The sequence below is a fragment of the Saccostrea cucullata genome, unplaced genomic scaffold, assembly GCF_032062105.1.
Source record: "Saccostrea cucullata isolate Sc308-1 unplaced genomic scaffold, CSIRO_AGI_Scuc_v1 ctg977, whole genome shotgun sequence".
In the NCBI taxonomy this organism is placed as follows: Eukaryota; Metazoa; Mollusca; class Bivalvia; order Ostreida; family Ostreidae; genus Saccostrea; species Saccostrea cuccullata.
In genome coordinates, this window is record NW_026925640.1 from 144180 (window position 1) to 258913 (window position 114734).

General features: G+C 34.5%; 9 protein-coding genes across 12 annotated transcripts; 5 read left to right on the forward strand and 4 right to left on the reverse strand.

Moving 5' to 3' along the window:
• Positions 1-13083: 13083 nt before the first annotated feature.
• Positions 13084-14919, reverse strand: LOC134269417 (uncharacterized). Its single transcript, XM_062751605.1, has 5 exons — positions 14809-14919; positions 14289-14546; positions 13851-14042; positions 13639-13746; positions 13084-13426 (listed from the first exon to the last, which is right to left on the reverse strand). Exons 1-5 carry the CDS (start codon positions 14917-14919, stop codon positions 13322-13324), a joined length of 774 nt encoding a protein of 257 aa, XP_062607589.1. The 3' UTR covers positions 13084-13321.
• Positions 14920-24690: 9771 nt separating this feature from the next.
• On the reverse strand, positions 24691-27299 carry LOC134269420 (uncharacterized). Its single transcript, XM_062751608.1, has 7 exons — positions 27092-27299; positions 26700-26942; positions 26221-26667; positions 25677-25943; positions 25237-25431; positions 25024-25131; positions 24691-24802 (listed from the first exon to the last, which is right to left on the reverse strand). Exons 1-7 carry the CDS (start codon positions 27158-27160, stop codon positions 24698-24700), a joined length of 1434 nt encoding a protein of 477 aa, XP_062607592.1. The 5' UTR covers positions 27161-27299; the 3' UTR covers positions 24691-24697.
• Positions 27300-32032: 4733 nt separating this feature from the next.
• On the forward strand, positions 32033-46361 carry LOC134269427 (uncharacterized). 3 transcript variants are annotated; one of them, XM_062751617.1, is made up of 10 exons: positions 32033-32108; positions 33273-33377; positions 33967-34114; positions 34713-34829; positions 35337-35486; positions 37384-39128; positions 39327-39390; positions 40101-40168; positions 42426-44197; positions 44480-46361. In XM_062751617.1, the coding sequence occupies exons 2-10, from the start codon at positions 33306-33308 to the stop codon at positions 46182-46184; spliced, it is 5841 nt and encodes a 1946-aa protein (XP_062607601.1). In that variant the 5' UTR covers positions 32033-32108; positions 33273-33305; the 3' UTR covers positions 46185-46361. The 3 variants fall into 3 exon arrangements, with proteins under 3 accessions (XP_062607601.1, XP_062607602.1, XP_062607603.1); XM_062751619.1 differs by lacking the exons at positions 32033-32108; positions 33273-33377 and adding an exon at positions 34204-34319 and having other exon boundaries at positions 34028-34114; XM_062751618.1 differs by lacking the exons at positions 34713-34829; positions 35337-35486.
• A 3905-nt stretch (positions 46362-50266) lies between these two features.
• Positions 50267-52169, forward strand: LOC134269418 (26S proteasome non-ATPase regulatory subunit 10-like). Its single transcript, XM_062751606.1, has 2 exons — positions 50267-50381; positions 51383-52169. Exon 2 carries the CDS (start codon positions 51436-51438, stop codon positions 51994-51996), a length of 561 nt encoding a protein of 186 aa, XP_062607590.1. The 5' UTR covers positions 50267-50381; positions 51383-51435; the 3' UTR covers positions 51997-52169.
• Positions 52170-59799: 7630 nt separating this feature from the next.
• LOC134269419 (salivary glue protein Sgs-3-like) lies at positions 59800-62345 on the forward strand. Its single transcript, XM_062751607.1, has 6 exons — positions 59800-59953; positions 60043-60078; positions 60248-60286; positions 61091-61195; positions 61347-62057; positions 62182-62345. The coding sequence occupies exons 1-6, from the start codon at positions 59920-59922 to the stop codon at positions 62310-62312; spliced, it is 1056 nt and encodes a 351-aa protein (XP_062607591.1). The 5' UTR covers positions 59800-59919; the 3' UTR covers positions 62313-62345.
• Positions 62346-63654: 1309 nt separating this feature from the next.
• Positions 63655-68656, forward strand: LOC134269428 (uncharacterized). The gene is made up of 6 exons (XM_062751620.1): positions 63655-63731; positions 65602-65704; positions 67416-67515; positions 67613-67972; positions 68088-68139; positions 68235-68656. Exons 1-6 carry the CDS (start codon positions 63706-63708, stop codon positions 68386-68388), a joined length of 795 nt encoding a protein of 264 aa, XP_062607604.1. The 5' UTR covers positions 63655-63705; the 3' UTR covers positions 68389-68656.
• A 243-nt stretch (positions 68657-68899) lies between these two features.
• Positions 68900-72491, reverse strand: LOC134269422 (uncharacterized). Its single transcript, XM_062751610.1, has 8 exons — positions 72422-72491; positions 71993-72190; positions 71541-71587; positions 71207-71249; positions 70515-70579; positions 70216-70401; positions 69872-70109; positions 68900-69758 (listed from the first exon to the last, which is right to left on the reverse strand). Exons 1-8 carry the CDS (start codon positions 72480-72482, stop codon positions 69481-69483), a joined length of 1116 nt encoding a protein of 371 aa, XP_062607594.1. The 5' UTR covers positions 72483-72491; the 3' UTR covers positions 68900-69480.
• Positions 72492-78665: 6174 nt separating this feature from the next.
• Positions 78666-93055, reverse strand: LOC134269429 (E3 ubiquitin-protein ligase Siah1-like). Of its 2 annotated transcripts, none has more exons than XM_062751621.1 (7): positions 92963-93055; positions 90869-90999; positions 88845-89006; positions 88429-88561; positions 84110-84216; positions 83596-83788; positions 78666-83225 (listed from the first exon to the last, which is right to left on the reverse strand). In XM_062751621.1, exons 2-7 carry the CDS (start codon positions 90963-90965, stop codon positions 83048-83050), a joined length of 870 nt encoding a protein of 289 aa, XP_062607605.1. In that variant the 5' UTR covers positions 90966-90999; positions 92963-93055; the 3' UTR covers positions 78666-83047. The 2 variants fall into 2 exon arrangements, with proteins under 2 accessions (XP_062607605.1, XP_062607606.1); XM_062751622.1 differs by having other exon boundaries at positions 92847-93003.
• A 1655-nt stretch (positions 93056-94710) lies between these two features.
• LOC134269423 (uncharacterized) lies at positions 94711-95730 on the forward strand. The gene has a single exon (XM_062751611.1). It carries the CDS (start codon positions 94711-94713, stop codon positions 95728-95730), a length of 1020 nt encoding a protein of 339 aa, XP_062607595.1.
• Positions 95731-114734: the final 19004 nt, after the last annotated feature.

Sequence of the window (114734 nt, forward strand, 5' to 3'; positions counted from 1 at the left end):
CTGGTATGGCTGTCTGACTGTCTGTCACAAAATCACCAAATGCATTGGGCCTGGTATGGCTGTCCGACTGTCTGTCACAAAATCACCAAATGCATTGGGCCTGGCATGGCTGTCCGACTGTCTGTCCCAAAATCACCAAATGCATTGGGCCTGGCATGGCTGTCCGACTGTCTGTCCCAAAATCACCAAATGCATTGGGCCTGGCATGGCTGTCCGACTGTCTGTCCCAAAATCACCAAATGCATTGGGCCTGGCATGGCTGTCCGACTGTCTGTCACAAAATCACCAAATGCATTGGGCCTGGCTTGGCTGTCCGACTGTCTGTCACAAAATCACCAAATGCATTGGGCCTGGCATGGCTGTCCGACTGTCTGTCACAAAATCACCAAATGCATTGGGCCTGGTATGGCTGTCCGACTGTCTGTCACAAAATCACCACATCTCTAACTTCTGGGAGGAGTCCTTTGGTAAATCAATTGTTACATCGCCTGATTACTTGAAAACCTTTTTTTACATATACGTAGATCTATACAAGAACATAACAACCATTTTCCTAAAAATGTTATTTTGTTGCGTTTAAAATGAGACAGGTATTCTGGAAACATAGTGTCAGTAGAAATCGTCTCTCTTTTCCTACTTGGCTAGCTTTTTGATGAAAATTTAAATATCGGAAAACTTTCATCGACAAGACACGCCGATTTGGATGCGCCATCTTTTAAAAAGTTTTGTATGCCCTTTACGAATGTTTGTAAGGTCTTCCAAGTTCTTTTTTTATGGGTCGGAACGTATACAGTGTAGATGGACAATTATTTTCATTGAATTTTTTTAAAATCAATTACAGAATTTTAAAAATTTCTCAATTAAAAAGTATTATTACAATTAAAATAGCTATTGATGGAGTTAGAAAATTCCGGAAAATAAAAGAAATTGTTTTCTAGGGTTTTAAAGTAGATTTTCTAGAAGAGCAGTTATTAGTCAGGCGGTCTGGAGATGACAAATGACCATTTTTTTTTAGAAGAATAAAATAGTCCAAATTGGAGCCAGATAGTTGTTTAAAATGTTATTCGCCCCCCGAATAAAAATGAAAATCCAAAACCTCATTATAATTAACTAGTTACCGCCAGTCATATTCTAAAATCTTTGGCTATGACCACAGGTCTTTGGATCGCTTAAAAAAATTGTGTGTGTAAAAAAAAAAAGATATTTTTTCTAACATCTCAATTTTTTCTAAGCGATCTAAAGGCCTGTGGCTATGACTCAGCAAAGACGAGTTCTTGGATCAGTACTTATGTAGAAAAACGTTCTTTTTATCTCCCACATTGGGCCCCAGGATAAAAATGAAAATCCCGTAAAGTAAATTTTTTTTTACAGGTTTTACAGGACAAAACAATTTAAATGAATAAATATAAGATCTTTTGATATGTGTCGATGAAGGCGGAGGTGTGAAAGATTTGTAATTTTGTTAAGATTAAATTGTAGAAACGCCAGAACCTGTGTACGCGATACATTTCTTGATATAGCAAGCGTATAGAAAAGCAACAGGTTCTTGACCAAGCTCATAAAATAGTTCTCATTCTCTTTTTTTAAATTAGTTTTTAAATTGTTTATATTGAATTTTTTGAAAAAAAAAAAGATTTTACACAATATAAAGATGCATGGACACAGATTTGAAGTTAATCTTTTCTGTATAATATCACGACTATATATATTTTAATAGCATTTCACACAAAAATATATTAAAAATTTTATTTCATCTCAAAGTTATTGAAACTTCAAATTTTGGGATGGGTTTGGTTGACACACCCTTGCACTCTCAAAAATTTTACTTTGAGTCTTAATGCTTAGGAAATTAAAAGTGGCAAACTTGTTGTGTAATAATGAAAAATATTAAAACTTTAATCCAGAAAAAATATTCAGAGTAGAAATGTTAGAAAGCAAATCCCCTTCACAGGTATCGTCATTCCGCGCTAAGTGTTGTGTACAGAGTTTAGCAAACTGATCACACCCGTGAAACGTACACAGTTTTTGTAAACATGACACAAGCTCTGTTATTGTTGATGTTTACGAATCACCGGGATCGTTTAATTGTAAAACTCTGCTCACCACAACTGCACGGACTTACAATATACTGTGTGTATGTTTTGCTTTCGAACATTTCTGCTCTGAATTTTCTGGATTAAAGTTTTAATATTTTTCATTTATACACAACAAGATTGCCACTTTTCCTAAGTATTAAGAATGAAATTAAAATTTGTTAAATTGAAAGGATGTGTCAATCTAACCCGTCTAAAAATTTGAAGTTTTAATAACTTTAGATGAAATAAGATTTTAAAAGCACACAGAAGATAAAATGCTTTTTAAAAGAAAATAATGATAACGTTGGTTGCAGAAGAGTTTGGGGAGAAAAGAGATTTTGCCCAGGCGAAGTTTTTCATTTATTAATACTCCCGGTCGAGACATTATATCACCTTCCAACCTTATTAATATTCAGGGTCATGAACCCAAGGGAGCATTCATTGCATCAGATATTTTATTTCCACAAAGAAAGACAACATAAGATTTTAATGGTATAGTCAATTGTGATTAATTGGAAAAAAAGAAGAAAAAACATTGTGATCTATATCCTTTATTTAATCAGGGTCACTTCTGATAAATGTTTATGTTGAATTAGTATACATTTAAAGTAGTAAAGGGAGTTAGCAAGATTCCAGTTCTCCAAGGTAAGGACTGCGCCTCGGGAAATAGTCCTGATCGAGGGGAACTAAAATCTTGCCAAGTCCCTAAATGATATCTTTTTAATTGCTTTATTATAATACCGACACAAAAGTAGAAAAAACAAGCGTATTCAAAGAATTGTGCACGGTCCTCGCTTTCGGTGTCTTTGTGGGTAATACGTCATCATTACTAGTATGTTGTGTCAAATATGATGGACGCCCGTTTATATTATGTCATTCAAGAGGGGGGAGGGTGTTTAAAAAAAATACGTCAAACATGGAGGTTCATGTCAAGAAGTCAGAAATCATAGCATCCTCGGAAATATCTTGGCACAGGTAATGTACCTGTCAAATATGAAAGCCCTATCTCTAAAAAAAATCAAAATCAAAAGTCATAAGTAACATTTTTGAAAAGTAGGTTAAATTTCAAGGTCATGAGGTCGAAATTCATAGTAAAGAAAGGATTTTCACTGGTAATAGGTCAAACGTCAAGGTCAAGGTAAGGGGGTAAAAAATTGTACTTTTATTTAGAAAGGTCTTGTCACGAGTAATAGACACATGTGTAATATGAAAGTCCTGTTTCTTCCCATTCAAAAGATATGACCAAGGGTAAAGTTTTTGTGGCAGACGGATAGACTGGCAGACTTACAAACGAATAAGATTTAATGTCCTCCCACTTTCACGAAACGGGGGACAAAAAAATACACCAGATGTGACTTGCAGATTACATCCTAATGGATTCTACCTGTCTTCTCATTCTCGATGATCGAGCTAGGGTAGAATAATGTATTGAAGTTTTTCGAAAGAAATAAATAAAAATAATAATAATATCTTTTTTCTAAAATCAAAAATTCCAAAAAAATTTTTATACATTTTTTTTTCAAAGTGCGCACTTAGTCTCCATGGTAGACTCAAATGTTGATGTACATTTTTAACGCGCCGTCACGATGTCTGCACAGAATTGCATGTAGATAAGTGCATTAGCCACACATTTTCATAACGATACAACAAATAAGATCCAAATGGGATTTTAAGCTGATATAATGTAAATAGGGTGAAAATTTTCAATATATTTATGAATAATAAATGATATTAAAGGAATATTGTTTTTCTTGTTTTTATGATTATTTCACTTGATCATCATCATTGTTTAGATATATATGTAATGCACATGTCTGCACAACAACCCATGATCGTGCATTCCTGAACTGGCTCAGACCAACTTAGGCAGATGAAGTTTATAAGCTATTTCCACTGCTTCATCAAAGACTTTACAAAGATAACAAAGCCATTTAACGAACTTGCATGCTAGTAAGCATATAAGTATTATTAATCAAGCATGTATGTAAAAAATTAATGCATGAACATATAATGCTATGATCAAATTGCAAACTGGGAAGCAGTATTTTGTGATGTTTAAAGTTATTCCCCTTATATTTTATTTTTTTTGGAATATACAATTCTGCTAAAATGTAAAAATAATTTAGGTAAAACGATAACAATAAAAAAGTTTTATAATAATTTTTTGATATTTTTGAAATTTTATTTGAGTTAAGTGGGAGTGGGTAGTGTGAGAGAGAGTAGGAATGGGAGAGAGAGGGAGTGGGAGAGAGAGAGAAAGAGAAAGTGGGGAGAGTGGGGAAGAGTAGGAATGGGGGAGAGAGGGAGTTGGTATAGTGGGGGAGAGAGAAAGAGTGGGGAGAGAGATGGAGAGGGAGAGAGAGGGAAGGAGTGGGGGAGAGTAGGAGAGAGAAAGAGTGGGGAGAGAGAGAGTGGGGGAGAGAGAAAGAGTGGGGTGGGAGTGGGAGAGAGGAGTGGGGAGAGTGGGAGAGAGAGGGAGTGGCAAGAATGGGAGAGAAAAAGAGTGGGGAGAGACAGGGAGTGGGAGAGAGGAGTGGGGAGAGAGATTGAGTGGTAGAGAGAGAAGGAGTGGAGGAGGAAGGGAGAGAGAAATAGTAGGGAGGGAGTGGGAGAGAGAGTGGGGAGGTAGTGGGAGAGAGAAAATGATTGGGGGACAGAGGAGTGGGAGAATGAGAGAAGGAGTGGGGGAGAGAGGAGTTGGGAGAGTGGGAGAGAGAGAGAAGGAGTAGGGGAGAGAAAGAGTGGGGAGGGAGTGGGAGAGAAAGAGTGGGGAGGGAGTGGGGAGAGTAGAAGAGAAAGGAGTGGGGGGAGGAGTGGGGAGAGTGTGGGAGAGAGAAGGAGTGGGAAAGAGAGGAGTGGGGGAGAGAGGGAGTAGGAAGAGTGGGAGAGACAGGAGTGGGGAGAGTGGGAGAGAGAAAGAGTGGGGAGGGAGGTGGAGAGAGAAAGAGTGAGGAGGGAGTGGGAGAGAGAGAAGGAGTGGGAAGAATGGGAGAGAGAGGAATTGGGGAGAGAGGGGGAGTGCGGAGAGTGAGAAAGAGAAAGAGTGGGGAGAAAGAGGAAATGGGAGAGAGGAGTGGGGAGAGTAGGAGAGAGAGAAGGAGTGGGGGAGAGAGGAGGTGGGAGAAAGAGTGGGGGAGAGAGGGAGTGGGAAAAGTGGGAGAGAAAAAGAATGGGAAAGAGGAGTGGGGAGAGAAAGATGGAGTGGGGGAGGGAGGGAGTGGGGAGAGTGGGGGAGAGAAGAGTGGGGAGAATGGGAGAGAGAAAGAATGGGGAGGGAGTGGGAGAGAGAGAAGGAGTGGGGAGAGAGAGGAGTGGGGAGAGAGAGAGGAGTGGGAAGAGTAGGGGAGAGAGGGAGTGGTGAAGAGTTGGGGAGAGAAAAGGATTGAGGGAGAGAGGAATGGGAGAGACAAAGAGTGGGGAGGGAGTTGGAGAGAGAAAGAGTGAGGAGGAGTGGGAGAGAGAGGCGTTGGGATGAAGAGGAGTGGGAAGAGTGGGAGAGAGAGGAGAGGGGGAGAGGGGGAGTGGGAGAGAGAAAAGGAGTGGGGAGAGTGGGAGAGAGAAAGAGTGGGAGAGAGAAAGAGTGGGGAGAGTAGCAGAGGAGAGGGAGTGGGGGAGAGAGAGGGATGGGGAAGAGAGGAGGTGGCAGAAAGAGTGGGGAGAGAGGGAGTGGGGAGAGTGGGAGAGAAAAAGAATGGGGAAGAGGAGTGGGGAGATGGAGTGGGGGAGGGAGGGAGTGGGGGGAGAGGGGGGAGAGAAGAGTGTTGAGAATGGGAGAGAGAAAGAATGGGGAGGGAGTGGGAGAGAGAGGAGTGGGGAGAGAGAAGGAGTGGGAAAGGAAGGACGGGGGAGAGAGGAAGTGGGAAGAGTAGGGGAGAAAGGGAGTGGGGAAGAGTGGGGGAGAGAAAAGGTGTGAGGGAGAGAGGAATGGGAGAGACAAAGAGTGGGGAGGGAGTTGGATAGAGAAAGAGTGAGGAGGAGTGGGAGAGAGAGGCGTTGGGAGAGAGAGGAGTGGGAAGAGTGGGAGAGAGAGGAGAGGGGGAGTGGGAGAGAGAAAAGGAGTGGGGAGAGTGGGAGAGAGAAAGAATGGGAGAGAGGAGTGGGGAGAGTAGGAGAGAGAGAAAGAGTGGCGGAGAGAGAGAGAGAGGGATGGGGGACAGAGGAGGTGGGAGAAAGAGTGGGGGAGAGAGGGAGTGAGGAGAGTGGGAGAGAAAAAGAATGGGGAGAGACAGGGAGTGGGGGAGAGGAGTAGGGAGAGAGAGATGGAGTGGGGGAGAGAAGAGTGGGAGAGAGAAAGAGTGGGGAGGGAGTGGGAGAGAGAAAAGGTGTGGGGGAGAGAGAGGGAGTGGGGAGAGAGAAAGTGTGGGGAGAGAGAGGGAGTGGGTGGAGAGAGGAGTGGGGGAGAGAGGATGTGGGAGAAAGAGTGGGGAGAGTGGGAGAGAAAAAGAATGGGGGAGGGAGTTGGAGAGAGAGAAGTAGTTGTGGGTGAGAGGAGTGGGGAGAGAGAAGGAGTAGAGTGAGTGTGGGAGAGAGAAGGAGTGGGAGAGAGAGGATGGGGAGAGAGTGAGTGGGGGAGAGAGAGAGAGAGAGAGGAGAGAGGGAGAGAGAGAGAGAGAATTGAGAGAGAAGAGAGAGTAGAGAGGGAGTGGGAGTGAGGGAGGGAGTGGGGAGAGAGAGAGAGAGAAGGCGTGGGGGAGAGGAGTGGGGAGAGTGTGGGAGAGAGAAGGAGTGGGGAGAGAGGGAGTGGAGAGAGAGAGAGTGGAGAGAGAGAGGAGAGAGAGAGGGAGAATGGGAGAGAGAAAGAGTGGGGAGGGAGTGGGAGAGAGAAAGAGTGGGAAGAGAGAGGAGTGGGAGACAGGGAATGGGGAGAGGAGTGGGGAGAGGAGTGGGGAGAGAGAGATGGAGTGGGAGAGTGGGAGAGAGAAAAAGTGGGGAGGGAGTGGGAGAGAGAAAAGGAGTCGGGAGAGAGGAGTTGGGAGAGTGGGGGAGAGAGAAGGAGTGGGGAGAGTGGAGAGAGAGAGGAGAGAGAGAGAGAGGAGAGGGAGAGAGAGAGAGGAGAGAGAGAGAGAGAGAGAGAGAGAGAGAGAGAGAGGGGAGGAGAGAGAGAGAGAGAGAGAGAGGGAGAGAGAGAGAGAGGAGTGGGTGGAGAGAGAGAGTGGGAGAGAGAAAGAGAGAGAGGGAGAGGGAGAGAGAGAGAGTGGAGAGGAGAGTAGAGAAAGAAAAGGAGTGGGAGAGAGGAGTGAGAGAGAGAGGAGTGGGGAGAGTGTGGGAGAGAGAAGGAGTGGGGGAGAGAGGGAGTGGGAAGAGTGGGGGAGAGAAGAGATGGGGAGAGTGGGACAGAGAAAGAGAGGGGAGGGAGTGGTAGAGAGAAAGAGTGGGGAGAGAGAGAAGGAGTGGGAGACAGGGAATGGGGGAGAGGAGTGGGGAGAGAGAGAGATGGAGTGGGCAGAGAGAAGGAGTGGGGAGAGTGGGATAGATATAGAGTGGGGAGGGAGTGGGAGAGAGAAAAGGAGTCGGGAGAGAAAGGAGTGGGGAGAGTGGGGGAGAGGAGTAGGAGAGGTAGTGGGAGAGAGAAGGAGTGGGGAGAGTGGGAGAGAGAGGAGTGGGGGAGAGAGGAGCAGGGGGAGAGAGAGGGAGTTTGAAAGAGGAGTGGAGAGAGAGGAGAGGGGAGAATGGGAGAGAAAAAGAATAGGGAGAGAGGGAATGGGAGAGAGGAGTGGGGAGAGTGGGAAGAGAGAGGAGTGGGGAGGGGGAAGGTGTGGGGAGGGAGGATAAGGGAGAGAGAGGGAGTGGGGAGTGTGGGAAATTAGAAATGGGAGAGAGAGGGAGTTGGGAGAGGGGGAATGGGGAGAGTTGGGGAGAGAGGAGTGTTGAGAATGGGAAAGAGAGGGAGTTTGGAGAGTGAAAAATAGTAGAGTTGGGTGAGTGGGAGAGAGAAGGAGTGGGGGAGAGAGGGAGTGGGGAGAGTGGGAGAGAGTAGGAATGGGAGAGGGAGTCGAGAAGAGAGAGGGAGTCGAAGAGAGAGGAAGCGGGGAGAAAGCAGGTATGGGAAGAGTTGAGGAGAGAGGTAGTCGGGAGAGAAAGGGAACGGGGATAGACAGCGAGTAGGGAGTGTGGGAGAGAGTAGGAATGGGAGAGAGAGGGGGAGAGGGGGTGTGAGAGAGAGTAGAAATGGGAGAGAGAGAGAGGAAGTGAGGGAAGTATAGGATAAGAGAGGAGAAGGGAGAGGGAGTGGGGACAGTGGGAGAGAGAGGTAGTGGGAAAGAGAATGAAAGGGGAGAATGGGAGACAGAGGAAGTGGGGAGATTAAGAGGGAGTGGGGATGATGGGGGAGATAGAGGGAGTGACGAAAGTTGGAGAGATAGGAAAAGGGAGATTTTTGAGAGAGAGAGAGAATGGGGAGAGTGGAAGAGAGAGGAAGTTTGAAGAGTAGGAGAAAAGGGGAGTGAGGAAAGAGGGAGAGTAGTGAGAGTGGAGAGAGAGAAAGAGAGGAGAGAGGAGTGGGGAGATTGGGAGAGAGATGAAGTGGAGAGAGTTAGAAAGACAGGAGTGGGGAGAGTGGGAGAGAGAGGATAGTTGGTGGGAGAGTTTGAGAGAGAGAAGGTGGGGAGGGTGGGAGAGAGAGAGTGGGAGTGGGGATAATGGGGGAGAGTGGGAGAGAGAGAAGTGGGGAGAGGGGGAGAGAGAGGGAGTTGGGAAAGAGTAAGAGAGAGGGAGTGAGGAGAGTTGGGAGAGAGAGAGGGGGTGGGGAGAGAGGGGGAGAGTGGGAGAGAGAGAAGTGGGGAGAGGGAGAGAGAGAGGGAGTTGGGAAAGAGTAAGAGAGAGGGAGTGAGGAGAGTTGGGAGAGAGAGAGGGGGTGGGGAAAGAGAGAGAATTGAGAGAATGGGAGGGGGGTGAGGAGAGTGGGGAAAGAGAAGGAGTGGGCAGATTAGGTGAGGTTGGATAGCGGGAGAGAAAGGAAGAGAAAGAGGGTGTGAGGAGAGTGAAAGAGAGAGGGAGTTTGGAGAGTTGGAGAGAGAGAGGGAGTGGGGAGAGAGAGAAAAGAAGCGGGAAGAGTGGGAGTGGGGGTGAATAGGGAGTTTTGAGAGTGGGTGAGAAAGGGAGTGAGGAGAATGGGAGAGAGAGGGAGTGGGGAGAGAAAGAGGGAGTGAGAAAATGAGGGAGAAAGGGAGTGGGGGAGAAAGGGAGTGGGAAGAGTAAGAAAGATTGGCAAGAAAGGGAGTTGGGAGAGAGAGGAGAGAGTGGGGGGAGAGATGGAGTGAGATGAGTAGGAGAGAGAGGGACTGGAGAGAAAAGAAATGGGGGGGGGAGAGGGGGGGGGGAATAGGGAGAGAGAGAGGAGTGGGAAGACAGGGGGAGACGGGAGGAAGAGGTAGTGGGGGAGAAAAGGAGAGTTGGCGGGAGAGCGAGGGACTATAAGGAGAGTGGGGAAGAGAGAGGGAGTGGGGAGAGGAAGGGAGGGGGAGAGTAAGAGTGGGAAGAAAAATGGGAATGGAAAGAAGAGCTAGAGTAGGAACGAGAGTGCGATTGGGGAGAGTGAGAATGACGAAAAAGAGCTTAAGAGAGTGTGAGTGGGGAGAGGAAAATGGAAGAGGAAAGAGAGAGGAGTGGGGAGAGAGTAGGAGTTAGGAGAGAGTGCGATTTGGGAAAGAGAGAGAGAGTTAGAAGGGGAGTGAGACAGTGGGGATGGGGAGCAAGAGAATGGGGAATGAGAAAGAGAGAGTGCGATAGCGCTATGCATATGGAGTTTAATTAGAGAGAGTGGGAGTGGGGAAAAAGAAGGGAGAGAATGAGGCGTGGGAGTAGGGACAACGAGTGGGAGTAGGAGAGAGAGAGTGGGATTGAGGAGAGAGAGTGGGATGGAGGGAGGGAAAGAGTGGCGAGAGAGGGAGTTGGGAGAGAGCTTGGAGAGATATAGTGGGAGTGGAGAGAGAAGGTATTGGAGAGAAAAAAGAGTTAAGGGAAGGAGAGAATAAATTGGAGAATGGGAATGTGGATTTAGTTAGAGGCAGGGAGTGGGAAGAAATGGAAATTAGGGTAGGGAAAAGAGAAAGTGTGTTGATAGTGAGTAGGAGCTCGTTTGGCTTGAGAAAAATAATGGAGAGGGGTTGGAGAGAGGGGAGAGAGATATAGAGGGAGTGGGGAGAGAGAGAGAGAGAGAAAGAGTGGGTGGGAAGAGAGAGAGAGAGAGAGAGTGGGATTCGGGAAAGAGGAATGAAGGGAGTGAAGAGAGAGAGAGTTTGAGTGGAGAGAGAGAGAGTGGGGAGAGAGTAGGAGTGGCAAGAGAGGGAGTAGGGAGAGGATGCTGGGAGAGTGGGAGTGGAGAGAAAGAGAGAAGAAACATCGATATCATTAGAGCCTTCCTATGAAACATATGGAGATAAAGAACAGTATCCAAGATCAAAAGTCCATAAAACAATACAAAACAGGAGCAGAGCAAACACGGATCTTCAAATCATCAGAGGTGGGATCAGGTGCCATGGAGGAGTTTGCATCCCCTGCCGACGGTCACACCCGCCGTGTACTCCTTGTCATGATCGGGAAATAACGGAAAAATCACGTTTATCATAGAGCTTGGTTGTTAGATTACCATTAATGTCTTTTTCAAGTAAAATATCCAAGTATGAAACAGATGTGTCAGACTCAGTGGTTTCCTTTGACTGGGATAATAAGAACACTTTGTATTATTATTAATAATCTATTAATGTAAAGTAAGTTATAATTTGATATTTAACTCTACAGCTGAATATGGTGTAAATGAATATGATGCAGATCAGCCGTATGATGCCCCCAAAACAAATGAGTTCAATAATTGATTTGATGTGTGCATCAATTGTATGTAAATACTTTCAAAAGTCCGTTTTAATAATATACAGATTAAAGGGTAGAGCAGAAACATTATTTTAAAGTGGGATTTGGTATAATGGAGTATAGCTAGTGAAGGTTTCGTCAAAGGTCAACATGTCTAAAAAATTATTTTTACAATAGCTCCAAAACTATATGTGGTATAAAGTCAAAACGTTTAGAGTTTATAAATATGTCATTGATTAATAAATAGAAAGTATCACTTGATAACAAATATTTTTAAAAAGATATTTTTTGAGAAAAAATTTATCAGAAAATGTGCATATTTAAAGAAAAATGCACCTGCTTAATTCTGTCCTTTTTGTGAAAACCAACATTGTAGAAATAATATATGTTTATCATTGAAGGGCAAGTTGGACGTGAATGGTCTCTGAAAGGCTGTTATTGAAAGCATGACATGTAAAAAAAACAAGACCCCTATAGAATCGGCCATTTGCAATGTACTTTCACTTTCAAGTCTTAACATTTGGACAAAATAAACAGGGAAAACAACTTTCCAGAGGCTATCCAAGTCCAACTTGCCCTTCATTGATAAACATATTTTGTTTCTGCAATGATGGTTTTCACTAAGAGCACGGAATTAATTAGGTGAATTTTTTTTGAAAATATATGCATTTTTAAGAAGAATTTTTCTCAATTAATATCATTTTTTTTTATCAAGAGATACTTTCTATCTGTTAATCAATGAAAAATTTATAAAGTGTAAAAGATTAAACTTTATACTTCACAAAGTTTTGGGGCTATTGTAAAAATAAATTTTAGGACATGTTGACCTTCGACGATCGAAACCTTAACATTTCCTATTGACTGGTCACATCCCTATTGGTCCTATGCATTGATCATGTAGGCGAATGATCCCGTAGTCGAAATTCATTTTAAAACAAGCTACTTATTCAGAGAATCTGTGTCTCCTGTTGAGGGTAAAAAGAAGAGCCCCGTACCCTGAATTTGTAGAATTATTAAATTTATACATTTTAAAGGGTTTGAAGCAAGTAAAAAAAATGCCAATATAGATATAAAAATTTAATTGTCTATTCTTTATTATGTGTTTAGAGCACTCTTTATATAGAATATTTATCACACTGTAATTTTGTACAAACGGACGTCATAACGATTTCATTTCATACGTTTAATAGTTTCATTTAATAACCCCTCCCCCCAGAAAAAATAAAAAAAAAGGATCATACAGAATTTGAACCCGAGATCTTGCACATAATATACGAGTCAAACCCCTACACCACGAAGGTACTTGCATATGCAGCATAGTAAAAAAAAAAATGTTTAGTGTATATTCACGTTCAGTATTGTCAAAATTTTACATAATACATGATGTCTAATTTCGCCTTTACTAAACAGTTCTAATATATGTAATAAGAATATAAAGCCCGCCGACAACCTGTATTATACATAATAACTCTCTTCATGCCCCTGTGCTGAAAATTGTGCCAAACGACTTTAATACAATAAACAATAATTTAAAAAAAAAAAACGGGGCGGGACACTTTGAGAGGGGTGAGGGAGAGAGGCCCTAGGAAGTTATGGTATAAGATTTCCTAAAATTTCATTGCAAAAGCTCAATAGCTCCTTGAGATATCGCCCGGAAACGAAAGTGTTACACACAGACGGAATGTATAAATTACGACCTTGAACCTTGACAGGTGACCTTTAAGGCCCGTGGGTCTCTTGTATTTATTAATGTTTAATCAAGGAAGTTATTTAAAGGTATTGAAATCAAAAAATAAAAACTACAGTTGTATTTTTAATGTCGTATATGAATGCATAAAAGTTTGTTTATTTAGAAAACAAGGTGACCTAATCTGAGAGAAAAATGAGAATAAACAAAGAGTTTTCATCGTCACATCATGCACACCTGTGCCTGAACAAAGATACGCATAATGTCATTGACAATATAAAGTCTTAAAAATAAAAAAAAAAGAATGAAACAACTATAAGAATAAATTTATTTGCCATGAAAAGAAATAAGCCAATACGTCATACAGCAAAAAATTAATATTCAGTCTGTAAAAAAAAAAAAAAGATAATCTACGATAAAAAGATTCTCTTTTTTAAAAAAAGCCCAAATATTTGCAAAGTTCAAATAATAGGATCTCTGTTATTGACGAAAAAACCTTTAGACTACATGTGTATATAAAAAAAAATAAAATAGCTTAAAGTGATTGTCATGAAATATATTCAAATAAGTCATTATCACAGACAATGAAATGAAAGACATGGTAGTAAAAGTCTCTGAGAATATCACAGATTTTTTCTTCTCAAGGAATCAGAACAGTTCTTCGTGATGTTGTAATTGTTTGTCGTAACACAGGGGTTATTTCAGCAATTATGACTGCATGAGATAAGTTGAGCAGCACTAGGACCAAAAGTTAAGAAAACCTCGGGTCTTCCGGTGCAGACTGATTCCAGCAGCTGTAAGGTGACAATCCACCAAACAGGTCGTCCATGTTGACAGTGGGTATAGATTTTGTCATCTGGAAAACAGAAAAGATGTTGTTTTTTTTTTTAGATGTTATACAATGTATATAAAGTAAAATCGATGGACGCTGAATTGGACCCCCAAGTCTTCAATTAATCTTTTGAACTTGTATGAAAACATTCTAAAATAGTTTCACATTTTATAACTAATAAAAAATATAATTCAGCCGTTAGAAATTACTAATAAAAAGTGTTAAATGGGACCTACAGATTGGCACGTGCTTCTTTCCTCGCTTACGCTGGTGCCAGTTTGAGGAGCTTGGTTATGATTCTTGCTTTTGAGTTCAGCCTGTCTAGCTATCTGCTCAGCCAGAATCTTAAAGAAAATTGTATGCATGTACTTATATTTATTTCTCACAATTAGTAACAATTATCATTAGTTATGACAAAATCATACACTTTAAGCTTTACAATAGTTACCTGATCAAATGTCTGGTTGTGACTCTGTACATCAGTATGCTTCTGATACATTGCGTCATGATTTTGGTGACGCTTTGTGGCATGCGTCTGTTGACGCTCGTCTTTGTTGTAGCGTCTGTACAATGCGTCACATCTTTGCTCCTGATTTACAGAGTGACGACTTTCTGTCGAGTATTGTTCAGCAATCATTGACTGTAAGACAAACCACTTAATATTAATTTTATTAATACACAATATACTGTACAAGTATAACTGTACATCTTAAATAATAAACGTAAAATTCCACTTTAGCAAAGTAATTTTTCTAGCTACATTATTCTGAGCTACAGATTCCTAACATTGATTTCATTTCTTTATTTCTCTTTGTCAGAAGAAAAAATTCTTCAAAAAAGGTTTTAGTGGCTGATACTTCAGAGCATGATCGAAAATCCCTCTTACCCAATTACATGCCCGTTTGTCTGGATTCTCAGCCAATGTAGAACCAGACCCTGGTCTTTTGTTATTTGTTGGTTGGTCTGTGACTGACTTTGAAATGGGCGCAGTGAATGTAGCTGATCTAGACGTAGCATTAATTACAGATTCAGTTGATGCAGGTCCTTGTAAGGACTTTGATGACTTGTTAGTTGGGTCCCAGCCTTTTGGAGCAAAGCTTGGGACATATCTTTGACGTTCAACATTTGCTGCCAAATGCTTATTCTATATAAAGAAATAAATATTACATTCAATGTAGTGATATTCTTATTAATCATTTAAAAAACATATTAATATTTCTCCTTCTCTAACATCAAAAGAAAGTTGAGGCTTTAGGATTTTATGTTAAACCATTCATAGAATAACTTTCATGAGTTTAAAACGAACATTCAGGCATTAATACAAATCTTAATGTAAAAAAATTGATATTTAATCTAAATCATATATGGCTTTTGTATACTTCAAGTTATTAATTAAAAGTACTCACCATCTGAGTGTGTGAGGCCGCCTGGTGTCTCTCACTCCTCCGATTGGTCAAATGAACCTGTCGTCTCTCACTCATCTGATTGGTTATATTTGCCTGGTGTCTTTCGCTCATTTGATTGGTCACATTCAGTGTGGACTTTTTAGCCTCTGATACAGTGTCAGTTTTTGATGACTGTTTGTCAGCTGACACAGCCGTCCTGAACTCTCTAGCTTGTGAGTTAGTTGTCTTGGATTCTTGGTCAAAAGTGTCATTTGTTGGTGCGTCCCATGCTGGTAAGACCCTCCTTGCCGACTCTCGCTCTGGTTGAGAATCCGCCGTTTTTTCCTCCCGAGCTGGTGACCTAGTTCTGGGTGATGAGGGAGGACTGTCCAGATAACTGGTTAACCCCAGGTCCTCCAGTGTGGGAGTGGGGTGGTACATTAGTGTCAGGTAATCTGGAGGGGCGTACCTGTTGATCGGCTTCACCTGAGGCTGAAATTATTTACGGAATAATAAATTCCCTGACAATTTAACAACAAAGAAATAAATGTTAAATCGGTAATTCCATATGACTTAAAGATTTACATGTTATAATTTTAAATTTTCATGATTTTTGCAAAATACTTTACCTCTTTACGCACCACTCTCTGCTGATGTTGCCGTGCATGTTGAGGTATGTGAGAAGCAACTGTGCTCATAGTATTTGGATGCGTAGGATGCACTCTCTGCTGAGATTGCTGTGCATGTTGGGGTTTGTGAGAAGCAACTGTGCTCATAGACTCAGTCCTTGTATGTGGATGAGTAGGATGCACTCTGTGTTGCTGGGGAATGCTGTTCACATTCACATAATTAGGTCTTGTCTGAGTTTGATACCCATGTGGGCGAGAAGGTTGCGCATGTTGCGGCTGATATGAGTTGCTGCTAGGTACCACGCCTGTCCTATAATGAGTTTGTTGCTCATGAGGACGATGGACCGGTGCATATTGCGGTCGGTAGGTGGCAGCAGTATTCACAAATGCAGATCTTTCATTGTATCTGTTTTCATGAGGATAGTTTTGTCTGAAATGTTCTTTCTGCTGAGACTGAGGCTAAAATAAAAACAAGATTGTTACAGTTTGTTGACAACGAAAATATTACATATATCGTAAATGATTCTGTTTCAGATATAAGAATGGGGAACTAACAAAATATTTTAACTGACCCACTGTTGTCCCACTTTGTCGGGTCTTTGTGTGGGCGTGGTGGTCAGGGGAGCTGTGTGGCTCGCCTGCTGAACAGGACGCTTCTTTGGTGGCCCAGCCTGTAAGAGAATAAAGATAAAGAGTTTTATTAAGTGTCATTGCCATGTTTGAAGGAAAAAATGAATTAAAAATCCATGAATTCCCTCTCTGTTTTGAACAATTTTACTATCATTAATAACAGAATAGAAGCTACTGTAATTTTAAAAAATTATATTTCATTTGTGCAATCTATTCAATCAACATCTCCTCATTCGTGAGGTAATGAAACTTACATTTCATTCAGATTTACGATACATGTAACATGTACATAAATAAGAATACTGAGACCTCCTCAGTCTGTCCGGAAGTAGAGGACGGGGCCAAAATGTCCAGTCCCAACCTCTTGTAAAAACTCGAGGCATCTTCCGGGGCAGGGCAGGAAACATCGACTCTTTTCTGAAATGGATATTAAAAAGATCTTTATTTGACTTGTGCATTCGTGTTTTATGTAAGTATGTGTATTACAAATCAAGACAATCCGAATTGTTAACTATAGTTCAGGGTTTGTAAACTATAGTTTACAGTCGATAAACCTAGTTTATCAACTGTGAAACTATGTTTAGCTATTTTTTGTGATATTGGCGTGCAATATACCCGGTATTTAACTACTTTATCAAACAATCACATTTCTTTAATATTGTATTGCAATACAAAACTAGTAATAAATCCTTATTCCTCGTGCAAATATTTGTTCATTATTTTCATTATTTTCAATTTTCGATTCAAACTTAGAGGACCTTTTTTCCCTTTGAAATCTAATAGTAATAAAACGACAACACAAGCGAGGATCTGGATTAGGGGGGGGGGGGGGGGGGGTTGGACCCCATCCGCGAAATTTGTGGAATTATAAAATATACATACTGAATAATTACAAATTGACCCTGGAATCCCTTTTCCCTAGAAAACGCAGACTACTCAATGTTAAGAAATTGGAAAATGTTGTACACGTAAAAGTGTTCAGACCCCCACCCCCCTTTTCCCAACTCATCCACATCACTTTCACTAATCAGATTTTTACGCTTGGCAAAGTAGTTAAGGGTTTTTAAGTGATTCGTAAGTAACTTAAAATTATTTATAATTTTTTTAATTTTAACCTAGCCCCCAAACCCTTTCCGGAAAAAAACCTTAATCAATCTGCCTTTGCAACACAACGTCACTCAGGCAACGGTTACCATGACGTCGTCATTGACAAAACCAAACATTGCAACTTAATGTATGCAAAATACCTCTCCAAAAGAACATCTCTAGCTATAACACAATATAGCTTAGCTGCTGACTAAAATCAAACAATAGGATAACTCTCGATTGTCAAAATATTTAAAGTTTGCGGGATTTTTAACCCTAGAATTTGAATATCAGTTTATTTCGCGGAATTTATTAATGTAAACATAACACGTCGATTAGATAAAAAACAATGGAATGAACCAAAAAAATAACAAATTTCATTTAAACTTTGGTTATCTTCCTTTATTAAAGTTATAAAGTTATTTTCCATTGATTTTTAAAGAGGCAACTGGGAGAGGAGAGTGTTTATAAGCCTTTGTATATACGTTGGACCTCTAGCTTTTACAGTAAATCGCTTGTTAAGCTATTCCTACAAAGTAACCCACAAAAATAACATGGCAAATCTTGGCATTACCCTCTTATGATCACTTTTATTCATCTTCAAGACTTGACTTGCTCTTTTGACAGTAGAAATTTCGTAAAATATTCGCTTGACTGAAAACACGTCTTTTCTCTTTGACTTGTGCTTCAAAACTGAGCAGTAACTACAACAGACAACGTCAGGCCAAGCAACTGCAACGTCACAAACGATAATGAGGGCCAATAAAACAAGGCGGTCTATCAACATCCCACCCTCACACCAAAAGCCCCCCCCCCCCTCTTCACTAGGCCCCTACCAAAGTAAACCACAGACCGGTAGGCTTATGCTTATTGGCCGATTTCTTACTGGTCAGTTGTTGACACGATTCTGCATTTTAAATTTTCGATTCAAATAAACATTCACCACACTTGAATCACTGTGACTTACCTCCTCTTAGACCTCTATCCTAAAGGTCGATAGTTAATGAGATGAATTTATATAACACCCATTTTCAAACAAGATTTTCTAGATATTATCATTGTTTATATTGTGGACAAAAAAATGTCGACTGCTCATTGAAAGGGGAGTCACTCTAAATAAAATAATAAAAATTCGTAGGAGTTATCTTTCTTACTACGTATGGGAACTTGAGTTCCCCCTAGCTGCAATAATGTAGCCCCCCCCCCCTCTCTCTCTCTCTCTCTCTCTCTCTCTCTCTCTCTCTCTCTCTCTCTCTCTAAGAAATAGATTGACAAAAATCGAGAGGACTACGTTATTGTGGTTTGAATTATTCGAGTGGATCAGAATAACAGAACACAGTCACATAATCATTGTATCAGTATATCAAATATATCAACATTGATATATTTCTAGTGTTTAACAAACCATATTCAACATCAAAAGAGTCAATAATTATATATAATTGTACTCATAATATTTCTGTATATTTACATTTCCAATGTATTTATTCGAGATAAAATTGCAAATAGTAAATATTATACAATCATTGCTGTTTTTTGAGGTCAATACAATGATTTAGCCATCTGAGGTGTACAATATTCACCGAGCCCGAAGGGCGAGGTGAATATAGTACTACGAAGATGGCTAAATCATTGTATTGACCAAAAAAAAAAAAAACAGCAATAATTGTTTTATTATATGATTCAGTGATAAAATGATACAGCTCATTACTTGTTAACTTGCATTTAATTAAGTCCTAGCCAAATACAAGAGAGAAACATAATTAAAATGTGAATAAACCTTATCAGTCGTATCAATTTGAAATGGGTCTTTTTATCAATTTTAGTTGCCATGAAAAAAATAATATAATGTCAGTCTTTTTATAGGATAGATTTTGGAAGGAAGGAGTATTATCACTCAGGGAAAACTGACTGCCAAAAAGTAAAAAAACATGTTGTTCAGTAAAAGTGTTGGAGGGGGGTCCCTGCATCCCCTCTTACCACCCTCACCCTAAAATATATATTCGATTATGTTTTTTTTCACATGAAAAAAAATCACAGTCGTTTAAATAGCTTTACAAAACAATTTGTATCAATTTGGAATTTCCCGATCTATTTTTAGATCAATGTAGAGGAAATAAATCCTTGTATTGACCTGGAATGTCACGTGCAGGTCAATACGACGTAGTATTTTTCTAACATAGTTGGATCTCAGCCAATCAGAGAGATGTAAATTATTCAATCATATAATAAACTTATTTCTACATCAATCTACTGGATCATCGTTAGGCGCGGTTAAATAACGTGCGGGACAAATAGAGACAGAAGCAGGGCTTGCAGAACCTGGATTTGCTGAATCAAGAACATGTAAATAAAGGACACAACTGTCCGATTTTTTTTTTATTTCATGACGATGACCAATCGATTGTCTTGCACCATATGTGTCGGAAATGGGGGGGGGGGGGGGGGTTATTCCGAAGTTCAAAGTTTTATTGAATTACCTACAAATAAATTTTTGAACGAGAAGATATTGCCGATTTGTTTCTTCTGATAGGTGGGGCTACCCCCCCCCTTTTTTTAAAGATAGACATGATATAAGCATTGAATATTGGGGCTTCCTTTTTTTTGTTGGTTTAGCCCCCCACCCCTTCAATTAGCCACCCCACTTTCAATTTGCTACCGACGCCCATATGCATGAAAATTTAATGCATAAGCATAATTAGACATTTATTTCTTGAAAACGAATAATTACCGCCATAGAAAAATGACCGGGTGTCATTTTTCGACGGCAATTTCCCGAAGAGAAAGTGACATCACCCTAAAAATCTGCGAACCCCACGTGAACAAAACTTGTATTGAAGCGCATAATGAAGGAGCTAATATAATGAAGTCTATTTTTAATTAGATTATTTTAGGGGGCAAAATAAGAATAATAGATCAAGAGATCTTTTGGCCAAAATGCTCATGAAAGTGCATTGAGAATGAATTACCTTTTTTTAAAAAAAAAAAAAAACTAGCTGAAGATCTGTGGCTCTCCGGAAAAAAATAACAGACCGGAGAACTAGCTCCAGAACTGTAGCTCTCCGGAAAAAAAATTGACAGACTGGAGAGCTGCAGTGCCACCCATTGTAAAAACTGACTATATTTATTGTTTACCATACTGAACATACTAATTCAGTTTGTATTTCTTAAAAGAAGCGCCATAGATCTAAATATTTATAGATTTACGGTTATGTATTCACTTCTAAAAATACAGACTCTTGAGTAATTTTCAAAACTAAGGAAAAGAGAGCTTTTATTAAAAAAGAAAATCACTTATCTTCATGACAACATAATGAGAGGTCATAATTGAAATTGAAAAAAAAAATGTACGATTGTCACGTTTTCTTCCGTTTAATCTTTTATTGTAAATGAATATGTACAGGAAAAAACGTTATGTCATTCTTGAAGCAACCTGCAAGAATAGGTTGGTAAATGGAAAATTTAGTTTATGATAAAACCTTAAGAGATAAATTAAGATATGGTTAATTACATGTAAGTATTACTAATATTCTGAATGTTCCAGTAGAATGGAGAGGGTGGAGTGTCTACATATTATTTCAGTAAGCAGTTGAATAGACCAAACAAACCCAATCGAACAAAATCTTAATTTTTACTTTCAATTTTTTTTTCAACTTCTATCTTTTTTGTTATAATGAAATTATTCATCTAGAGAACAATGCGCATTCAATCAAAGTTTTACTAACATAGAAAATATACATTTTACATCGAGAAAAGGATGCACTTTATGTTTCTATCAGTGACGTTGATTTCTGTGACGTCACAATTGCTTTTCATGTTAGAAAGCGCCGAGTCGAAATCGATGAATGCTTATCAAAATACATTTTTTATCTGACAGTTTGATGAAAACAATGGTAAGTTTGATTTTATCAATATTTAGATTACGATAATTAAATTTTAAAAAATATAGCCGTTGTTATGAATTTCAATAAAACGTTTTAGAATTGTTTTCTTAAATGATGTAGCTATACAAACAGCTGTGAAATTATTTATGTTTTTTAATAAGAAGAAAATAACTTTTAGCTATTATAATTTTTCCCTTAATTTTTAATGTTTTTACGTGAGACGGTTATTTTTAGCATCTTTAAATAATATTTATAAAAGATATGTATACATCTGATCAATTATTGAACATCAATGAAAAAAAACACAATTTTCATCGGGTGCGGTTAGAGGCGTTTCTATGATGACTTTTTTCTATTATGACGTCATAATTGTTTCGACGTTAGAATGCATCTAGGGTTGTTGATCACCAAGTAGATCTATATATAGGTTTGCCAAAGTAAAGATGATGGTAAACAGATTTAAACATTATTTTTTTTATTAATATTAATTTTTAAAATGTGTAACATTCATAATAAATAATGTCAAGATAGTTTTCACCCTAGGATGTGAAAGAAGGAAAAGAGTACCGAAATGGTAGAAAAGCCATACCTGAGAAGATTTTAAAGGTAATTTCCTTTCTTTCATTTACTTCATTAAAAGACTGGACAGATTGGAGTAAGTTGCTGAGATTTTTTCAAAGGTCAATTTTTTGTTTTGCCGTTTATGTTGTATTTGATTTATATTTTGGTGTATTCACAGATTTATCTTCCGGACTGTGAAACCATAGCAAGAGAGCTGTGGAGGATCAAAGAATACGCAGAAGAATTGGACACAATTCAGGTAAGAAAAATAGTATTCTGTCAAAATGTTAAATATGCGTATGTCTATTTTGAGTGATTTTCAAAAAGGATAATATCTTCATGATACCGGTATTCTAGTCTAGAAAATTTTAGACTAAATGTCGAAATATTGAACACAGGTGTATTTCACTGTTATTGGTATCAAAAGCAAAATTTTTGATACTTATTTTACTAAAACCGGTAATTTTTACCACAAAAGAACTTGAAAACAAAACATTGCAGAAAATAATTTATTTAAACCAATGTTTCATTTATTTCAAGGAGGAAACAGGGGTAGAATTGAACGAAGGAAGCATTGGAGAAGACCTCAGACCAGAGTTTGCCAGCGGATTGATTTAGAGTATCTGAATTGGCTGGCTGGAAAATTTTCTCACCTTGAGGTAAGGAATTTAAAGATAGAAATACTGAAATTCAGCAGATATTTCTAAACGAAAGTAAAATGTAACAATGCTAATGGCACAAAACCTCTGTATTTTGAATTTCACTAAGTTTTTCATTTGGCCATAATTTCCCAGAGCTTTAAAAATCATAGTATCTAAAAAGCTTCAGCTAAAGAGTATCATTTTAGCCATTTTCACCAGGAAACGCAGAACATGTTTATTTCTTCCGTCGATGGAGTGGATGACTTCAGATATTATGCGCCTTGGCTTGAGACACTCTATGTAAGTATCTTCCATTATGCTTATATTCAACTTAAAAGAAAAACAATTTAAAGTTCCTGATGTTTTTAATTTCTTAAACAACGAGAATATATTTGCCATTTCACAGATGCTAATTACGTAGCGCCGAGAATGCCACGCCTTACTGAAAGTCCAATCTTACATGGAAATAGTTCTATCTTACCGGTATTACATGACTGATCCCAGAATACACTCATTAAGCTAGATTTAAAGTAAAGACCAGAAAATTATTGGCACGATTTATGAATGTTACCTATGATTTTTTTTTATTTTTAGAGGAAGGATAGAGAAGACAAGAAGAGATCTCCTGGTTTCCTCTCCCGATTTTCTCGTTAGACTTCTCCATCTTTGAACTTTGCAGCCTTTAAACCTCGCACCTTCGAAGTTCTTTCACCATCTTCACCATTTTCTAGTGATCCAAAGAAACTTTTTTACGAATAGTACCATTGTGGAACATATTTCATACTTTTTTAGGAATTAACCCACCGGATCATCTATTAATTCAAATGAAGCTTCATCATGTTCATCTATTTATTTCATCACGAATAAATTATTTTATATGAAATTTTATTGCCTTTGGTTTTGTCTATGCAAGAAGATTCATAGAAGATTTAGAAGTAGAATTAATCTTCTAATTTATAGTATTTCTATAGGATCAACTTAAAATAAAATTCATTTTGCATTTTTAATACAGACTTATCTTCTTAATCAAGGTATTATCTTTTAATCCAGGAGTCGCCAGTGTGGCGCTGTAGTTAGAGCGTCTGCTCTAACGTCGCAAGTATAGTAGTTGAAGTGAAAAATCCGTAGATGTGTAGTTAAGGAGTTCAGTGAAAATATTCGCTATTTTTTCGTTAAATGTTATTTTCTACTACTTTTCTTTTCTCTGTGATACAAAAAACAAAAGTAGTTAATACTATGGACCGCCAATATTCTAATATTTTTATCTTAGATCCCCAGCTATATAAATTTAACGAATTCCGTACACGGATATAACGAAATACTGATATAGCCATGTAATTTCAGAGGTCCCAGTGATTTCATTATAACCGAGCTGTACTGTAGAAACAGGACTAAGACAGACGGACACTTAAGAGGGCTGGGTGGTTGTGGTCATTTTATCTCCTTTAGAAGAAGAGCTCTATATCAAGATATACAGTATAAGCATACAGTATAAGATGCAGGATTAAGACAGACGGACACTTAAGAGGGCTTGGTGGTTTACAGTGGTCATTTTAGACTATTTTTATCTCCTTTAGAAGAAGAGCTCTGTATCAAGATATACAAAAATGATTAAATATTAAAACTAAAATGTATTTTACTTTCAATTTGCTAAATGATAGTTGACAGCTTTTAAAGATGTCGTATCTAAAAAAAAAATGAAGCTATACATGATGGTTAATTTGATGACCCCCAGCCTCCTTAACAAATGATCTGAAGAGTCCGCTAGGTATTTAACGCAGAAATGTTTTTAATGATATATTTAAATTAGTCAATTTACCAATAAAAACTCATTGAAATGTTTTGAATATCATTTATTTATGATTAATCAAAGTTAAATTTTATATCAAAACAAATCTAATTGCAAAAACAAGATTTCATCGTAACATCGGGCACACAGTGCCTACAAACATTGTCATAGACAATTTATAGTTCTTAGAAAATGAAAAATAAATATATAAGAAAATTTTGGCTGTCATGAAAAAATAATCCAATATGTCAAACACTAAAAAAAAAGAATTAAAAATTGCCTTAGACAATTTGAAGTCTTCAAAAAAGGGGGAAAATTATTTATAGAATAAAAAGACTTTCATGATGAATTCCAACGCACGGATTCACTTTACAAAAATAAAAATTCTGTTAATGATAATATATTCAATTTTTCCATAAAAATATATTTAAAAAATAAATAAATAAATAAATGGATATCAACTGTCATGAAAAAATATCAAAACACCGCAATATCACAGACATTGTAATGAAAGACATGGTAGTTAAAGTCTCTGAAAATATCACTTCTGGTATCAAGAGACCAGGACCAGTTCCTTGTAGTGTTTTATTTCATGTATGTCGCAACACAGATGGTATATGCCGCAAAACAGATGGTTATGTCGCAAATATCTTCGCCAAAGCAAAGAAAGATAAATGAAGAAACCGGAAGTTATGAAAACCTCGGGTCTTCCGGTGCCGACTGATTCCAGCAGCTGTAAGGTGACAACCCTCCAAACAGGTCGTCCATGTTGACAATGGGTAAAGATTTTGTCATCTGAAAAGCAGACAATATAATTTGGTTGTGTTTTTTTTTCAATAAGTTACATATGTATAAAAGTAAAAGCATAAACAGAAAAAATTTGACTTCCAAGCTTGATGTAAAGTTGTAAACTTTAAACTTGTATGTATAATTTAAAATATTTGTACATCAAATAAAAACAGGATGACTATATTTTTTGTTAGAAGTTACTATTGTGTAATATAATTGGGACTTACAGGTTGGCACGTGCGTCTTTCCTCGTTTACGTTGGTGTCAGTCTGAGGAGCTTGGTTATGATTCTTGTTTTTGAGTTCAGCTTGTCTAGCTATCTGCTCAGCCAGAATCTTAAATAAAATTGTATGCATGAAAATATATTTATTTCTCGCAATAAGTAACATTTTATCTTTGTTTATTCCAAAATCATACACTTTAAGCTTTACAACAGTTACCTGGTCAAATGTCTGGTTGCTACTCGGTGCATCAGTATGCCCCTGATATTGCATTGCATCATGATTTTGGTGACGCTTTGTGGCATGCGTCTGTTGACGCTCGTCTTTGTTGTAGCGTCTGTACAATGCGTCACGTCTTTGATCCTGATTGACAGAGTGACGACTTTCTGTCGAGTATTGTTCAGCAATCATTGACTGTAAGACAAAACACTTAATATTAATTTTATTAATACACAATATACTGTACAAGTATAACTGTATATCTTAAATAATAAACGTAAAAATCCACTATAGCAAAGTAATTTTTCTAGCTACATTATTCTGAGCTACAGATTCCTAACATTGATTTTATTTCTTTATTTCACTTTGACAGAAGAAAAATTCTTCAAAAAAGGTATTAGTTGTTGATACTTCAGAGCTAGGTCGAAAATCCCTCTTACCCAATTACATGCCCGTTTCTCCGGATTCTCAGCCAATGTAGAACCAGACCCTGGTCTTTTGTTATTCGTTGATTTAACATCAGGGGGTGTGACTGACTTTGAAATGGGCGCAGTGAATGTAGCTGATCTAGACGTAGCATTAATTACAGATTCAGTTGATGCAGGTCCTTGTAAGGACTTTGATGACTTGGGAGTTTGGTCCCAGCCTTTTGGAGCAAAGCTTGGGACATATCTTTGCGGTTCAACACTTGTTGCCAAATACGTATTCTATATAAAGAAATAAATATCACAGTCAATCTAGTGATATTCTTACTAATTATTTGAGAAATATATTAATATTTCTCCTCCTTTAACATCAAAAGAAAGTTGAAACTTTAGGCGTTTATGTTAAACCATTCATAGAATAACTTTCATTGGTTAAAATAAACATTCAGGCAGTTAAAACAAACAAAATAAAAATCTTAATGTACATTAATTTTTTTTTTTGACATTTAATTGTATTATGGCTTTTATATACTTCAAGTTATTAATTAAAAGTACTCACCATCTGAGTGTGTGAGACCGCCTGGTGTCTCTCACTCATCTGATTGGTCAAATTCGTCTGGTGTTTTTCACCCATCTGATTGGTCAAATGTGCCTGGTGTCTCTCACTTATCTGATTGGTCACATATGCCTGGTGTCTCTCACTCATTTGATTGGTCACATTTGCCTGGTGTCTCTCACTCATTTGATTAGTCACATTTGCCTGGTGTCTTTCACTCATTTGATTGGTCACATTTGCCTGGTGTCTTTCACTCATTTGATTGGTCACATTTGCCTGGTGTCTTTCACTCATTTGATTGGTCACATTTGCCTGGTGTCTTTCACTCATTTGATTGGTCACATTTGCCTGGTGTCTTTCACTCATTTGATTGGTCACATTCAGTGTGGAGGTTTTAGCCTCTGATACAGTGTCAATCTTTGAGGACTGTTTGTTAGCTGACACAGCTGTCCTGAATTCTGTAGCTAGTGAGTTAGTTGTCTTGGATTCTTGGTCGAAAAAGTCATCTGTTGGTGCATCCCATGCTGGTAAGACACGCCTTGCCGACTCTCGCTCTGGTTGAGAATCCGCCGTTTTTCCCCCCGAGCTGGTGACCTAGTTCTGGGTGATGAGGGAGGACTGTCCAGATAACTGGTTAACCCCAGGTCCTCCAGTGTGGGAGTGGGGTGATACATTAGTGTCATGTAATCTGGAGGGGCGTACCTGTTGATCGGCTTCACCTGAGGCTGAAATTAATTACGGAATAATAAATTCCCTGACGATTTTTAACAACAAAGAAATAAATATTATACCGGTAATTCCATACGACAAAAAAATTTACATATTACATGTGTATAATTTTAAGATTTTTCATGATTTTTGCAAAATACTTTACCTCTTTACGCACCACTCTCTGCTGAGGTTGCTGTGCATGTTGAGGTTTGTGAGAAGCAACTGTGCTCATAGACTCAGTCCTTGTATGTGGATGAGTAGGGTGCACTCTATGTTGCTGGGGAATGTTGTTCCCATTCACATAGTTAGGTCTTGTCTGAGTTTGGTACCCATGTGGGCGAGTAGGTTGCGCATGTTGCGGCTGATATGTGTTGCTGCTAGGTACCACGCCTGTCCTAAAATGAGTTTGTTGCTCATGAGGACGATGGACCGGAGCATATTGCGGTCGGTAGGTGGCAGCAGTATTCACAGATGCAGTTCTTTCATTGAATCCGTTTTCATGAGGATAGTTTTGTCTGAAATGATGTGGCGCCTGCCTTTCTTTCTGCTGAGACTGAGGCTAAAATAAAAACAAGATTGTTACAGTTTGTTGACAACGAAAATATTACATATATCGTAAATGATTCTGTTTCAGATATAAGAATGGGGAACTAATAAAAATATTTCTAACTGACCCACTGTTGTCCCACTTTGTCGGGTCTTTGAGTGGGCGTGGTGCTCAGGGGAGCTGTGTGGCTCGCCTGCTGAACAGGACGTTTCTTTGGCGGCCCAGCCTGTAGAGAATAAAGATAAATAGTATTATAAAGTGTCATTGCCATGTTTGATGGAAAAAATAAATTAAAAAATCGATGAAGTCCATCTCCGTTTTGAACATTTTTACTATCATTAAGAACAGAATAGAAGCTACTGTAATTTTAAAATTTATATTTCATTTGTGCAATCTATTTAATCAACATCTCTCATTCGTGAGTTAATGAAACTTACTTTTCAGATTTACGATACATGTAACATGTATATCAATAAAAAAAACTGAGACCTCCTGAGTCTGCCCGGAAGTAGAGGACGGGGCCAAAATGTCCAGTCCCAACCTCTTGTAAAAACTCGAGGCATCTTCCGGGGCAGGGCAGGAAACATCCACTCTTTTCTGGAAAAAAAGATTAAAAAGATCTTTATTTGACTTGTACATTCGTGTTTTATGTAAGTATGTGTATTTACAAATCAAGATGTTTGTATAAAAATGCATACCTGGTATAACTACTTTATCACACGCATTCAAATTTCTTGAATATTGTAAAGCTATGCACAATTGACAAAAAAGTTATTAATCCTTGTTCCTTGTGCAAATTTTCGTTCATCATTTTTCACATTCTTTCAAACTTAGAAAACTATTTCCCTTTGAAATCTGATAATATACCGTACAACACATACGCATATCTAGATGGGGGGGGGGGGTGTCTGGACCCCCTTCCTCGAAACTTGTGGAATTATTAAACATACATACTGATTACTGAAGTTATTACAAAGTGACCTTCGAATCCCCCTTTCCCTAGAAGATGCGGACTACTGTTAAGAAGTTGGAAAAGTCATACAAATGAGGCTTAAAAAGTGAAACTGCTCAGAGCCCCCCCCCTTCCCCACACACTTTCACTAATCACTAATCAGGTTCATTAAGACAGTAGTGTAGTAGACAGGGTGGTTTGTGAGTAACTAAAAATTCATTAATAGATTTTTAATTTTAACCTCGCCCCCAACTCCTTTCCGGAAAAAAAAACCCATTGTCTATGCAACTCAACGTCACTCAGGCAACGGTTACCATGACGTCGTCATTAACAAAACCAAACATTGCAACTTAGTATATAGATCTACAAAAATCTTTTTAAAACAAGATCTCTAGCTATGACAGACACAACTAAATGGATCGAGCGATCAAAAAAGTTCAATGCTGTCTAAATCTCTATTTTACAAACTATTTGCAAAGTTGCATTTTAAACCCTGGAATTTGAATATCAGCTTATTTCGCGGACTTCTTGATGTAAACATAAGACCTCCATTTGATAAAAAAAAAAAAGTAATAAGTAAAAAAAGGCATACGTTGGTTATCTTCCTTTATTAAAATTATTACTGCATTGATTTTAAAGGAGGCAAATTGGAGAAAAGAGTGTTTATAGGCTTAGGCAAATACGTCTGAACTCTAGATTTTATAGTAAAAAGCTTGTTCAGCTATTTGGAAAATTCCTACAAAGTAACCCACAAAAATAACATGGCAAATCTTGGCATTACCCTCTTAAGAGTGCTTTTATTCATCTTCAAGACTTGACTTGCTCTTTTGACAGTAGAAATTTCGTAAAATATTCGCTTGACTGAAAACACGTCTTGTCTCTTTGACTTGTGCTTCAGAACTGAGCAGTAACTACAACAGACAACGTCAGGCCAAGCAACTGCAACGTCATAAAGGAAGACGGGGCCAATGAAACAAGGCGGTCTATCAGCACCCTATCCCCACCCCCACCCCAACGTAAAAAGTAAGATAAAAATATTGTCCCCTTCACCACCAAAGTGAGTATGCATACCACAGGTAGGCCTATTGACCGATTTCATTCAGGTTCACGATTCTGCATTATTCCTATAATCTATAAATTCTTCGATTCAAATAAACTTTCGCCACTCTTGAAGTACTGTGACTTACCTTCTCTTAAGCCTTTTGCTTATAGGTTGATAGCTAATCAAATAAATTCATATAACACCCATTTTCAAACAGAATTATCCAGATATTATCATTGTTTACATTTTGGACAAAAAATGTCGACTGCTTATAAGGGGAGTTACTCTAAATAAAATAATAAAAATACGTAAGAGTTATCTTTCTTGCTAGGTACTTGTACCTTTCGGTATCCTTGCTGCAATATTTTTTTAAATAGTTCCATCTCAAAACAAAAAACAAAAACAAAACAAAACAAACAAACAAAACAAAACAAAACAAAACAAAAACATTCAGATTGAAAAAATAAAACTCGGAGAGGAATGCTGGAGCACAGTCACATAATCACTGTATCAAGGGTTTTTTGTAACAAACTTTTATTTGCTTGAATGTTTTAATGTAAATATTCTTAAAAAGTCTTTATTTTGGAATAATAAATACTATACTAAACTTACTATTTAAAATTTACACTGTAAGCCACGACTCCTCAGTTTTTGTTCTAGCAGAGCCAACATGGTCTATCGGAAGGACTTTGGGTTTTTGTTTGGGGGGTGGGGGTGGATGTGTGAAAAAGAGATGGAACTTACCCAAGCTATAGGCTACTCATACAATGCAAGGCTCCAATTTTAAGTTCGAACCCCGGTCCAGCTGCAGGTTCTTCCCTTCATGTTAAGAAATGTGAAGGGCAGTAGCATCGTTTTTGAAAGTGGGGTAGTGAGGGAGCAAGCAGAGAAAATAATCATCTGACATGTACTTGGGAAAAAAATATTGACAAACAAAATAAAAGGAAAGAAAAGGGGGGAAAAGGGAAAATTGTCCAAATTCGGAAATCCTATTTCCTGGGGGTGTTGGAGAAGGGGTTAGGCTCTACTTCATTCAATACAATACTTACACTGCAACAAAAAGGGAGAAGGAGCCAGTACAATTTCGAAGTTAAAGGTGTTCAAAAAATTGCTACTGTTGCTTAATCTGACCGGTCAAAATTTCTAGAGCACGACGTACACCATTATTCAAGCATTTATTATTATCATTGACCATATTTTATATTATTTCTCCTTGTCGACAAAAAAAAAATCATCAAGCTTCTTTCAAAAGTTAAATTATGATAATTTTTCTTCATTAGAAAAGAAAATGAAATTCATCTTTCAATCTCTGTTGCAAGTACTACAATAAAAATCTTTCATCTGCACATGTAGCACAGATGCTTGTTTCATTAAAAAAAAAATCGCCCATAGCATAATAATAATAAGAATCGCAGGATGATCATAGAAAATGTACTGGCAAACTTTTTATTACCATATATAGGCTTCTACAATAATTTATCAATGCAACCATATATGGCATGCTTGTCTTTATTTTTTTCTTATATTATATCCGTAAATATACCCAAAACTCCTCGTCTGGTAGAAAGCGTATTATACTATGAGACCATCTTTTAAAAAATGTTTGGTGGTTCTCTCCCGACCGTCTGAATAAAAATGACCCGAGTCGAAACATTTTTTTTAACCTCCAGGGGGCAATAATTAATTTTTATATGTACTTTGGAAATTTTAATTTTAAAAAATACATGTAGCATTATTATCAACATTTTCTGAGAAAAAGTTTTCTCATCTACTTACCGACCTAATATTTTCAGACCAAGTCGGAAGAGGGAAAACATCAAGTTTTCCTAAAGTTTCCTAAAGTTGTCCTAAGGCCACATCAATTTAATTTCTTGTTCGTCGGACATTTGTTGAAAAAAGTACGAGCGGGCTAGCGGCTAAATAATAATATTATTACTTTTTTGAAGGCAAAATTTTAAGGCGGGCGTGAAAAAATTTGAGCGGACAATTATATTTTTCTGATTTGCAGTGTAAGTAGATTAAAAGTACGATAAATAGAGCGGAAATATAACAGAAAACAGCACAAAATTCGGGGATTTTTAATTAATATTATTTGTATAGTTTTGTTTAAATAAGAGCGCGCGGGCCCGACGAACAATAAATTTTATTGGTGTGGCCTAAGTTAAACATGTTTAAAAAATTATATATTTACCCAAACAGTTGCTCGTGATTTGTAGGTAAAAACAAATATGTCTCCTTTTCTCTATGGCAAGATTATGTGCACTAAGTCTCAACCTGCTGATATCTAAGATATTAAATAAAAACAACTTAATAAAATTTTAGTTTTTTTTAAATTCTGAATTAATTTTTGCATACTTTTCTTGTAATGTAGGCATTGATCTCATTCTTTGTTTTACAATCCTCATAAGTGTTTCATTGAATGTTCTTTATTAATCAAAGAATATGTATTTATTTTTCAAATAAACGAAATGAGCAGAAGGAAATCCACGAATCTCTCTTATGCATCATTCCGGATCTTTTCACGTTTTCTTTGTCGATTTTATATCATCCCGTTTCCGGTTAACAATGGGTCTGCGCGGGCAGAGTCTTTACTTTTGCTTTCCAAATCCATCAAATGCATGCATTTGTCAAAGAGATTGGTATGTTAAAAGTTAGCTGGGAATCATTTAAACAATTTGTTCATTTCCTTATAAGATATTTCCACGGTCAATCAATATTGGCCAGGTTTGATTTTAGTCACGTGACGTCGAAGTTGATCTTGGCGATTACATCGTACTGTAGGAAGAGTGGCGGATCTCTTTGAATATCGTAGTTTTAATTTGGAAAATAAGCTTTTAAACATAGTTAATTAGAATTTTATAAATGATTGAACTATTCTTTTTTATGATAATAAAAACATACTGTATTAATCTTGCCAATGGCATCATGCACTGGTGTTACAAACAAAACCACAGGGGCTTGTCACGAAATATTTATTTTCTTTTAATATTAGAATTTTATACCGAACCTTTTTTATATAAAAATACAAAATTGTATTTTTATAGTAGGGGCATCATGCACTGGTGTTACAAATAAGACCTAAAGTTAAAGCAAACTGCTAAAAAAGAGACCCAGCACTACATCATTTATATTCAATTTCTTTAGCTGGCTACATAGCTTAAAATATCTAACTTTGTATGGCTATATTAAATTATTAATCTATTCAAATTACCCTGATAAAGCTTAAGATTATATAAAATTATAACAAATCAATAAATTAACATTTTATCTTAATTTTGTCTTTAAGTTTAGCTTTACACTACAGTTTTACCCAAGCAGAAAGTTGTGGTTACAAATCATATTGCTTTATAAATATAATCCCTATAACTTTCAGAACTTAAAGTACAAGTCTGACTGAAGACTTATGCATTGTTTTCAAAATAATACAAAGTTAAAATTATCAATGCATCATAAACAGTGATAAAGTGTGACTATTTTTACATGCTGGAAAAAGTGCACATTTAAGATTTAGAGATCTAGTAATTAAGGTAAAAAGTCTGCAAAATTAAAAGCTAAATCAAGCTACGTTGAATAGCTTAAAAAAAAAACTATTTAGCTGTTTCAAACTAATTATAACAGTATCAAGAGATTTTGTCGGACCTGTAAAATTAATGTTATATTGGTGATGCTAGCTAGATCTAGATTAATTGTTGATTTTTTTTTCTATTTAATTATGAAAATGAACAATTTATTTATATTCTGATTATTAATAAGTAATGATACATGATAGCATGTTATAATACAGTATCTAATTTTTTTTCCAGCTAAACTGAGTCCCTATAGTTAGTTGGACAGTCATGAGTGAAGGAAGCAAACTGCAAAAAGTCCAAGTCTTGGAGGAAGGATGGAAGAAACAGGCAGAAAAACTGGTTTGTGAATTTACTGAATTACGAATTAACATTTGTAGTCAAATATAAAACAGGTGTGCATCTAATGGTACATCTGTCAAAGTTCAGCACTGTGCTTTACAATAACATGGTTGTGATGAGCACTTAAATATTACCGTATAGGGGGATATTTTAGCGGTGTGCTAATTTTGGCATTTTGATGGTAGCCCGCTACAATTTTAATCGTTGATATAGTAAGTTCTTTTCTAAGTGTTTGTCGCAAGTTCTTTTCTAAGTGTTTATCTGCAAAGAGCCGAAACTCTGTGTCCGCTAAAATGAATTACACCAAAATTAATGGCATACCTTTGAGCAGGTAAAACACCCAAATTTTACACCCCCCAAGAAAACCCACTATACGGTAACTAAGGCAAGAATTTTGATAGGCTAAGTGTGCTTTAAATTTTGATTTTTGTGGGGCTTTAAGAAAGGTTTCTGTGGTATGAGGCATAATGAGGAGACCCATGAATAATGAATTAAAAAAAGATGACTCATCTCTTTTTATCATACTACATGTAAAACCTCTTTAAGCGATATTACAATTAACATGTTGCAAACACTTTTTAATTTACAGTGTAGAGAATTCCAGACAATGGGTGGTGAAATGATCATCGTGGCCAGACAACCAAGCAGACAGCTGTTTGCCTGCTGTACCTCTAATGCAGAAAAAGGCATGGTGAAAAATTTTAGCACCTTCAAAGAATGCCTGCCACTTCCACAAAGTAAGTCACTGAAAGATTAATCTCTGGTATTTCTGTTGACATGATCAAGGGAAATAACTTTGAAATTCAATGATAAAAATATGTTTCAGAATTAGTGAAGAAAACTCCTGGGGCAGCGAATCAAAGTAAACCAACTACTGACAAAGCAAAAAAATAACTGAAACTCAAGTGGAGAAAGGAAAGCAACTTGTTACTACAACATCTGGTTGGTAAATCCTGTAAAATCATTAATTTTTGTGGGCGGTTAATTTTTGTTGTTTTGGGGGAATTGAGAGACCCACAAATCTGTGACCACCACAAAATGTAAAATTTCATATGCATTTTTACTAAACATTTTCCAACCAAGATATCAAATCTCCACAAACCAATTTTATTTCCTATTACATCGAAAAAATTTTAAGCATAAAAATCACTCTCACCAGTCTTATTAGATGGGGAGGTTGTTGCCCATGAGTTTGAAGAGTCAAGAAATAAATAAAAACTTATTCAATCTGGAAATTTTGGGAACAACAAATTCCTGGATGAAAGATTGTCAGTTGAGTATTTCTGTTAACATGATCAAGGGAAATAACTTTCAATGATAAAAATTTTGTTCCAGGTTTAGTGAAGATAGCACCTGGGGCAGCTAATAAGAGTAAAACAAATGATGATAAAGCAAAAATAACAACTGAAACTCAAATGGAGAAAGGAAAGAAACTTGTCGCTACAACATCTGGTTGGTATATAGTCTAAATATAGGGAAAATCATAGATAAAATTCCCAAAAAAGAAAATTTTAAAGCATAAAAATCACTCTCAGCAGTCAATGAGTCATTTGAGGGAGCAGTTGTTGCCCTTGAGTTAACAGTTTGAAGTGTCAAGAAATCAATTAAAACTTATTTAATCTAGAAATTTTTGGTGCAATGAATTCCAGGAGCATTTGATTAATAACACATCCTTGCATGTTCACAAATTTTAATTACAAGGATATCTCAATCAAACCAGTTCTGAAATTCAAAGTTTCAAAAAGTTTGAGATGAAGTAAGATTTTTATTCTATTTTAGAATGAATTTATTCAATTTATACAGCAACATATAAGTCATGAAATTAAAGAGAAGATTTGAGAAAATATTAAATTCAAAACTGTGTCCAAGCATCTTTGATAAAACATATATTTATCTTACTTTGAAATAAATATAAAGTATTGTATATGAATTGTTTAATTTTAAAAAAAATTGTTCCAGGTTTAGTGAAGATAACTCCTGAGGCAGCAAATCAGAGTAAAACAAATGATGTCAAAGCAAAAATAACAACTAGATCTCAAGTCGAGAAAGGAAAGAAAATCATTGCCATAATATCCGACAAACAGGAAAATACTTCCATAAGTAATACAAGTAAGCAAGGGAAATAACTCATGAAGCATTATGTCAGTAATGCAATAAATACATGTATTATGACAGTTTACTAGTAGTTGCAAACTTACAATAATTGGTATATTGTTTAAATATAGAGGAAATCATAATAAAATAAATTCTTAGATTCTCATCGGAATTTTTTGAAAATTCAAGGCAGGTGGTTGGCTTTATTATATATTTTTTTCCATTTTGCAGATTTTTTATTGACCTGGTTAATCGGTGCAGATTAATCTATAAAAATTACAGTAAAGGTCCATTTATCTCTTACTTCACATCATCAACAATCTTTCACAACCAATGATCCTTGCTTTATATATACTACAACAATTTCCATCTTTTCAGCTCATGTCAAAATCATGCTGACATTCAAGAGATTTAAAATGAAAGTTGAGTTGAAGTTGAATACGATCCCGATCAGAATAACACAAAGAAAAACAGAAATTAAAAAAGTCGAGGTGGGGTAAAAAATCGGGACAGGCGGGGATGAGAATCTAGGAATACTTTTATTATGGCCTAAAATTGCCAAGGGAGTAAACGAGTCCAGAAATTCAAAGTTTCAATAATTTTGAGATGAAATAATATTTTTATTATATTTTAGAATGAAATGCTATAGCAGTATATAAGTCATGAAATCAAAAAGAAAATTTGAGAAAAAATAATCTCAAATCATTGTCCAAGCACCTTAATAAAACACATGCATGTATTTATCTTACTTTGAAGTGAATATAAGGCCATAATAAAAATATTCCTAGATTCTCATCTCCGCTCGTCCAGATTTTTTTTTATCCCAGCCTCAATTTTTTAAATTTCTATTTTTCTTCGTCTTAATTGTGATCGGGATCAGTATTCATCTACTATAATTCTACTTTCGTTTTAAATCCCGCGAAAGTCGATATGATTTTGACAGCTGAAAAGATGGTAATTGCTATAATCCATACGTATATATTTTAAACAAGGGTCATTGGTTGAAAAAGATTGGTGATGATGTGAAGTAAGAGATAATTGAACCTTTACTATGACTTTTATTCGGGTATTGTAGATAAAATTATTATACATCTACTGTAATTACTCTATATAAAATTAATACCATAAAACTGTCTATTTTCCCGAGAAGAGACTACTACCCTCAACTGAAGACTACTCCATGGAAAATCAGAGCTACTCCCTGGGACTACTCCCTCATGAATATTTATTAGTAATTTTAACCAATCAAAGTGTTCAGTAGGCAGAGCGTTCAAGGAATCTCGAGTCTGTGACGTCATGTTATTAGCAATGTAACTATGACGTCAAAACATTTTGACATGCGATGACAAAATCATACTTGAATTTTAGCAAAATGAAGACAACGATAATTCTTCGAAATGTCAGTGAAAATGCTTTTTAAAAATAATTTAATTGTTTTAGGACACGATGCATTACTTATCATACAATGTGTTAAACCGCATGCATTTGTAATTATGCCTCTACTTTTGTTTTTTTTTTTTAACGTCGGAATATCTGGTTAAAAAATTAAATCGCCTATGATTGTTTCGGTATAATAAAACAGTTATGGAATGGGAACTCGGGAAATAGCAAATTTATGGTTCCCCTCGGCAGGAAACTATTTCCCTCGTTGGCTTCGCCACCTCAGGAAATAGTTTCCTCCCTTGGGGAACCATAAATTTGCTATTTCCCTCATACCCATTCCATAACTGTATATTACACCGATTGACCAGGTCAATAAAAAATCTGCAAAATTGAAAAAATAAAAAAAATAAAATAAAAGCCGCCCGCCCGCCTCGATTTTTAAAAAAATTCGGATGACAATCTAGAATTTTATTTATTATGGCCTAAAGTGTTGTATATGAATTTTTTCAAATAAAAAATTTTGTTCCAGAATTTGTGAAGATAACTCCTGGGGCAGCGAATAAGAGTACTAAATTAAATAATGAAAAAGCAAAAATAACAACTGAAACTCAAATGGAGAAAGGAAAGAAACTCATCGCTACAACATCGGACAAACAGGAAAACAGAAACCCAGAAACTTCCATAAGTAAGACAACTAAAGAATCACTCAAAAGGAAAATTCTTACAGGTGAAAAAATAAGTGAGAAAAGTGAGCAAGAAGATGAAATATTTTGCGATCTGGATTTAGAAGTCACGGAGGAGCCAGGACCAGAGGAAGTGTCTGAGAAACAGGACAAAACAAATAACAAAACAGAAACCAGTAAGAAACCCAAGACTTCAAACGCAGCAGGAAAGGATATAAAGATTTCTCTTGCTATAAACAAGCCTGTTTTAAGAGCATCTCTAGCACAGTCTTCTGAGAAATCTTCTGATAAGGGCAATGAAAGAATTTCTCCAAATGCAGCAGAGATCAAAAGCAATCAGACAAACAAGCCTTCAATTTTATCAAGAAAATCTCATACACCTAAATCCGAGGCTGTTCCTAAATGCCAAGCATCTGATATTGTCCTTCAGTTTTCTGTTCCTCCGTCACAAAGTCAAAGCACCAGTACAGGTTCAGGTTCTGTGAGCAGTAAACCTGGGTCCCAGACAAACACTGTCAGCTCTAAGATTGTCTTGCCTGTATTTCTGTCTAGTAAAGAGGCAGTGATTTCTAGTGGAGTGACAGGGAAAGACAGTGGTAACAGTTCTGCTCTAACACTGACAACATCCAGTGCTGGGAGCCCTTTGGTTAGTAACCTTGCTTCTCATGTTCAAAAAGAGAACTCTTCAGAACTGAAGAGCAAAGAAGCCCAAGCCAAAGGAGCTCCTCAGAAAGAAACCTTGAATATGGTTTTGGTCAGGGATTCGAATCAACAACTTTGTCTTGTCCCACAACCATCAAAAGATGGAAAAGTTCAGCTAGTAGGAAATCAGGTGTCCATCCCACTTACATCAAGTCAAGCACAGTCAGCAAACAACACAAGTTCTACTCCCTTACAGTCAGGATTTGTTTTGGTACCATCAAGTCTGACAAGCTCTGGTAGCACTACTGTGGCACCAAGGAAGGCTACCACAACACCACAAAAGATTCTACCAAAGGGTGATAAAACTACTGCACAGAATAACCAAACCACCAAAGATTTGAATGATACACCAACAACCATCCCCACTTCCTTGCCTAAGGTGTTTATTTTAGCAGCACCCAACTCCATGTCATCTGCCTTAAAAAGCAATAGGACTGGTTATATTGTCCCAATGCCAGCCACACCCAATCCCGCGGTGTCCCAGGCAGGGGCTGCCGCAGCATTGCTCTCTAACGGCACAGAGGCCTCCACTGCCACTCCTAAAGACCAGACAAATTCAACATCTCAGCTTCAATTTGTCGATAAAGAAACGGACGATCCAGAGGAGGAAGCTGAACAGAATGTCAGCCAGGAAGGAGCTTCACCAAAGTCGCAAGACAAGGAAAAGGCTTCAGTTTCAACAAAAAAGACAAACAAAGTATCTGTTGCAAAGAGTCCTTTTGTGAGGGTTGGCAATAGTATGTATCGACTTGTAGTGATGAATGGACAGCAATTCCTTGTCCCAGTTCAACAACTGATGCGTTATGGACAGAAAATGACGACGACCTCAACTGATCATAAGAAAACAAAACTACCTAAATCTAAGAAAAGAAAACGTGAAGAAGGAAAGGTAAGAATGTTCTTGTACTTGCATGAATAATATAAAGTGATTTACAGTAATAAAAGAAGCCCACAAAATATAAGAATCTTTTTTTTTTAAATGAAGTTAATTACATCTTTAGCCCTTTTGTTATAATGTATTGATGCAATTATAAAGAAATGTATTTCATGAAATTCTTCAAAAGTTGACATGTTCTTTGAATTATAGGACTCAGACTCCGGAAAAAAACAGAAAACATCCCATGCACCATCGTCAAAGAATCCAACAAATGGTAAATAATGTACAATTAATTTCTTTATTATGTACATGTTTTTTTTTTTAAATTCTACTCGAAATCTGTATGCTTTTTCAGGGGATCACGTATTGCAAGAAATTTCATACTGAAGATCACATGTAATGATGTATATCTTTGAAATAGTGAATGAGATAGAGGTTTCTCTTCTACAGCTTATAGATCAAATAGGAACAAACGAAAAAAAAAAAGCTACTGCTAAACATAATGTTTCTACTATTCCTGCCTATAACATTTAGCGTGAATTCATTCTTCTAGAATTATTAAATCATTATATACAAAGTCTGATGAAATGTTTGTAATGTTATACATTCACTACGACATTGTACAAGGAAAACAAAATTTGTATTTAAATGTACATGTGCCATACAAGCAGAATTTTTAGCAAGGATTTAATTTTAGTATCATTATTAGCCAGGGTGCTGAGTTCACTAAAGTTTAACAATTAATTGTGTTTTGTTTGTAATAACTTCTTTAATGAGCATTTTGTTTTTGCTAAACTCATTTCTCAGTAAAAATATATCACTAATTTTTTAGGATAATTTCTTAAATTTCCACTTAATATGGTAATTAATTTTTAGATAAATAAAAGATTTTCCTTACTAATTGTTTAGTTGCTTGAATAATTTTAGTTTTTTGCATTTAGATTTCTAGAAATGTAATGTGATGTACATGTATTTATTTTTCAGTTCCTGTAGAAAAATTTGTAGAATCAGAGAGTGATCCAGAGGAAGAAGATCTGTCTGAGATTAATGAGGTACTATCACTTTGTATTGAGCAGAAGCCCCCACCCCTTTCCACCAGTATTTTTAGCTCTACTGGTCAGAGACCAGAAGAGCTTATGCGATAATTTTTACATTTCCAATGTCTTTGTTTGAGATCAAATTACAAATTGTAAATATATCCCCATCAATGTTTTTCCAAAAAAACCACGTGCAGGGAAGAACAAACAGCTAGACAGAAGCAGGGCTTGGAGCACGTGGATTGGTGACTTGCATGATAATTTTATGCATAAACGCCTTCGGCGTTTATGCAAATTATCATGCAACCCAATCGATTGATCACATCATGAAATCGAAAAATAAGACAGTTATTCCTTAAGTAATGCGTCCGTCTAGCTGTCTGTCTGTCTGTCCGTCTGTAAACAATTTTTCAAAATGCTACTCCTCCTACAGTTTTGGTTTGATTTCAATATAACTTGGCACACAAGTAGACTACACTAAGATACATAATTCTGTATAAGCATTTTTGATTTCGACAAACGGTGTTGCCGTGGTTACTAAGAATAGAAATTTTTGTGAAAATCATTCAAAATGCTACTTCTCCTACAGTTTAAGTCTGATTTCAGTATAACTTGGCATACAAGTAGACTAAACTAAGATACATAATTCTATATATTGGTTTTTGATTTCGATGAACGGTGTTGCCGCGGTTACTAAAAGTAGAAATTTCTGTGAAAATCATTCAAAATGCTACTTCTCCTACAGTTTGAGTTTGTTTTAAATATAACTTGGCACACAAGTAGACGACACTAAGATACATAATTCTGTATATCGGTTTTTGATTTCGATGAATGGTGTTGCCGTGGTTACTAAAAATAGAAAATTTTTGAAATACATTCAAAATACTACTCCTCCTACAGTTTTGGTCCGATTTTAATATAACTTGGCACACAAGCAGACTACACTGAGATTTAATTATCAGTTTTGTGTTTTTGATTTTGTTGAATGTTGCCATAGTAATTTAAATTGAAAATTCTGTAAAATTTTATTAAAAGCTACTCCTACAGTTGTAGTCTTACTGCAATTTATTTGATCAGGATCAGTATTCTATTTATTGCTTTTGTAAAGTTTTAAGTCTTTACTGCTACTTTTCTCTTTCTTTATTATAAGTACAAACCAGTAGAGCTACAGTCTTGACAGAGACTTCTGGTTTAAATAATTTAAATAATATATTTCATTCTGTGCAATTGTAGTTTGCATGGTATTTGTCCAAATTTTCTCAAATAGAGAGCTACTTGCTGTTAGTAATATTCCTTATCGAGTACATCATTAATACAATGTATATGTATGCATGTATCATACACTATAAATACTGTAAGATTTTTTATTGAGTTGGCTCGCGTAGCGAGCTACTCCCTGTCGACATAGCCATTTCAGAGCTGTAAAATTTTTTACGCATTCATCAAGGTGATCCATACGCCAAGTATAATAGTTCTAGCAAAAAATGCTTTGGTTTGAGTGATTGTATAAACTTAAGAGGTAAAGACTGTATAAAATTTTATACTGTACATTATTTTTGCCTCATACATGTATGCTTTTAAAGAAATTTTTGATTAAATACCTGTATGATGTAAAATTACTGCGTATGAATATATTCAAGCATGTTAGGCGGATCTAATCTTCCCATCTGAAATTTATTTATAATTGACCTAGAATACTCCCTAACACAAACACCTGATGCTCTCATTAGCTGCAGCTAGTTGTTGCTGAAAATCTATTTTTAGAATCCAGATTTGCTGTGGGAATTTTTAACCTAATGATCCCATAACACTGACCACTTCAGCTAATGTGCTGAAATTCATTATAGAATCCAGTCAAAATAATACTGAAGCCCCTTAGTGCCAACCTGTATATATAAAGGAAAAGCAGTATACACTTTATTTATGAACCGAACATGGATCAGACAAATAATATTCAATCTCTTAAGATGCAAAATAAACTGAATATATTAAGGTATGGTGCCCATATGTATGAAAAAGCTCAATTGACTCGAGCGAGTCAACTCGCAGGCCCTTCAGGCCTTTGATTTAAAACAAAAAAAGCAAACAAAAATATAAAAATGAAATAATTTAAATTTCTTTTTATATGTTTGAGTGACAAAAGTACCAAAAAAATTTTTAATTTGTGATATTTTATGAAGTACATGTATGTTGTATTTTGATTACTTTAGTGCAATAAACATGACAATGTACCAAAAGAATTTGATGCACATGTATTTTATATTTTACACAGATGATAGAAAGGAGGTCGAAATTCAATGAATCAGGACAACCAAGCCCCTCTCAAGGACCAGTAGATAAACCGAAATCTGGAGATGAAACCCAGGCACATGAAAACGAGCAAGGAGATTCCACAACACCCAAACCCAACTTGAATGATGCACAGGATAAAGAGCAGGGATTTTCCACAAACCCACAACCTATTGTCTTGAAACAGGAGAATGAGAATGGATTTTCCACAGACCCACAACCTGAGCCAAGTATTATTCCGAAACAAGAAAATGAGCATGGATCATCCGAAAACTCACAAGAGAACCCACCTGCCATCCAACAACAGGCCAGTGACCATGGATATTCTGTTCAACAAGAAGACATCCCCCCAGCTCCATGTATCATGTGTTCATTCAAGACGTGTTACTGGAAACCAATGGCTGACCATATGAGACGACGTCATGGCTCTAAGAGATATTGCATCAAGTGCAATAATTTCATGGCAAGTTCCAGGTTTTATACCCATAATTGCACCAGACGAGGCATCAATAAAAATCGGAAGCAGATATGTCTGATCTGCTCTCGACTGGCTAGCAGTGCCTTAGAATTGATCAAACATTACAGAGTCAGTCATAGAACTGATATTGAGAAACACTGTCACAGCAATTCACTATACAGGAGTGTGAGGTCGCAGAAAATATTCGTGTGTAAAGGTTGCGGTACATTGGAATACTCGGAGCAGAACATGCTGATCCATATAAGAAAGTTGCACTTCTGTGAACTCAATAAGAATAAAGAGCAACAGAGCCAGGGAGTGCAAAAAAAGGAACCTGTTTGTGTGTGTCCAGTGTGCCTTTTTCATTTTCCAGAGGAAGAACATTTGAAATATCACATTAATATTTTTCACAGTGGCAAGCGCGATGATAGAGGTACTGTTGAGTGCAGTTTGTGTGACAACACCTTTACTTCTAGTGATGAGTTGTTTAATCACTATAAAACTCATACACCAAATGTCAAATACAGGTGTGTACTCTGTGCACAGCACAACGAGCCTATGAATTCACTGGAGGAGGTGCAGCGTCACAGAGAAATCTTCCATCCTGTGAACAAGCATGTGGAAGCCTTACTTTTGTGTCCTGAGCCAGAGTGTCAGGAGACCTTCCACGAAGACATAGACTTTGTGCTTCACACAATCCGACATCAAATAGGAACCAAATACAGCCATACTTGTGCCAAGTGTGATTTCTCTACCTCTTCCGAGATCTTGCTGGCAAAGCATGAATCAAAATTTCACTATGAATCTGAAAAGAGGTGTCATTTCTGCACAAAGCGCTTCAAAATGCCAGAACACTTAACAAAACATATGTTGTTACATAAAACAATGGAAAAAAGTACCAGTGGCAGTGACACAACATTTATTTGTGATCGTTGTGGGCAAATAAATACAAGTGCCAAAAAGCACAGACGTCACATGAGCAAACACAAGGAAAAGGACCGCAATGAGGAGACGCCATGTAAAGTGTGCGGAGAGGTTTTCGTTTCAGCCACAAACGCAGCCAAACATATGTTCAAGTGTCATCCAGAAGAGGAACATAATTTACAGTTGCCGATCTACCCATGTGCTTATTGTGACTATGTCAGTTTGTATCGCGGTGACTACCGGCGTCACATGTCAACTCACAAGAGAACCAATCATTTTGTTTGTAAAATATGTGACAGGGGCTTCAAGGACAGACCAGGTCTTAGAAGCCACTTAAAACTTCACAAACAAGGACGAAATCACAGGAAATTCAGGTAAGAATCTTTTATTGCTTGAATGTTTAAGATTTTTTATGGGATATATTAAAACTTCAAGCTAGAAAATATAGTACATGGACTAAGTAATGTCTACAAGTACTGTGTATCTAGATGTAGTGCTTGTTTTATAAGCAATGGACTTGATATAGGGAAAGCTGCTTACACCAAAGGCTCTAAACAGAATACACAACTTAATGTTATATGTGTAGTGTTTGACCTGTATATATATTTTAATTTGTCTTTCAATGCCTAAAATATAATTTGTATCTTTTCAAACAGGTGTTTTGCCTGCCATCTGGACAGAGATGGGATTAGAATGAAAAGTCACCTGACCACTGAGAATCACAAAATGAATTGTAAATTGGCTGGCATCAATCTGGACGATTACAATAATGACCTACTGAATTTGTTCCCATCCAAAGGAGAGGCTCTGAAACTCCCAAGGAAAGATTTAATCCAGAAGTCCTATATCGACCAGTGTGAAAAGGTTCACAAAGAGCACTGTAAGAGAGCATCTCTTCTAATGGTGGAAGAAAAGTCCTACACAGTAGTAACTCCAGATGGCGATGAAATTCAGCTGGATATGCCCTCAAAAAATCCCAAATGTGAGGAATGCGGATTGTTGTTCAAGTCTGTGGAGGATCTAGAGGAGCACAGAGAACATGTCCGATTGTTAGAGCTGTCAGCCAATAGAAACTACTGCCTCTGCGAGGTCTGTGATGTCCATTTTTTTGATAGAATAGGTGCGGCCAAGCATGCAACCTTGAAAGACCACATCGAAAAATGTCGCCTGAAGGGCGTGGAACCCGATGATATTTTGAAAAAGAATAACATTTCTAAAGATGTTTCTTTCGAGAAGAGAAAAGAAATGCCAAAACACGGATATAGGTGCACGGTTTGTGATGCGTATTTTGCTTCTAGAGATAAGAAGGCGGTTCATATTACCAAGGACATTCATGTTCAGAAGTGCCAGGAGTTAGGGTTGGATCCTGCTGATGATCATTTTGAAGATTTAACAGAACCCAGCAATGAAGAGAAATTGCCAAATAAACATGATAAAGAAAGAAAGAAAATAAGTAGAATTGAAAAAGCAATCAGCAAGCGAAAGAAACTGAAACTGGACAGCATAGAACTCATGGGTGTACAGGTACCAAGACTGATTTCATTTGAATGTTTAGTGTGCGGTGTTATGTTGGCAGGCAGAATTCAGGGCATTGATCATTTGAACACAACAATACATAGAGAAAAATGTTCCAGTTTAGGCATACAGTCTACTCCGGGTAATCTTGGAGTAAGGGTATCTGATGTCAAGTCAGTAGTGGGGAAATCTTTACCACAGATCTTGGGAGTAGCAACAGACACAGTTTTCCCCATTTCGAATGAGGAAAGAGGAGTCTATGTGCGCCAGATTGTGGAGGCAGAAATGGCAACAAAGAATTTTTCAAAAATGAAATACCGTATTCTGAAAATTCGACCCGATTCCAATGATGCAGAAGTTGTAGTGGCAGAACTGCGAGATGAGGAAATGGACACAATGCAACAGTCTGCAGAAGTGCCACCAGAGTCCATAACAGCAGAAGTCAACTATAATCTCCCACAGACAGCTGAAGATGAGACTTCATACAGCGCGCAGAAACTTTCTTACCTTATTGAATCTTTAAGTAACTCTATAACGTCTGATACCCAATCATCAGTGCAGCAAGGTCCTACAGTTCCATTGTCTACTCCATCACCCAAACAAAGCATTCTATACAAACCAAGGTCAGCATTGAAAAGCACTTCAGGTAAAAAAGGGATTTCAAAGAAAGGTAATGTTTTAAAGCCATCCAAAAAACAACAAAAGAAGTCTGCATCTTCCAATGAAGTTGCAGTAGAATCAGCAATGGAAGTGGACCAGATTTTCTATCAAGGTGTTGCAGGGGTAAATGAAATTGAAATATCTGAGGACATTGACTTTGAGACTGTCAGTTTTGAATCATTTTGATTCATTTTAAGTAGACTGAGCTTTGAATTTTTTTAAGTGTTAGTGACAGTGAGTTGAATCTTTTTAGAAGATTCATTTTAAGTAGTTACTCTTTTTGTGTTATTCTTTTAATGTATGTGGTTTGACACATGAAGTTATTTTTTGGAATATTACTTATTAAAGATTTATTCATATTGATTTTCTTTCATAATGTTATAACACAGAATTACCAACCCAAAAAGTTAAAAAAAAATGTTGGGGGGAATAATATTCAGTTACACAAAAAATTAGATTGTATGATGGTAAAAATTATTTGTATATAGTTGCCTGTCTGAAAATGGTGAGAGATGAACAAATATTTCTTAAATCTTTTCAACTATAAATAAAGATACTGTTTTGACTCACTTTAATGAAGTTGAGTGTTTGTTACAGAGTTGATGTACCTGTTAAGTAAGAGCAGGTAACAATAAGCCCTACCTGGCTATTATAGTTGTGATCTAATGGAACACAATACTGACACTTATGCTTTTGATGCTACTGTAGTATGGATAAGAGGAATTAGTAAACATACATTGATAATTCATAAATACATATATATTGAAATCATATGGCTGGACCGGGAATCGAACCCGAACCAAAATATAATATTGATAAATAATACTTGATTGTGATTTTTTATTTTTCATTATAATTTTATTGATTATCAAGTACATGTATTATTACTTAACATTGTATCTTGACCTATTATACAAGGAGAGGGTGTACATAGGCCTTGCCTGTTGCCCAATCCTTATTGAATTATTCAATAAAATATGTTTAAAGTTTTTGAACCCGGGACCCTTGTATTACTAGTTAGGTGCTCTAACCACTGAGCTACCCAGGCCGATGTCCCTAGTACAGCCTAAATTGCTACACTGCCATACTTGTTTCAGATACTGCTTTTGATGCTACATTTGAAGATATTTGGAAATATCAGAATTAGAGATGTCAATGTTCAACTGCATGAGCTCATTAATATTAGGGGTCATTAACAAATCTTCTTCTCAAGAACCACTGCAGGGTAAAAAAAAACTAAACTTTGATAAATTGAAGCTTTCTGAGATAATATAAAATTTAAATTGTTTTAAATTAAATCATGGCCCAGGGGGTAGGGTAGGGTTTTACATTACAATGTACAGTAAAACATGGTTATAGTGAACACACTTATAGTGAATTGATGCTTACAACAAAGTGATTTTTATTCCAAATCATGCTACGGTGAGCGATGTACAGTTGTACACACCTGTAGCTCTCGTGGAAGAATATTATCGCAATTAAAGCAGAGACACCGTGTCACACCGTGTACGCACCGTGTCACACCGTGGATCGGAGACGCGAACTTCAAAGACGTATTTATTTAAAGTTCCACGCAAAAGCGTTCTCTGGCTTTTGGAACCGTGGCCGGTAATTAATTATATATTAAACTCTTATTTTTGATACATTATGCAGAACTTTAGCTTCTACCTTTTAACGGTCCGAAAAGCAGAGAGCTACATAGTTTTGTAAGCGTCGTAAAAACCACAAATAGCTATTTTTTGCGCTGAAAGGTATTTATTTCGTGTAGTTAAAACTTTCTCTGGCTTTTGGAATTGTATCCTATAATTAATTATATATTAAACTCTTATTTTTGATACATTATCAAAGTTTATTTACCTTTTAACGGTCCGAAACAGTCCTGTACATAGTTTTGTAAGTCTGTAACCACAAATAGCTATTTGTTAGCGTTGAAAGGTATGAAAATTATCAGGAATTGAAGTTAAATGTATGATTTTTATTGAATACCATTTTTAAAGCTTGGGAAAAGTATAAAATACAAGAAAAAATGCCCGAAGTGAGCGACAAAAAATTTTTTTCACAGTTTCATCTTCTCCATAACGAAGGGTTCTATAGCTATTTTAAACAGACTTCCTGAAAGCATCTTTTGGTAAAGTTGATTAAAGTGTTCAAATGAATGGTCAAACCCTAATGTTATCTTTTTTCCATATTATAATTCCTGAAGATTCAAAGTTTAAAATAGAAAGCAATGGATCACATTGCCCATCTGAGTCACTTTGACACTGCCTGCTGTAAAATACTTCAACTTGATGATTATTCTATATAATCCTATTAAAGTTACTGAAAGACCATGTTGCCCACATCCCCATCCTATGGGATCGTGATAAGAATAAACTTTAATCGGCACACTACTTGAGGAGTCTTCGATATAATTTAAATAAATATCTTTCATATAAATAAATCTTAGCTGTTTAAGAGAGGAGATTTTTTTCTTAGACTTGTATATTCCTTGATCACCGAGTGTGGTCCCCCTCTATCTAAATATTCCTACATAAAATATATAAAGGTATGATGATTTTTAATTAACAAAAGGTGATTAAAAAATAATGTAAATGGTAATAAATGTCCTATTAGTATTAAATATAAATATTACTTATCATTCAACTTTTTTTAATGATTATTATAGCGTTTTAGAGGATATTTTCTATTCAAAAATAAATAAAAAATAAACAATGTATAGATACTTTCTCGGGATATTTTTGAGGAGGTGTTCAGCGTAAATTTTGAAAAGAAAAACAAGTTCAAAACTACTTTGCCTGTGTCCTGGTCAATAAATAAAATTAATATCATAAGATTTACATATGTAACAATACAGCTGAACCAACATGTATAAGAATCATAGATTGTAGCACCTGTGTACTGCTGGATTAATTCAACGTGTTTGTTTACTGTTACCATAGGGATATGTTTATTTTGATCATGGGATCTCGGCCAATTAAATTCTGCTTATGCAGCAATTAATAACCAGGCAGATTATTTACACATAATTCTTATTATTATATGATAAAGTTCCTTCAAAATAACACGTACATCATTGTTAATGTTATAGAGATTTTAATATTGTTAGTCCACCCCAACTCAGTAGTGTATTGATAAAATTTGTCTATCTTTTTATTGCTGTTTGTTATAATGATTTCAAAAAAAAAAACAATCAAACAAACAACGTGCTAATTCTGTTAATACTGTACTGTTACATGCATAGTCATATACACACACAAATATACATGCACACTGTTTCAGAAGATAAATGTCAATGAATCACAGTCCCTCGGTAGTGTATTGATAAAATTTGTCTTTAACTTTTTATTACTGTTTGTTATTTTCAAAAAAAACCAATGCTAATTGGCTGTTAATACTGTTCCATGCATAGTCATAAAACTTTTAGTAATATATTTCAAACAAAATATTAACATGTGGCTGACCGCGTACCCCAACACGTGACTTGAATACAGTTAAAAAAAAGAAATTAAAAAAAAAAAACAATAATAATGAAAACTTATAAATGAAAGCTTGAAATCATCTTTTAAGATGTCCATTGCGCAATTATACAGTTAGCTTGTAAAATCTAAAGCAAGTAAAAAGTGAACCCCCCCCCCCCCCCCCCCCCCGGAAAATGCGGATATTCATCGGAGCATTAATGAAGAAATAGGTTTTTGACTTTGTTGTTTCCGTTTTTTTTTTTTTTTTTGCTTGTCAAGAAATTTCTGGGTTGCATTTTTTTTTTTTACTGGTGTCATGTTTACTGTTGATCTTTACACAAATCCATACGTCATGTTTACGGATCTTTACACAGGAGGAAGTATACCCCCCGAAATAAGTATACATCTATATACCTCAAATTTAAATCTACTTGTGTAATACATGTGGAATTTGTAAAAATCGACGTCATTTCTTTCGGTGAAAGTAAGTAAAAAATTAATAAAAGTGCATTGACCTATATCTGTACAGACTATATATTTATATTATTTCTGTATATTATTTCATTTAATGCTGCATTATTTGTATAATTTGCTTGGATAAGATCTACAACAGCCTTAATACAACGTTCGAGAACATTGACACATAATTATCACAATAGATTAAAATCAGGGAAATAGAATTTCATTTTCTCATTTGACATTTTGCGATTTTATTAAATATTTTTTTTAAATTTTGGTAACCTTGTCGTCAATCGAACCACGTCAGTTATTTCCGTCGCTTGCTGTTATATCCCTTTTTTCTTCAAAAACGCATTTATTGCGAAAGGGATTTTCTATACAAGTCACGTGAGAAATCGTTTTAACTACGTCATATAAAATAGGGGATTTCCATCAATGTGTCAGTGTTTGCGAAATCTGCAAGAAAGTAAGTTGTTTATATATTAGAGCTCTTTTTATAAAATAATTTTAAAAATATGGTAAAATGATAAAGGTTAAATACAATTAGTACAGTGTATCGTAAAATTGTAGATAAAGATATACCGATTAATTTATTGACTAACATGTATATTTAGATAAGTTTATAAGTGTGGATCTAAAATTATCTTTATATCAATAAAAGGAGTTTTTTTTATACTTTACTTAAATGATGGTAGCTTTAATGTTATAAATAATATGCACGTGCATGAATTCAAGTTTTGTAATTTACAGTTTTATGATCACATGTATACTTAAATGCTAGCAGAATATTAAAGAAAAGATTTAATAAAATTACCGGGGTATCTAAAGTTATAACTATGATACACGTTCCGTCATGTTCTGTATACATGTACGTATGTAATTAATTTGCGAGTCCTGGAATACTTGAGGATTAATTAGCAATAAATGGACGAAACGATAATTTACCAAAATAATATCAATATAACCATGCATCTATATGTTATTGATACAATGAAAGTTATAACTCAAAACTATAAACATGCTTGCATTTATAACCAGGAAATTATACATAAGATATTACGGTCCATTCCTGCATTGATGTAATGGGTTTGTATCGAACATCCTTAAATCTATAAAATGCTTCTTAAACAGATCTAATTGATTTTTTGTTAGTGTACGAACCCGTACCCGGATAGAGTGAATAGGCCGTGTGTTTGCCGATTAAGAGATACAAATATAGCTCCTGGACATTGATTTTTCGTTTACCTTGTGAACTTTAGAACTTAGTTAGCCCTAAACCTATAGTATATTAGTTTTATAGCTTTTAATGGAACTTGCACTATTTATGAATAGCAAAGGTTAATTTGTGTACGTTCTCTATCAATTTCTTGACCGGCTTATGATAGACTTTCTGAGCTGCTTATATTTCGAGCCAGTCTTGGTTTCTTGTCTTGTTGTTATCAATTTTTTTCTCTCTCATATTTGCAGTTTTAGAGAGCGTGGAGATTAGTACTGCTGTGAGAGATTTTATAGCATAAAGAATGAGCACGAAGAGAAAACAAGCGGATTGTGTGAAACAGCAAGCTATTAATATTTTGTCGATGATGCGGAAACAGGATAATAAGTTAGAAGACAAAATGAAAAAGTTTGTGAAAAAAGATAAAGCTATCGCTAAAAGAACTTTTGAGACGGATGTTGAAGGATGGACACCTGTACACGCATGCGTAATGAAAGGTAGTAAACATTTACTGAAAGTGATGATCAGTACTGGAATTCATGTGAATTTTCGAATGGGACAACCCGAAGGACTTCCGGGGGAGTGTTCTTTACTCCATATAGCAGCATATAGGGGAGATGTCAAAATCTGTAAATATTTAATATCCCATGGTGCCTGTGTTGATGTCCGAGACAATTTAAACAGAACTCCCCTGTATTATGCACAAACAAAGCAGCATAATCGGGTTATCGAGTTACTGAAACAGAAAGGCGGTGACCAGACTGTAAATGAAACTGATGCCATGATGATCGACGAATGTCCGACACCGCAACCCACCAAGCTAGGATTTTGTTTTTCACCTTTTATTAAAAAAGCCGATTGTTAATAATTAATATGAAGACATGTTTTACTATGTACACATGAATTACGAGTATACATGACAATCAAAATCCATGCACAATTAAGTTAGTAAATTGAATTTACATGTTTGTATACTACAAAATGTTGCTAATGTTTACTGTATGTGTGTCTTAAAAAGAAATGCCAGATAAAATATAATTCAGTTTTAATATCCAGTTGACTGAATTTCGTCGTTAAATATTACAATGACAAATGCGTATATTGTATGTACCACAAATGATTATTTCCTTTATACAACGGAAATGACAATATTTCGAGAGAGGGAGAGGAGGGATTATTGCTATTTTTAGCAAAAAGGAAGTTTTTAAAATCAAATACGAGTACATGTGTACTTGTCAATTCACTAGTAAAGAAAAGTATTATTTACATCATAACTAACCATAACAGTTTGATATAAGGGAAGGGTATTTGTTCGTGACCATTGTCATGTAGATTTTTCCGATCCCGATTGTTTCAATTAATTTCTTTCTGTAAGAGTTTGACGTATAAAAAGTCTCATAATAATAATATATTCAAGTATAATTTTCCCTCAAATAATTGCAATCCCCTACAAAGAATGATTTGAATAAGGATATTGAATTAGTGCATATATTCGCACGTAAAGGCATATAAAGTGTTAGGCTGGCATGCATGCAAGACATGATATTCTTGCGCACTCTCTCCTTGCAGTTTTCTGAATGAAATATTTAATAATTATAGTACAATTAAAGAGAGATGCTTATATCTCATTAGTTGAAATTTTGTTTTGGAACTCGATTAATTATGTGTTTATTTTATTAATTCAACATTTTGAAAATATCGTTATAAAAATCTCCACCTTGTATAGAATTCATCTGCAACATGACAGCACAGTGTCTTTCCCAAATTATTTATTTTCAATTTCAAATTTCCTTATTGACAACATTTGTGTAGTCTTCGAGGACCAGGATTTCCAACAAACTTTTGGAATTCCAATGGGCACTAATTGTTCTCTTTTATTGACTGACCACATGCATGTGGTGTATATGTCTCCCAACTATTGCTTTGTCAGGAACTAGCTCTGAGTACGATCCATTTTCTACTCACTTATAAGTTAAGTTGAGTTTATAGCGATATCAACACCCTTGTTTCAAGTCGACATTTTGTATAATGACTTTGGTAGTAAATAAAAACATCACTGGGTTGATTTTTTTCGCATGCATGTTTCAAACTAAATGTCAGACCTTTCTTTTTATACTGAATTAACCATTGAATGTTCAGTCTACATAATCGATCAAAAATAGATAAGACTCACATGGGATACTTACTCATCTTAGGCACTTGATCCTATACCTCTGGATTTTCCAGGTATCCGTGTATTATGCACTCTTCTCATATTTATAAACATGTATTTTAAGTTTTTTGAGAACAATCATTGTTCGTTTTCTTAAAGTTAACCTTTTCGATTTATACAAATTTGTAAAATGCAATCACGTGCAGGATATAAAGGAAAAACAACTTTTAAGGATATCATAAAGTAACTGTCTCATCTTTTAGAAAAGCTCTGACTCAACAGTTTTTTTTTTATTATCTCCAAAGTGTTGTAATATGGGATAGTTTGTATTTATCTTCTTAGAGAAAGTGGTTGAACTCAAAATGTACTTCATTAAGATCAAATGTATCCTTTTGATTCAAATGAGATTATAATTCATACGATATTGTAATAAAATAAATAGTAAAACCCACTTACATGTATGTACCAAAAAGAAAGATGAAGAATGCGCAGCAGTATACGAGGTCGATGCTTTCTTGACTTATAGTCTCTACGTAAATGCTATCTTTTTACTCAATTATTTCTGATATTCTTGTCTTTTGATATGCAGCCTTTTATGGGGATAAAATTGCTACTTTCATACAGAGAAAGAAAACAAGGCATGAAACTGAATACTATATATCGGTCAATGTCCATAATTCTGTCGGATACAAATAACATTCTCCAAAGCAGTGACGTGTTAACCTGTTTGTTATTTCACCAAAACCTGAATCAAATGACGACACTAAAATATACTTTCCAAATGAAAATTACCCAATTTTACCCAAGTAAATATAGATTACTGCAAAGACAATTATTGCGCAATGCAAAAAACGACATTGCAATGATCTCTTTGAGAATGGAAGCAGGTGAACCGAACATCTACAGGTGGCTGGTGTTGAAATACCTCCCGATATATTAACCTGTAAATTATGAAACAAAAATTGTGTTTCCTAAAAGGATCCTAAAAATCTTAAATATTTTATACGTGTGACTATAATGTTGAGGGTAAAAGTTGAAGTCCATAAACCAATATAACTCTCAATAGACTGAGTCGTATTATACCTTTGACTAACAGACAAAAATATCATGTATTGATCTGAAATACAAGGATATTGTTACGGTGTAAAATACAACATTTTTGGACTTATTTTAAATTACCGTGTAAATTAACTTTTCGGACTTTGTGTAAATTGTTGTCAAAACTTCTCTTATATTTCGGCAAATGTGATAAATTATATAAATTCCTCACAGCCTTAATCTCACCTGAGGCATAGTCAGAGATTGGACAGTTAATCCCTTAATTGACTTCTGTTTATATGTATTGACACTTAATCTTTCATCTTTAATTCTATTATATACATGTTGCTAAAATGTCACCATTCCTCAATAATTGTTTGATACTTGATTTCTCTATACTTTTTGTTAATCCATTTATTTTGTTCAGTGTGTATGATTTGTTGTTAAAAATTATAGTCAGTTGGAATCAGACCTTCGGTGCTGATAGTTCCCAAGCTCATGTAAATGTTTATTCCATGCTAATTCCTTATATAAAACTACAAAATTGTAACTCGTGTTTGTGTCTTGAGGTTTTAAAGAATCTGGGTTCGACAATAAGAGAAAAGCTCACGGTTGAACCAGAATCAGTAGTAGACGGACACAATCGGCCTGTAAAAATATGATATAAATTGTCAAGTGAAATCCTGAAACTAGTGCTTTTTAAAATGCACTCTTCTTCGCACCTCGCACCAAGCGAAGGAAATTTCTACGGAAGCGCATTAGGGCCGCAGCAGTATTTTTTTTTAATTTGTTATAACAAATTATCAATTTGTTGTAACAAATTATCAATTTGTTATAAAAAATCATTAATTGACAATTTGTTATAACAAATTGATAATTTGTCATAACAAAATACTAATTTCTTATAACAAATTGATAATTTGTTATAACAAATTGATTATTTGTTATAAGAAATTAGTAATTTGTTATAACAAATTAGTAATTTGTTTAAACAAATTGATAATTTGTTATAACAAATTGATAATTTGTTATAACAAATTACTAATTTGTTTAATTTTGTTATAACAAATTAGTAATTTGTTATAACAAATTGATAATTTGTTATAACAAATTGATAATTTGTTATAACAAATGAGTAATTTGTTATAACAAATGAGTAATTTGTTATAACAAATTATCAATTTGTTTAAACAAATTACTAATTTGTTATAACAAATGAGTATTTTGTTATAACAAATTATCAATTTGTTATAACAAATTATCAATTTGATTAAACAAATTAGTAATTTGTTGTAACAAATTATTAATTTGTTATAACAAATTGATAATTTGTTTAAACAAATTAATAATTTGTTATAACAAATTATCAATTTTTTATAACAAATTAATAATTTGTTATAACAAATTAATAGTTTGTTTAAACAAATTAATAATTTGATGTAACAAATTAATAATTTGTTATAACAAATAAAAAAAAAATACTGCTGCGGCCTAATACGCTTCCGTAAATTTCCGAAGCGTTTGTACAGATAAAAGTTGGACTCCAATCATACTGTCACTTTCTAAAATGTAAACGGAGTTCTGGGAACCAAGATTTGATAAAACACCGGTTTTCGACTCTGAAAATTTCTAAATCATTGCACATTTACAGGATATACAAAAACCATATTCCAAAGATGAATTGACTACTAAAATACGTATACATGTAGTTTGAGAAGAAGTGTGACAGACGAACGAACCTAAGATAGCAATTAACAGTATATGAATCTAAACTCTATTTAAAAAGTGTACTTATACTGGCACAATATGAATATAATAAGAAATTCAACAAACACTCGTTCTAGTGAGGAGTCTCAACTACTATTAGTATTAATTTTTATTTGTCTGAATTATTTTTGATTTAAGATTTATTGACTACAATGTATTTCAATCTGAAATTTTAAGAAGAAGTAATTGCTGGAAATATTATAGTTTATAAACTCATCCATTTACTGTTATTTGCGTGGAACCTTAAGCATCCGTTTGGCATACCAAACAAAACCAAACGACACAAGATGAGTTTGTGAAACACTGATTCTCCAGTATGGCAACTTATGGCGAGGGTTGAATTTTCTCAAATGCACGTCAACCTCCAAAGGTCAAGGTCAAACGGTCAAAAATTTTGGTGCCCAAAGGAAGGTCTTAATACAAGAAAAACACGTGAAATATGAAAGCCCTAGTTCTAACTGTTCAAAAGTATAGGCAAGGTTAAAGGTTTTAAAAAGTAGTTCAAACTCTAAGGTCAAGGTAAAAAAAAATATTTCGACCACTGAAAGGTCTTATCACAATGAATACACATGTGAGGTATAGCAACCCTAGCTCCAACTGTTCAAAAGTTATGGCCAAGGTTAAAGTACTAGTTTGGTATTTTTTTTGGTAAAAGTACGTCAAACTTCAAGGTCAAAAGGCTAAATTGGTGATACTCAAAGAAAGGTCTTGTCACAAGGAATACACCTGTGAAATATGAAAACCATATCCCCTACCACTCAAAAGTTATGGACAAGGTAAAAGTTTTTGTAGACAAACAGACAAACAAACAGTCCTGTCAGACAGACAGACGGACGGAATAGAATCTATTACATGAATTTTCGTTTACTGGAGCATAAAAAAAATTGTAGTGTAATGTCAAATACGTACTATTATTAACACATTATTTTGTTTTGCAGCCAAAATGGCATGCTTGAAACAATTTTAGAAATTGTTTGAGGTAATCAGTCTTTGACGTTGATGAGGATCATATTAAAGGAGTCACGTGTTTCTGCTGATGACTGGTAGACTTACATGTAGTAGAATAATATTTTAACAGAGACTATGATGCAGAGGACAGCAGATTTATCTCCATGTGAGGTGTTATTTATCAAAGACCAGAATTTTATAGACAATCAATTAATGTAGGATGATAACAGCTTTTCTTCGACTCGTAAGAAAATATTTATAGGTTTGGGAAAGAGGAAATTAAATTGCAGCTGCATTAGGGATTTATCATAACGGTCTACGCAGTATGCCATATTTCAACCAAAAAAATGATACAAAACATTGAATCATTCTTTTTTATTTGTTGACGATGTTTCGAGAAATTTGATTGTGCTAGAATTAAAAAAAATACATTAAGTATGGCTTCTTTTAATGTTCATTAAAAACATTTCAGATTGGTGATAGTAACACATTTATTACCTACAATCATTTGAGGATCAATTTTGGCGTCTTGGGAAATTTGTCTTCTTTGTTTTTTTCATTAAGAAATCGGCTTAAATGTTCATTAAATAATTATCAAGCACAGTTAATTGACAAGTGATTTCTAAATATTTTGGAAAAAATACAGCATTACCAACATTTGATACGGCAAGAAATGTTTGTCGAAGTTTTCATCGAAGGTTGTGGAATTCTTTCGACATACGGAGATTTTACAGTGAATACTTACGTCGGAGGGGGGGGGGTAGTATAAAAAAAAATCGTCACAAATTATTAATTGTGTCAATCGCATCTTTCTTGGTATTTGCTCTGTCTAACAATCTCGAAGTTTAAGGGTACATGTGTATGGAAACCCAAGAATTAAGGCGCTCACATGAAACCTCTGTTGTGTTTCTAAGAAGGATCTATACAAATTCAGACAGATTTGCACTCTGCAGGCGGTACCAGATAGCATCAACCAAACAGACAGGATTTTGTGATTAAAACAGATGCTTGTGGCAGAATAAACCTTTTTCTCACATGTACGAGCAAATTCACGCCCCCCCCCCTTTTGGTCTTGCGCGTGAGGTTAGAATCTTTATCTTTGTTTTGAACATATTTTATTGACGAATCAAATGGATTGGAAACAAGTTCTTACAACTTACTAGTTCCTCTCCATAAATATAACAATATGTCATGCAAATAATACATTAAAATATAGTATCTATAATAATTTTCAAGTGATGCAAGTTAATTAATAACATTAATCAATTTTAAATCTACATGTTTCAGTAATAAATCTATATACAGCAGCAAAAATATTAATATTAGTTGATACAGGCAAATCTATATCACCCCATAATAACAGGTTAGTGTCAACTGTAACTAATTCTTCAAGCATAAATAGGTGGTTAAAAAGATTGTTTCTAGCATTTGCATACTTTATACAAGCAAAAAAATAATGGTAAACATCTTCATACTTTCCACATGAACAAAGAGGACTGTTGATAATATTGCGTTTATATAGATCATAATTCAGTAAACAGTTGTGTCTTAGTTTAGTATGAAGTATGTTTGTGTAGCGTTTACCAAAAGAAAAATACGTTGGTGGATTGATGATTTTTGTACAAGCTCTTAAGTTTTTACGGAAGGAATTAATTGAAATGGCTTCTCTTGTGTCTAATTTTAATAAGTTCCATTGTTTCACGGCGTCTGGTACAAATGACTTTTTGAATAGTTCTAATCTACATCTTGGAATAATAAACTGTTCTTTATTGCGGGTATTGTATTTTGATACATTTTCATGCTTGTTTGGTACAATATTGTTCAAATATTCAGGGACAACCCCTTTATGTATTTTGAACATAGTAGACATTTTTGCAACATAACGCCTAAATTTTAAAGTTTCCCAACCAGTTTCTAAATAAAGTGTTTCTGTAGATGCAAAAATAGGAAGTCCGGTGACAATTCTAGCCGCAGCTAGTTGTACTTTTTCCAGCTTTTCAGAATCTTGTTCAGTGCACCCATCCCATACAACAGAAGCGTATTCAAGCATTGGTCTAATAAATGTAGTGTACAATTTTGAAAGGTTTTTCCTACTCAATTTAAACTTGAGTTTTTTTAAAAGTCCAAGTTTTTTATAAGCGTTGTTTACAATACCGTCAATATATGCAGACCAGCCGAGATTCTGTGACAATAATAAACCCAAGTGTTTATGGACTGGGACGCATTCAAGCCTATCTCCTTTGAAAAATAATTTTGGCATAATAGAAATAGTCTTTGTGTTAAAGAAGACTACCTTTGTTTTAGATGGGTTAAATTTTAAAAGCCATTTATCTGACCATGATTCTAAAATGTGTAAATCGTGGTTTAGCTTGTATTCAATGTCTAAAATATTGTATGAACATTGTTGAAGCGAATTATCATCAGCAAACAATCTACACATGGACATCAAATCTTTATCTTTGAACATAATGCATAATTTTTCACGTTAGGTATCGATAATGGCTGTGATTGGAAACATCTGACTTAATCATGATTCGCCCCTAAGCGAAATTATATATTCAAATAAAAATAAAATGTTTTATATTTTAAAGATTCAGTAAAATATGAAACGGAGTTAAAAATTCTAAGAACACGCTACATGTAACATGCAAATTAATTGATACAGCTGTATATAACTCGAGTTCAACACATACATGTACATAAACGAAACTTGAAAATTCTTTTAACTCTTTGTAACTGAAAGTGAATGATAAGATTGTCTTATATAAAATTCCTTGATTTCTGGGTTCTATCCAGCAACAATTATTTGATGTAAAAGTATGGGTCAAGAAATTAAATAATTGGCTCAGGGCGACCCGTATTTCTTATCGTCACCTTCCAACCATGATGACAAGAATTTGTGTCGCTCTCTTATTCGGTAAGGACTATAGAAGGAAAATATCAATATTCACATCGTTATCCGTTTCTAACTGTGGTTGATAGTATTTTTTATCTGATATTTTATAGTTACGTGCTGTCTGTGTTCAACAATTAGAAAATACGGTAAGAAAATCATTAGATTTTAGTTAAGAAGTTTTGACCATTGACACGAATGAATTCAAAATACTGGTATTTTAAGCAATTTTTTCTCAATGAATTCAAAATATTTTAAGCATTTTTTTTTCCTCGAGTTTATTTTTTGTTCAAAAAATAATAATTTCTTTTGACACAGATGAAAATCAGCAAGAACTAAGTGATGCTGTATCAAGTGGTAAGTCTATCTGTCTTGACCAAAGACAATTTTTAAAGACAACATACTATAGTACACTGCAGGAACAACTTGTTGTTGGACAAGCCCCCACTTCTCATCTCTTTATTAACACCCTGGTCCTAAGGATTATTCTGTTGACCTTCATTTGTTTCATTAATTATTCTTCAAGCACATATTTACAAAGTGTTCAATTCCAAAAAATTAATGTAAAATAAATATTATATTAAAAGAAACCAATACGCATACTAACAGTAATTGATCGGGGTGTATTTTGGGGAGATGGGGGGATGCTTTCCCACAAGCACCTATATGTCTGCAGGTAGAATCATATTTCATGCTGCACCGTCATTTTTCATTAGAGAATCACAATTTCGAGTGTTTAGTCAAAGATATTGAGATATATGACCTTTGAATACTAGTAATGGACATGATATTTATTAACTTATCATCAGATTTTCCCTTGAACTCATTTCTCAGATCGTGTGTTATGTGGTACATGTAGCGTACAGATTATTAATAGTTTTATTAGTACAAAGTCATGCATGATTTATAGAATTCCGACAATATGTGAGAATTATTTTCCGTAAGTCTCAAGAGCTCGTCTCTTAGTCTACATAAATGTATTTTTCCTGTTTTTTCTTCTTCTTACTTTTTAGCTTTTTTAAAATTTTGTTTAATTTGTTTCTTTTGGAGTAAGAGAGGACTCACATCACATTAAAATTAAAAATCTATGGACATTCTTTAAGAAATAAGGGATAAAAATTACAATGAATAATCGAATATACAATTCTCTATTTTGAATAGGTTGCCACAGCGACAGAGACTGTGCCACTCACGTTTGTCCTCAAAATCAAGGCGCCAGCTGTCAACATTTTCACTGTATCTGTCATCAGTCTTCTGCACACGGAGGTAAGAGAGAGAGAGAGAGGAGGTTAAATGAAATAATACACTTAGTTTCATCGATGTTAGAATTGTTGTTAATCATCTAGATCTAGATCTAGATGGTGAATTTGAAATACATAAATGTCCATTGATTTAAATGCATGCTTCGTTGCTTCAGTTTCAGTGAACCATACAGATCATGGTCATGGACACGGACAAACAACAAATGCGACCACCAAGACGTCCACCACCGGAACAACAATACAACTTTCTACTACACAATCATCAACAACTCCTCCACCACAGTCAACGATTTCAACATTACAGCCAACAGATAAAGCAACAACCACAAAACAATCAACAACAGGGACAACAATACAACCTTCTACCACTCAGTCGTCTACCACAACACCACAGCCAGCGAAAACATGGGCGCCCTCGACTACCCAATCATCCACGACATTACCACCATCAACAAAGTCTGAAACAAAGCCATTACCATCAACGACACACGCAGTGAAACCATCAACGACAATTCTGCCATCTACAACGCAGGCTTCCACAACCATACAATCATCAACAATAAAGTCAACGACAGAGATGCCATCTACATCACAACCTACAACAACAATGAAGTTGACAACACAAGAAACAACTACAACAACTGTGACATCTTCATCAACAACAACAACTACAACTAAACCCACGACCAAACCGACAACGATATCTACAACAAAAGCAACTACAACTCAATCCACAACAATATCTACAACAAAGGCAACTACAGCAAAACCCACTACAATAAAGGAGACTTCTACTAGACCTTCGACAACAAACAAAGCAACCGCATCAACACTTTTATCAATAACATCATCAACAGAAAGATCTGGTAATTGTTTAATAACTTTATTATGTTTAATAGCATTATGTTACAACAGAAAATCGGTTTTAGTAAATTTCATGCTTAATTTTTTATGTGTATTTTTTTTGAAAGGTTATGTTTCATATTTCAGAGTGCCCATGTACATATTACAATACATTTGTAACCCTGTCAGGGATCGGGACGATGCATTGTGCCAATCCCGACAGAAGGCGCTGTATTGATGGCAGATGTTATTGTGTGGCGGATCCAGACGCTCCATAGTGACTTAATTATAATCAAATATATCAGCTGTGTTTTCCAGCCTATATTAAACTATGCAGTCTATTTCATTTGTTTTGCAAAAGTTCTACATAGAAAAAGAAATATACTTAAAAAATAAGGTTTATGTCCTCTTGTTATTGTGCCGGTATACTTAAAACTGCCATTCAACTAAGTGATTAAAAAGTGCGTTGGCTTGGAGTTAGCTGCAGATCTGTAGCGTTATGGTTTTTATATACTTGTCTTTGACCATAACGCTACAGAACTCCGTAATAAAAAAAATATATACAATTTCACCGCAATATTTTTTGCGCGCTTTTGGGGAGAATTTCTCCGCTCTCTAGCATTGGTTAATCAACTACCTTTCACTCCCTTATTCTAGACACATTATTTTACTAATCTATATATTTTATCCATCTACCTACCCTTTATAGTCGTCTTAACAAGTGATGAACTCACTTGATTAAAAATATGTGTTAGATTGCTACAAATTCACTTCAAGCGAGTTTTTTGTCTTTAGAGACAACCATAAATGGTTGGAAGGTGGATAAAATGTAAATATTGGCTACAGAATGTGTCTAGAATTAGGGAGTGAAAGGTAGTTGATTAACCAATGCTAGAAAGCGGAGAAATTCTCCCCCAAAGCGCGCAAAAAATATTGCGCCGTAAATTGCACCTTTTTTGCATTACGGGATCTGTAGTGTTATGGTCAAACACAAGTATATAAAACCATAACGCTACAGATCTGCAGCTATGGGGTTGGGTGCTAATTTCTTGAAAATATAGGAGAGGGGGTGGACAAATAGACATGTGCACAAAACTCCGGTGAGAAATCACTGTTTAGATTTTATAAAGAAAAAAATCATCAAGACACTGCGTCTGTCATATGTTGGTTTCTTTGATGTCCCATCGAAAATGTTTCACTCATATTGAGACGCCCCCACTTACCGGAGGGAGAGCTGAAATTTTATTGTTACTTGGCACTTAGGACCATTGAGCAGTGAGGAATCTTTTTCATGCCAGCATCTAATGTGACATGATGTACGTGTCCCCATTTTCGTAACAACAAAAAAGAATTGTTTATGAATCAGCATCTTCGCTAGCCAAGGGTTTCTGATACGTTACTCCTCTCATGAGACGAGTAGCGTATCAGAAACCCTTGGCTAGCGAAGATGATGAATCAGTTCCATCAACTATTCAATTGTTTATTTGAGTAACATTATAATACTGTTAGTCTCGTACATACGCAAATTGGAACATCAGAGAAATATTGCATAAGAACTGTCAGATGAAAAGGAAGAGTATGAAAGACAACTCTTCTAGGTATTAGTGATATTATGGGAGTTATCTTCCTTGAGTGAACTCTTCATGGTCGTCTGCTTTTGTCAACAGTTCGATGGCGACAAAGGATACTGGTGACAGGTAGGCCAGGGTTTAAACTTAACGCTCGCCCACTCGCAAATTGCGAGTAAAAATTGGTGTGGGCTCATAAAATTTGTAAGTTGCTCGCCCACGTGGCGAATAAAAATTCTACAGGGGGCCGAATTCATTCCCAGTCCCCTTACTGAAAAACAGACATTTTACGCAGGTTTTTTTTATTTAAACCAACAGAAAAATGAAATAAATCACAGCAGTATGGTCCTATTGTTCGTAAATATCCCTCATCTTTTCCATTTAAAGTACTACACGATTCGTGAAATTCCCTAAAACGATCGTCTTTTTTTCCTAATCCGAATTTCCTCCAACCCTCTGTAAATGGTTGATACGTGAGAGATATACAATTTAAATAACTCCCAACTACTCAGTCATATGAATAGTAAGTGTTTTCACCTATTTCAGATATGTTGTAGTAAAAATATTTAACCTAGAAAATCTTATTTTGTCATTGTCAATTTATTAGTTGAAAACATGTACCAGGGCTACGTATTTATATACATGTATTACCAAGTAAAAAATAAAAGATAGTAAAAATGTTTATTGAATACAATTTTATTTCCTTTGATTAATATTTATATGACATCTGATTTTTATAAAGTAAGAAATCCAATTTTAAACCGGTGAATTAATATATTTATTTCATTGTATCTACTTTTTGTCCCAGTATCTATGCTTTTTAAAAAGATCACAGAGACTGTGGGCTAACAAATTTAGCAGTGGGCTCCTAAATTTGAAATGTCAGGAGCCCACATGGCTCGTGGAAATTTCAGTTAAGTTTAAACCCTGTAGGCCCCCATCTAGTATCTGATATCTTTTGTGTTTTCCGGGGGTCGAGGTGTACTCCTTATTTATGCATGATAAATATAATCATTACAACGTCTAGGTACATGTACCAAAGGGCACTGTCTGTAAAAAATACATCTGTACATCACAGAGAAAAAAAAATTAGAAATGGAAATATATTAAGGGCAACTTTTACCTATCTACTAGGGCCTAGTATATCAAAAAGCCAGGATTAGGAAAACTGAGCAGCAGCTCTAGTTTAGGCCTATGAATCCGAGTGCAATCGCTAGATTAAGATTAGCATTATGATTTTTGAATTGTATGCTGGCACGTACTATGCTTGCAGATGAATAGGCCAAATGAACCTAGACTAGAAAAGGGGTTCCCACTCAATTCTTAAATCTTTTACATATATAAAACGTACTTTGAGTGCCCTTTTTCATTTTTAACTTTACATAATGAGTAATTTTTATGAATCTAGCTGTAGCATTTGAATGTTTATGGGCCAAAAAAATAGGCTAATAGTCTTGTTTCCTGCTACCAGCCTGAAAAAAATAGGGTAGGTAGGTAGGTAGGAAAATTATTTCATTTTTTTATTTTATTTTATTTTTTCCAAAGGTATTTTTTGGATATGAACTACTACAAAACCAAATAAAACATGCCATAGCTAGGTCAACATTAGCTTTTGAAAAAAAATTACATGTCTTTTGATGCACAACTCAAGTGGAATTTTATAAAAGAACATACTAGTATTTTAAACATATATTTCATGAAATACAATTTTAATATACACATTTTTTTTCACTTTTGGATCATAAAATTCCTGCAATTTCCATTTTTTCCCCAAAAGCTAAAAAAAACTTTAGGGTCGGGTGAAAAAAAAATAGGGTAGGTCGGGTAGCAGGAAACAAGACTTTTTATTTTTGGCCCTATATGTTTGTAAGCTATCACACATTAAATAATAAATTAATATATGTACTACACGTTAAAATATATTTCAAAAACATGATATAAACATAGTTTTTGAAGCATATTAATTATAACTTCATTCATGCTGTCACCTTTTTTTCAGCTTTCCTCCTCATATGAGTGGCATTGAAAGTGATAACAATGAAAAAGACGAAGAATCCAAAGACACTCATGCGGCGTCGACAAAAAGGAGACGTACAGTTGATGTAAATACTGAATTATTTTGTGCCATAATTTGATTTTTTTTTCCCAAATCAGAGTGGCTGTGCATTGAAACCCTTAAAATACTAAAATAAAATAAAAAGTAATCACTGACACGTATTACTAAGTCTTAGGTGTTGATAGGTTTATTTCCCCTCCAACCATCGAAATTAGAAGCTTGTTTTTTGTTGTTGTTTTTTTTTGGTACAACAACAATAAAAATCTTTATATTTTAACCAATGTAAATTATGTAATTATTCACTGGGTCATATCTGCTGCCCACTTTTTGACCGTTGCCAGTCCGAAGGGAAAAACGACTCAAAATCCAAGTATGTTATTTCCCCCCGATGCATTAAGTTGTCAATTTAGCAGAAATAACGAAATGCCTTTTGATTGCATAATATGTGAAATTGAAATGGCCATTAACGAATCTTACTAAAGGATCTGAAATGAAAATGTTACATGAATTATGTATATATTTTTATACCCCTGCATCTCCTACTATACCACTTAATAAAATTTAATGATACTTTCACCGATTCTTTATTACATAATGCCACTGTGCACCTCCTATTTTTTTTTTACTTCTGACACAGATTTCGGATCTTCCAGAGAAACCAACTACTAATTAAAAAGACGCCATGTGACTTGATGAAAAAACGGTTATATGAAATTGTTAAATACATGTGCATGTTTATGTATACACGTATATAAGACAGTTTTACATGATGTTTATAACATTTAAGGTAAGTCACTCGTCAGCTTTTTAGAAAAGTTCACGCAGAACCTCTTACTTAAAAAATATTTATTAAAATTCAATTTTTATAAAATATTTATATTCAACAATGTAAATTTTTTAATATTCATCGAAAAAACTGCTTAAAAATCTACAAAGAAGCAAGATTTATGAGGGACTATTTCTTGTGTTGGAAGGATATTCAGCAGAAATTTCTGCAAATCTGCACAATTATCAAATTTAATGTCTTGAAACTTTAGCCTCACATACTTTTACTCGGAGAATATTTTCCGTTATGATACTGAGTATTGCAGGAATATTTAATATAGGTCTTAATTTATATTTTTAAAACAAGTTTTACACCTTCCCTCAACAAACTTTGCCAAGAAATGAAGATATATTAAAGAAGTCAAGATAAAATTTACACCATTTTTTGCCTGAAAATCACATATTTTGACCAATATTTCAAAATTAACATCACTGACCCCAACTTTTTCTTTCATTACTTTAAACTACTTGATACTTGTGACTGATCAGCACTTAACTCTTAAAAAGCTTGATATAAGAAAATATTCTATTGCCGATTTAGTTTTTTAATACCCCAAATATGTTATTTTTTAGTGCAAAAAGGTCACACAATCATAAACGCGCATTAATTTGCAAGATTTGTTTAATGATAAATATTATTCAAACCATTTTATGTAAAATAAGATTAAATTTATTAATGTAGTAACATCTGATAAAATAAAATTAGAGATAAAGTAAAAAATCAGAGTTAAAGTTTAAGTGCAAAAGGGTCAACTTAATTGTACCATAGATCAGTAAGATGCACACTGACCTCCTGTTTTCTCTGCGATTTTGAGTCATACTATATGAGTACTTATCCAAAATATACTTCCCAAAAAATCCTTGATTTAACAAATTTGACGAGTGACTTACCTTAAAAATTTGCAATTGCTAATTGGGGATTTTTTTTACAGAATGAAGGTTTTGTAAGACCAACAACACCAGATATTCCGAAAACATCTCCTTACTATCAATACAACCCCATCAACAGCGCCTATGCGATGTCAAGTGTTGGTATGATTGCCGTTTTAATGCTTTCAGGGATTTTGCGGGATTGGGTGATTACCTGTTTTTATTTCTATATAGAGAATTTCATTGAAATTTTTTTCAGAACCAGATGAATCCTTTGGCCAAAATTTCACATCGTCTTTTCATTTTGACGAAAATGCACCGAGTAGAAGTGACTTCCAAGATTTAGACGAGATCCAATCATATGAAGTCGCACAGCTAGAGACTTTAAAGGACCAATCGTATGAAGTGTCGCAAACTGACGATGACCAATCATATGCAGAGTCTCAGTTTTCTCAGTCTTTTAATAACCAATCAAATGAAGACTCTCAACAGTCTCTTTCAACAGATACATTATCCACAGAAACATCTACAACAACAGAAGATGCCGAAACCAACGAGGATTCTCAGAGTTCATCTCAAAATATTTATGAAGACATGAATATCGGTGAAATTATGACAGGTACGCTGATATCATTCATTACCCTTAAAGACGATAACAAACAAAATTTCTTATTCCGTATTCAGTTTTCTAGTAAAAGTATATAATTTGATTTTGTATTCATTTATATTGGTAGATATGAAGGAAAAGACTGCAAAAGTGTATATGCACTGGATGGAACTGTTTCGGTATTAATCTCTAACTGTTAATTATGACTCTTTATTCATCTCTGGTTCTACAATTCCTATGGGATATCCATGTAGACTCTTATTTTTCATTGCAGTGATGGCGAAAAATTTGAAGAGGAAGTCCCATCTCTGATTGACGATTTACTAAATCAAGCTAAACAGATGGAACAACACCTTATTGAACAGAAAGAATCTCTTCGACAGAGAATTTATGGCATTACACGAACTCTAAGAATTGACAATCTTTGATGCCTTTGACATCCAATTATTAAAGGCAAAATCTGTGTACCGTACAGATGTTAAATTTATTGTATAGAATTGTTAAATGATTCCAGATGGGAGTTTGGACACAGTTATTTCTGTTACCGTGAATATTGAAGGTTTCTTACTTTATGCTTCCAACAAGATGCATTAATGTATAAATATTTGTTTTACATAAATATCGTAGAACTACTTAATGTACAATTATCACATGTATTCAAATAATAACATTTGATAATACAGTGTTATAAGTGTTTGCGAGTTGCAAATTTTTTAATTGCTTTTAATTTAAATGAACATGAAATCTCCACATTTATTCTCAGTGGAACAATGAGTCAATGATCAATTGCAAAATTATATGGTTCATGCTAACTTGTGACAATTCAGTTTAAAAACGTAATTTTGTAAAAAATAATATGAATTCTTCTATCTGCAGATCTGTAGCTCGCTGGTCTGAAAAAAAAATATGATGGACAACCAGAGAGCTACAGTCGCCCATTGAAAAAAAAAAAGTATATTGAATGTGCGCCGGAAAAGTGCACTTTTTCTCAATTATTTTTCTCCATTTATTAATCCTGTCATCTTATTTTGAAAATGTTTGCTAACCATGTGTTCCTACCATATTCTTTAAATAACAAAACATTTCCCCAAACCGGTGTCTATAGCCCTTATGGGCCAGGAATTAAGACCATCGAAAATTTTGCCTATTTATATACTGCCATATTACGTTGCAAAATAATGCGGTGGTATGCGTTTCGTGGTTGATTTGTACATGCAGTTAAACAATATGTCAGAAACACAAGGTTAATGATAATTTGAAATATACGGTGAAAAAATTGAGAAACAGCGCACCTTTTTTGTGCATAATGATTAATTATACACCCTTTTTCAATGGGTAGAAGTGTTGTTCTCTGGTCATGCATCCTAATTTTCTCAGACCGGCAAGCTACATATCTGTAGCTAGAATTCTTCCATTTTCTCAAAATTTATACTAAGATACACATGCATCACAATCAGTTCACATTTTTTTTTACACATTTGGATCCATTCAAAACATAATAAACACAGTGACTACAAAATTCATGACAAACTTGACAATGAAGGGATTTCACAGAGAAAAGAAAGTTTTAAGCTGTTATTCTTCACATAATATGAATAATTTCGTTCAGGTAACCACTGCCATTTTCCATTTCTGTATGATAGAACTATCTGCACAGTTCTGTCTTGTACTTTTGTGACTGTTTCACGTGCCCAGTTAGTGTAAGTCACATCTGAATTGTCACTATTCCACCATTTATTGTGTAGATAATATATACTTCCTACACGAATATTCCATGATCCACTTGGAAAGTCTTTTCCTAAAATGATGAAACAGTAACATTATTTCTTTAAAAAAAAACCTTGATAACAATATTTTATGCCAATGATCTGTGACATGTTATATCTCGATCACAATGTTTGGTGCCCTTACCAGGATTATTCCTCTTGATACCAAGCCATTCCCCGTATGCAGCTCCATACCATACCAACAATTCACTGTTTCTTTTAACATCTTTAGTTGTGAAATAAAATTTCTTTGAGCCACAGTTGAATGTGTCTGTGTTTTCTTCAAATGCATTTCTTGCACAGTTAATGTACCGCAGCCAGTTGCTGGTACTTTCATTCTTACCGTCAATGTAAACAGCTTTATTACCTGAATCTACATGTACCTGTTATAAATTTAAAATTTATATTATTTAAAAGAATATACATGTACTTTTATAATATGTCCTTTCAGCATTTAAAAAAAATCATTACAATGTTTGTAATTCTTACTTGCCAGGTATACGTGAAATCTGTTGTATGCTTTACAACTTCTCCCTCATATTCACCCAAAACTGTGTGTTTGGGCACAAACATATCTGACCACACCCCCAAACTCGCACGAGGAATGAGAGATTGGCGAACAGAGAATCCATGGGGAGTTGTCAGTAACGCTCTTTTCGGTGAACCCACGGGGACCTTCAATACATTCAAATAACAGGCATGCATTTGAAGAATACTTTACTTATTTTATCCCAATTACCCCGGTATTCCAACATGTTTAAGTAGAATATAATTGTTTTAAAAAATACCTGTTTCTGATTCAAAACATGAACCTTGCTTTGTTTCAAATTTCCTTGGATATGTGCTTCACAAACTGCAGAAGAAAAAAACAACAAATATTTGTTTAACTGTTCCAATTTTTCTTTGAAAAAAGAAGAGATCGGGTCACTATCTACTTTTTTATGATATAGAATAGGCTCACCAAGATCGATCTACTATAATAAATAAAACACTGAAATGTGTGCGTTTCAATTCTGAGAAGTCAATATATTTTTTTTAGAATATCACCTGTCGTCGAGCATTGTTGACTGTTGCTACGCTGGAGGGCGTGGCTTCGTCATTTACAGGGTAATAGTGTTTTTAACAAAAAAATTCGACTAATCAAATTTGTTTACATAAAATTATAATCCCCCCGTGTATCTTCACATGTTTCTTGAAGACCTAGTGACACGTGAAGAATTATGAATTTATTGATCCATGTCCTTCAACATAATTATGCAAACGTATATTATTACCTAGATGTTATTTCATCTAATGAGGATAAACATAATGAATTTAACCCATACAGATTTCCTTAAAGACCTTAGCAATAAAAAAAAAGATGACAAAAGTCACAAGATCAACTTTAGAAATTTACACATGCTAAAATTTTCTGCCAAGAGAAAATTAAAAAGATATACTGTAAGATGGATTTTTTTACACTCAAGTACATTGTACTTACATACTTTTTGCAGACTTTCTTTCTCTGTTTTGAGATTATCTACCTACAACAGAAATTACTGTGTGCTTGAAACATTCGTGTTCGATTTCCTATACAGTTAAAGATCATGTTCCAAATTCCCAAAGGTAAGACCATTTCCCAAGGCGAAATAAGCCAGGGAAAATGTCATTGTTGAGGGGGACTGGAATCTTGCTAACTATCACAGTAATAGACTTTTTAAAATTAACTCATACTCTGATTCAAATTTTGAAGCAGATATTAGCTCAACTGACTAACACAACAAAACAAAAATTAAGAGTCCATCCCATTCTAAGGAGTTGTTTACTTTGCTTACCTCAAGACTATTGAAGCCAACATCGTTATCATTTGTGTCTTTATTTCCTGAAATATATAAGAAATGTTTCTTGGAAATTCAGAATTTCTAATATGGACACTTCTTATATTTTTAGAATAAAGTAACCTTTACTTTACCCATCGATTTACAATTAATATGTATTACATTCAATTGAAAACAAAAATCATTTAAGTAATACACATTTAATATCATAATTTAGAGCAAATTTCTTTTGTTGTTAGTTAAAAAATAAAATTGATGGAAAAGCCACTGCTCAAGAAATCTGTAGAGGTTATTTGCTTTTATCTTAACTTGTGGTGTTTACGGAATAACTAATGACAGTGGTAATTAAACTAGACTTCTAGCATGAATTTTAGGACGATTGGAAAGACCTAACAGCTGATCTACTTGATAGAGTATATCTAAATTACGTTTGGTCTGGGAAGACCTACTTAATAAATACTGGGTTATAATGTTCTCTTCCTGTCTGGAGTTTAGCACAACCAAGTGGCCTCCATCTCGCTGACAAACGGATGTCGCCTCATCACGTGACAATTTCTCTGCATGAAAGACGTAGCAATGATGGTTCCATTCCAAAGAGTGTCCCTTGCACCTTGTTGGAAGATTCGGAGAAGCTATCACATGTATATCTATTAAAAAACAAACAATACAATTTTTTTTAATGTAATTTTTTTTTATTTTTATTTATTTATTTTTTTTTTGCAAATACAGATCAAAAATCAATTTTTAATCCATTTTATAAAATGATTTACACGTGAAGGCCTCCAAAAAAGTATACTAGTATCAGTTTGGATATTTCAAGAAATTTTGGGGTGTCTCAAAAATCTGAAATATTTTTCTTTACTTTTAAAAAAACTTACCATTGGTAATTAAAAGATATAAAATAAACTTAATGTGAGTTCTCTTCTGTTTGACAGTCATAGCGGGTATAATGTGAGCTCCTAAAACAAACAAATAAATATATATATATTGGTAATTGTCAAATGAATGTATTATTGATGGAAAAACTTTTTGAGGGTGTGATTATTTTTGTACTTTTTTAATCTTTTGTCAAAGGTCTTCATGTTTTTGTTTTTGATTGTTGTTTTTTTTGTGCAGAGAGGAAAAACAATGATATTACGGTTTCGAAAATGAGCTTTCACTCATTTTTTACGTAGACTATAGATATTCAAAATAGAAATATTTAGAGGAATACATCATTTTACAAAATAAGCTTTTGTCATCTCATTAACGTTGTCATCAAATCGTTTCTTCAAATAACAATCTGTCTTAATTGACAGGAGTGAGGATTTATGATATATTTATATTGATAATTTTACTAACATGTGCCGGAAATATCAGAATAAACTTGTCACATATAATTATACGTGATTCAAAACATAAAAATTAATAAAGCTTATTCTGAGAAAATTCATTTGTCAATTAATATCAAATAAATGTCATTTTAATGAAGAAATTCATTTCTTTCGTGTTTTTTTTTCCCACTTTTGTTTGTAAACTTTCTCTATAGTAACTACATGTATATTTTTTCAGTCATTTGTGTTCCGTGATATATAGGAAAGTCGTGGTTTGTTAATTATAGCACGTACAAAAATAGATATAATCTATTTCAGAAAAAATGTCTGATTTTTACTTTGAACGTATACCACACATAATTAAAACTATTCATTAAGTAAAAACAGTGACTGTGCAAATGACTATGCACTTCTACATGTACATTACAAAAGGCACAATTCAATTGAATTATAAATTTGAAAACAAAGATAGTTTTTTAACGTGGTTAAATATATCTTCTTCTCAAGTACTGTTATACCAATGTCAACAACACAAAGTATTCTTGGCTGAAGGGAATCAGTAGGTCCAATGTGATTTAGATGAGCGTTGTAGCCCTTGGGCCTCTTGTTTAAAATACATGTACTTTGTCTAGACGTTACAAAGAGATATAATTATGATTATTTTCAATAATTAAAAAAAAGAAATAGAGAGATAAGAAAATTAATCCAACGAGTGTGTTTAGGACCTTACCACTATGTATTAATTATATTTTTAGCTAAAATAAATACCTTTAGTTCAGGTAGAGGTATTTTCTTGATGGCAAAAAAAATGAGCGATTCTATGTGGAAAACTAATTTTTAACTGGGTTCAAGAAAATTTTATCAGAAAATTTCAAATTATGTATATAGTTAATTAAAAGAGTCAAAAATAACGAGTGAATCATTAATATGGGAAAAAATAATCAATATTAAAAAACTTCACACATTTACAGAATAACTATATTGCTATTTTATTTTTTTAAAACAGATTTGAAATTAATTAAGGTAATCTGATCCTCAGTCGGGAATTTTCATTTTATGCACTTCAATTAAAGGTTCTTAGAAACGGTCTAATTAAAAGTTGTTAGCTGTACTTCATCTAAGAATTAATCAAGTTACGTATTTAACAAAATCCAAGATTCAGGGAATAGAGTTCTCGCCCTGTCAGTCCGTCTATTTGTCTAGCTCTCTGTATGTCCGCAAAAACTTTAATCCATTACTTTTGATTGCTAAGAGCGATGGCTTTTATATTTTATGTGTGTATTCCTTGTAACAAAACTTTTCTTTACATAGATACCAATATATTTATTCACTTATTTGATTCTTAAAATCCCTTCCGGTCAAACCACTAGATTCAACATATCACCCGTAATTTCTTAAAATGGAAATGAAATGTAAAGGCTGTATGTATACTTTATCATTATATATTTACATTCCAAATATTTTTCCTATTCTTTGCAAATATATATACTTTGTGTTTTTGAACTGCCATGGTTAATGTTCTAACATGGGATGAGTCATATCCATTGTGATATATAGTCCAAAAATATATATACTAGTACTGCATTTTTTTTGTCAAAAATGATCGTTGAATGGAAAAAAAAAATATGTGGCAAGTCATCAGAAAAATAATGTAAATATAAAATATGAATTCAGTTTTTGAGAATTCGAGAGGAGCATGAACAACAACGTTTCGCGCCTGCATATTTATCATGAAGTGCTTCCGATGTTTCGTGTCATGCCCATGTCATGTAGTAAATTTTTAATTTACTGGGTGGCAGTAAATGCAAAATTTACAAAGTAATTTATGTGACATTAAATCCAGAATTTACAACATGAAATCAGCATGAAACTTTCAACTAAATTCAATTGAATTTTAAAGATTGATGAAGTATATTACAAAAGTGAAGTTTTAAAACATGAAAAATAAAGTTCTTTATTTACATGATTGTACTTAATTGTATTTAACTTTTTCCAACCTTTTGTTTGTTTGTTTGTTTTGAAATTTTTTTTTTTTTTTGAAAGCGAGGAATATAAAAAAAAATTCTTTAGATTTTCATAAAAAATATATAATAGAAAACTTACAGTTCAAGTTATTGAAAATCCTTTTTCATATTCACCTTTGAATAAAATTTTCGACAAAAAACGAAAAATCTTTATATAACGATTTTATTAATACGATTGATCACCCACTGGCGCCGTTATTGAAGCATGCAGTGTCGAATGATTAAAATTAAAACGCTCCATATTGTGGTTTATGGGCAGAAAAACTTAAGTTTTTGTAATTAATTTTTAGAAATTGATAATTGACATAGGGTTGACATAATTATGTGTCGCTCAAAGATATTCTAATTGCGTGACAAGTAAAGTTGCACATTCTTTAAGTATTCTTATTGTTACAAAGTGGATGGTAATACATGAACCTGTGTATCCTCGAAAAAAAAAATAACCGCATGTGGGAAAATCGGAATGACACGGTAATCTTTTTTTCAATTAGGAAGATTTAAGATTATCATTCATGACGCGAATTAACCACTTCGCGGAATTGATCATCACTTCTGTTAGAGATTGAATACTTTACACTGAATAATCAGGGGCAAATACCTGCTGACAAAGCATCTCTTTCATTATTCACCTTACAACTACTATACATGTATATATAAAATATGTCGTGAAACTGATTAAAAGAATTAATTTAAGTTATTTTTAGATGAATTTATCTATATTAGTGCTGTAAGATATTTGAACCCATAAACTTTTAAACCCTCAAAGACCCAATTTTCAAAAAAAAAAATTATCAATCAAGTTAACTTTTGAAAAAGAAAAGGTGGGGAAATCATTTCATATCTGACTTGTGCATTAACTAAAAACCAGACCGTTAAAAGTCAAAAGGTATGACTTTAAACGGTCACCCTATGACCTTAGTCTTGAAGTTTGACCTTTTAAAAAATAACATTGCTGGTAACTTTTAAATAAAACAAACGTAGCAGTTCTATTTTACACGTGCATAACTATTTCAAGGCCTTTTCAAAAATTTACAGTGGTTTTTACCCAATAGACCCTGACATTAAATTGAAAAAAATTACGCATGCAAAAGAAGGGAGCTCTTCTGGTCTTTAAAAAATCATATCTTTAAAAATTAAAAGGCTAAAAGCAACATGAATCTTCGTATTACAAAGTGACAAGAATTCTTTAATGTTTTTTTCAAAATGCTACTCCTCTTCTGATTTCAATACTACTTGGCACAGAAGCAGACTAAGATACATAAACTAGTGCATCGATTTGTGATTTCGATGTACGGTGTGGCCGTGGTTACTAAAAATACGATACTCCAACAGTTTTGGCCTGATTTCAATATAACTTGGCATACAAGTAGACTATACTTGGATACATAGAGTAGTGCATCGATTTTTTATTTCGATGCATGGTGTTGTCATCATATATAATAATATATAAGATTTGTTAAATAATAATATATAATCCTTGGTCTGATTTTAATATAAATTGACACACGAGTAGACTACACTAAGGTACATAATTTGAAGAATTGGTTTTTGATGTTGATTAATGGCTAATTTAGCCATGGTTATTATAAAAATAGAAATTTCTGTGAAATTCTTTAGACATTATTCCTGCTACAGTTTTGGTTTTATTTCAATCTAATTTGGCACAGAAGAAAAAAATGGAATAGTCTTGCTGGTTTTTGCTTTTTGAATTTTTATTGTTATTATATTGATGAAATTTCTTGTTTTTTTCTTTCAAAAATTAACCCTTCTGATAACTTTTGGTAAAAGATTTCAAAATAATAATTTGGCACACAAATAGACTATATTTACATGTATAAGATACCTAATTCCATTTATTGCTGCCTGTTGCAAAGTTTCAAATCCAAGTGCTACTTTTTATTTGTTTTTGACATTAAAGTTAACCTACAGTCTTTAAATTATTTCTTTTTTAATATTTAACAGTTACTTTTGATTGAAACAAAAAAAGATAGGGCTTTCATATATTACATGCACATAATCTATGACAACACCTTTCAGAAAGAATTATCATTTTCTATTTCAGGACCTTGACGTAGAAGTTTGACCCACTTATCTTTTTCTTTTTCCTTCTGTCACAACAGACAGGGCATTTATGACATATGGAAATAACGAAGAAAATTCAAATTAAAAGTGCACTGAAACAATTCATATCGGTTGCAGAGCAAATGGTGACCCCCAAAACATTTTACTTTTTGATGTCATGAACATATATGCATCCCGGCATAGCAAAACAGGCAATGCGCTCCATGACATAATCAGGCAAGCAAACAAGAGGCTAATGGGCAACATCAGTACCTCTAGTTTCTTGGTGACTTTTGTTATGTAACTTTTGCCTTGTAATAGAAACAGTGCATTTTAACAATTTAGAATGCTAAAAATGTTTCAGCTTTTATGGCCCAAAGGTAATAGAAACAATACATGATTTTTACGAATTTTTTCTATTCATAACTTGGATTCCCTATTGTGGCCCCATCCTACCCCCGGAGGTCATGATTTCAACAATTTCAATGTAGAATCTACACTACCCCGGGATGCGTCCACATAAGTTTCAGCTTTTCTGGACCATTGGTTCTTGAGGAGGTTTCTAAAGATTTTCTTATATATTTGTACGCAAAACTTGGAATTCCCTATATTGTGGCCCCGCCCTACCCCGGGTCATGATTTTAACAATTTAAAATCTACATATTAAATGCTTACATATGTTTCAGGTTCAAAAATAAAGTGTATATTGAGAAGATTTTTTTATATATATTCTATGTAAAACTTGGATTCCCTATTGTGGTCCCACCCTGCCCAAACCTGAGTTCTATAATGAATTTAAAAAAATAGATTTTTCACACTTTAGCTGCAGCTAATGAGAGCCCAGTGGTTGTTGAGAAGAACATTTAAATTTCAGATGACCCCATCTTATTTTTGTAACATGCTTAAACATATATTCATCCCCTTGTTAGAGAACTTGGCCCTTTATTATTAAAATCAAAAATCCCCTTTAAAAGGATGCATTAATGTACCAAGTATGAAATTTTATACCGTTTTATGAGAAGAAGTTGAAAATGTAAAAAAAAGCATTTTTTGCTAGAACTACAGACTATTTGGTGTATGGATCACCTTGATGAATGCGTGAAAATTTCACTTGCGCTTACAGCTCAGGTGAGCTAAAAAAAACCAAACAAAACAAATAAACAAAATTCTGTTTCTTTGTTACTAGTGCATCACATATGACTAGTCTTTTGGGGCTATATTATAATACTTGACCTTGTAACCTTGATTTGGAAGTTTGATGTATTTTTGAGAAAATGTCTTTTTTGTTAAATATCTCTACTGAGTCTTTTGAGAATTTTTCTTTTCTATTGTGGCTCCATCATTTGCACATGATGGGTTGCATGCGTAAATTTTAAACTTACATGTAAACTAGGCACTCTGGTCATTGAACATTGAGGATTTTTTTTTGCGCCTGCAACTATTGCTACATGGCACATCAGTTTAAATACTGTTAATACGGCTTCAATTTCCACATCCTGCAGTGAGATTGGAACGCACAACATAAGGATCAACTTCTTTCTCTGCAATTCTAGAGCAAACGTTCTCACCACTGCGCCAAGCAGGGGACTATAATATACAATATGTTCATGTTTCTTGATGTAGTAAGAGATGTAAAACGGGAAAAAAAATATGTTAATGGAAATAGGAAATCTCTTAATTACACAAGCTCTTCTAATTTACCGTACTGTATGAATAAGAACAAATTCTATAATATGCAATTTATTTATTATCAGTCAACATGAATACCACCCTATTATAGTACTTTTGACAATGGCACTGATGGAATCTCTAAATTGTGATTTATATATCGTCTACATATCAATCCCTCAAAAGCCCAATACATACATCAATCTTGTATTAAGCTATTCTTTAATGTTAAGTAACAGAAAAATTTGTGTCATATCTCTTTTAACATAACTGTGACAATAATTTCTAATACTTTAAACAGAAAATAATATGTTGTTGAGATTTTTCTGTAGACACAATAGATAACTCAATTACACAGAAGATGAGTCTTTACAAAACTATACTCTGACAACTGTTCAATACTTTCAGTACTTTCATTATCACAGCTAGATGTTAAAATTCTCTTTCCACCATTTCAATAGATAATCAGACATTTCCAAGTTTTTAAAATGTCAGACATTCTCCTCTCATTCCTGATTTCATGAGTGACCAAAAAAACTTTATACATGTAATGGAAATGCTGTAACTCCAATACTTATATTAAGCATATATACAACACACCTAAGACCCCTTATTATACAAGTGCTTCTGTCAAAGGGTGTCAACATAATGAATTTGTGATTATAATGCCAGAACTCCATAAATATAAGCCATAGATTATAAATTACAATATGGAATACTCCATATTTCACTGAAAATAAGGCAATGTGCTTATATTTACATGTAGTTGCAATATTACAGAACATGAAAAAAAAACTTAGGAAAATGATGTTGAAAGTAAATTTCAAGCAATGACTAGATGTACCAATCTATGAATGGGTAGGTTGATTCACAACTGAACTTTTTATGGGTTTTCAGTTTTAACAAAGTTGAATGTGGCATTGATCTGCAAAGGTGTGTGTAACCTGAACAGTTCTTGCCACAAAATGTAGCAATTAAAATATTACATCACACACTGCACACAGTTACAAGTTGAAGCAAGTAAAAATTTGCATCCTAAAAATGATGCTGATTTGTTGAAATTAATTTTTAAAATAAATTTACTTTGGTACAAATTTCAATCTCCATTAATATGCTAATTGTTTCTTTTGATTATGTATATATAGACAGGAAAGTTAGAATGTGGTGTTTGCCAAATATAACAGATCTCTTGTATTTTTTTTTTAAATTGGTAACTTACAAAAAATCAAAACATTTTAAAAACCAATACACATGAATTTCATAATGAAGACATGTCAAGCATTCACATTATCAATTACATGTTCAGTATATAATCAATATAGTGATACCAAATGGAAGAAGGTCCTGTAAAGTTCACTTCAGTCAATCAAATTTTAATTATAGATCAACACGTTTAGTACTGACTGTCAGTTAGATTTTATGGGGAGCTTACTTTTATGTCACTGTGAAGTGGAAAGACAAATTAAAATTCATTGATCATGTGACATTTTACTTTTTTAAAAACTGAATGGCACTTTATTACACCAATGTATCGCTGCCCTGTCAGTTTTGAATTAATCTCACATTTTTCCCAGACAATTTTAATGTCTTTGTGAGATATGGATGCACAGAAGTTGCCATTAACTAACACAGAAAAATTAATTACATTTACCCTCAGTCAATAGATTTAGCCCTAATTAGATTAAGTTTCTGTGACATAAGTTATAGTACATGTATTACATTTTTTTCTTGAATACAAGACTACTCTAACATACAAAGCAGATTAATAACAGACCAATAACAGTGCAGAAATAATTGTAAATCACAAACAGTATATAATTTTTAAGTATTAGAACATTTTTAAAGAGCAAATCAAACTATTTTCATACATTAAGAAGTCTATAAGTAGAAACACTCCCTAAAGCAACATTTACAGCAGGGTATGACCTAAAGGCAAAAATAGGTCAACTATCAAATCATAAATCTAAAGAGTACAGAGGGATAATGAGACAAATATGAGGGATGTGCTGACGAGTTTAAGCTTTATACAGCAACTTCATGAAAAAACAACTTTCATTCGTGGATTATGTCATGTGACATAAAAATACGATTTTAAGAATGCGAACAAACAAAACAGACTGGTTACATATAATAAGGTTTAAATCAAATGCTTGAGTGTCGAAACATCTGGAAAAAGACTAAAATATTTCCAATCTTATTTTCGATGTTAAATGAGTATTGTCTGAAATTTATAAAAAGTAATTTTGAATAAAAAAATATTACAAGTTTTTTTCATTCATATCCATGTGCATTCACAGGAAAAAAAAATTCTACTTTATAAAAACTCATTTGATGTATAATAGCCTGTACTAATGTATTACTTAAACTGTAAAAGGTATACATGTACTTTATAAATTTGAGACCAGATTTTATGATACAAGTATGTCCAAATAATGGAGAAACTAAGAGCAAAATGGAGAATAAACCATTATTTTAAATTCATGATACTAAATCCCTATAACTTAAAGGAAGGGTTACTTATGAGCCATTTTCAATAAATGGCATGTAAAATTTGTGTTGAGTTATAATCCATTAAAATTATGTATTTGTTACCCTACAATTAAATCTGTATGCATTGTAACAAATTGACAGAGATGATGAACAAAACATGCCATCATATTATTAAGTCTATATGTTAAATTTTATTGTACAGAAGTAAGAGTTATTTACAGCTCAATACTATCAGTTATCTTGTCTTATTATTAGTTTTTTGGACATGTCCATCCTGTGAACAATATCAGAAGAAACTTAAAATTGGACGGATCCATTTCCCAAATTGCTCAACAATTAAATAGCACTAAAGCCCCTCTCACTAGGGGTTCTTGTTAAGGTGTACAGAAAGATAAAATTTTAAAAATATTTTTTGAAATTTAAAAGCATACACACACTTATATGCCCAATATTCTTTATGTGCTTGTGTTTTACGCATTATTCAAAATCTAGATGAGGACAGATTATGCATTTTTATCAGATATCATGGAATAAACATCTTAAATTATGTTCTGCAATATATGTGAAATGAATACTGTAAATGTATTATATTTGGCTGTGTATTCTTTTTAGCGCTTTTGGCGGAAAGAAACTTCCACTAATTCAAGTACAACGCTAAATGTCTTACACATATACTCATAAATAAGAACATTAGGAAATACGCTAAATCAAATCTACGCTAACTTGTTCAAAAGACAGTTTCCGCGAAATATCGTACACGCCAAATATAATACATTTACAGTAAGCTTACAGTGTAGCCGCAAAGATTTAAAGTTTTCATTCAAAGTCTTACAAAGTGATGCAAAGATTATAGATTTATTCGAGTGGCAAAAAAGGTCAGATTTGCATAAACATAGCAAGCTGACAATTTCCTAATTATGTTTTTCAAAAATTTGATATTTTCATCACTCAAAACCAAAAAATTTTCAAAAATATATTTCAATTGAGGCATTCACCTTTTTGCTTTTACCATGTCCCCAAGTTATATAAACTTCATTATATGGGGTTAAAATAGAAGCTATATGAGTTGTATACATTCATACTTTAACAATAATACACCAAGGATGATCATCTTGGCTTCAGAAAAAAAAATTATAAAGCAACAAAGAGATTTCCTCCCAAAAAAATGTATAACAGTAAAATGATCTCATCATTTTATACATACACAACACATGAAATATAACAAAATAATCAATAAATATGAAGGATATGATGTCCAGTAATTTTCTTCTTTAATCAGAGTGTATTGTAAAACTCTGGTTATACACTATAGCTATACTTGTAGTGCCACAGCAACAGGCTTCACAAGTACATATATTTCTATTTAAATAATCCTTTCATGCCATTCTTTATAGCTTTTGAACAATGATGAAAATGCATTTCTCTCTTTCTCTCTCTCTCTCTCTCATCCTTTCTCTCTTTCTTGTTTTCAATGACAGTCATAAAATCCAAGAGTTGCTTTCCATGGTCATTCTTTACATCTACAGTAATGCGTTTTTTTAATGTACTTAATTGTCTTTCTTTTGGCATTTATAATCAAAACAGTATTAGCCCATACAAAAACTGCATCCCTGCCTAAATTATGTCCAAGACCTGAAATTTCAATGTCAAATTTCTTTGGTTTACTGGTCTTCTTCACATTTTATTCAGTAAGAAATTCCCATCCTATGGCCATGTGAAACCTTTGTTTAAAATACAGATCTTTAAAACCTTTCTTTTGGAAGATCTGGCTCAGATGAATATGTATGATGATACGATAATGCAAGCCACCAAACACACCTTGACCAAGGAAAGCAAATCATTGAATATATATTTACATATTATTCCACAGCTTCAATGTCATACTAAGACACAAGGGCACTATAGCTGTCTTTGGTTTGCCTTCCTCACAATTCTAGAGCTCTGCCCTTCAACACATGGATATGGTGACATTGATGCCAAGGTTGCCATGGTCGGCAAATAATTGGGCAATGTTTGTATCGAACACGAGGCAATCACTGGCAATGATGGCGGACTGTACGCCATCGTGAATACTACGGGGGGTGGCTTCCCAGGACAGACGTCGGCGATGACCGTTTAACTCCAGTCTGAAAGTTCAAAACAAGAATGTAGTAAAAGCTTATATTAAACAATGTGTAATAACAAGAAAATAATCAATCATTATGTTTGAGTGTGAATATGCACTCTCAAGGCTTCTAGATTTGCCAACTAAGACAACAAGCCCCCATCATTCTAAACTGTAGCTTGCTAAAGTGATTTTTCTGACAGAATTGACAAATTTGTTATTTGTAATAGTATTTATTAAAAATTTGATTTGAACATGCTTTATTATCTAATAATACATAAATGGATTGGGCAGCAGTCATATCTCTATACTCAAACATAAAATTATCTTGACGAGCCTATCCCACAGGTATAACTCCCTGAATTCAAGGCATTAAACTTATACATTCTTACCTGTATGCAAAGTTCTCGGCCTGCTTGCGTGTGCCAATCAGCTGCACAATGGCGTAGAACATTTGCTGACCTTCCAGCTTCTCCTGTTTCTCCAGGACCAGCATGAAATTGTGACCAAAGCAGGACTGCATCATGACCCAGTCCACTGCTCCGGGGAGGTTGATATCGGTGGCGAGGAATACTATGTCCTCACCTAAAAAACAGCACATCAGAAAACGCTACTGCAAAAAATCTTCAAAAGGCAAATTGATCACATTTCCTGTGGAATGTGGCCCTAATTAAACAAGGTATATTTTTGTCAAGTAATAAGTAAATAATGAGTTTGACAGTTCTCCATTGACTTGCTTACAAACTGGACTTACATAAATTATCACAAATCACAGAGGACAAACTATATAAGTAAGAGTCTTATTTGGCAGTCTTTGACACAGAAATAAAATAAATTTTTTTTTTTTTATATTTTGTGATTACAAACTAAAATTGATGCTGGTTTACACCAATAGACTTGACCTACCCTGCAGTGTGGTGATACTTTTATGCTGCTGCATCAGATGCTGCATAACCTGCTCCAGAGACCCCTGCCATTTACACGAGGCTCCAGGACAAGGGCAGCAATAGGGTCTGTAAAGAAATAGCTCTGATAATTATAGGAATTGTATTATACATGTATTTGTAGTGAATTATCACAGAAAAAATTGTTGGACAAAACTAAATTAAATAAAATTACTAATATTTGTCAATTTCACATGAAAGTGTGTTGAAATTTGCTTACTTTCCAAGGCTTGGTTACTTTATGAAGACCAAGAAAAATATATCTTTTTTTTTTTTTTTTAAATTTCAAAAAGTGACATGTCAAGCTACATAATAAGATTTTTATAGTCACATTCACACACACATTCACACTTTCCCTCTGATTTTAAACAAGAATGAAATATTAAATAAAGTCTTCCATTCAAGAAATATTTATAGTTGGTGTTTTAATAAATGTTTATAACTCAAAAATATTAATCCATGGTGACCATAGATTTTCAAAATTGTTCATTGTATATTTTGTACAAGGATTGTCCCAAAATTTTGTAGACTGAGCTTATATCTTTTAAAGGAAGTAATGAATCTTTATAAAATTTTCAGGGTGGATAAAGCGTGTTCTTGGCAGATAAATTATGAAGTTTTATCAAGTTTACTCAAATTCTTAAATTAAACAAAATGGTTACAGTTATAAATGTGAAATATCTTAATTACTATGATATGATCAAACATTAAAATATGTAAACAAATTATATGCATGTACAGGTATGAAATAATAATAATTTGAAAACGCCATATCTCTAGGGGCTTTTCGTCTGTTTTCTCTAATGGAGTTGCACAATGGAACTCTTGCCCATTTCTTAGCCCTGTCTTTTATTTTAGTTACTGTTATTCTCATATACATCATGCACATAGAGAAACCATTTAAGTCATTTTAAATACTAAGGACAAGAAAAAGTTTCCTAATCTACCAAACATTTATAACTGGTACATTTCGGTGAGAGTGAATTTAGGATCAAACACTTCATCATAGTCCAGTGCGCAGCCTGTGCAAACGCAGCTGTCATTTTTCAGAAAGTCGGATTTCAACCTCATGACTCAGACTTTGTATATAAAACGTTATAAAATTCATATTCATCAAAGCATAAGCACCAAAATTTGAGGAAACAAATAACAGCTTTTCAAAAAGCTTGCCTGACTAATGCCATCAATATCTATAGAACCCATCTGAAGGACCAATCTCCACGTTCCGCTGTGGATTCGAACCCGCGACTTAAAGATGAACACCTCACTCCGCGAGTCTAAAAATGGTTGCAGAGGATTGAGTCAATATGGTAAATAAGGAAATATAATTGATTTATGCTGGAAAATGGTGGCTATGTATGTAAAGGTTACATAAATTAGATTCAACTGCATACAGCATAGGCTATGAGGAAGACAGTTGAAAATATGATAACTACAAGAAACTGGGAATCGTAAAGGTTATGACTGACATGAAGAATATGCTAGTTTTTGGGTACATGCCAAGCATCAAGGATTGTTGGAAACGTGGAATAAATAAAGCCCATTATGTATAATGACCCAACAAACTTAATGGTGATATATGAATGGCTACTTTTAGAAGTGGTACATTAAGAGATATAATGTTAAAAAGTATTTTCAAAAAATTAATAAACTCTCACAATCCTTAAATAAGAGGAGGCACTTTCCTAAGTCTGTATTCTGTTTTTGTAGAAGGAAACCCCTGTAAGAAGGGGGGGGGGGGGAGTTATGACCAAATGTATATTTGGCCAGTTCGTACTCTTAAGAAGTTTTTGTTCGTTTCGTTTTTATTACTTTAAATGATGTATCTTATATATACAATATCAGAAATGTTTTTTTTTCCAAAGCTCTATAAGGACAAAAAAAACACACTTCATATAATTAATGCAGTTTTCATTTCCATTCAACATGTTCAATAGAATAGTCCAGGAAAATGATGCCAAAACTTACAGGTGACCTATTGGTGCGAACTGCGAAATGATTGTGTCACCCCTTACCTAGAAGACAAATGGACTAATCCAGTAGTATAGAAATGCAGAAAAAAGGTCAAACGGACATGTCCATATAGGAACTCGCATGAAATAAATAGCTGCATGCAAAAAAACTAACGGAAATAAATGCATCAATATATTGTATCAGTAATATGGTTATTTTTCTAACGCCGTGACGTCAGGCAATATAGTCTACAGTGAATTTAGATCACACTTTCAACCAGAAAGCAAAGATGAAATTTTGAAATGTCAGATTTTTGCTAATAAATATATACAATTTCGAGGCAAAAGCCTAATATATATAGAGTCTTTTATTAAATGTGGTTTACAAACTATTGGAGATATCTTGGATAACGATACTACATTGTAAAACTTTTAAGACTAATGCTTACATATTTTAAAAACTTCTTGATAAAAGGAGTTGGATTTTTGAATACAGTAAAATAAAAGCCACTATACCTAAAACATATCTTGACATTCTTGAAGGGAGAAATACTGTTCATAAATTTTGAAGATATAAAACTTAAAGATATTTAAAGAATATTAAACAAAAATATCACTCAAAAATCTCAAGAAAAATTGGAGAAATTTATGCAAATTGAATTCACATGGAAAAGAATTTGGGGCTCAATTCATGAAGTTAGGTTAAAACAAAAGATTCAAGAATTTCAATGGAAATGTTTGCATAATTAACATCTTAAACACTGAAGAAAAATCAAGTAAAATGGGTTTATCAAATGGTAAATGCTTTTTCTGTAAATCAAATATTGAGAGTCAGAAACATCTATTTTATGAATGTAAACATATCAAACCACTTTTAGAAGTGGTACAAAATATTTATAATGTTAAAAATTCCTGTAGTGAATCCAAAGTTGATATATGTATTGTTTTACTGGGATTTGCTGGAGAACGCAAAAATGTTCGAATTTGTGCTAACACCTTGATTTATATTCCGGGGTATATACATGTAAGTGGTCAATATGGAAACAAGAAACAGCATCAAGTATGAAAATATAAGTATTAATTACTACTTCAATATTCTTGAATGAATTCAAGAAAGAAATGAAATTGATCTTTCAATTACTCTTAAGAAATTAGCCCCTTCATGGTAACTGCAGTACAACACTTTTGCAGGGCAAAATAATAATGTTTGGCGAAGATTTTGTTGAGAGACAATTAAATGACGTATATATAACAATTTCTTTTACGTCATATTTTACCAAACTATACCATCTTGCCCTGCAAAAGAGCAGTACCACAGTTACCGTGAAATGGTCTATGATAAGAGAAACTTCAACAGAAATTTAAAATTAATATTTAATAGATATGCTTACAGACTTCAATTAATTAACTGTTACCTTTTTTCCTCACTACAGATTTAAATAAAAATACAATGATCTTTTCACAGATATATATGTACATTCTATTGTCACACTCTCACCAAAACTGATTCCATATTTATATAAATACATATATTATTTGATTTATATGTATTAGATGTAAAGTTATGTGTGTATGTTGCTGTAGGGATTATTATTATTTATTGTTATAGAGGGAGCTTAGTCAGGGCCCCATCCCTGGCAGCTGCCCTACATATCAGCTGTTCATTGTTATAAGTCTGGGAAATAAATGTTGGGGCAACTTGGGGAAAAAAAAGGATTCTATACTGTAACCATTGAGCAGAAGTATCCATAGTTGTTCTAAAAAAACCTTAAAAACATTTTGAACACAAATATCAGATTCTAAAAACACTGATAGTTCCTGGTTCCATCTAAATAATAAATATTGATGTAGGAATGACATTGTTTCTATTCAAATATCTATAAATTATTTTAGCGCACTTTTCAAATACAATAATATTTTCAAAATAAAAAGGAATAAAAGGGATACATTCCCTCTTAATAACAGATGATTTATCTATAGACATTGTTTTTAAAAACCTGGATATAGCACAGATAATACTGTTGTATTTGCATAATGCAAACATTACCCATTCAATTATTGAATGGAGAAAAATATATCTTTAGTTAACTGTTTTCCAAAACCTTTGAGTATATTAAAATATATTCCAAATTCTTAGCCACAACACATGCCAGAAAAATGATGCACTGATGAACTGTTAAAAATCACAGTTTTATAAATTTGTTCTATTTTCTCTAAAATTCCTTCTGTAAAATGAAATACCCAGAGCATATCAGAATTTTGCATGTGTGATGAATTAAAATGTCCTTTGGTAACATGGTAGGCCCCCTCCTATGACTTTTGACCTTACCTGTATTCACAGGTTTCTTCGTGCTCCTGTTTGTCTGTGTGGAGGAGGGTAACAGGACAACCACTGGAGGAATATTTACAGGGGAACATCACCGTCGTGGCCACCTTCTCCATGGCCAGGTTCCTGATGTTGCCTACATGAATCAGAGACATAAAACATATAAATACAATAATCCCTGCGTACAGTGGTTTTTCTTCCATTTTTTATTTAAGACATATAATGGAAATCCAAGAAATGACCACAATTTTTGATTTGAACATATTTTATTGAACACAATCAATGGAATTGGACACACTCTACAAAATTTTCGCACAATTTTCTAACCGAAAATTGAATAGAAATTGTAACTAGGAGTAATTAAGACTCCTTGGGAAAAAAGTAAACTTACGGTATTTTACGATAACAAATCTCCTTACCTAGAGGTCCGCGACATGTTGGACACATGTTTAGCTTCTGTTTGCAGGCCTGGCAGACAATATGGCCGCTCTGACACTGGGTGATGGGTGGCAGTGCATAGTCGAAGCAGACAGGACATTCAAAGAGGGAGGCAAGGTCTGAATTACTGCTCCCTGCCGCAGCTGTTAAAAGAGAACGGATAACTGTTAAACTTATATCAATAGAATGAAGTGTGTATACTTGTGAGCATAAACAGTATGCATATTTATCATGTTTATGTACAACATACAATGACATATATGACCAAATCACAAAGTTTCTTCAAACATGTCAAATAATCATATTTGGGTTTTTTTTCTAAAGAAAACTTAAGGTAATATCTGCCACAGTTTACTGTACATGTAATCAGAAACACTTCACATTTGAAAAATTTTCCATGCAAACAAACAGACATTAGCTTTAATTGTGAGTGTTCCATCCAAAAAAAACAAACTTTTAAAACAACAATTCTTTAAAATGGTGTTAAAATTCTAAACACCATACCAAAAGCCTGAACAATCCCATCATGGTAACTACAGCATCATACTCCAATAACCTCAATATACATGTAGTGACAGTACATTTAAACAGTCCACTGTAACATATGTATTTTCTATGCTTGAAACCTTAACCTGCAAATGTTTCAGTTCAACCTAACTTTTCCGAGTTCATACTCTCTAAAAATTCCTCAAAACAACAAACACAAGACCAAGAATACAAAATAAACTTACCAATCATTTCAGTTTGTAAATCAGGGATATTGTTACACATTTTGAACAGTGTGTATTCCCTCACACATCCATAAATCACAAATTTACAATTCTTCACAAATACACTTTTTTTCAGAAACTCATTCAAAGAAATGAGTTGATGCTTTCTCTGTGAAAAACGTGATAATTGTGTCCATTTCTGCACATTTGCAGACTGACGTACCTGGTAATTAGCAAATTATCACATCTGATATGATACCTTTGGAAAAAATCAATTTTTTTCCTGCTGGCTTCGTCCATGTTATTAAATAAGATGTCTTTTAGAAAATATGCATGTTGACAAGATTAATGCTTTTTTAAAAAAATGCTTATCTTAGCTCTTAGGGAAGCCCTTTAAATTTGTTTTTATGGGCATTCAAGATTTGGAAAGATGGGATTTGAGTGTAGGTGAAAAATAAGAAGTTGGATCCCCCTGGATTGTGTAACATTCAAAGATGAGTAAAGTATTTCACTTTTGTAACAAAAGTATCCAATTTTATCATCTCAAACATTTGTTATATCAAGGTAGTCTCAAAATAATATTTGTCTGCTAAAAATTAACTAGTATAAGTGAAGATATTGTGTAAAGTTTTAAGTACAGTGTATTACTTGTAATGTTTTACAGTCTACCATCTTTTTTTCCTTTACTCATGATACTGCTACATACATGGTTTAGACTTTCTTTATTTTGTGGCTTGATTTTGTTTAGGAATCATAAAAGCACTAGCAAATTGTATAATCATGATAATCAAAAGCATGAATTTGAAATATCAACCTTTTTTCAGACAGGCAATGTTAATAAGTAATGCATGCATTGTTTCCATGGAGCTAGGTATTACAGAATTGATACGGAGGTGGGTACTCATTTTCAAAGTACAGTAAAACTTGTCCAATCTGGCCACCACTGGTCATACATAAAATAAATAAGTTAAATATAAATAAAGATATGAAATAAATAATAATTAACACCAACTGAGTCAAACTTTCTTTTAAAAAAATATATAAAGAACTTTTTAAAATAAATTATTCTTATATGCAAAGAAATAATTTGTTTATTTCAATGCAAAAAAAGATTTTATAAGCTATTAAACATATTGTGATACATATTGTATCAAGGCTTAAATATTGTAAAACGTATCGATATAAAAAAATTTGTATCGTCCCAGCCCTACATCCAAATCACTTAGACATGGTATCTGAAATTGTTAGAGAAAGTTCAACTGTACATGTATGTGTACATATCAAAACAAACTCACCTAGTGCAGCCTGTGTGTTGATATTTGCAGTTCCGACATTGTGTATTTGCTGGCGGGGTTGTTTTCCCGAGGACGAGGGCTGACGACTGAGGCTCATTATAGCCGTCTTCTTAAAGAGGACAAGCTAGGAGCTGTCAAAAGAAACGGTTATCATATGTGAATTCAAAGCACACAGTTTAATAAGTCTATTTATATTATAATAAAGCTCTAGAATAGATAATCATTAGAAGTGGATGGGCAGCTTTCATCATTCATGCACCCAAAAAATAATAAATTAAGAACAAACAGGAGCAAAAATTATCAGCTGTTACTATATTATATGGGCAAATTGGAACCCAAGAGATTTAAAGGGCAATATATCATGTTCTCACAGCAGTTTTCATTCAAGAAGGGATTATTAAAATAAATGTACATGATTTGAACTTCATATTCTACATTTATTTAATTACTTTTCAATGTTATTTCATACCTTTCAGTCTGATTAAAATGAAACCCTAGTGCCTCTATTCTGATGGTCATGTAGAATGATTAGAATTGATGCATTTTGTTGTCTTTCTAGTTTTAAATATAGTAAAACAAGATACTGAGCTAGATGCATTCAAATTTTACTTTTCTTTCATCCAAGGAATTTTAACTGCATGTTCAAAAATGTTCAAGAAAACTATTTTCTCTGTTTCTTTTTTTTTTTTTCATAGATTTGAAGTCAAACTGTCACATTCAAACAATACCAGCCAGGAAACAATCTTGGAAGATGGAAACAACAACTATAAAGATTAAGAATTAACCATGACTAAATAAATGTGACAAATTGTGTTGAATATGTGCTGAATCCATGCAGCTAGATCTTACTTTGAAAACTTACTGAAAGTGAATATTCTACACGCTATAGTGTTAATTAAATTAAATAAAATACAATACAGCATTTGTGTATCCTTTGCTTGAGTCAATTTGAGAGAACTTAGATTTGGAAAGTTAAGTTCTTTTGGGCTTCAATATTAATTTTAATTCAAATCTTAAATTTTAAGAGACAACAAAGTGAACTTAAAGCTTAAACATGTTCACTTAATTATCATCCATTCCTCAGTAGCCCTGACACAGGCACTTGTTTCGTATATGGGGTACCCCTACTTGGTAAAATAAGTAGGGGATACCCTAGATAGAATGTTCTATCGTTAAAATGATATTGTCCTACGGACCCGGTTTAACGATAGAATTCGTTCCGTGTATTCGTAATGTAGCAAAAGAAACACGGGCGATAACTCGCATAGTGCATTTACTAGGAAGAATCTAGAGAGTTCCGAATGTAAACATGGCAGGATTTGAATCGAGAGAAAAACGTTGAGAAAATTATATTAGATTTTCGTATTTATATGGATTATTTTTTGGGATAAAAGGCATAAGCAATCTCAAAAAGGTTTGTTTTGATTATTTGGATAGTTATTTCCAGTGCAAATCATTTTATATTCTTCAAAATCGTTTCGGAGCGGATCCGCTCCGATTTGCTACATTACAATTATATGGGACGTATTCTAACTGTGGTGAGGGCTTGTACCGAGACACAGTTAGATTATTCTAACTAGGGATACCCCGTATACGAAACAAGCGCCTGTGAACCCTGAGCAGTGAGCAGATATACAGACATAAGACTGTTATCCATCTTTGGTGTCATGAGTGGCAGAAAGTCTTCCCTAGACCTATACAGAATGTATACAGTGGAGTGCTTGCATATCACTGCAATATTCTTTATGATTTATCAGCTGTTTATGGCCTATTCCTAATGCACCCCCTCCTTTTCTAAGATGTAAACTTCCGGCGATATCCCTTTCATGGCTCACTCTCAAAAAAGTTGTTTTCTTAAAACACTTGTTGTCTCAAATAAAACCACATCTTCATCATAAAATTTCACCTGTCCTACATCGGTTGCTTATGATGGGATAGTGCGAAAATAATGGCGGATGTGAACAATAACAAGTCTTACTTAGCATATATACGGCCCCATCGTATGCCTCAGACCCAAGAAAACAATATCTTTATCGGATCTTGAACCTTTCGATGAAAAATAAATGTCAAATTTCTTAGTACAAAGCTGCAAACCTGCGTCAAAACGACGGGTTGTTACAATAGCACTCTTCTGTTTCTTGTTCGTCGCCTTCCTTTTGGTGCATAACGTCATCAAATATGTAGACTACGTTACTTCCTGTTTTAGGCGGGGTCATTTCAAAATACGATACTATCCTATCGCAATATTCGTTTAACGCAAGTCAACCTTGACTTTCTTTACGACTTAATTTTTTTACTATCATCTAATTAATAACGAAGAAACCTCATAGAAAATTGGATGGAGTGGGTCAGTAAGGTCCGACTATTAGTTCATATTGTAAAACAGTAAAACTGACTTTGGATATCATGGGAAAAAAAGATCATTAATATATATAAGATTATTGTACCGGTATAAATTTGCTTCATTTTTTTCTTGCTTTTTCTTCTCAAGAATGTGAATGAGTCAATTTAGCACTTTGAAAATTTCCCCGTACAACCCCGTACAATTACTTCCGGCATTTCGAATATTCAAGGAGTGGATCCAATGTCCATTTATGGGTTGGGTTCCTCCTACCCCCTTTAGCGAGTTAAACGACGGTTTTGCCTTGGAAAAAAATATGTTACTTCAGACCTCTAACCTTCCTGTTTTATAAATGTGTAAAGCATGGCATGATTTATAACGCATGTAATGAAAAATTTTATGTATTTTTTTCGCCACCGTTAACAGGCTAGGGTGAATACATCGATATCTATGTGGGCCTACTGATGATTTACATGTACACAATCATAGAATGTATACAACCGGCATTTGCCAAATCTTAATGGCTATATATAATTGCATGCAATCAATTAAATACAATAGCTACGAATAAACCAACATAATTTTGCATTATCAAAATTCTTTGAAATAAAAGTGAGAGAGAGAAAGAGAGAGAAATTTTCATGTAAAGGTATATATAGCATGCATACAAAATATATGGAAATAAAATTAAAGTAAGGATGGATAAGATTTAAATAATAATAATAATTTAGGTACTGGAGGTAGATGCAAAATATACCGAAAGACTCAATATGTTTAAACACACGAATATTTACATTTTGTTACTTAATCTTACATTTTTAATTATTTTTCGATTATATTTTTTTAATCCAGACATTCATTCAAATTGAAAGAGTTGTATCGTTTTTACAAGAGACATCGTTGGGCATCGTATTATTTACTAGCAAATTAAAATCCTTTGTGATATAGGCGGTACAAAATTTATGCCTAATATCAGTACACAATGATAATTAAATGTTTCAATATAAATAAAGAATAATGAAGCGAGTAAATATAACAATTAACATCACAATTATAGGTGATGTAAAAGTTTCAAGTTTTGTTGAAAGGTATGCTTGATTAATCGCCTCTAGAAAACCTGAAGGAGCAGGGGGTGGAATGTTCTGTAAAAGTTTCAGGTTTTGTTGAAACACATGCTTGATTAAACCCCTCCAGAAACCTCATGGAACAGAGGTGGAATCGAATCATGAAGCGCGTCACGCAAGAAGACGGACCCATGTTAAAAACTAACAATACAACTTTTAAATGTTGGATGCTTATCAACGTTTTTGACATACGCTAAAGGACATGGACACGATTAACAGAACGATTTAATATTAAATTACATCTGTATAAATAATTAACGCGGGTCATTGATTGATGATCCTTGTTTGGTGCATGTTGTGCATATTTCCAGAAACTGGAGTACGTACTCAAATACCGTTATTTTTACGGAGTCTACTGAATTTTTTAATGGTTGTGCATGGCACGTCCTATTCTTATTAAGTCCAGCAAAAATAAAGGCACGAGAAAGAAGAAATCTCAAAGATTTGATCGTTCGAATGATGCCGCATCGATTGACGAAGAAGAAGACGAAAATAACGCGTATGTCGTCACCAAACTGTCTTCCTTCCGACACGGGTCGGGAACGATCCCAACTCTGTGTCCATTGTCTGAAGATTGCTGGATTCATAAGTTTGGATCAAAGTACAACGAGTTAATGACAGAAGATGGCGAGGAAATTCGATCCTCATATTTCGGATTTTTGGTTAACCACATGACTTCAGTGGGAAATGGAGAAATGTTGATGTCGGATTATTACAATATGAAATTAAAAATGTTAACCAAATCGGGTGAAATTATTGATATTGCTGAAACAGAGCCGCTTCATCCATTTGGTGTTTGTGCGACTGTGGATGGCGATTTTATCGTCTGCTTGGTGGACAATGATGATTGTGTCATGTCTGAGAAAAGTCAGAGAGTTATTGCAAGAATTAACCGAGACGGAGAGAGAATGCAGACGATAAAAAGTCCCATCTCAAAAGAGGACCGACTTTTCACGAAACCGTACAGAGTAAGTGAAAATAGGAATCTAGATATCCTTATAGTAGATTGGACCTCGGATAGAACAAGCCGATTGGTTGTTTTAACTAAAACTGGACAGCTAAAATGTGTATGTAAAGGTAAACCAAGAAGGTTTGGTGAAATGCCGTTCAACCCGAGTGACGTTTGTTGCAATTCGGAATCCTTCGTCTTAGTAAGTGACTTGTCCAGTCATACAGTCCAACTGTTGAATCCAGAATACAAATTTGTCCAAAATATTTTGGCGCCAAAAGATGGGATTGAATATCCACTTGCGTTGGCCTTATCTCATGACAATGTATGGGTGGGGTCTGGGAATGGGAAGGTCACCTTGCTAAAGTTGACCAAAAAGAAGCAACCGGAAATGAATGGACATCTTGATGTTGAGACAAAGAAGAGCAAACTTTGTATAATAAGTTAGGGATATTAAAGATATCTATCAAAGTATTTTAAACAGTGCCATTAGCATGATTAGATAGACCGGAACCTATTTTATAATTCATAACTACCGAAGCAGAAGTACTTTAGTGCATGTTTTTTCATTATTATTTATATTACATGTATTTATGAATGAAGACCTTTCTCTGCTTAAATATAATTTTGTTGCAATGCATAGGGCTAAATGATACGTACATATATAACATTTTTATCTGAAAATATAGCGATTTATAAATATCCTATATTCTTAACTCTTCGGAAAAAGACATAAAGGCCAAAAAAAATTCTTGCTTTCTATTCATGTCCCTTCTGACTAAATTTTAAGCAACCTTCCCCTTCCCGATCGGTGTCTTCTTATAGTGGATATTCATTATAAATAAGCTTGTAATGTAAGATTTTTTTTTTCAAACTATATTTTCAAGAACAAATGATTGAGAATTCAGGACTTGCTTGTGTGTTTTTTCAACACCATGCAGTGGACCTTGCGTGCTGTCAAGAAATTGGAGGAATCTTGACCTTTCTCCAACATTATAGGATTTTTTCTTTTATGGATACTGAATGAATTTTATTGTTACAATTACATAATCAATACTGGTTGGACCCCATAGGAAATAATGATCCCTTGCGGCACAGATATATATGTATGAGCAATTCTTTTGTATAAAAGTGTCAAAAATCTATTTTTTCTTTTATTGAGGGGTTCAGGACCCCCCATTTATATCACCTAACTGGATCCAATATATGTTGAAAAAAATTAAAATACCTTAGGGTTTCTTTTTCATTGTCAGAAAAATCTTTTCATTTATTACTAAAATATGTTTCATGGTGAATTAGCACCCCACATCCCCGGCAAGAAAAAAAATCCTGGATCTTCCATTGATAAACAAATCTTGACTTTATCCAAGATGCCCTTTATGTAAAAAAAATACTAACGTTTAAATTTATTTATTTGACATAATTTATCATTAATAAATTAAAGTATTAATATACACTAAAAGGTATTATGTAACACATATATATTTATTATCTTTCTAGCTTAATCAATTAAAAAAAATGTACATTATATATTGTTTCAAATATTGCAACTTGGTATAGTATATGAAATGATAAAGTATACGTATTTTTACCTTGAAAATGGAATAGTCGTCTGAGATGCATGTAGGAATATATTCTTATGAGACATTCACTAGATAGCAATATAATAAATACCTGTACTATGTATATTTATGTAATATTAAACATAAGATAAGTGCAATTTATCTCTCGCCTTTTTCTGTTATTTTTCCTATTTTAATTGGATTATTTTATGCTGAGATTGAAGTGTTTGGATCGTGTTCGACCTGACACGTAACGACAAAGCTAAAACATCATCGAAAAGGAAGGTAAATTAATGATAACTTTATGTGTAACTAACTGTAGAAAAAAAACAAGATGTGTTTGTGAAACACTATGCGCCCGGCGGCAACAAAGTTCAAAAAAATATTTTTAGCAGATAAATCACAGTCAGGGTCACAAGGTCATTGACCTTGGTGTCATTTGGAAGAGCTTAATTAGTGAAGTAAGCATACCAAACATGAAGTCTCTATCTCTCATGGTTCAAAAGTTATGGTGAAAGTTCTAAAAAGCTATTTTTAGCATATAGGTCATAGTCAAGGTCACACAGTCATGACCTTGGTGTCGTTTGGGAGAGCTTCATTAGTGGTGTATGCATACCAAATATAAAGTCTCTACCTCTCATGGTTAAAAAGTTATGGCAAAAGTTTGAAAAAGCTATTTTTAGCAGATAGGTCACAGTCAAGGTCACACAGTCATTGACCTTGATGTCATTTGAAAGAGCTTCATTGGTGGAGTATGCATACCAAATATGAAGTCTCTATCTCTCATGGTTCAAAAGTTATGGCGAAGGTTAAAGTTGACAACAGACAAAAAGATAAACGGACAAACAGACAGGACAAAAACAATATACGCCTCGGATCTATCGATCCTGGCGCATAAAAATCCGGAGAAACCAGGTGTGACAGAGGCAGTCAGAGCGGAAACTAGAAGTCTCCTCCGATTTCACCATCAGAGGACTCAATAGCGGGAAATATACCTTTAGATCTAGAATAGCTATGGACTTACAAGAAAAGATCTTAACTATGAACTTACAAGAATTGTTAAAATAATCATTGTAAAGACCATCTGACGTCAGTGTGCAGTGGTGGATGTTTTCAAAGAACTTTATTTGGCATATGGGCCACAACGCTAGCTGTAGATCTTGAGCTCCTTGGTCTGAAAAAAAATTAGGATGTAAGTCCAGAGAGCTACAATACCACCCATTGAAAAAAGTGTGTATTTATATATTGCGCGCAAAAAATACGCTGTTTTTCGCTTTTTAAACAGGCACGTAGTATCCGGGGGGGGGGGGGGGGGGGGGGGGCCTGGCCCCCCACTTTTTTTCCCAAGATTACCTTTACTATAGTAAGTGGTCATTGGAAGCATGGTTGGCCCCCCCACTTTTTACCACAGTATATACAAAGCAAGAAATATAGGAAAGAATTGGAAGTGAAAGGAACTTCGACTTGAAAAAAGTTGGCCACTTACACCCCACCCCCGGAAATAGGATTTTCGAGTTTGGGTAATTTTCTTAATTTCCTTTTTTTTTTTTTGCTTGTCAACTTTTTTTAGGTAAAGAAAAATTTTTTTTCTCAGGTTGGCCCCCCCCCACTTTCAAAAACGATGCTACGTGCCTGTTAAATATGCGAAAATTTCCATATCTCAATTTCAGTCTCAGGAGGGCTATTTACAACGGTTTGGGGAAAACGTTTTATTGTGGAAGTAGTGAAAAAATATGTTAGGAACACACGGTTAGTAATATTTTGAAATGGCAGCTTACATGTAAATATACGCAGAAATAAACCGAGAAACAGCGCATTGTTTTGTACGCAATAAAATACCATTTTTTTTTCAATGGTTGTAACCACCAGATTTAACTAATTTTTTTAGATATGGTATCTTAAGCTGTCAACTATCATTTGGCAAAGAAAAATTTCATACATTTTAGTTTTCAAATTTAATCATTTTTGTATATCTTTATGTAGAGCTCTTCTTCTAAAGGAGGTCAAAATAGTCTGAAAATGGTCACAACCCTCAGCCCCTTTAATTTCATGAATCACAATTTTGTATCAATGTTGTGAACCAAAGTCCAAAACAATCTAGCCCTAAGAGAGCGAAAATTCCATCAAAGATGAATACACACAACATGGGGGAGCTTCAATATTCTAATACGATCAACATAGCCCGGCTGCTATGAGAAAGATTTTTTTTCACTGACCAGAAAAATTTGGTCTCTAATTATTTAAAATTTATGGCTTTGTTGTACTTGAGAAGAATTTTAAATCTAATCCTATATCGTACATTGTATTTAGATAAGTAGAGGCATAGCAATACAATGAATAACTCGAAAAATATATCCACATTGTAATGAGGGACATAGTTCAAGCACGAAATTTGAACATTCGCGGACATTTTATGTTTACAAACAATATCGCTCGACTTCGATCGGAGCGACGTAATCAACTAGCTAAAAATAGATTCTTGGTCACTGAGGCCTGACGATTAGACCACTCCATTCGAACAATCGTGGGTCTCGTGCTCACTCACCAGAAATTCCTAGAGAGCCGATTTGGAAATATTAAAATTTACGATGAGAGGATGTGACATGCCTCATCAGATAAAGGTAATATGCTTATTTTGTCTCTGGTTGACTCTGAAGTACAATGGTCATGTACGATTTTTTCCTCCTTAATAATACATAAATTTTCATTCCAAAGGTGAAATTGAATCTATGTTTCCTCTTACGTGTAGAAGGTAACATTTCACGTAAAATTAAATAAAAAAGTCTACATCTATATGAAAAATTTTGGCGAAAAGATTTCCTTGAATATGACTGCAAAGTTGCGATTTGGTTTTTTTTAACTTACAATACGCACGTGTGTATGCATTTCTTTAAGAAAATATCTTGAAATCTCTCGTCTGTATCACCAATGACGTTTCGTCTTTGCTTACTACAGTTCTGTGGTTCATTTAAATGAAATGGTGTTCAATCAATCTTTTTATATTTCAAAAATTACACATTTCTCAAAACAAATATATTAGAGGATTCTAGCAAAACTGCATATGATCAAGTTTTAGACCCCACCCCTAATTACCACTAGACCGTCTAATTTCATTCAATTAACTTTGAATTAATATGGTATTCATATTATCAATTACATGTTACAAGAATGTGTAACCTAAAGTTTGACTACTAGCATTTGATATTTAGAAAGTAGCATTACTAGTAATATTACGATATTGAGTGATGTATGTCATGAAGCGACCTTAGTTTGCGTCAAAAACATTGTCCGAATCTACCACTACATGTACGTCAATTATTATAATAGATAAGTCATATCTTTTTAAAATTCTTTTCACCAAGAAAGATACTGAGATGTTTAAAATTGTATAAATATAAGTAGTGTTTATTTCATTTCAAGATTCTGTGAATGGGTTTGGCCTTAATCTGCGATCTCTTGGCCTTTTTTTCTGATTTTGCACAGCAAGTGTAGCATTTGTATAAATTTTGTTGGACGCTTTGGGAGATTTAAAATAAAAAGACACATGTATAGCTGAGGAAGAATATATGTAGTTTGCAGGTAATTTCTCTGCATGGTATATAATTTGAAATTAAAAATTTTACAAATTAAAAAATACTCAACAATATTTTTTTTTTGTGAAGTATACAATACACATTGAAAATAATCAATAAAAATGAAAAAAAAAATCATAAAAAACAAATCATAAAAAACATTCATATTTTGAAACAAACAGTACAAATTGACAATATTATTATAGATTGAATAATGCAAGGTTTGACATACCATACATTAGATAGCCTTGACCCAAGATCATTTGGCAAGTTAAAGTCACTGGCAAAAAAGGCATAATTCGTGTGTCTAGTCCAAGAGCTCTCAAAAAAACTCTATTGGAGGACAATATTTGAAATTAATATCATTTTTGGATATATATCTATTTTTACCAAAGGTAATTTAAACAAGATAGATATATAAGTCTCCAGCTGTAAAATTGTGTCTGATCCATATCTTTAATCAGTGTTAATTCTATAATGGAAAAAAAGAATACATGATACAGATATGTCTCATGACCTAAATAGGGCGCGTCATGGCCTTTACCGAAAGTTTTTTGTTCAGGATCAAGGATACTTTCAGAATGAAACAAAACAGTTCATGAATATACAAGTACATGCACATTTTGCTCACTTGCCTGAAAACAATTAGCCGACAACAGCTAAGTATATCTACAGTAAATATTTTTTTTAAAATACGTGTTAAACTGTAAAATACATTGTATTCACAATTAACGACGAACTCACATATTCCTCATTTCAAGAAACGCCGAAATTGAATTTGGCGTTTTCTTGCTCCAAATGTAAAATACAAAAATATTGAACCTTTCTATAACATTTTTTTTTCATACTAAGAATGTCACATTGTGGCAAAGAAGTTGATCATAACGTTGCGAGTTTTAATCCAACTGGAAGACGTGGAGATCGGTCCTTCGAATGAGACCGTGTAAACCGAGAACCCGTGCCGCAGTAGGTGCTGGTACTGGGAAAAACTCTCACTGCTCAAAAACTTCATTACCCGTGTATAGGTCCAGAGATGGCGTCTCAATATGAGTGCAAGATTATCAAAGGGACGTTAAGCAACCAACAAACATATAGGTATGCTCTCACTAGCAATATCTAAGTATATTTCAATGAACGGTTACCTGAGGCGTTTACCCATTGATCTGAAAGCTAAGCAGAGGCTTGCTGAAGCCCAATCTGTACAAAATAGCTAAGATTGTACCGTACCCATAGCAAAGCTAGATCACAAGCGAGACGGTATAATAGAACCTAGCATTTCTGTTTAACCGCGGAAAAGATAAATTTTAAAGAAAAAAATTGCCTTTGTTGAGATGAACTTAATTGAATTTGAAAAAAATACTTTTTCATCATTCAGAAATCTTTCAGACCTACCTTACAACTCGATCTTATCCTATTCTATGAAATGGTTTATGCAAGCTATTCCCACTTTCTGAAAATCACGTAGAAAAAGGTGAAATTTCACGTGGGAGCAGGTGGAATTTTGTGTAAACAAATAATTAACTATGTTCTTAAATTTAGGTATTAAGTTGCTATTTCTTGTAAGATCTTTTTATTATTTCAAAAATCCGAAATAAATCATATTTTCTCATAGATGTATTCATTATTTTCTGTCTTTAAATGTACAAAATACAGGTAAATATAAACATCTATTGTTATTTGCAAGTGGGAATAGGTGGAATTGAGATTTTTAAAAAAGTGGGAATAGCTAGAAGACACCCTATGAAATCTGTGATGAATCAGTATTATGTCTTCAAAGACGAAAGCTGGGTTTAAATTTGACAAAAAATAGTGTCAGAATGTTTTGATTAACTAAGTGATAATTGGAGATAATAACGGTATCTTTATGAACGCAATATATGTATGTAGCACATAGGCGTTATTATTCAGGAATCGAAATTACAACAATTATTTCGAAATTCTATAGTCAGTAAGAAAACGCTGAATTCATAGATTTTTTTTCTTTTTTTTTTTTTACCGAAAAGCATGTACTTTTTTACTCGAAATCAGGGGAACGATTCGCTTAAATTCAATCAACCCATCCTTGAACAAGACCCTGGGGCCTGTTTTACAAAAGAACTTACGACTAAGACCAAAAACTTGGATTATTTTAAAATTTCGCAAAATTAATGTTTCTCTTTGAAATTGTTTGTGTAAAAAAATATTACTATATTCCTTTTAAAAAGATAAATAATAATTTTTGATATAATGTTCATTAAAAAGTTACATGAAGAATTAAATTTGGTCTTAAGTCGTAAGTCCTTTTGTAAAACGGGCCCCAGGTATGTAGGAGGAGGGAGGGGGAGACAAGAACACCCATATCACGACAAATTTGAGATTTTTAGCTAACCTGATCCGAAGGCTCAAGTGAACTTTTCTGATCAAAATTTGTCCGTTGTCTGTCGTTGTTGTTGTCGATGTAGTCGTTGTAGTCATTAACTTTTCACATTTTTATCTTCTTCTCCAGTACCACTGTACCAATTTCCACCAAACTTGCCACAAAGTATCCTTGGGTAAAGGGGATTCAAGTTTCTTCAAACGAAGGGCCATCCCCTCTTCCAAGGGGAGATAATTATGAATAAGTGAAAAATTAATGTCATCTTTTAAAAATCTTCTTCTTCAGAACCACTGGGCCAGGCAAGATGAAACTCATGTGGAATCATCCTCATGTAGTGTAGATTCAAATTTGTTCAAATCATGACCCGGGGGGGGGGGGGGGTAGGGTGGGGCCACAATGGGGTATCAAAGTTCAACATAGGAATACAAAGGAAAATCTTTAAAAATCTTTTCCAGAACCATTGGGCCAGAGAAGATGAAACTCATGTTGAATCATCCTCAGGCAGCGAAGATTCAAATTTGTTCAAATCATGACCCCGGGGGTAGAGTGGGACCACAATGGGTGATCAAAGTTCAACATATAGGAATAAAATCTTCTTCTCAAGATTCAATGGGCCATGAAAGATGAAACTCATGCAGAAGCATCTTCTGATAGGGAATATTCAATTTTGTTCAAATCATGACCCCTTGGGCAAGGGTGTGGCCACAGTAGGTGATCAAGGTTTTACATAGAAATTCATGGTAAAAATCGTTAGAATTCTTCACAAAGCCATCATGATATTTAAAAGCATAAAAAAAGGTAACGTAGGCGTTATTACGCCTTTCCAAAAGGCGTTATTATGACTTTCCAAAACGCGTTATTACGCCTTTCCAAAAGGCGTTATAACGCCTTTTTAAAAGGCGTTATTACGCCTTTCTAAATAGCGTTATTACGCCTTTTTAGCTCACCTGAGCCGACGGCTCAAGTGAGCTTTTCTGATCAAAATTTGTCCGTCGTCTGTCGTTGTCGTTGTCGTCGTTGTCGTCGTAAACTTTTCACATTTTCATCTTCTTCTCAAGAACCACTGGGCCAATTTCAACCAAACTTGGCACAAAGTATCCTTGGGTGAAGGGGATTCAAGTTTGTTCAAATGAAGGGCCACGCCCTTTTCCAAGGGGAGATAATCATAAATTTGTTAAAAATTAATGGCATTTTTAAAAAATCTTCTTCTCCAGAACCACAGGGCCAGGAAAGATGAAACTCATGTGGAATCATCCTCAGGTAGTGTAGATTCAAGTTTGTTCAAATCATGACCCCCGGGGCAAGGGTGGGGCCAAAATGGCCAACCCAAGTTTTACATAGGAATATATAGGAAATATCTTTAAAAATCCTTCTGAAGAACCACTGGGCAAGGAAAGATGAAACTCGTGTGGAATCATCCTCAGGTAGTGTAGATTCAAGTTTGTTCAAATCATGACCCCCGTGGCTAGGGTGGGGCCAAAATGGCCGACCCAAGTTTTACATAGGGATATAAAGGGAAACCTTTTAAAATCTTCTTTTCAAGTACTTCAAAGCTATGATTAGTGATATTTATATGGAATCATCCTCAGGTAGTGTAGATTCTAGTTTGTTCAAATGATGAACGCCTGGAGGGGGAGTAAATTCAAGCCCGATGTGCTCAGGTGAGCGCTGTGGCCCCTGGGCCTCTTGTTAAAAGGCATTATTACGCCTTTCCAAAAGGCGTTATTACGCCTATATATTTACTTTCAATACATAACTAAACATATTTAGCCCAACCGAGGGGGGGGGGTGCAGAAATCGTACCTTTGGGACATGAATTTCACAATTAGATATAGGAATAATTTCTCAAAAAATAATTTAAACAGATAGCAATTAGATTTCCAGGAAAAAAGATTTTTAAATGCGTCATATATTTTCAATGTTGAACCAACTAAGTCCTTCTTTCATACCAGACACACCTCTACCAAGGGTCATTGATTTAAATTGCTCATTATACCCATGCAAATAGCTGCCTGCTTTTTTCCAAGAAGAGAGAAAAATATCTTCAAATGACATAAATTTTAATACATGGCAAGCAAAGCTCCAAGATAAATCTGCCTATATTCTAGATCTTCACAAGTAGAGTGTTGCCTTCTCTTAATACGAATGCAAACAGTTGTCAGTGAGATGTGCAGGAATATAGAGAATTGCATAAATGAAGATGGTCTTAATTAAATTCTTTATATTTATTAACATAAGATAACGCCTTTTCCTTTTCCTTTTCATGTAGGCCAGTAATACGAGTGCGAATGGGGTAAACCCCCTCCAAACATACACACTTTTGAGGAAAAGTCTTCCTACAGTTTAAATATTATAATTAACTATTGTTTTCTTGGTTCCTGAACATTTTGTTGCAGTATGTAAAACTGTGGCAAATTATTGCATTTAAATAAAGTTTAAGCGAGTATTTCCCCCACGAATTTGGCCAGTGGAATAAAAACGGGCCTGTTAAATGCAAAATAATGGTTATTCAAAAAGCATAATAACTTTTTTGGGAAGGCATAATAACGCCTTTTAGAAAGGCGTAATAACGCTTTTTAGAAAGGCGTAATAACACCTTTTAGAAAGGCGTAATAACGCCTTTTAGGAAGGCGTAATAACGCCTTTTAGAAAGGCGAAATAACGCCTTTTGGAAAGGTGTAATAACGCCTTTTGGAAAGGCGTAATAACGCCTTTTAAAAAGGCGTAATAACGCCATTTAAAAAGGTGTAATAACGCCTTTTGGAAAGGCGTAATAACGCCTTTTAGAATGGAAAAGCGTAATAACGCCTTTTAAAAAAGGCGTTATAACGCCTTTTAAAAAGGCATTATAACGCCTTTTGGAATGGAACGGCGTAATAACGCCTCTTTTTTGCGTTATTACGCCTTTTCAAAAGGCGTTATAACGCCTTTTAAATTTTTTTTCTCTCTAGATTGATCCTAATAGGCTTTCGTAAGTCTGCCGTCGTTGCTCGGTCGTAAACTTTTATTTATTTTCAGCTTTCTCTCTTAATCGTTAATCAAAGTGCAAGCATTTAGAATCTTAAAGTACATGTATATAGCATCTTATGGTAAAAGGTAAAGGCAGCAAACAGTGATCGATCCAAAGCAGTCTATAAACAATGCAGATATTTGAAGAGTGTATAAAACACGGATCCTGGAAATTCCAGAAGTGGGATCAGGTGCCTAGGAGGAGTAAGCATTCCCTGTCAAAAGAGACGGGTGAACAAGGGGTGCAGAATGCCTATAACTTCAAATATTTTAAAAAATCACATTCAATCTGTGAATTAAGTAAAGAAAAAGTTTTCATCTTTAGAATTTATGAGCGAATACCCACTCTTGTAAAGAAATGCTAAAAATTATTGAAAAAAAATTTTTTCCACCTCTTTATTTTGAATATACTACTTCATCGGGAAAAATAATTTCAGTCTTTGTGAAATTTTTGTTAATGATAGAGATTAAATAAAATATAATTGAATTTTAGATGAAATATTAAAGCAAATTTTAATATAATTGAATTCATTTTCACATCTTGTTTGACGCACTATAAACATTTCACCTGGTTTGTTCACCCATCTTCTTTGCAGCTCTCCACCTGCAAGTGGTGGCGTCTCCATATGAGTGAAAAATTCACGAGAGGAAGTTTAAACAATAAACAAATTATCGGTATTATATTTAAAGATTTGAAAAAAAAAACCCAGAATCTTAGAAAGAGTGACAAAAACGAGAAAAACTGGAGTGATACTTGAATAATGATGAAGATTATAATGATTACATGTAACAATATTTATACTGAATAAAACTAATGATTTTTTTTCTGTCTAAAGATGAAAAGTCTTAATTTAAGTCTTTATAAATAAAAAAAAAACTTATTTCAGGGCTGTCCTTCATCCTTTGCTGTATATAGAGTATTTATCTCAATATGGCCAATACTGTGGATCATACTTCTAACGGACAAGACTGCAGGTAAATGGAGAATTTTCCTAACTGTTCATTGTGATGTTTTTAACATTGTGTTTGGCAATATATATATTTTTTTATTTTTGATTAAAAATGGTCTGCTTATGGCGTAAAACAAAGCTCCATAAAACAGCTTCCAGATTATTGAAAACTTTACAAGCTCATAGCTGACTACAGGATTTATATTTTTTACCGGTAGATGTATAATGTGGTTGACCATGTTGATTCTTTGATTTCACTTTATCAGTTAGCCGAATTTTAATAGACATAAGCTTGACATACATATAAAGTTCTTTTGAAATATGTGTACCCGAAATATCAACCTCGTTCAATGTTTTATTAATGTCTCAAAGAAAACTGTTACAGAAATATATCTGATTTTCAGTAGGATTGTAATACCAATGCCTAGAAATGTACGTACATGTAAATGTTTATTGAGGAAGCAATTTTTACCTCACCTGAGCCGAAGGCTCAAGTGAGCTTTTCTGATCAAAATTTGTCCGTCGTCTGTCGTCGTTGTTGTCGTCGTCGTTGTCGTTGTCGTAAACTTTTTACATTTTCATCTTCTTCTCAAGAACCACTGGGCCAATTTCAACCAAACTTGCTACAAAGTATCCTTGGGTAAAGGGAATTCAAGTTTGTTCAAATCAAGGGCCACACCCTTTTCCAAGGGGAGTTAATTATGAATAAGAGAAAAATTAATGGCATTTTTAAAAAATCTTCTTCCCAAGAACCACTGGGCCAGGAAAGATGAAACTCACGTGGAATCATTCTCAGGTAGTGTAGATTCAAGTTTGTTCAAATCATGACCCCCGGGGCTAGGATGGGGCCAAAATGGCTGATCAAAGATTTACATAGGAGTATATAGGAAAAATCTTTAAAAATCTTCTTCTCAAGAACCACTGGGCCAGGAAAGATGAAACTCATGTGGAATCATCCTCAGGTAGTGTAGATTCAAGTTTGTTCAAATCATGACCCCCGGGGGTAGGGTGGGGCCAAAATGGCCGATCAAAGTTGTACATAGGAAATTAGGAATATATAAGAAATTCTTTAAAAATCTTCTCAAGAACCACTGGGCCAGGAAAGATGAAACTCATGTGGAATCATCCTCAGGTAGTGTAGATTCAAGTTTGTTCAAATCATGACCCCCGGGAGTAGGATGGGGCCAAAATGGCTGATCAAAGTTTTACATAGGAATATATAGGAAAAATCTTTAAAAATCTTCTTCTCAAGAACCACTGGGCCAGGAAAGATGAAACTCACGTGGAATCATCCTCAGGTAGTGTAGATTCAAGTTTATTCAAATTATGACCCCCGGGGGTAGGGTGGGGCCAAAATGGCTGATCAAAGTTTTACATAGGAATATGTAGGAAAAATCTTTAAAAATCTTCTTCTCAAGAACCACCGGGCCAGGAAAGATGAAACTCATGTGGCATCATCCTCAGGTAGTGTAGATTCAAGTTTGTTCAAATCCTGACCCCTGGGGGTAGGATGGGGCCAAAATGGCTGATCAAAGTTTTACATAGGAATATAAAGGGAAACTTTTTAAAATCTTCTTTTTCAAGTACTTCAAAGCCATGATTAGTAATATTTATATGGAATCATCCTCAGGTAGTGTAGATTCAAGTTCGTTCAAATCCTGATCCCCTGGGGGGGGGGGGGGGTTAAAATTCAAGCCCCCCCCCCCTCCCCAGTAAACTTTCAGTTCTGATCTGATATGTGCTTTTTTCTAGCCGATGTGCTCAGGTGAGCGCTGTGGCCCCTGGGCCTCTTGTTAAATTACAAATTCTTTGGGAAAATACATTCATTTAAGCATATGTAATTGATGAACTGTAAACACAAAAAGGGGTTAATTATTTATATTTATCACACTAGGTTTAGGACGGCTTTCTTTTTTTTTTACTCGACCTAGTAACAACTATTTTAATACATGCATAACGTACTGTTTCTTGCAGCTTCTTCTTTCGAGAGTTCTCGAGTTTTCCAATGCAGTAACTGCTCAAACACACTAAATACAACTGTTACAGTGTGTGCATCAAACAACGAAACTTTTCTGAGTTATTGCCATCTAAAGGAGTTTAATTGTATTAAAAAGCAGAATTTCCAAGTCCTACATGTAGGAAAATGTGCTGAAAACAATAAGAGCGTATTGGCAGGTATGAAATTAATATAACAAGGTTAGCTATTTTAAAAAAGCTGAGTGTCAGCCACTGGAATGCAGAAAGTTTCTTTCTTGTTTTGTAATGGTTTATGATTTGATCTATCCATCATATTGTGTTCCTTCAATGTAATAAATGCCATTGTAAGAAAAGTTAAATTCTTGTAATCGTTTTCTTATTTGTAACATAATGCTGTACATAATAAATAATAAAGCATAGAATAAAATTTAGCTTGTCTGCATCGTGATCATTACAATGATTTCCAATAAATTCTCTTCGGTCGGCGCAGATATCGGAGAAAGTTCATCTCATACCGGTAAATGAACAAAAGCTAGCCACCATGGCAACTAACAGGGACGTAGCATCGTTTTTGAAAGTGGGGGGGGGGGGGGGCAACCAGAATTTTTTTTTTTTACTTACCTGAAAAAGTTGACAAGCAAAACAAAAAACAAAAAAAAGGGGAAAAAGCCCAAACTCGAAAATCCTATTTCGGGGGGGGGGGGGGGGGGGGTTAGCGGCCAACTTTTTCAAAGCCAAGTTACTTTCACTTCCTATTTTTTCCCTACATTAGGATATCACTATACTATGGTAAAAAGTGGGGGGGGGGCAACCATCCTTTCAATGAACATTTCCTATAGTAGAGGTAATGTTGGAGAAAAAAGTGGGGGGACCAGGCCCCCCCTGCCCCCCCCCCCCCCCCCCCCCGTTGCTACGTCCCTGTTAAGATTACGTTAAATTCTATAAAAAAAAAAGATTTGCTAGATTATGATAAATAAAAGAAAGTTGACTTTGTGTTAAATTGTTTAAAAATACATGTATTATTAAATAACAGTTTTCAGTTGTGCATTTCGAGGCAATGCATGATGTGGAGGGGGGGGGGGCATACTGCATGTATATTTAATTCAATTTCTAAGTTTGAGCATCCATTTTAGTGTTATTAGGAAAGAAAAGAATCGCATCCAAAAAGGTAATAAACGCCACGGAAAACAATTAAAAATGGAAATTCAAAATATAAATACATGCGGTACGTATACATAAAATGTCTTTGATGATGTTTACCATCATAGCAAAACAATAGATTAACATACTGGAATCCATCCCCCTCCCCCCTTCCACTCTCTCTCCCCTTTCATTGGAAAGGGGGGGGTGTTGACCCTGTCTATAAATCAGCACTATCGCAGTTCCACTGTGGTCAATTTCTCACATGTGGCCGCGGTTCACGTGCTCAAGCGGCACTTACATGTCTATCATCATATAAATTATAAGAAATTACTGTCTTACAGTGGTCTTGTGATGTTTTCATAACTTCCATCATTAGAGTGAAAAGAAATTGATCGTTCTTTTTTTCAGTATTTTGGGACCTTTGTCATGTTTGTGGCAAGTGGATTGTTGTGTGAATTCCGACCTGTACATGTCTTATGCAAGATCGAGGGAGTCTTGCATCAGGCATCCAGAGGAATACACAATTTAAATCGTCGGCTTGCAATGGCGATTAATTGTGGGAATAAATGTACTTATTGTCTATTAGAAGCAATGAAATATTTTCATAGTATCATTTAAAAAATGACAAATATCCCATCTAGAAGCTGAACAGTCTATGTCATTAATTTTCGTCGAGAACGACAAAGAACAATGCAGTCTATAAATAGATCGAGGTCAGTGTGCGTGAAAAGCACGTCCTCTGGTTGGAGTGCAAATCTTTTTCCCAGAATTCCGATTAACGCAAGCGCACTTGCAGTTTCATCCTAACGTAACTAGTCAGCCCGGGGGCTGACTAATAATAACTTCTAGGTCATTTGACAAGTTTATCTTGGGTGTTGCTAAAACGCGGAACGGAAAACGGAACGGAAAGCGGAACGGAACGGAAAACGGAAAACTTTTGTCAAACAAATAAAATAGATTTGATATAAATCAGATAAGAGAGCAATATTTTTGTTCTAAAAGTCATTTCTAATAAAACTTTATTGTAAACTATTATATATCCACGAGTCATACACACCCTCTGTTCAGAACTGGTGTACAAGCGACCCCCCCACCCCACCCTTTCAACAGGCCCCGTCGCAGATTAGGTCAAGGAAGGTTAAGTGGTAGTGGAAATAATGGTACTGAAAGACCCCCCCCCCGCCCACGAAATAGGATTTTCGTGTTTGGGCAAAGGACACCCCCCCCCCCTTTCTTTTGCTTGTCAAATTTTGTGTATGTTGGAAATTTTTTACTGACCCCCCACCCGCCCCCTCTTTCAATTTGTTTCCAATGCCAATGTCCGTAAAGACAAAAAGAACTAGTTATCATATTCAGATTATACACGCAGTGTCGAATTCGCGAATCATGAAAGGGGGAGTGGCAGTTGAGGGCCTGGGTAGGGGCCCACAGACACACTAAAAATTTATTTATTAAAAAATGATTGCACTTAGTGAACAAAAAGTGGCCCCCGGTAAATTGCGCAAAAATAAGTAAAGAATGTAGCCTAATAAAATAAATAAAACAATTCTTCTAGGTCTTAATCGCTACTTTGCAAAATTACAGAAATTAAAAGTGAGTAAGATTAAAGAACGAGGCCGTGTTTTGTACGAGGGGTCAATGCAAATCACGAATCTCCATTGTTATTCAAAGTTATTCCAATTTATAGAGCTGAAATACATAGTGAGCGCATGCTTGCCCAAATTTCTCAAAAAGACAGAAGGTGTAGAACTGTTGGAAATTCAACATATTTAAGGGAGAATTTTGGGCAAGCCTGCGCTCGGGGTAAACTTTTTGAAAAAAGGTACAAATCGCCGACAGTTTTCTTCACTGTTTACGGGTATTTACATGTCATTGACCTCATTGTGACCTGTTTAATAGTCCAATTTACCACGTGATTTGTAGACTCAGGTAACATTGTGAATACAAAAAAATCAATAAACCATGTGGCTATAGATCCGATTAACATTCCGTCGAAAGGCATCCAACTTAGACCGTTACATGTACATAATTTATGTACATTTTCAATTAATCAACATAGAATTACTTGTATTTCTTTTTTTTATTTTTTTTTTTGGTCAAGTGTTTTAATAGGGTGATGGAATATTAAATTGAACAAAATGTAACGATCTTTTATTTTTAGTCCTTGGATTTAGGGGGCAGGTTTGGAGGCTCAACGAGTTTCAAAGATTTAGCTCCCATCTTCGAAGTAGCAACATTCTTAAAAGTGTTTTTGACTGTAAAAATATAAGGACACGGGGTAGAATACGTAGATTGTTTAACACTGGCATGGAATTCTTACTGGTACATCCCCCCCCCAAAAAAAACTTCTTTTTGGGATAAAATATCCCCACATGCAGCATCGCAAAAAATGTATTCCGTACACCATTATTTGTAAGAAGTACTTACTTAACTTTAAAAAGTACACAGAGAGAGAGAGAGAGAGAGAGAGAATTAAAATATCTATACGACACTTATCTTTTAGAATATATAGAAGTTTTTCTTAAATATGATTTTCCCCCGTTAATTTCCACATAGAAATGACCACAAATTGGGGGATCTGGATTTATAGGGATCATATATATCTCAAAGATCCTCCTTAAAAAAAAAATCTGGCGTTATCCTTGAGAAATTATTTGTGTTTATTTTCCTGTATACAGTTTGTATTTTGCATTAAATTCCAGAAGCCGTTATAACTGGCTAAATATTACATGTTTTCAATCGATCGATGAAATGCCCCGCCTACTCCGAATATTAATGTGACACAATTAAAACCCAACTCGGACAAGCGCAGCATTCCGGAATTAACACCCAGTATATGGCTTTTTTAATTACCATTTATAAAACTAAGGCGCCGTTTTCAGTGTAAATTTTTGAAAGTAATATACCACAATGATAACAAAGTATGAGTTAGGTGTAAAATTATTAAGATTTGAGTTAATTAGATAAAGTTAGAGGGGTCCAAAAAAGGGGCCACGGCACTATGCTTAAGTGGAAACATTCTTTATGTATATTTTGGACACAAAAAAAGGGGGTAGGCCTATTACAACTTCTCAGACTTTTCCGATGAGCGGGAAAACAAACTCATTTTTTACGAGGTCATTCATATACAACCCCCCCCCCCCCCCAACACACACACATATGTACCGCAAAAAAACAAAATTTAACTTCGTTGAATGCAAAGATTCTGCATTATAACTACCACATGAAAGTTTTCCAACTTTGTCTATCCAGAATTTAAATACACGTTCAAAGTATATAGAAATCGACTCTATTTTGAATCAAATTTTAAAGCCATATATGGCGTAACTGATAAAAAAAAATATATTTTTGAAAAATACAAAATTAAGTAAAGAAATATAGTTAATACATTTAAATGAAAACTTTTCATACAATTCTGAACACGGAGAACACCTCGTTTCAACCAATAATACGATTTGATCTTCTCTGTAATGTGTTATTTAAATCTTTTGTATTTTCTTCCGAGTCGGAGAAAATTCCGAGAATCCAAATTAAATTGTGATATCTTTATAACGCAATTGACTTAGATTTTGTAATTTACGGAAAAGTTCTACCTTAATTCATATAAAGTAATAATACAAATAATAAGTTCTTATAATTTTAGTCTAATAATTTTCATTGTACATACGCCATATATCTCTTTCCATGGTTCATCTAGATATCAAATATTTGTCCCTCCCCCCGCCAGTCATAACTTTTTTACTACGGAAATGTTCGTTCAAGTTAAATTGACATCCTCACACTTTTTGTGAATGTAATTAATGTAGTAAGTTAGTGTAAAAAATATTACTGAAAGATGTTGGAGTTGGAACTTATCCCCCTTCCGAATCAAATAATTGTTTTCTTTTTGTGTTTTATCCCCCCTCCCGAATCAAACAATTGTCTTCTTTTTGCGTTTTTGCTTGTCAAATACTTTTCAAGTTCGTCCCCCCTTTCAAATTCGATTCTGCTATGTTATCGATTTTCGTAAATAAGAGACTGAGCATGACAAAATCAACTTGTATTTAATAGTGGGGGATTGAATATGTACAAAATATATCGTTTATGATAAAATAGTGATTTAATCCAAAATAATATATTCCGTATTCCGTTCCGTTCCGCTTTCCGTTCCGTTTTCCGTTCCGCGTTTTAGCAACACCCGTTTATCTTGTATATCTAATACTTAGAATATATGTGTTTGGAAGTTTAATTTTGAACAGAGACGTAAAAAAGAGATTACTACGTCTCCGCATGTTTTGAATACGTTGTATTTCCCCTATTGAAGAGTTATAGTTCTTTGTGCGCTCTTTTTTGAAAAACTCGGAGAATGTACAAATCTCGCGGGATTTCTGGAACAAACGTAACATTCACATGTAAACAACATGTTAGGGTTTTCGCTGTCTTACATATGTCTTTTAGTTCTTCTATTCTTTAGTTAGAATGACAAATGCATAATATTTAAAACTGGATTGAGACTGGCATGTTTTGTACTATCCGCAACACCATGTTGTCCCAGTCAGTCGACCAAACGCGCCTCTAATTCTGAAGAGTTCACTAATTTAAATACAACGTATTAGAATCAAAAGCTATTAAAGATACATATACCACAAACACATTTTCTTATCTCCCCACAGAAGAGTTACAATTAAAAAAAAAAACCATTTCTTTCTTTTATAAATTTTAATCATGTAAAGTGTATCTTGAAAATGTCCACTTGGAAGCAAGAAAACTATATACATTTTTTAAACTTGTTAAAAACATACTGAATTGTAAAGTAGCATTTTTGCACTTTTTGCCGAATTACATGTATGTGGCTTGGCCAAACATTCAATTGTTTAACTAAACAAACACCACTTCTAAAGTGA

Coding starts and splice junctions, on each gene's coding strand:
- LOC134269417 (XM_062751605.1), bottom strand. CDS start 14,919: ATGAGCGAAAGACACCAGGCAAATATAACCAATCAGATGAGTGAGAGA. Junction 14,547..14,808: donor CGGCCTCACACACTCAGATG/GTGAGTACTTTT, acceptor TTCTTTATATAG/AATAAGCATTTGGCAGCAAA. Junction 13,747..13,850: donor ACAACCAGACATTTGATCAG/GTAACTATTGTA, acceptor ATTTTCTTTAAG/ATTCTGGCTGAGCAGATAGC.
- LOC134269420 (XM_062751608.1), bottom strand. CDS start 27,160: ATGAGCACAGTTGCTTCTCACAAACCTCAACATGCACAGCAACCTCAG. Junction 26,943..27,091: donor AGAGAGTGGTGCGTAAAGAG/GTAAAGTATTTT, acceptor AATTAATTTCAG/CCTCAGGTGAAGCCGATCAA. Junction 25,432..25,676: donor AGAAACGGGCATGTAATTGG/GTAAGAGGGATT, acceptor TTTGTCTTACAG/TCAATGATTGCTGAACAATA.
- LOC134269427 (XM_062751617.1), top strand. CDS start 33,306: ATGAGTGAAGGAAGCAAACTGCAAAAAGTCCAAGTCTTGGAGGAAGGA. Junction 35,487..37,383: donor TACTTCCATAAGTAATACAA/GTAAGCAAGGGA, acceptor ATTTTGTTCCAG/AATTTGTGAAGATAACTCCT. Junction 39,129..39,326: donor GAAAACGTGAAGAAGGAAAG/GTAAGAATGTTC, acceptor TTTGAATTATAG/GACTCAGACTCCGGAAAAAA.
- LOC134269418 (XM_062751606.1), top strand. CDS start 51,436: ATGAGCACGAAGAGAAAACAAGCGGATTGTGTGAAACAGCAAGCTATT.
- LOC134269419 (XM_062751607.1), top strand. CDS start 59,920: ATGATGACAAGAATTTGTGTCGCTCTCTTATTCG. Junction 59,954..60,042: donor TTGTGTCGCTCTCTTATTCG/GTAAGGACTATA, acceptor GATATTTTATAG/TTACGTGCTGTCTGTGTTCA. Junction 60,287..61,090: donor AAGTGATGCTGTATCAAGTG/GTAAGTCTATCT, acceptor TATTTTGAATAG/GTTGCCACAGCGACAGAGAC.
- LOC134269428 (XM_062751620.1), top strand. CDS start 63,706: ATGGCGACAAAGGATACTGGTGACAG. Junction 63,732..65,601: donor ACAAAGGATACTGGTGACAG/GTAGGCCAGGGT, acceptor CCTTTTTTTCAG/CTTTCCTCCTCATATGAGTG. Junction 68,140..68,234: donor CACTGGATGGAACTGTTTCG/GTATTAATCTCT, acceptor TTTTCATTGCAG/TGATGGCGAAAAATTTGAAG.
- LOC134269422 (XM_062751610.1), bottom strand. CDS start 72,482: ATGACTGTCAAACAGAAGAGAACTCACATTAAGTTTATTTTATATCTT. Junction 71,588..71,992: donor TATAACCCAGTATTTATTAA/GTAGGTCTTCCC, acceptor TATATATTTCAG/GAAATAAAGACACAAATGAT. Junction 69,759..69,871: donor TATCAAGAGGAATAATCCTG/GTAAGGGCACCA, acceptor TCATCATTTTAG/GAAAAGACTTTCCAAGTGGA.
- LOC134269429 (XM_062751621.1), bottom strand. CDS start 90,965: ATGAGCCTCAGTCGTCAGCCCTCGTCCTCGGGAAAACAACCCCGCCAG. Junction 89,007..90,868: donor CAACACACAGGCTGCACTAG/GTGAGTTTGTTT, acceptor CTCTTTTAACAG/CTGCGGCAGGGAGCAGTAAT. Junction 83,226..83,595: donor GCCGAGAACTTTGCATACAG/GTAAGAATGTAT, acceptor TTGAACTTTCAG/ACTGGAGTTAAACGGTCATC.
- LOC134269423 (XM_062751611.1), top strand. CDS start 94,711: ATGGCACGTCCTATTCTTATTAAGTCCAGCAAAAATAAAGGCACGAGA.